Genomic DNA, 144,179 nt, shown 5'->3' on the forward strand with positions numbered 1-144,179 from the left:
TAAAAACGATCCTTCTAGACAAGCTGAATGGAAGATTTCTTTTTCACCAAACTGTAGCTATAGGAGGATAGAATTCCTCTTTCCTTGTCTGGGGCTTCAAAGGAAAAGAGGTCAGTAAATATTTGTTAGCTGTTGGTGTGTTCCTGCTTGTGAAGATACTTTGTTACATTGTATTTCTCGTTGCCAATGTCCAGTATTTCAGTTATGTCATGGGATAAATGCAATTTTGTGAGGACATCTGGGAAACTCACATCCCTTTATGACACTTTTTCTGTGGAAACGTATTCCAAGTTCCAAAAAATAATCTAGAAATTAATTTGGGGGACAGAATATGTTTGGACACTGGCAATTTTCCATGTATATATAATGTGATATTTCCTTTTTCAGAATGGCATGGCTGAAAGTGCTACCAAGTAATGAGTTTGGCTGGAAAGGTCAATGCTTGGTCCATAGACCTTGCTTCAGGATTCATGTAAATATTGCCCTTTGGCTTGTGGCAACAGCTGCTATTTACAGAGCATGTGCTATCCTTATTTGCAAATCTGCCTAAAATTCATGATCTGTAGACTTTGTTCAACAAGAGTCACTTCGTTTCTGAGCCTTCTCAACACCTTGCTCTATCTGCTACTACTTCCTCCTGTTTTGTCTTTTCATTTGAAATGGTCTTTAATTGATATACTCCAGTAAGGTAGAAGAACAAAGCAAACTTTTATGGAGGAACTTGGGGCCATATTTGGAAACTTCAAGACTAATCTTAGTCTACTGAACAATACATCCATTTTGGCAGATTGTGAATATTGCAGAAGTTATCCAATAGTCATTTTTATGTAGCCAAACTTGTTCAGTAGCTGCCAGAAGGCATGTCCAATGGTGTTATTAAGTACGTTTATAAAGTTCATGAAGGCAAGGTCAAAGACTTGATGTTCATTCTCTTATCCTGTATCTGTAATTTATCATTGAAGCCACAATATGACTTAAAACTACATTGTGATCCCATGATCAACGTTCTTCAGAAGCCGGTACAAAGGATTCTGGTCACAGTATCTCACTTACAACTATAGTAACCATTCTGTTCATAGCAGTAAGCTTTCTCACCATTCTTTTTTTTTTTTAAAGAATGTATTTATTTGAAAGAAAGAGAGAGAGAGAGCATGAGAGAGCACAAGCAAGGGGAGCAGCAGGCAGAGGGAGAGGGAGAAGCAGGCTCCCCATCGCCCCGTGGAACAAGGAGCCCAATGGGGGACTTGATCCCAGGACCCCAAGATCAAGATCCCAACCAAAGGAAGACACTTAACTAACTGAGCCACCCTGCCGCCCCTCTCATCACTCTTCTTGAAGACATTTAAGTTGGTGGCATTTTTGAAAATGTGGTATTTCCTCAGTGCTCCATATATTGAGGAAAAGGTCATCATAATGGCTAGTATGCATCAACCATTTCTTGAACGCACACTATTGAATCAAGCACTGTGCTAGGTTCCTGACATATGATATTGCTAATCCTCCTGGTAATTTTATGGAATAAATGTTGTGATCCCTATTTTACAGATCAGAAAATGGAGACAACATAATTCATCTAAGGTCTCCCAGCTAATGAGTGACAAAAGCCAGATTCAAATCCCAGACTGTCTGGCTCCAAACTTCATCTTTCCACTTCACCTTTATTAAGTTCTTTGTTCTTCACAGGGCTTCCTCCTTGACAGTAGAAATCATATTGAGAAAATTATTGAAAAATATTTCTGCCATCTATCTCCATTGTGTTCCTTTTGGATTTATGAGAAGACACTGTCACTCTTAAGGCTCTGGTAGTATGCACGGCTAGATAATTGCTTTAGCTCCACATAAAGTTGTTATAAGTTGGAGGTTAGAGGATAATTTGGGATTCTTGCATGGCATGTGCCCAAAGTAAATTTTCAGAAGGGTAATGGGACTCAGGACAGTTAGAGTGCAGGGTGGGGGAAAACCTAAATGAAACAATGTAAATGTGCAAGAGGAAGGGTTTGCAAAATGTTGTACAAAACATTCATAAATGGAATACTATGCAATCTTTATCAATGATTATGGAAGGATGCACCTGTTGGCCTAGAAATATGCTGCTAATAGATATAGTTCTTTTCCACTTTTCAAGTTTTTTTATTTTATTTGTTTCATTACATGTATATAAAGTATTTGAGTCTCAACAGTTGAGATTATGTTAAAATATACACTCAGAGAACTTCTGCTAAACACTGCCTTATCTTTTTCCTGCCCCTAACCAGTAGGCACTTCAATATTCTTTTCAGTTGTATTTCCCATTTTTACACCCAAAACGTGACTATGCCATATTCTCCACATGTAGTGGAGAATTAGATTAGTAGTCTTTCTCAGATATTTTTTAGTTCATTATATAATCATGTGTCTTCCTTCATTTCCTAGGTCGTTTTCGTCAAGGCAAGTCAATATAACAAATTCCGCTTAATAAGATAAAAGTAGAATAGATGTCTCACTCCTAGGCCAACTGTGTAAGAGCCGATTTGTGACCTTCTTGTTCCCTGTTCCTTTGCAGTCATGATCACAGAAGCTCCTAATATATTGTTGGATGAAAAAAGGCAAACAAAAATAGAATGATCCTATTTTTTAAAAGAAAGAGAGAGGAATAAAGAAAGAAACTGTTTACATAAATAGATTTCCACAAAGGAAAAGATCTCAAAGGTTCTACTCCAAACGTTAATAGTAGTTGTAGGAAGGTAATGGGATTATGAGTGACTTTTTTATTTTTAGCCCTCTATTATTTCTAATTTTCCTTGATGAAGGTGTTTATACTTATATAATGAATACATAGCATTTTAAAAGATTAATTGAAAAGTATTGCTCAAAACTAGACAGGTTGAGATAATCCCTAACAGATGGAGTAGGAGCTAGTAGACAGGATGAGCCAAAAAAGGAAAAGAACAGTTTCATACTAAAGAGACAATGCAGTCATTTAATATGTAAAATAAGAGAAGAAATATAAATTACTGGTCTGTTTACAATAATGTTACCTGGTTAAGGAGCCATTTTAGACATTATCATTTTAAGGTGTATATAAAAGGATTTTTCTACTTTTAAAAATTATCACACAAATCCTACCTCTGAAAAAAAGAGGGATCCCTGGGTGGCGCAGCGGTTTGGCGCCTGCCTTTGGCCCAGGGTGCGATCCTGGAGACCCAGGATCGAGTCCCACGTTGGGCTCCCGGTGCATGGAGCCTGCTTCTCCCTCTGCCTGTGTCTCTGCCTCTCTTTCTCTGTGTCTCTCATGAATAAATAAATAAAATCTTTAAAAAAAAAAAACTAACTCAGAGTGGCTTTATAAGGATTTAATGTAAAACATTTAGCATTGTCTCAGCATGTAATATGCACTCAATGGATGGTAGTTAACAAAAAGATAAAAAGCAAGATGATGCATTGAGCATCAGACTGAGCCAAGGGAAAAGCCAGAACATAAGAAAGTCAGTCCGGAACTAAAGTGAGAATAAAGCAAAACTGTTGTTTACCAAGTTAATTTTTTTTTGTTCATTATCATTTATTAGGGTCAATTACACTTCCTCAAAGATAAGATTTGAAGAGAAGCAGCAAATGAGGGAGAAGAGGATCAGGACACTTTTCTACATAGAATATGACCTCCTTGAGGACAGGGACCATGTCTGATTCGCCTTTGTTAAAAGGCTACATGAGGGATGCCTGAGGGTGGCTCAGCAGTTGAGCATCTACCTTTGGTTCAGGGTATGATCCCTGGATCTGGGATTGAGTCTCACCATCAGGCTCCCTGCATGAAGTATGCTTCTCCCTCCGCATCTCTCATGAATAAATAAATAAAATCTTTTAAAAAAATAAGAAATAAAAGGCTACATGAAATGAAGTGGAAGGAAGAGGGCTAAGTGGCTGGCTCCCCAGCCTTCACTGTGCCCTCCACCCTCCATATATATCCTTCAGATTTTATGTTGCCCTCTGTGGTTTCTCCCACTTTTCCTCCTCTAATTTTGACCTAGGTGTCTCTTTTGGCCAGATTTCACACGCATAAAAATATATTTATAGAACACTTTTGAAGGCTCTTTTACAGCTTACCCACCACGAGTAGAACAAAATGTGAAAGACTATGATGGCTCTCAAAGAAAATGGATTAGATCTTTGTCCAGCGCCTAGACCAGTGGTCTCAAACTTTAACACATCAGCATCACCTCGAGGGCTTGTCAAAACACAGGTGGGTTGCCCCACTCCCAGAGTTTCTGAATCAATAGGTTTGGGGTATGGCTAGGAATTTGCCTTTCTAACAAGTTCCCAGGTGATAATGAAGCTGCTGGCCCAGGGACAACAACTTAGAACCAGTGACCTAGAATAGAGATCAGCCAACTTTTTCTGTAAAAGGCCAGATAGTAAATATTTCAGACTTCATGGCCCTTGAGGTCTTTGTCACAATAACCTCTGTTGTGGTAGCATGAAAGCAGCCATAGACAATAGGTAAACACATGAGTATGATTGGGTTCCAATAAAGCTTTATTTATGGACACTAAAATTTGAATTTCATATAATGAAATAGTATTACTCTTTTGATTTTTTTGAACAATTTAAAAATATGGAAACTATCATTAGGTTGAGGCGCATACAAATATTGGCATCAGGCTGTGCTCACTGATTCCTACCTGAAAAACGCTCATTATCTAAGGAAGAGAAATGGAAGAAAGAGACATAACAAAGCAGTAAATGTATGAGAAGGTGTTTAACTTCAATAGTCATCAGGAAAATGCAAATTGAAGCCACAATGAGATACTGTTACACATCCATTAGAATGGCTAAAATGTTTTAAAGATTAACAATACCAAGAGTTGATGAGGATGAGAAGCAATAGAAACTCTCATATAGAACAGGTGAAAGTGTAAATTGTACAACCACTTTGGAAACCAGTTTAATATAATTACCTAGAACTGAACACTTATGTACCCTATCACAGGTTGTGGTGGAGAAGCAGAGATATGTCACCCAGATTGCCCTTCAAGGAAGGACATTCTGCATAGGTATGGGGAATGGAACAACAAATAGCCTCCAGCTGCCAATTCCTTGAGAGTCTACCTTAGCTATAGAGAGTTGCTTTGCCCAAGGTCATGCTCATCCCAGGGTGAGTGATCAAGGCAGGAGAGTAACTGAGAGAGGTTCGACACAGAACACATGGATGGACACTACTTGTTCCAAAGCTCCAAGTCAAGTCAGCTCAAGCTTTGTCTTACTTGTATCACAGTTTATCTTCTTCTTCTGCTCAATCCTACTTCCTTCACCTTTCTTTCACAAGTGTTAGTGCCTAATAAACATCTTGCACTCAATACTCTATCTCAGCTTTTGCTTCTGGAGAGCCCAACTTGCAACACCTTTGTCCTAGTGATTCTACCAGGATAATATATCCTAGAAAATAATCATTCTTATGTACACCAAAATCCATATACAAAAATGTCCATAGCAGGTTTTATTTACATAGCCAAATACTTGAAACCATTCCAATGTCCATCAACAGGAGAATGAATGAATTATGATGTATTCATACAATGGAATATTATACATCAATGGAAATGGCAGTTATATACAGCTACATACAGGACATTATATTGAGTGAAATGAGCAAGACACAAAAGAGTGAATACTGTATTATGTCATTCATAGAAAGTTCAAAAACAGGCAAAGGCATTTATGGCTGCATCTGTAAGTGTGAAAACTATAAAGAAAAGCAACAAAATTATTATGACAGAAGTCAAGATAGTGGCTACCTATGTACAGGGGTGATCTTCAAAAATTTTAGCTGGTATGGCACAAGCCTTGACTAATCCAAATAGACAGAAGCTTTTACACCTCATCAGAGTATGTTGGCTCAGTACCAACCCTTGTTTAATTCTGGGTGGAAGAAGAAAGGGTGGTCAGAGAGAGAGGCATCTGCTTTGGGGGCATCTTCCAAAGTGCTAACAATATTTGCTTTCCTTTTTTTATTAAAGGTTTTATTTTTAAGTAATCTCTATACCCAAAATAGGGCTCAAACTCATAACCCTGAGATCAAGAGTCACATGATCTACCAACTGAGCCAGTGAGGCCCCCCCGACAGTGTTTGATTTTTTGACCTGGTTAGAAGTTACATGGGCGTTCACTTTATAATCATTTGTTAACCTGTACATATATGTTTTATGCTCATTAAAGAAAGAGAAATAGGCATTCTATGGAAAATGTAACTACATGTTTTATAAACATTTACTTAAAAAAGTATAACTGCAACGTGCTGCAGAGATAGTGGGGGAGTGAAGATAAAAATTATTAGCACTCATCCTGTGCTTATTTGTCCTGTAACATTATGATACATGATAAGCCTTGAAAAGTTCCAAGAAGTTCTATAAGAGGTACACAGAGACACTGTTGTTGAGAAGAAGGAGTATTCTTTTCCAGCTGAAGGGTGACAGGGGAAAAGCTTCAAAAAGGAAGGACCATTTGAGGTAAGCATTGAAGAATAAATAGGATTCCAGCAGGTATAGTTGCAAAGAAAGTTGGGGAAAAGACACCATTAATAAGAAATTAAATAGCCAAATTGATTAAGGCAGCACTTCACAACTTGTTTTGATGCTTAACACCCTCAGGAAAATTCTAAATCACCCGTTATTTTCTGCAAGGGATAATTATACGTTTCACAGATACCTATTAAATAGCTACTGAGCTTGGTGCTAGGTGCTGGGTACACAGTTATACCAAGATAGACAAGATTCTAGAGCTAACACTGCCTGTATCTGGACTTAATTTCTTTCTAAGGCATCATTCTTCCTGAGAGCAGAAAACAATCTAGCCTTATTCATGTAAATGAAATTCAATGTTTTGTGTGTGTGTGTGTGTGTGTGTGTGTGTGTGTGTGTATGTGTGTGTGTATATGATTTCATGTTAAACTCAATCAGATTTAAAAGTTACCTTTTCTGGACACCTGGGTGGCTCAGTAGTTGAGTGTCTGTCTTCGGTTCAGGGGGTAATCCTGGAGTTCCGGGATTGAGTCCCACATTGGGATCCTTGCATGGAGCCTGCTTCTCCCTCTGCCTATGTCTCTGCCTCTCTCTCTGTGTCTCCCATGAATAAATAAATAAATAATTTTTTAAAAGTTACCTCTTCCCTTTTTATGGCCCTCATGTTGATTTGGAACTCCAAAATTTATGCAAGATTGAAATAGTAATGGTGGGGAGGAGATGTCTACTTCTTGGGCTCTTGATATTTTCTGCACCAGCTTTCCTTGGGATATACAGTCACCCTCTTATCCATCCCTACTGCTGTTTATTAAGGTGGCCAACTCCCCATCAGGCCTCTAGTGGAATAGTCCCTACTGCTACCCGATGCTGCTTACTCTCATAGTAGCCAGAAGATCCCATCTTCTAAGTTCCTTTTTACTACTTGCCTTTTTCTCAGTTCTGAGGCTCTAATCTACTAGGGTGGAGGGATGGAGTAACATAACACATCTTGCCCAGCAAGTGTTCTTCCTAAATCTCTTATACCTTAGACTGAGACATAAAACAATAACCTAAAAACCAAGAGTATGCTCTGCCCTTCTTTCATGACACCTGTGTTGGAAGTGAGACCAGCCTCATGTGTCATTGCCCTGCCTCGAGGAGGGTCACAGGGTTGAGGATAGAAGGGAGTTTAGGTAATCTCCATAGATCATCGCACTACATCTATCATAGTGTAGATTAAATGTCACAAATAGACAAAAACTCAGTTGAGTTTAGCCATAACTCTGTTTTCTCTTTTATAGTTTTTGAAGTATGTACTAAAGAGAAAGCTTTACATGCCATGTAAGAATTTTGATCAGATAAATGCAGTTTATGGGTCTGATGAGTATCACCTTGCAAATTTGTAGAATTTTTATCATTTTTATGGTCTGTATTTCAACATCAACATCTCTTTGATTTTTTTATGGATATATATTAAACAGCTTATTACCATTAAAAAAATTTAACACTCTATAAAGGTCAAGACCAAGATGACAAATTAGCAATATTCAGCTGAATGATCAATGGAATCCCTGAATCATGAGTACACCCATCTGATTGCCACTAACTGCTGCACATGTTCCGTTCTTAAGGAAAATCCTGTAGAACATAAGATTTGTAAAGAGTGGTCTTGGGAAGTAACTGGAAAGATATGTTCAGGACAGAATCCTTGGAACCTTAAATGCCAGGCTAATTTCATATTCTTTCAGTTCAGCATCTCCAGTTTCTGAGGGGAGAAGGAAAATAGGCCTGGGTGGGCAATGCCAGACCTGGCTATGGGATTCTCAAAGCAGAAAAGACAGTCTGGACTTAGAGAATGAAATAGGGGTGGTGGGCAAAGGAAATGAAACCAGCTAGGGTGGGAATTAATCAGCAAGTACCAAATTCTGTAAGGAATGAAAAGTATAAATGGAAATATGTAAATAAAAATGAGTTCTTCTTGTGCTGCTTTGTCTGAAAAGCAGTATCTATGTTGGATTTGTGTATATGAAGAGTGAGGCTTTTCAACTAGTGGTGATTTAAAAATCTGTGAATCATTTATATTTCTGCTCAGCCTGCCTTTCAGCCTCTGGCTGCTGACTCACCTATGCGAAATCTTTCCCAGCCTCAATTTATGTTAAGCAGGCCTGTTTCTGCCTTTGCAGGCCCTAAGCTCTTTTACTTGTCAAGGCTTCAGCCAGTATCATATTAAACATATTAAAATGCATCCATGTCCTTCATTAAATATTTATATTTTTGCTATAAATTTTTGAAAGAGCTTTTGTAATTTTGCTCTTGAAATTATTTGCCTGTGCATAACTAATTCAATTTATAATGACTGTGATTATTCCATAATCATTATGCATACTCAGAAATTCTTGGGAAGTGAGAAGATCTAACCTAAAAATTGTTTTTGAAGACAGTGGATTTTTTTAATAAATAGAAATTTTAATAATTAATGAACATGATATGTTATATTTTGTAGCCATTTAATTAAATTATTATTTTTGAGCTTTCCCATTTTCATTTAGTATTTTATACTTTCTTCTTAAGGTCTCACTATTTTGTCTCTAAAAAGCCTATACATTCTAAGCTCTTAGTTACAGTTGCCTAATAGATAAAAGATAGGCACTGAGCACTGATTTGTGTGTGTGTGTGTGTGTGTGGTGTATGTTTGTTTGTGATGGTGGTGAAGATTGTGAGACTCATGTTTTCTTGAAGCTAGAATTTCATTTATTTGAATTTTGTTTAACAACCTGATTTAACTCTTTGCATTGGATGTTTCTAGTATGTAAATAAAAGCATAAGGCATAAGACTTTTATTTAGTTAGGCAAAATGCTGGCTGATGATGATAGGTGAGAATGATCAAGGATATACATTAAGGAATTTACTATAGAACTAACAAAACTGGAGTTCTTGAATATTATCGATGAAGGTGAGCAGTTCACCAATAACCCTGAAGTTTCAAATTGGGGTGACTAAACAGTGGTATTATTCATAACCATAGCTAAGTCAGAAGGTGGTTGTAGATGAAATAATGATTTTAGGGACACCTGGGTGGCTCAGCGGTTGAGCATCTGCCTTTGGCACAGGGTGTGGTCCCTGGGTCCCAGGATTGAGTCCCACACTGGGCTCTCTGCATGGAGCCCGCTTCTCCTCCCTCTGCCTATGTCTTTGCTTCTCTCTGTGTGTCTCTTGTGAATAAATAAGTAAAATCTTTTTTAAAAGTGACAGGCACTGAGGGGGGCACTCGATGGGATGAGCACTGGGTGTTATTCTATATGTTGGCAAATTGAACACCAATAAAAAAGAAATCTATAAAAAAATTATGATTTTAACCAAGTTACAAAAATTACTTAACACCTACAGAAGCACATCAGCACAGTCCCTGAAGTGATTCTTAAAAAAATACAATAATTTGTTGCAGGATCAGACATAGGGAATGATCACATTGGTTAAGCTTGACTTCATTCTTTCTGCTGGCCCTAGGCTGAAGAGATACATGTGTTTACCTAACTTTGATTCCAGGATCAGCTATTCCAATGTATCACAACTGCTACTTTAGACTCCCTCACCCCACGACTTCTGTTTTGCCTGCTATACTAATTCCCAAGCTTATTGTACCTTCTTGGTATATTTTCTCTAGTCTTGCTTTTCATCTCCCAAGCATTGACAAAGAAAATAACAGACCTTTGCTGATTTGGACAGCCATAGAAATTCATGTTATCTGCCTCCAACTGGACTCTCTCTGTTCCTCTCAAACCCCTTATTTTTTAAAAAGATTGTATTTATTCATTTGAGAGAGAAAGAGCGAGTGAGCGTTAGTGGGGAGAGGGGTAAAGGGAGAAGGAGAAACAGACTCCCCAATAAGTGGGTAGCTGAACATGAGGCTCAATCCCAGGACCCCAAGATCAGGACCTTAGCTGAAGTCAGACACTTAACAGACAGCCACCCAGGCGCTCCTCTAAAATTCCCTTTACTTTTGGGCAGCCCCAGTAGTTTAGCGGTTTAGCGCCGCCTTCAGCCTGGGGCCAGATCCTGGAGACTAGGGATCCAGTCCCACGTCAGGCTCCCTGCATGGAGCCTGCTTCTCCCTCTCCTGTGTCTCTGCCTCTTTCCCTCCCTCTCTCTGTCTCATGAATAAATAAATAAAATCTTTTAAAAAATCCCTTAACTTTTCTGGATTCAGTAGTACCTGTTCCTTCCTTCTCCACCTTATTCAAGTTCCCAAGCCCTCTCTCTCAACTTCAGTTTCATCAAATTAAATGTGATAATTCAGGTAAGGCAATTACCATAATGCCTGACACAAAGAGGGTTCTTGATAAACACTGTTGGTACTGTTAATACTGAATGAACAGCATAATGTGTTTGGTCAAATAGTTCGACTTTGAACTCAGACAAACATTAAGTTTGAATCTTGATTTTGACATTTACTAGTTAATGGGCAAGTTGCTTACCGTCTCCAAGTCTCAATTTTCTAACCTTTAAAATGGAAAACAATAATATTACTACTTTACAGGGATTTAGTGAGGATTAAATGAAAGTATGTATGTAAATCCATGCAGAGAGTGTCTGTCATATGAATATTCAACATTAACCACCAGGATTTTTTAAAAAGGTTTTATTTATTTATTCATGAGAGACACACAGAGAGAGGCAGAGATACAGGCAGAGGGAGAAGCAGACTCTCTATGGGGAGCCCAATGCAGAACTCGATCCTGGGACTCTGGGATCACGCCCCGAGCCAAAGGCAGACACTCAACAGCTGAGCCACCAGGTGTCCCTAACCACAAGATTATTACTGTTAAATTACTATTGTAATATCCACTTATTACTTTTTCTGGAGAAATTCATCATCCTCCTTGTGAGAAACCAGTTTTAGTGTCCTCACTTCAATATATTTCCATTTCTTCACAACTTCTTATTCTTTACAACAAATATCTGAGTACCACACTATGTGCCGAGCACTGTTTTAGATGATGAGGAAGAAATCTCTCTCCTCCTCCCTAAAGTTGATTCCTCCATCTGTGGATCCTTATCCTTCCCAATCATTAGGGGATTTTTCTTTTTTAAAGATTTTATTTCTTTATTTGAGGGAGAGGGAGCACAAGTGGGGGGTGGGCAGAGAGAGAGAGAAAGAAAGAGAGAGAGGGAGGGAGAACAGGGACTTGATCCCAGTACTCTGAGATCATGACCTGAGCCAGAGGCAGATGCATCACCGACTGAGCCACCCAGGCACCCCTGGGGGATTTTTCTTGTAACTTTTCGGCTTCTCTCTTCTAGTATCTTAAATGTCTCCCTCTTCTCTGGCTCCTTACCCTTTGCTTTAAAATAGCTTCAAGGGGGGTCCCTGGGTGGCTCAGCGGTTTGGCGCCTGCCTTTGTCCCAGGGCATGATCCTGGAGTCCTGGAGTCCCGGAGTCCCGGGATCGAGTCCCACATCAGGCTCCTGGCATGGAGCCTGCTTTTCCCTCTGCCTCTCTCTCTCTCTCCGTCTTTTATGAATACATAAATGAATGAATGAATGAATGAATGAATGAATGAATAAATAAATAAATAAATAAAATAAATGACTTCAAGTTTTGTCAAGAATTTCTGTTTGACTCTTCTAATTAATTTAATTAAAATTGTATTTCACTCCTTTGTATTTCCAAGCCACTTCAGTACATGGGATCTTGTTTCCATTTCCTCACAATATAGTCCCTTCTCAATTCCCTGTCATCTTGTTTCCATCCTCACTACTTACTGAAACTACTTGCTTAGTGGTCTCCAGTGACTTCCTTGACACATCCAAAAAGACTCTTCATCCTCATTTTTCCATGCAGCAGTTGACACTGCTAACCCTCCCCTACATATTACTTCTTTCTTTTTCATTTTCATCAATTACAATTTCAAATTCAGACAGCTGCATAAAATAATATAACCAATATATATACCCACCACCCAGTTCTATCAAATCTTACAACATCAACTTTCAGATTGTTTAAAGAAATAAATATTATAGATATAGTTGATATACCCTGTCTGCCCCTCCCTAGTCTCAATCTACTCCCTCCCTCGAATTTGGTGATGATTATGCCCTTTCATGTTTTATATACTATTACTATTATATCTATGTAGCCATAAGCAACAGATAATATTTTCAGACTTTATATAAGTAGTCTACTGCACATGTTCTCCTTTTTTTGCTCAACATTATATTTTGAGATGTAACTCTGTTAATACATAGTTCAAATTATTCATTTTAGTTTCCAAATAGTATTTAACTTCATGAATACTGTGATTTATTTATTCATTCACCTGCTGATGGACATTTAATTTGCTTCCCTTTTTTGAAAGTAGTGCTATAATGAACATTCTTTTTTTAAAATTTGAGAGATAGTGTGTGTGTGTGTGTGTGTGTGCATGTACACAATTGGGGGGAGCGATCAGGGAGGGGCAGAGGGAGAAAGAATCCCAAGCAGACTCTGCACTGAGTGTGGAGCCTGATGTGGGGATCGATCCCACAACCCTGAGATCCTGACCCTGAGATCACAATTGAGCTGAAACCAAGGGCCTTTGCCCAACCTACTGATTCACCCAGGTGCCCCTGCAATGAACATTCTTTTACATGTCTTCTTGTGCATCAAGTTTAGAGTTTTGCCCGGGTCTATACCTAGAAATGGAATTTCTGGGTTGAAGCATATTACATATTCAACTTTATTAGGCAATGTCAAATTTCTCTTCATAGCAGTTCTAACAGCTTATGCTCCTTTTAGCAGCAGATCAGTTTCATCAGTTCTACATCCTCAACAACACTTGGTGTTATCTGAATTTTAAAATTTTGCCAAACCAATAGTTGTGAAATCACCACAACTATCTCATCCTTTTAGTTTTCAGTTTCTTCAAATAGTAATGAAGTGAAACATCCTTTCTTGTCTTTTTTTAAAGTTTTTATTTATTTAAGTAATCTTTACACCCACCATGGGGCTCACAGGGCTTGAACTCATGACTCCTGAGATCAAGAGTCACATACTCTTCAGATTGAGCCAGCCAGGTGCCCCCATCTTTTCATGTCTTTATTGGTCATTTGGGTTTCTTTGACTATGAACTGCTTATTCAAAATATTCACGTATTTTGTCAATTTTTAAACTAGATTTCTTCCTTTTTCTCACTAGTTTATAGGAGTTCTTATATATTCTGGACACTAATTCATTTGTTAATTCAATCAATATTTTTAATATTGATTAAATTGGATTTAACAAATCAATATACTTAGTTGCAAGAATGGTTGTACGTGCTGGGAATGCAGCTATGAACAAAACAGACAAAATTTCTGCCCTCATGGAATTTACATTCTAGTGGGGGAAGGTAAACAATAGACAAAATTAATAAGTAAAATAAATAAAACAATAGAGAGTAATAGATCCTATGGGAAAAAATGAACATGGAAGATGAATGAAGAGGCATGTTTTTATGGAAGTGGATAAGGAAATTGTTGAATTGCATTTTTTTGAATTGCAATTTTATTTTTATTTTATTTTATTTTTTAAAGATTTTATTTATTTATTCATGAGAGACACGGAAAGAGAGAAAGAGGCAGAGGCAGAGGCAGAGGCAGAGGGAGAAGCAGGCTCCATGCAGGGAGCCAGACATGGGACTTGATCCCAGGTCTCCAGGATCAGGCCCTGGGCTGAAGGCGGCACTAAAAGGTTAAGCCATCTGGGCTGCCCTGAATTGCAATTTTAAATAAAGTTGTCTAGGGAGACCTCACTGAGAAAGTGACATTTGAGCAAAGACCCAAAGGTGGAGAGAATACAGGTAAACAGCAAATGCAAAGGACCTGAAGCAAGAGTGTGCCTAGAAAGTTCTAGGAATAACAAGGAGCAGTGTGACTACGCAGAGTGAGTTGCCAAGAGTGGTGGGAGAGAATTCTGTAAGGTGATGACAGCTAGAAGTGTAGAACCTCATAAGTTATCCTTCATCAGTTAAATGCATCAAAAATATCTTCTCTCAATCTATGGCTTGTTTTTTAACTTTTTTGCATTGTCTTGAAGTACATGCATTTTGAAATTTAATGTAGTTAAATGTATCTATCAATTCCTTTATTGTTCCTACTGTCTGGTGTCTTAAGTAGTCATTCTTATTCCTTATTCCAAGCTCATAAACATATTCTTCTATTTTCTTCTGAAAGAAGTCTTGCTTTCTAGTCCACTGTAGATTCTCGTGCAAGTAAAAACACAATTGAAACATTACTATGAGAAGAATGTTCTTATGATTATCAACAGAGCAAAATGGTCAAAGGAGAGATCACAAGGGCTACCAGTAAAGTGATGGGGGTGCAAATGGAGAGAAAACAGGGAATCTGGAAGTAATTCTGAAGAAAATATTAATAACGTTTGTTGACCAATTAGATACAGATAAATTCGGAGAAAGGAAGAAAGCACATGGCTTCGAAGTTTCAAGCCTGAGTGGCTGTGGTAAATGATGAGTTAGTTTTGTCATTCAGGATTGTGTTCACAGTGGGATATGTTAAGCAAGGGGGCTGGGCCTGGGAAGTGTAGTTGGTCGTTGTCTGCTTAGAGAGGACCTGGGGGGGGGGGGGCACAAAGGAAGAGCAAAGATCTGAGCTTTGGGGATTTTTCTATTTACTTGGTGGAAGGAAGAAGAAGGGGAAAACATCTGAGAGGTAGGATAACCAGTACGGTAGGTTATAACTTTAATGAGGACTTTTTTTTTTTCCGTATGATGTGGGTCCTATTGACCCAAAACATTTGAGTTCTCTCATAGGTATGGCTGTGTTTTGTTTCTGTGGCAATCTTCGAAGCCCACAGAACAATTCTGGTGTCACAGGGTAGCATTTAAAACGCACTCCTCCTTGGACGTGGTCGAGACGCCCCCGGTCCGTCGGGTCTCTCCCTGCAGTTCCGCAGGTTGGCCGCAGGGGGCGAAATCTGCGGCGGCCTGGAAAACCGGCGCGGGCGCGAGGCGCCGCTCTCTCTCGGGTCGGGCTCTAGGCTCTCGGCTCCGCTCCCGGCTCCAGGCTCCCGTTGCTCTGCGCGGAGCTGTTCCCCCAAACGACGCGCAGCCGAGGACGGTGGGTGAGGACGCTGGAGGCAGAGTCGTCGGATCCGCCCGCAGTCCGCAGCCCCACCGAGCCCGGAGTCCGCAGGGATGGAGCCGCCGCTCTCGGTTGGAGCCCAGCCCCTTGCAGTATCCGCCTAAGGGAAGGGGGAGGGGAAGCTAGCAAGGTGGGGTGGTGGTGGTGGAGTGGGGGTCGGGGGGAAGTGCAGAACGTGGTGGAGTGATTAGGGGGCGGTCGGGCCCAGAGGACCAGCCGAGCGGGGGAAGGGGGCCAGCGCGGGAGGCGATGCCTTGGGCAGTGGGGAGGGCAGGCAGGGGGGTGGGAGCCTCCCTCTACCCCGCACCGCGCCACTTCTCCCTGGCCGCGCATCTGGAGGAGACCCTTGACTAGTGCCTGCATACTATCGAGGGTATGGAGATGAAGGGTACTCTCCGGGAGCCCTGCGCCCTGACGCTAGCCCAAAGGAACGGGCAATATGAGTAAGTAACCACCTGATTCCCACGGAGGAGGGGAGCCTGCCATTACCTCCCAACCCCAAACCGCGACAAGCCACCCATCCTCCTCCCCCTGAAGCCTTGTGGGCAACAGGTTCAGGCACAGGTGTGAAGTGCGAGTGCTGTAGCCTTGGGGTTTTGTCCCCAACTTCCAAGTCGCCAGATCTCTCCTGGCAGTGTGGCTCAGTGGAAGGACTCAACAGGCGGGCGTTGAAGCAGGAAGCCTGGGTTTTTAGTTCCTGTCTCTGCAACTGACATGTGTTGTGTAACCTTGGGCAAGTCAGTAATGCTTTCGGGCCTTGGTGTCCTCATCAGTTAAATAAAAACATTAACTGCCTTTGACTTAACAGGCTTTGAAGTTTTAACTGGAAGAATAAGAAATGCAAAAGTGGTTTGCAAAAAGTAAAAGTATTATAGAAACCCTTGGTTGTTAACCTTACAGAAGTGCCTTAACCCCATTCAACTGGTTCCTCCAGTCTCCCCACCCCCTTATTACACTTGCTTGAAGGCATTTATATTAATTCAGTAATGGTTTAGTGTAGGCCAGTAACTGCCTCACTTACTGACTTGACTGATAGAAAAAGTAATGAAATGTGTAGAAATATAAACAACCTTTGGCACTTTATCAGTGTGTGTTATCTTCCACTCTGCCTTGCATACAGAAGCTCAGTAAATACTGTTGACTGATTGAATAAAAGATTATTTTGAAAGGCTATCACTTTAGCTGCTGATCTCACTCCCTTTCCACTAATGCCTTATCCTGAAAGTATCCATGGTGACCACTTACATATCATAGACCCTATTCCTGTGTGCCCAAGCCACCTGCCTTGGTTGTTGATTGATTTCTCGACATCAGAGTTTAAAAATCGTTGTTCATTTATATCCCGTCTTCTCCCAACGTTGGATTCGGCCTAAAAGCAATTGTTCTCAGTCTCTGCTTTTAGATCATCCAGACTGAGTGTGTCTATGCTGTCTAATTAACACAGAAGAAATTCCTAACTAACTAACCTAGCCTGCCCTTTTCTGAGACTCTTGATCCGACTCTACCTGGACGCCAATTGGGCCTATGAAGTAGCTCTTCCCTAGGTCCTGTTCTGTCAGTTGTTAGCGTGGTAAATTCATGTTGTTTTCCCCAGATTTCATCAAACCCTGGAAGACTGGTTTAATAGTAAATGCAACAGAAATGTGAATTGAAAAGTGGAATACCAATGCCACTTCCAAAGGCTAGAATGAGATGGAGAGATGTGACCCTTGGATAAATCAGTAAATTTTTTGCACCTTGGTTTCCTCTTCTGTAAAAACAAAACGAGGAGTATTAAATAAAATTCTGTGGTTGAGAAGACCGCAGCCTAGGATGTGGTTCCTTGATTTGATAGGTTTAGAGCTCTAGTTAGCTATTACAGAAGTGAGCAGCTGGCATTGAGATAAATGCTTGGTTCTATCTGGCCTCCTGTACTTGGAGAACTTTTAAACTTGGAGTGGTAGCTCTCTTATTTGTGTCCTCTTCACAAAGAAATCAAAATCTTATGTTCCATTTCTGCTTAAGGCACGAGGGTATATCAACTACTAAGACTTAATGGCTTTGGTATCTGCCAGGTACTCTTCTAAGCACTTGCTTCTAAGCACTTCATTTAACTCTCCTGTGAGGGTTACTGTGAAATTATAATATTCTCATCATCATCCCCCTTTTCTAGATATAGGAATTGAGGCACAGAGAGATTAAGTCACTTGTTCACAGGAAGTAGCATACTTGAGATTCGAAGCCTGTAAAATTTCAGAATTACACTGAGAAGTTTCTTTTGAAAAATTTGTTGGGGACACCTAATACTGTCATACTGTCTATAATCCTCAGATTCTTGTCTCATGGATACCTTCCCTGATTTGGGTTCTTCTCAGAACTTTTTTTACTTTTGGTCTTTTTATCCCAGAAATTGAAGCCTGTTATAATCTTTGGTTCTGTAGTTCCTGCTGTCAACCATTGGAGAAATTTGGTTGAGGGAATAGAATTATAATTAAAAATAAGGGTTTTTTTGAGATAGAGAGTCAAACAGTATTCATTTTTTCTAAGGAAAATGGATTTTGATGCCACCTGTTGTTTCATCTTTAACATTCCTTGAACAAAGTAAAGTATTTCTTATGGATAATGCTGAGTCCGCGTTCACAATTTGTTACTCTTTTCTGTTTAACAACTACCAAATTCTAACTTCTATTTTTTTTGCCATATACCTATTATTTTTCATCTTCCTGTTCTGAAAGTAATGATTACATTTAGGAAGAATTTTTATACTTATTTTTAGCCCTATTCTTGTTGCAATTTATTTGGTGACTAACACATAGCAGAAATTAGGGAATTGACTTAAATTCCAAGTTTATCTTTGTTTTGTGATGGATTTTGGGGAAGTTGCATTTTTAAATTGAGGCATAATTGACATATTAGTTTCAGGTGTACAACATAATGATTTAATATTTGTATATATTGTAAAGTGATCACAATAAATCTAGTTAACATCCATTACCACACAGTTACAATTTTTTTCTTATGGTAAGAATTTTAAAAATCTACTCTCTTAGCACCTTTCAAATATGCAATACAGTGTTATTGACCGTTGTCACTATGCTGCATATTATATCCCCATGATTTATTTATTTTATAATTGGAATTTTGCACCTTTTGACCTCTTTCATCCATTTAACCCATCCCCCCCTGACAACCACTGATCTGTTCTCTGTATCTGTGATTTCAGGGATTTTGTTTTTGTTCTTAGATTCTACATATAAGTGAGATCATATGGTATTTGTCTTTCACTGACACATTTCACTAAGAATAATGTCCTCAAGGTCCATCCATGTTGTCTGTTTCATGATGGCTTTTATTTTTATTTATTTTATTTTATTTATTTATTTTTTAAAGATTTTATACATTTATTCATGAGAGAGAGAGAGAGAGGCAGAGACACAGGCAGAGGGAGAAGGAGGCTCCACGCAGGAAGCTCGATGCAGGACTTGATCCCAGGACTCCAGGATCACGCCCTGAGCCAAAGGCAGACACTCAACTGCTGAGCCACCTAGGCATCCGTCATGATGGCTTTTAACAGTACAATCCAGTCGATGTTTTACTGCTAATGTCCAATACTGTATTTCTCATCTTCATTTCTTTGAGATTTATATTGTTTTGTGTTCTTTTTCTCCAAAGTAAGCTCTTCTTCCTTCACTCTTGCCTTGTCAGTCTTTATCTCGTTTCTGATATTCATCTGGGTTTATAGAACTTTTTGCTCAACTCATGAACTTTGTGGGCTGAAAGAAACCTGCCCAAGGGCTCCTGGGTGGTTCAGTTGGTTAAGCATCTAACTCTTGATTTCAGCTCAGGTCATGATTTCATGGGTCCTGAGATTGAGTTCCATGTCCAGCTCTGCCCTCAGCGGGGGAATCTGCTTGAGATTCTCTCTCTTTCTTTCCCTCTGCCCCTCCTCCAACTCATGTGCACATGTTCTCTCTAAAATAAATAAATAAATCTTTTAAAAAAGGAGCCTGCCCCATATTCTTCTAGTCACCTAAAAATATGAACTCATGCAAATTAGATAAGCAGAATCAGAGCAGAAGGACAGCATTAATATTTTTATTTCCCTTAGTTTGTCTAAGCAATTACTTTCTCCATGATATCTCCTTTAAAGTTAACACATTTGAAAAAATTCATTAAGCTAAAATTCATAAAGCTGAAAAAATTATTAAATAAATAATTCATAAAAATTCATTCATAAATATATATATTGTGAAATGATCACAATAAATCTAGTTAACATCCATCACCACACAGTTACAAATTTTTTCTTGTGGTAAGAATTTGTAAAATCTATTCTCTTAGCACCTTTCAAATATACAATACAGTGTTATTGACAGTAATCACCGTGCTTATTTATTTATTTTAATCACCCATGACTTATTTATTTTATAACAGGAAGTTTATAGACAACAAACTAGAAATAAAACCCTTCAAACAGTGACATTTTTTAATGTCAGATTGAACAAATTATGTTAAGAAATTTATCTCTTTATAGTTTAAACTGGCTCATTTATTCAACCAATATTTATCAAGCATCTATTAGCAGGAGGCAAAACAGTATAGTAGGGTCTTTGTTTTCAAGGAGCTCAAATCAGTGAGGGAAATAAGTATAACTGCAATGGAGGGTATAAATACTCTATTAAAGGGGCAAACAAAGAGGATCAGGGTACTGGTTCCTCTTTGGGGAATTAGGAGAAGCTGCTAAGAGGAGGTGATATTTGAGCTAGGTCTCAGGGAGAAAAGAAGAGTGTTCCTGGCAAAAAGAACCACCTGAAGACTGCTTGATTTGGGGGAGCTAGGAGATGTTCAGAATGGTTGTTTACCAGTAGGTCATATCTCGAATCTGGGCCACTAAGGATAAGTACTAAATGAAAATTAATATTTCATGGGATCCCTTGGTGGCTCAATGGTTGAGCATCTGCCTTTTGGCTCTGCGTGATTCCGGGTCCGGGAATTGAGTCCCACATGGGGCTCCCTGCTAGGAGCCTGTTTCTCCCTCTATGTCTCTCTCTCTCTCTCTCTCTCTTCCTCCCCACCCCCCCTCCCCTCCCCCTCTCCCCTCTCCCCTCTCCCCTCTCTCCTCTCTCCCCTCTCCCCTCTTCCCTCTCTCCTCTCTCCTCTCTCTCTCTCTCTCTCTCTGTCTCATAAATAAATAAAATGTTTAAAAAAATTATTTCAGGAGTACATAGGAATTTAGAAGTCTTTTATTTCATACTGTGTGGGGAGGGCAAATTCAGTCATGTTTACCTAGAAATACCAGCATGAAGTTGGAAACCAGAGTAAAAACACAAGGAATATAAAGGCACTAGTTATGATATCTGCTACCTTGTTGGTCATGGGTTATTGTAACTGATCCAGCTGGCTGTGCACCTCTTCTTACTTCTCTCTCTCTCTCTCTCTTTTTAAAGAATAGACACTCTTGGATTTTATTTATTCATGAGAGACACAGAGAGAGAGGCAAAAGGAGAAGCAGGCTCCCTCCGGGGAACCTGATGTGGGACTCGATCCCAGGACCCCAGGAACACGACCTGAGCTGAAGGCAGACGCTCAACCACTGAGCCACCCAGGCACCCTCTTCTTACTTCTCCATGAACCTCTATACTTGTTTGAAGAGATAGAATCATTTTTTGGTAAAAGTCATGGGAATATAATCTGAAAGCTAATTTATGAAATTTCTAATTCATTTATTCAACAAACTTTAGTGAGTGCTAAGTGTCAGGCACTGTGTTAGGTGCTAGAAATACTATGGTGAAAAGACAACTGTAGTCTGCCCTCATGGAGTTCACACTTAACTACGCTTCACTCTGGTATGCATACTCTAAAGATGAATGCACTGTAATTCTTGCTTTTAAGATCATAAACTGTTTAGGACATAGACTGCTATATATGGCATAGGACAATGTCGGTATTCAGATATTGATCATTACTAATATCCTCTTAGATTTAGAGTAATTTCTAGCTGTCATGATGCTCAGATCCAGGGAATGAGATACAGTAAGTCTAATGAATATGGACTAGATATGTGTAACAACACAGCAATATATTTTGTTGCTAAATGTTTGAGTTTTTCAGTAGCTATTCGTTGATGCATTCTTCTGTTTCCTAGGCTAATAATCCAGTTGCACGAGAAGGAACAGCGTGTTCAAGAGGTCATTCCTATAAATAGCAACTTCAAATGTGTTCAAGGTACTAGCTTTAATTGCCTAGCTAGTTTTACAGTGTTTTTCCTTGGTCATTATTACATTATGTAATACCATACATATTTAAATTTGTCACTGCACATAACATGAAATGTATTACCCTTTGCATAAAATGATTACAATACTAAGCTACCATTGAGAAGATGGTAAATGCTTTGTAAGTGTTGAAGCGTTGCATTGAAATATGTATATAGTCTCATCTACTTCCCCGACTGGGAGTTAGAGATGTATGTAGTCTATTATCTGTCTAGGTTGTCTTTTATGCTTATGGACCTAATGTGGATTTAAATGACATTCTTGGGTTTAACAAACACACTGCTCATTGTAAAGTATCAAGGTCACTTGGATTCATACACATTCAGCATTTTCTCCCCACACTATTTGAAATTAAAACATTTGGCAACAAGTTTTACTAGCTTTTAATACCTTACACTCAATTGTGCTGATTCTCAGACCTTGACATTGGTGAATCATAAGAAAATAGACTCCAAGGAGGAAATACTTGGCTTCCTGCCCCCAAATTTGGGGACAAAGAACAGAAAATCTGTTGTTTCATCTGCTACAATGAGACTCAAAATTTGGGAGGTTTGTGTAGGAGGTATTGCTTCTGTTATCTCACATTGCTCTAGAAGGGAATTGATAATTGGAGAACAAATGCATTATGTTTCTAGTGGGTTCATTGGCTTCATCAGAAAGAAACATTCTGTATCAGCTGTAGCTTCTTGAAAAACTTGAATCTTACCTTGTGTGGATTTTTTGTTAATTTACATTAGACTTTTTTTTTTTTACATTGAACTTTTTTTTTATCACAAAAGTAATACATATATCTGTAGAAGGTTTGGAAAGAACAGAAAAAGTATAAAGAAAATAAGTACATTCCCATCCTTCAGAGGTAAACACTGAACATTTTCCTTTTTTCTACACATGTAACTTTTAGGGCAGGTAGAACTCACAATATGCAGTTTTTTGTGTGTTCTGCATGCCCTCATATTATGATTGCTTTTCCATGCTATTGATAGGCATATATTATGCCATTTTATGAATAGTCCATAATATAGTTATTCCTGTGTTTGACATTTGGGTTTTTTTTTTTTGCTAGTTTAAATAGTAATGTGATGAATATCTCTATACATAAATCTTCTTGCACATCTCTCGTTAAGATTTATTCCTGTAAGTAGAAATGCTAAATGGGTATGACTTTTTAATACAATATATATTAAGAATTTAAAATACTTGTAATGAATAGCATCCACATTTATAGAAGAATGAGATTATAGCCATTTAGCTTCCCCTGTGTGAAAAGGACATATTGAATGAGGCACCTGCATGCCATAGTAAGTTGCTGTGGTCATTTCACTTTTCATGGTGGTAGCACCCTTTATTACATACTAGCTCTTTAAGAAAGAGAAAAGCCAAAGAACACAACCTTAGGTTTTAGTATACTATTAACTATACCTTTTTGTACTATTTCTACAGTCTCCTTTACCCTATTTCTCTTAGTATTCTTTTTAATAAGAAATAGATAGTGATTGTTAGATTGTAATCTAAGAAAATGTGTGTACATATAGTAGTTCCTCATAACAAAAGAAATGGTTACTTCCTTGAATTTTCTTTTTTTTTTTTTTACTTCCTTGAATTTTCACATCCTTTCTGTTTCTCAACCTGTGCATCTATTTTGATAAGTCTATAAATACTTGGGTTTTAAAGAATTAAAGTTACTGAAGAACAGTAGGGAACTTATAGTACTTATGTACTGATGCACTGTTGTCCCTTGCTTCATCATGCTAGTGAGAATATTGAGGCTATTTTTAAATATTAGACAATTTAACTCCTTGCCAGTTGCTACTGTAGTAACTGAATAATGGGGCCAAATATACAATCCAGGCTTGTGAGGGAGGTAGAAAAGGTTGAGACTACTCCATCTGGTAGATCCAGGCTAATCCTAATGAGCCAGTACCCATAGTTCATCTGGCCAGGAGGGTCGTACAGGTGCTGTTGGCCAAATTCAGGGAAGTCAGAGAGGAAGAGATGGGTTGCATGTAGACACTGGAGGTAAGGAAGGTAGTCCAGGAGAGCCAGCTGGGAGAAAAGAGAACTCTGAGCTCAGAGACTGTGCTTTGCCCTGTTTTATGCTTCCGTGTTAGGTGTGATAGGCCCGACCTCACATATTAATTGTAGCCTGAAGGTCAAGAAGTTTAGGTATTCTCTGATCCTAAACAGGGCAGAGGCAGAGGAAATGAGATCACTGGGCAGTTTTCAGAGACGAGATCTGGAGTTAAGAAAGTAATTCACCTCTGGGCCTTTGGGGTCACTTCCCTTGGCTTTTATTGTTTTAGATTTTAAAAATTTATTCATTTTTAAAGGAGGGGGCAGAAAGGGAGGGAGCCCTATGTGTGGAGCTGGATGCTGGCTGGGCTCTGTCTCATGCCCCTGAAATCATGACCTGAGCTGAAATCAACAGTTGGATGCTCAACCAGCTGAGCCACCCAGATGCCCCGTGGCTTTCTTTCAGAATTATCTAGGGGCACTTGGCTGGCTTAGTCGGTAGAGCATGTGACTCTTGATATTGGTGTTATAATTCCTTTTTTTAAAGATTTTATCTATTTATTCATGAGACAGAGAGAGAGAGAGAGAGAGAGAGATCGAGAGAAAGAGGCAGGCATAGACACAGGCAGAGGGAGAAGCAGGCTCCATGCAGGGAGCCCGATGCGGGACTTGATCCCAGGACTCCAGGATCACTCCCTGAGCCAAAGGCAGATAGTCAACCACTAAGCCACCCAGGCGTCCCTAGGTATTATAATTCGAGCCTCATGTTGGGTGTAGAGATTACTTAAAAATAAAATATTTTCTTAAAAGATTTATTTTTTTATTCATGAGAGACACACAGAGAGAGAAGCAGAGATATAGGCAGAGGGAGAAGCAGACTCCTTACAGAGGGCCCACCCAATGTGGGACTTGATCCCAGATCCTGGGATCATGCCCTGAGCCTAAGGCAGATGCTCAACTGCTGAGCCACCCAGGCATCCCAAAATCTTTTTTTTTAAGAGTTAACTAAATGACACAGCTAGACTATATTAAATCAGTATATTATAGTTGAGGGGAATTAAACTCACCTTCACTTGGATTAACATCTTCTTACATTGCCTACTATTGTCATTCCTTGATTTGCTTTGAGGTATTCCATTTGGTTATTCGTTCAGTTTAGTTTTCTTATAGTTGAATTGCTCCTAATCTTTAGAAGCCAGTACTTTCAAAATCCATTTTTAAAAATGCTAAAGAAAAAAGGAAAGGATTTTTTAAATGTTTTCTAAGACCTAGGACTGGTGACTGAGAGAAGCAGTTATTTACTTAGGCATATACTTCTTTTAGTTGTAATGAGTGGTTTTCTCTTCCCTGATTCTGGTCTTTCTTCTTTTCCCTCAGAAGCAGAAGAAACTCTTTTGATTGATATAGCTTCAAACAGTGAGTACTATTCTGAATGGAATTTATTTTCACTCAACACATATTTAATTGAATACCCACTATATTTAAGAACTCTTTTGGCACGTTTTTATTTTACCATCTTATCCTGTATTCTTCATTTTCTTAAGGCAGCCATACAAATTAACTTTGTCCCCCCAAAACATTTAGACTAAACATAAGAAAAAGCAGGTGGCTGGCAAGAACCTTTAGAAGTTGAAGATGTGATCTGCTTCTCTAAAGCTGAACTTCTTTGAGCCATCAGTATTTTTGCCATTAGTTAAATCATTGCTGTGGAATTGAAATTGTAGGAAGGGCCAGAAAATGTTGAAAGCACATAAGGTTTATGAGTGGTTTTATGTTTTTTAAAAACTGTTATATTTAAATTTTTTTCTCACTCACTTTTTATTTTTGCATATTAAATCATAATGTTTTCCTTTATTCATTATATCATTTTGGGAGGCTATAGAGTCCCTCTTGTACTAGAGATGCCTTGCTTATCTTAGACTACTTTTTTTTCCTTAAAATAATTTTGGTCTTTTATTTAACTCTGTCACCTCAGGCATGGTGACAGAACATGGTCTTTCTCGCTGTTTCAGTTTTCTTATTTTTTATCTGTTTGAAGCAAATCATTATTGACTTTTTGTGCAAGCTGTTCTCTGTTTATCATCTAATTGTACTGCATTACAGAGAGGAGAAAATGGGCACTTGAATGCTACCTTGACTACTTGGTAGTTGCTATGGAAAAGAGTTTGTGACCACATGAATGTAAATCAAACTGCTTGCTTATCTCTTGGTTGAGTCCTTGGATGAGTGGGGTGTAGCCCTTAGCTTGGGGCCAAGGGTTATACATAATTTTGTTTAGAAACAGTCCCTATCCTTGCCACCATTCATTTATATTTAACAGTTTAGGTAGGATTTTTCTGGTTTGGGTCTTATTATTCTTTTCTTTGCTCATGGATTCTTGAAGTCTTAAGGGTTGATTCTGAAAAGCTAAATAAACCCAGCTGCTGCCTTGTGCAGGTATCCAAGAGAGCAAATAACTTGCTATTATCTATGTCTTACTGTGCTTAGAAAGAAGGCAGAAACAGCACTGAAAAAGCAGAATTTGAGCCCCAGCAGTTCAGTGGTGACTGACATTGCTGTCGAAATAAGATGCCAAAATGTCCTGTTCTTGCTCTAGAAATGGATATTTGATCCAGAGCCGAAAAGTTAAACTGAGCTGTGCCTTTTCTCTTATAAACACCTATTTATGGCATTAGTTCTATTGGTCTCTACTACATAGAAATTGGCCAGAGTTTGAGTTACTGGATCATAGCAGGTTAATAGTTGAGTAGCCACTTGAATACAATCCTTTGTTATTTCTCCCCATTTAGTAATGGTTGCAGTGAAACCAGATTTTATCTGGATCCTGGGGCTTCATACATAAACCTTTTTTTTTCATACATAAACCTTTAAAGCACATGATATGTTGCAGGAGGAAGGCCCTGGGTTTGCTAGGCAGGCCTGATTTTAATGTAAATATGTGTTTTCTTTTGTGTGGATCTTGATATTAAACATTAAATTTTTTTTCTGATTATTGATGTAATAAATATATCTTCATTATATATAATTTGGAAAATTGAGAAAAGTTTGAAGTATCAAATTAAAATTAAGCTCCTGTAATCTAGAGACCACTACTGTAGTTAACATTATTACATATCTCCTTCAAGTCTTTTATTTATATTTTTATATGTTTGGAATCTTTATATGTAACTTTTGTGCTATATTTTCATTTAACATTATATTGTGACCTTTTTCCATGTAATTTAAAATTATTTAAAAACATGATTTTTAAGAGATTTTATTTATTTATTCATGAGAGACACAGAGAAAGGCAGAGGGAGAAGTAGGCTCCATGCAGGGAGCCCAATGTGGGACTCGATCCTGGGATTCCAGGATCACACCCTGAGCCTAAGGCAGATGTGCTTAACCGCTGAGCCACCCAGGCGTCCCTAAAAACATAATTTTTAATGACTAATATTTCACCATAGGTATGTGCCAAATTAAGGCCTTTATAAAATTAAGACACTGTCAAGGAACATGGTCTACTAACTTACTCATAGTCCTTGAGTTTTAGATATTTATCTTTTATCCAGCCACTTTATAGAATTATATTTTTAAATTTTGGGGGTGCTGTTTGTTTTTTGGTTTTGATAGACAGCCCTAGTCATCTGCAAATAATAATTTTGTCCCTTTCTAGTACCTATAACTGTTAATTTTGTTTCATGTTTCATTATACCAATGAGAATTTTAAGACCAGTATTAAATATTGATGATAATCCTTGTTTAGCTCCTATTTTCAGTAAGAATGCCTCAGGTGATGCTTCATTGTTGAGGACATGATTGCTTGTTGATTTGGTAGAGTATTTTAAGAACCATATTCAGAAACTGCATTTATTTCTAATTTGTGTGGTTTTTAAAATCATAAATGTATATTCAATTTTATTAGATGTCTTTGCACTATTTATAGAGATGGTTATATTATTATTCCTTATTTGACCTGTTGATAGAATGTATTATACTAATTTCCTAATATTAAATCCTTCATTATTTATTCATTACTTAACAAGGATTTGTTGAGTGCCTTGTTTGCCGGGACTGTTCTAAGTGCTGCAGAATCAGTAGAGAACAACATAAATAAGATTGATGCTCCTGCTTTTGTTCTTGCTTCTGTGCTGTTTGGTACTAGATGTCTATAATCCATTAATTAATACTATAAAATATAAATACTTTTTATATACTAGGCACTGTGCTAGGCTCTAGGCATATATCAGAAAGCAATGTAGTCATGTTACATCATGAATCAGTTCAGTAAACAGGCTTTGAACGGATAGGCATAGATTCTTACATAATTGCAGTTTTGGTAAATGCTATCAAAGAGAAATACAGTTTGTAAGATGGTGGTCAGGGAAGGCCTCTTTAAGTGACATTTAAATTGAGACCAGAGGGGCTAAGTAAGAGAGAGGTAAAAATGGGGGGAGAGAAAACTATGCCGGGTAAAAGGAAACACATGTATAAAGATCCCAAATTGGGTAAAGATGTTGGTACTTTCTTTGAAATGAAAGAAGGTCAGGGTGGTTGGAACAAAGCTTAGGCATCAAGTTAGGATGGGCTAAGGCCAGATCCAGTGGGATCTTATAAGCCATGTTAAGGAACTTCGATTTTTACATTTAAAAAATGGGAAGAATATGAAGGATTTTATACCAGGATGTCATCATTTGCATGGAAGCCAGTTAGGAGGCTGTCAGAAGTTTAAGCTAGGGGGGCATCGAAGTGGCTCAGTCAGTTGGGTGTCTAACCCTTGATTTTGGCTCAGGTTGTGATCTCAGGGTAGCAGGATCTGGCTGCATAGCCTGTGGGCTCAGTGGGGAGTCTGCTGGAGATTCTCTCTCTCTCCCTCTGCCTCCCCCCAGCTTGTGCACACACTCTCTCTCATTCTCTATAATATAAATAAATATTTTTTTTTTAATGTTTAAGCTAGAGAATAGGAGTATGGTGGCAGTATAAATGGAGAGAAATGGATAGATTTGATAAATGTTTTTGTAGGTTAAATCAATGGATTGGTTTAGACATGAGAGTGAGTTTAAGAGAAGTGTCAGAGGTGAATCTTAGGTTACTGGCATGAATGTGGATGATGGTACTATTTGCAAAAATAAGAACATTGCAGGAAGAATGAGTTTTCCTTTGAAGGAGTCATGAATTCAGTTTTGGCTATGTTTAGTTTGAGATTGCTTTGAGACATTTGAATGTAGATAATAAATTGGCAGTTGAATGTATGCATTTGAAACTCAGAAGAAAAGTCTGGGCCACTAGCGCATAGATGGTATTTGAAACCATGAAAAATGAAGTGATTGAAAATAGAGCTGTGCTGGGGCCCCTGGGTGGCTCAGCAGTTGAGTGTCTGCCTTTGGCTCAGGGCATGATCTTGGATCCCATGTCTGGGGATCCAGCCACACATCAGGCTCCCTGCAGGGAGCCTGCTTCTCCATCTGCCTGTGTCTCAGCTGCTCTCTTATGAATAAATAAATAAAATATTTTAAAAAAAGAAAATAGAGCTGTGGCATCAGATATGGTAGTTACTAGTTCCATGTGCCTGTTTAAGTTAATTAGAAATAAAATTAGAAGTTCACTTCTTTAGTCACACTAGTCACATTTCAAGTACTCATTAGGCACGTATGGTTATTGGTTACCATATTGGACAATGCTGATACCAAGTGAGTAAAAGGTTTTAGATTGAATTGTAAGGAACCCTGCTTTTTAAAGGTTAGCTAGAGGAGAAGATACCTCAAAGGGCACTAAAAAATTAGTGATCAAAGAGAGAGGCAAACTAAATAAGTACAGTATCATAGAAGCTTTCAGGAAAGATTATTCAAGAAGTGGTCAACAATTGATTTCTGCTGATAGGTCTAAGATGACTGAAGAGGATCCATTGGATTTAGCAACTTGGAGGTTATTGGTGACCTTAACAAAGATATTTTAGGGCATCCCAGGTGGCTCAGCGGTTTAGCGCCACCTTCAGCCCACGGCGTGATCCTGGAGACCTGGGATCGAGTCTCAGGTTGGGCTCCCTGCATGGAGCCTGCTTCTCCTTCTGCTTGTGTCTCTGCCTCTCTCTCTGCACCTCTCTGTGTCTCAAATGGATAAATAAATAAAATCTTTTTAAAAATTTTAAAAAACAGGGGATCCCTGGGTGGCTCAGTGGTTTAGCGCCTGCCTTTGGCCCAGGGCACGATCCTGGAGTCCCAGGATCGAGTCCTGCGTCAGGCTCCTGGCATGGAACCTGCTTCTCCCTCCTCCTGTGTCTCTGCCTTTCTCTCTCTCTATGTCTAGCATAAATAATAAATAAATAAATATTTTAAAAAATTTAAAAAACAAAGATATTTTAAACAGTTTTTTTTAAAAATTTATTTATGATAGTCACACACACAGAGAGAGAGGCAGAGACATAGGCAGAGGGAGAAGCAGGCTCCACGCACCGGGAGCCTGATGTGGGATTCGATCCCGTGTCTCCAGGATCGCGCCCTGGGCCAAAGGCAGGCGCTAAACCGCTGTGCCACCCAGGGATCCCAAAACAAAGATATTTTAGAAGGGTTATGGGAGCCAAGTCATGTTGGAATAGATTAACGAGAGAAATAGGAGGTAAGTAGTGACTGTTTTTCTTAAAAAAGCTTTACCGTGGAGGGGTATGTAGAGATGGACTGGAGTTGGAAGGAAATATGGGATCTAGGAAGGTTTTTTGTTTTTAAATAGGGAAGATTTATTATTTATTTTTTATTTGAGAGAGAGAAAGAGAGTGAGTGAACACACAAGTGGGTGGAGGGGCAGAGGGAGAAGGAGAAACAGACTCCCTGTTGAGCAGGGAGCCTGATGTTGGGCTCAAGCCAAGGACCCTGGGATCATGACCCAAGCTGAAGGCAACAACTTAACTGACTCAGCCACCTAGGTACCCCTAAAATAGGGAAGATTTAGACCACAATTTAATTTAATGCTAATGGGAAGGAGTCTGTGAAAAGGAGAGGTTAAAGATACTGAAAGGAGGTGTCTAGGGAATGATTATGATTTTAAGATTCCTGAAATAATCGGAGGGGTTATAAGTCAAAGAGGTGGTGGCCTTTCATAGAAGGACTCCTCTTCCTTATATCAAAAGGGAAAGGAGAAGTTGAGAACAAATACAGGTAGGTTTCCATGTGATGGCTTCCATTTTTTCTGAAGCATGAAGTGAAACAATCCACTTGGAATGAGAGGATTTGAGAAGAGAGATCCAAAAATTGAGGATAAATGAGGAGATGGGAAATGGTTGTTCCAGATAGTAGTGGGAGACTAGTTGACTGTAGAAACTTAGATGACTTTCTATCATAGAGGGCCCAATTGAAGTTTATAATCAGTTTATAATAATAGGTGTGTGTGTGTGTGTGTGTATGTGTGTGTACTCCCTCTGGAGTAAGCTGGATTTCTGAGGGTTGAAAGTTAACCAGGTAGGCACTGTGGAGGAATGGTAGGGTGATAAGGCACTTCTGGGCTTTTGCAGCAGAGTTTAATGATGACATCTGTTTGACAAAATATGAAGTGAAAGCAGGAGTGAGCAAATGGATACTGAGAAAGTAGAGGGATCAATGGGCTGGAGGTTCCCATATGGGAAAATAAGCTGGAAGTAACAAGTCAGAGTGGGATATTTGGATTAGAGATTTATGAGGTGATGGTGTTTCTGTGATGAAAAGGTTCAGGGTATATCTAAGGGAATCCCAGTAGGGATTGCAGGTCTTAGTGGCTGAGATGGTGGGGCAGGGTCATTGGATGAGGAAGTTTAAGATGTTGACTGTGTTTTCTGTGCTAATTTGGAAGGGACCCAAATTTAAGGCAAGAGTTTGAGTGGAGAGGAAGTCTTATGAGTCAGGTATAGAATCCTGGATTCAGAAGTTTTAGGGAAGATGGTACATGATCTCATGGAAGGAGGGAAGGGAAGAAGCCAGTATAGCCCAATGGATGAACCTAAAAGGAGAAAGGATTTGTCCTGAGGGAGGAGAAGAGAATGGTCTGGAGATGGCATTAGGACAAATAAGGACACCAGTCTTCAGTTCCATCGGGTGTGAGAGACCATAAACAGCATCCAGGGACCAGCCACTTGACAGGTGGCTTTTTGATTTTCAGTTTGGATGCACATTAGAATCACCTGCGGAGTATTTTAAAAATTACCAGTACTTGGGCCTCACCCCCTGAGATTTTGCTTTATTGGGCTGGGGTGGGACCCAAATGTCTATTTCCTAAAAATGCCTCTGATAATTCTAATACACTCATAGTTGACAATTACTGAGAGATGCAGGGAATGATCAGAGAAGTTTGAGGATATAGGAGTGTTTGCTGATCACAAAGAGGCTAGGGGGTTTTGGAAGGAAGAATAGTAGAAAGTTGGGTCATGGAGTAATTTGTCCTCTTTCCCACACAGCATGGTGAGAGAACATCCAGTGTTATTTTGTAAGCAATTTCTGGAATTTTCCTTTAAATGAGTCAGTGTATTTTTTATATTTGCTAAAATATATCTTTCAAGGATTGTGGGAGAAAGAGAATATGTGTTCTTGTTTAAGTTTCTATCAGAAACTGATCTTTTCTTTTCTTTTTAATGTAAGTTATCTGAGAAAGGGAAGACTACTTGTACCATGAAGGAGGTTTTCCCTGTATCTTCAAGGCTGTGATAATTGACAGCCTTTATTTATGCCCTTCGTTTTTTCTTCTCCCTCACTAATTTTCTTATCTGTGATCTACCTGAGTGCCGTATTTTTCATATTTTTCTCTATTTTTTTTATCTCTTTTCTTCTAATCATTAAATCTGTGAAGGTAGAAACATAAGGAAATGCAAAGGACGAAGAGAGATTCAGAAGTTGATTTCCACAATAAGAAATTAGGATTTTCATTTCATTTTCTCATCTCTTTGTCATTTCAAGTGTGAGGGAGTCCGGTTCAGCAGTCGCCTATTAAATGCCTTCTGTCTGTGAAGTCTGACAGCATTGTCACCAGTAAAGTCACCAACCATCCTGGTTTGCCTGGGACTTTCCAGTCTTAGCTTTGAAAGTCCCAAGTCCTGAGAAGCCCTTCAGTCCCAGACAACTCTGGGAGATCATCAAAAGTATTGTGTTGGATTACCTGTATGTGCAGCCTGCCTCTTGCTCTTGCTCTCAAGGAGCTTATGGTTTCCAGGGGCATGAGAAAGCAATATAGGTACTAAGTCGGTAAAAAAAAAAAGAATGTAAACAAGTATGTAGGTTTCCTGGATCACCATATCCAGATGATTGATACAAATCATAACTAGGGCATCAGAAAAAGGAATACAGTATGTTATATACATAACAAACTAAAGTCCTAGATCACTTTGCTGCTAATTCCACTGTTTTCCAATTGGCTGTGCTTGAACCAGACCACTCCTGATCATAGGTCGTTATATTGCTTTTGTACATTTTTCCAAGACATGCATTTTTTACTTGAGGTAATGAGGTATAGATGCTTCTTTTTAGAATAACTCAAAACAATCCCACCATTCTTTTCTTTTTAAATTAGTTTGTAAATTCAATTGCTTACATACAGTCTGTACCTAGGAGCAAACCATCTTGTTTTCTTTATTTCCTTTATGCTTCAGATACTCTTACTATGTGATCTGGATTTGAAATGGTAGGAATATCCAGCTAGGAGATGGGAGGATGATGGTTGGGGAATTGCCTTTTTGTTAGAATTTAGTCCCTACATTGACATTGGAGAAAGATATCAGAACATAGGAACACTGATTTTAGTATGTATCATACCACTCTAATTGGGCAGCTCCTTGACCCAGTTCATCAGCCCTTTAGATTTTTCTCCCTGTATTGTGTCCTCCACCACCCCCACACCAAATCCCCTGATCCTGTAGACGTATTTCCTACATTAGAGATCTTAGAATATTTGTGATCTGGACCTTTTCCTGTTAAACTGATAAGTTGAGAGTATGACCCCAAGAAAGTATGTATTCCATAGATATATGTGTGTGAATTTCACTTCTTTTTAGGTGGCTGCAAAATTCGGATTCAGGGGGACCGGATCAGAGAGCGGTGCTTTGAAATTCCTGATGAGGAACACTGCTTGAAGTTCCTCTCAGAGGTCCTTGCTGCTCAGGAAGGTAACTCAAGACTCAGCAGTTTTCTTTCTGTTCTTTGAGTGGCAGTGAAATGCTGACATGCTGACACAGAGGCAAGCAGCCATTAACAAAGTACATTACCCCTTCAGTCTTCGGTGCTGAACTTTCTGCCTTCAGGAATGAACCCAGGATTAGGTTAGGAAACAAGTCTACTCAGCTATAAGGACACTGAGCCATTTTCCAGAATCTTCAGTGTCATGCATGGACAACTTACTGAAGACTATATGATCCCAGATGATCCCAGAGTTGCCCTCATTTTCTTAGTCTCTTCCTTTATATTCAAGAATGCTCCTGGGGGATCCCTGGGTGGCGCAGCGGTTTGGCGCCTGCCTTTGGCCCAGGGCGCGATCCTGGAGACCTGGGATTGAATCCCACATCGGGCTCCCGGTGCATGAAGCCTGCTTCTCCCTCTGCCTGTGTCTCTGCCTCTCTCTCTCTCTCTGTGTGACTATCATGAATAAATAAATAAAATCTTAAAAAAAAAGAAAGAATGCTGCTGGCCCCTGCATTTGAGGAGTGCTGAGTGAATTTTGGTTATGGTAAATTCCATTCAGTGAAGGGCTCCCCTGTTTCTGACAATGACTCTTATCTCTCTAGCTCAGTCACAACTTCTTGTTCCAGAGCAAAAGGACTCATCTAGCTGGTACCAGAAATTAGACACTAAGGACAAACCTGTTTTTTCAGGTACTGGGACGATTCTCTTTTGCCTGGTTGCTATGATCATTGAAGAGTAAATAGATTTTATCTAGACAGATAAGATAAAATGGATTAATGTCAATCCTAGACACCTTCTCCTGTTAAGTGGTTTTACTGAGTCCATGCCCACTGACTACTGTTCATTTCTGATCATTTCTGTGGCATGTTAGCTCCTCAGGAGCCTGCTTAGCAGTGTGGTAAAAATTGCAGGCTCCAGGGCCTAACTGCTTGGGTTTAAACCCCAATTCTACAACTTGCTAGTTATGTATGACCTTGGTCAATTTACTCAACAATGCTGAGCTTCCATGTCTTTTTCTGTAACTTGGGAAGATTTTTTAATAATGCTGGCCTTGTGGGGTCTTTGTGATGATTAAAAGAGATAATGATAAAATCCCTTATTATCAGTCATTATGCTAAGTTTTCAATAAATGTTAGCTGTTATTATTCAGATTACGAATTTATGTAACTTGCTATTGTTCTAGTTAATATGTCAAGTCCTTCAGGATATCCTTATATTTGGTAATGCCATTGAGCAAATAGTGATCAAATAAAACCACTGATCAAAGTAAAGCTCTGTCTATCTTGAATAAGTTGAATATTATTTTTATTTTTCCCCCTTCGACTCTGGGTTATGTGTACTTTAGGGCTTCTTGGATTTGAGGATAATTTTTCATCTATGAATTTGGACAAGAAAATTATTTCACAAAATCATCCTACAGCAATTCATCGGGAACCCCCGCCCCCACCCCCTTCAGTGAACAGAATGTAAGTCCTATGTCAAAACATATTTCTCATTTTGGAGACCTTTTTATTATAAGGCAGTTTCACTTTTGAAATTCTCATTTATTTGCTAGGCTTCCACGTGACAAAGAAGGTTCTAACAAGGAACAACCCAAAGTGACCAACACCATGAGAAAGCTCTTTGTACCAAATACCCAGGCTGGGCAGCGGGAGGGTCTCATCAAACATATCCTGGCAAAGCGAGAGAAAGAGTATGTCAACATTCAGACTTTCAGGTTAGTCTCTTTTCTACCTACTGAGGTATGGCAAACAATGGCCATTTGTTATTCAAGGTATTTAATTAGCTTAATTAAGAATCAAAGCTTAATAATAGGAATGGTCAACTAGCTCAAGCCCCTGTCTCTATATTGGTCAATAATATACATATTCAACATAATGCAAATGCTACAATTTCCCTTGGATTTTCTATCTACTAATGATACTGTGTCTACTAATGGTACTAGCCACTCAGAACTAAATCAAGCTCACATGGATTAGAGAATTGTCTCCTAGCACATTCCTTAAGCAAGTGTGTTTATCTTTCTGGTCTGCTGAATTTTTTTTACTAATATTGGAAGATTAATGTCTGCCATTACCACTAGCTTAACTGACTTAGTACAGAAAATTTTACCCAGTCCTCTTGATTGAGAGATCTTAGATTCTTTGTATCATATTTTTCATTTCACCTTTACTTCTTGCATCTTTTCTGGACCAGGTGTGTGCGGTGTGGCATGGCGCATATTCCGGTGTGCAAAGCAGCAACACTTCTCTTTGTTATTTGTGAACAGCATGTACCCTTAATAGTCTAAGATTCCAGCCCCATCTGCTTGCTATCCCATTATGCCTCATTTGTTCTAATTCAATTGTAATTATATCTCTATGTTAAAACCTGTAGTTCCTTATATTCCCCATGATGCTTATTTTTGTATGTAAACAGTTAAGACAATTATGAGTTTTCCCTTCTGCTTTCCCCCTTAATACTATATCTACCTCAACAGAATTTCCTACACAGATGTCCTTGTAATCCTTCAGGAAATGAGTTTTTGGATTCAACTATAGCTCCTTATGGAACAGTTATCCACATTAGGTATATTTACAGCATGAAGATACCTTTTTCCCATCTACAAGCTCTCCCTTCAAGTATAAGTTTGGGTGGAACCATCAACTTTGTATTTTTTGAATGGAGACTTGGTCCTTTTTGTGGATTCACCTAATGTAAAATTTAGAGAATAAGCCTACTGCCTTTGTGTTCTACATGCAAGTGGTTTTTCTTATGTGCATAGCAAAACATTTTGAGAAATTATGTTGGCTTATTGTGAACATACCCTTGTATAAAAGTGAAGAGAGAACTTCATTGGTTCATACTTGAGCTTCATTTTAAAATAGTTTTTTGGTATTGTGTATTAGATTTTTTGTTGGAACGTGGAATGTGAATGGCCAGTCTCCAGATAGTGAGTTGGAACCTTGGCTGAACTGTGATTCAAATCCTCCTGATATCTACTGCATTGGGTAAAGAATACATCTGGAATTTCCTTTGGCTGTATGTTTGGTATTAGTTTATATGACATTTTGCCCTCCTTTTTTTCTTTTTTATCTATTTGGTAAAAAGCCACTGTAAGACTATATGTGAGAATTTACTTGTGGATCAAATTTGTGAGGTAAGAAAGGAATGATACCTGAAATGGTGAAAAGAAACATCTAGTCCTCTCAAAATGCAAAGAAAACTGCATTCTTAATACAAACTGAGACTTGAGGTCAATTGCAACAGTGACTGTTCCTAGGATATATTAAAAAAGCTCCACTGTTATCATTTGTGGAGGTTTTTTATTTGTTTTTTTTTTGTTTATGTTTTGCATAGTCTGTGCATATGCTTTTTTAAAAGATTTATTTATTTGAGAGATAATGAGAGTGCCTGAGTAGGGGGAGGGGCAGGGAGAGGAAAAATGTTTGAATTGGCTGTCCACTGAGCAGGGATCCCAGGACCCTGAGATGATGACCTGAGCCAAAATCAAGATTTAGCCTCTCAACTGACTGAACCACCCAGGTGCCTCTCCCCCACTTTTTAAAGATTTATTTTGCATAACATGTGCATATACTTATAGAAGGTCTTTTAAATAAGACACCTGCTTGTCCTTACTGATCATCTGGGTCAATAGAGCAGTTCTATAAAATTTTATCTCTTTTTCCATTTCCTTTTCACCTAATGTCTCTGAAAATGGGAGGTAGTCAGAGGTAATTATGGGATATGTATAGATCTCACATTTTCTTGTTTTGCTTTTTTGCAGATTCCAAGAGCTAGACTTGAGCACGGAAGCCTTTTTCTACTTTGAATCTGTGAAAGAACAAGAGTGGTCCATGGCTGTGGAGAGGAGTTTGCATTCCAAAGCCAAGTATAAGAAAGTAAGCTGCATTTAATTATCTTTTTAAATAGACACCTAAATAGAACTCACTAGAAGTTATTTTGTTATCTAGAACTTATTCCAAAAGAATGGTTTAATTGACTTCTTCCCTGTGTGTAATACTGCAATAGGCCAGACTAATCCTTTATACCTATTTTCTAGAAAAAAAATTTTCCTGAGCTTTCTGATCCTATATTTTCATTGCTTAGGTAGCTTTTAGGAGAAAAAAATTTTACTCTCAGAATGACAATTAGCTTAAAATAATTACTTGTAAGGTAACATTAAGAGTTTAAGATTGGAATTGTTCACTGACATGGTCAGAATGAGATGCTTTATGGAAAAGCAGTTTGAAGCATGTGGGTGCATAGGGTATGCTGTAGAATAAGCAAGAAGTATTGTAGAATTTAAATGAGTTCTAAAATTTGTTTTAAATTAAAAGTAGGGTTGACTTTAGTAAGGTGGGCCAGTTTGCTGGTCTTTAGAAAGCATGTGATAGAAGTTTCCAGAAGAGTTATTTTAATTACATGGCTACCGTAGTAAGCCCATTAAAAGCAGTCATCTGAATAATTTTCATCTACTTCTTCTAACAGTGGATATGGGTAATAAAAATCCTGAAGGTGTTACTCTCATAAAGGTCCCTGACTAACACATATTTCAGACATATTTCTAGCTCTAGTTCTCAGACTTAAAATAGTCAAAGTTAAAAAAAGATTGCTATTTTATAAATTTTAATTTCTTGAGAAATTGGAAATCAGAAACTAGGAAGGAAAGGCAAAAGGAGCAAGCTGGGATAGAGGTAGTATATCCTGGTAGGTTTAGACGTGATTAAAATAATTGGGATCCCTGGGTGGCGCAGCAGTTTGGCGCCTGCCTTTGGCCCAGGGCGCGATCCTGGAGACCTGGGATCGAATCCCACATCGGGCTCCCGGTGCATGGAGCCTGCTTCTCCCTCTGCCTGTGTCTCTGCCCCTCTCTCTCTCTCTCTGTGACTATCATAAATAAATAAAAATTAAAAAAAAAATTAAAAAAAAAGACGTGATTAAAATAATGGATCCTAAAGCTGAGTGTAGAACTTGTCCCCAAAGACTTTTAACTTCTACTGGTCAGAGTCAGATAAGAGCTTCCCCAGAGAGATTTTATTTCCTTTGTATAGGGTCCACTAGGAAATTAGAGAATTTGGACTCAGATTTGAACCTTATTAATATCTTCTTGGTGGAAAATTAGTTGTGGGATTAGATGTGTGGCAAAGAGTGGTATTAACATGAACCTTTTCTAACTCCCTGAAACTCATAGGTTCAACTAGTCCGCCTTGTTGGGATGATGCTTCTCATATTTGCCAGAAAGGACCAGTGGCGATATATCCGCGATGTTGCTACAGAAACAGTTGGCACTGGAATCATGGGGAAAATGGCAAGTTACTTTGGAAATGAGCTTGTTTATTATTTATGTCCATGTGAAGTTCAACTGCTAGTTGCATCTTTGTACTAACCGTGAATAATTACTCTTGCTAACAGGGAAACAAAGGTGGGGTAGCAGTGAGATTTGTGTTTCACAACACTACCTTTTGCATTGTCAATTCCCACCTGGCTGCCCATGTGGAGGACTTTGAGAGAAGGAATCAAGATTATAAGGACATCTGTGCACGCATGAGTTTTGTGGTCCCAAATCAGACCCTCCCACAGCTGAACATCATGAAACATGAGTGAGTGGTTAACTCTCCTTTGGCCTTTGAATAGTGGGGTTGAGAAGAGATTAAATAGGAAATTATAGAACTGTGAAGAGTGAAGGATTACCATTTAAGGATTGTGGTCACAAAGAGGGTTTTGGGGGAATAGCGGATTCCTTGAGGCAGAGAAATCAGATTTGTTATCGGAGGTAAGATAAGTTCTCTTAGTGGGCACCAGAGAGTAATGCTGGAGGTGCCTGTCAACTGGAGTCGGTTTTATTGTTTTTTTATTATAAAATAGAAATGTTCATTGTAAACATAATAAAAGATAAATGTAGAAATTACTCTGCTCTCCCCAGCCAGTCCCTCAAAGGAACCTGTTAGTTCTCTGTGTATCCTGGAACTATGCTGTCCAATGTAACAGTTAGTAGCCATAGGTGGCTATTGGATACTTGAAAGTAGGGGATCCCTGGGTGGCGCAGCAGTTTAGCGCCTGCCTTTGGCCCAGGGCGCGATCCTGGAGACCCGGTATCGAATACCACGTCGAGCTCCCTGCGTGGAGCCTGCTTCTCCCTCTGCCTATGTCTCTGCCTCTCTCTCTCTCTCTCTCTCTCTCTCTCTCTCTCTGTGTGACTATCATGAATAAATAAATAAAATCTTTTTTTTTAAAAAGTAGCTAGTCCAAATTGAGATGTGCTATAAACATAAACTGTGCATTGGATTTCAGAGACTTGGTGGGAAAATTAAAATATCTCAGCTTTTCAATATTGATTACATGTTGAAATGATAATCTGGATATATTGAGTTAAATGAAATTTATCATTAAAGTGATTTTCACTTGTTTCTTTTACTTTTTAAATGTACCTACTAAAAAATTTAAAATTACGTTTGTGATGTGCTTTTTATTTCCTTTGAATAGTGCTGTTCTAGACCTTTCTCTATATGCATACAAACACATGCACTTTACTATATAGGACTATATTATCCTATTGTGGATCTCTTTTCAAGCCTGTGCGTGTGTGTGTGTGTGTGTGTACTATATTACATATATTAGTGTATATATTATGTATATATATTATATATATCTATATTCTTTTTAGTGGCTGTCATTAATAATAGGGGCAATGGAGATTTAGACAATGATGGATCAATAGAATAATATGAAAGGTTCATGGAGAATAGGACTTAATAAGGATAGAAGCAGAAATCAGTTGAGGGATGGGTTGGGTGGAAGAAAATGATTAGTTGTCAAGAAATTAATACTCATAATTGAAATTCTGAGAGTGGTTTGAGATGACAATTAGTAGGAAAACAAAAGATAGTTTAGAATATTAGAATCAGTAGAGTAGGGTAATTGAGGAAAGAGTATGGAAGGGTAGTAATATTGGCCTGTTACCATATTGTCTCAACAATTAGGATCATGTACAATTCTCTTTCATGGTAGCAAAGTCAAGGCCTTGACATTAATGGTCATAAAGTTGCCCTGAAATTCCTTAAATTTGTTTCCTCAGAATTCCAGAAATTTCGTGTTGCAGTTAAAATGAGCAAAGAGACCCATTCAAAACTTGAGAGAGCTCACAAGGAGAAACCCTTTTAGTGTAGTAATTTCAGGGTCTTCCCTATGGGGGTTCTCAAGACATCTAGGGGCCTGTTGCTTTGATTGGGAGCCTAAGAATCCTGGGGCAAGCCAGTCTCCTTCCTGCCTGGGACTTGGACTGTGGATCTGGGACAGGGGTAGGGAGATTGGCTATAGTAGAGAGCTGTGGACCTAGTTTGGCTTGCTAGGGTCCTGACTGGGAAGAGCTGTCACTCAGACCACACGGACCTTATTAGAGAGCCTGCAGAATGTCTGGGCTCAAAGAGGCAGAAAATGTTCAGATTCTCTTCCCCTGGAGACCTGGCAGGCAGCCAGACAAAATTTTGGCACTAGTTCAGCAAATAAACTACATGCTTCTTTTAGGCAATTAACTCCTTAGCTTCTGAATCCCACACATATGCTGTATTTCCCTGTCTTTGTTCTTTATGTATGGAGTGCCTATCTTCCCACCTATTTGGTAATCCCTAGTCTTTCTCATGTGTTGATAGTACTTCCCTCTGAAGGGTAAATTACAGCTTAAACCCCTTGTCTCAGTGATAAATAAATCGTTATCAATAATATACCTAGTTCTCTTCTCTCCATTTTCCCTGATTGACTTTTTATGCTAATTATTGCTACTTTGTTCATGTTTTTCTTGATTTTTCAGTGTTGTCATCTGGTTGGGAGATTTGAACTATAGACTTTGCATGCCTGATGCCAATGAAGTAAAGAGTCTTATTAACAAGAATGACCTTCAGAGACTCTTGAAATTTGACCAGGTGAGTAAATTTCATGTTATAGGTACTTTCCTAGATAGCAGATAAAATTGTTAGGTTTATGAAATATGTGTGTGGGAGCTGTGTCTTACTCTAGGAATAGATGGAAAGGTCTCATTGTCCTGGGAAAACAGTGTGACTGGTGATGCAGCGAATACCCACAAGGTTTGTAGTGCTTTTATTAAGTGCTTGTATAGAAATAGGGGAGATAAAAAGTAAATATAATATTTATTCATTGTCTTTTTCAAGAAGGTTCCAGAGATCTATATCCAATAAATTGGAGAATGGGTGGGGTTAATTGGAGAATACTTCCTGGAGGAAGTGGGCCTTCAGCTATGTTGATGTGGTTTGGCAGATGGAACAGGGAAAGTTGCTCTGTGATTACTTGGCAGGCTTAGCAGCAGTGTGGATGAAGGTAACAGAGGGAGGCCCTGGGAGGGGATTGGGAAGAACAGAAGAGAAGTGTGGGGCAAATAACACAGACTGTGGCCTAATGGGAACTGATTAAGAAGTTGGGGATATATGGCTTATAGATGTTAAAACCTGTGGGGAAAGCATTGATTAGGTAACATTTATATAAAACTTGATATTCAGGAACCTAGTTTTCTGTAAATTTGCTTTGGAACCTGGCACATGACTTGAATTTTTACTTCAGCTTGTGCATACTAGTTGCTAAAAGTGAATGCTTCTTAAGGGAAGAAAATGTTTCAACTTGATTTTAATGTCTTTAAATCCTTATGTAAGCCTTTTTGACCTTCAGACATGGTAAAAATTTAGGAGTTTTGCACTAGAATGGTTTTTCATAGTGAGCCTTTTTTGGCTGTATCTTTCTTCATATTGAGGTTGGCTGGTGGATTTCTTTTCATTTCTTCTTCTGTCATGCTTCCAAAGGGGGTACAGTTGCAATAAATTCTGAGTTTAGGTAATTTTAGCAAAGTATTTGAGTGAGCATAACTTTCAGAACGATCCGTAATAATTCACTGAATTTGGCTTTTGGAATTATCCATTCAACATTTGTGTGTTGTTTTTTTTTTAATTAAAATTGTGCTCGATGATTTCTGCCCAAATTTGGAGAATGTACAATTATTCATATTTCATTTTTCCATTTTACCCAATGACTATTAGCAATAAAAAATTAGCAGTGTGCTTATAATGAGCATCCTATCTGTGAATGAGTTAGATGCCTTGGGAATGGCAAGATTTTAATTCATAAGGTACGGAGATTTTATTTATGTATTCTGACATTTGCAAAAGCTATGGAACTAGATAGTTAGAAATGGCTGATCAACTTGATTATCACTTGTATTAAGATGGTGTTACCCTGCTTACATGATGCTTCTTTCTATCTCTAGCTAAATATTCAGCGCACACAGAAAAAAGCTTTTGTTGACTTCACTGAAGGTGAAATCAAGTTTATCCCCACTTATAAATATGATTCTAAAACAGACCGATGGGATTCCAGGTAAAGTAACAAAAACCTCCTTCTGGAGTGGATTCAGGCCTGGTCTTATTTCTTTCCCTCTGTGTTGGTAAAGGGCTAGGAATTTTTTCAGTCATGCTAGAAGGAGACATAAACTTAATGGCTCAGTGCTATTACAGAAGAGTTTTTAATTCATGTGTACTAAAGGTGAGCTTATCTTAAGAAAGTATTACTTATGTGATTAATTATACTGAAGTTTTATGGACTGCCTGCAATGCCTTATTTCTATCATCTCAATAGACTTACTTAGGTTTTTACTTTCCTGATCCCATCCCTATTTCCTTACCAATTATCCTGTTCTGATTGTTTTTTCCAAATTGCTTTGCAACTCTTTAACTCAGAACACCAGAAAGTGATCCAAGAAAGGTTCTTCCAGCACAGTGGTTCTCAATCCTAACTACACATTAGAATCTCTTGGGGGACTCTTAAAAAATACTGATGCCTGGGCCCAACCTCTCAACTGCCAGAGAAAGCTAAGAACCACTCTCTAAGGGTGGGGGGCTTTGATTTCTTAATTACCCCTAGTAAAGCACCCCTGTCAGTATGTTCCTAGTAACAGTCTTGTACCTACTATCTCTTGTTTCCTATGGTGTCCTAGCTGGTTGAGCCCAGAAGCTTGAAAGAGAAAGAAAATCTCTGGGCATGTTCAACTTCTTTAGACTCGGAGCACTGGGGTGGGGGTGGAGAGGAGTCTGTGTCCCTATGCCTGAGGGAGCTGGTTGGCCAGCAAGTGAAAAATGACACTGATATATCTTGTACACTTCACCTTGTTTCTTCCATCACCTGACTTGAGAGTCACTTGAAGAGCTACTGATAAGAACTTATTTGTGTCACCTTCTGGATCAGGTGTACAGGGTATTGCTTATTTTAATAGAATGATGAATAGGCTTTTTACCCTACCTTAGTAATCTATGGGCTGTTATATGTTCAGATTTGCATGCTGTTTAAATGTTAGTTCATCTCTATTTAAAGAAGCTAGACTGGTCATGAAAGTCCAGGTGTAAAGGAGAAATCTCTATTATTATTTCCAGAAATTAAGCCCAGTCTAGGAATATAGGATTGGATTTTTAGATTTTTTAAAAAGATTTATTTATTTATTTATTCATGAGAGACACACAAAGAGAGGCAGAGACATAGGCAGAGGGAGAAGCAGGGAGCCTGACATGGGGCTTGATACCAGGTCTCCAGGATCACACCCTGGGCTGAAGGCAGGCACTAAACCGCTGAGCCACCCAGGCTGCCTGGATATTTAGATTATTTATTAGTTGTCTGTCTGTTGTGAAATGTCATTGCAGTTCATTGAGCAAAGTGTGCTGAATACAATCCTGACCTTCTGAGGATATTTTAAGAAGGGGCTATTATATTTTCCCTGGGGCAATGTTGTTAAAGATGTAATGCTAATTTTGGGAGCATTGTTTATTCATTCATTAGATATCTATTCATTGAGCACCTACTTTGCCCAAGATAATGTGCTAGGGGTTGGGAATTCAGTGGCAAACAAGCAGACACAGATCCTTTCTTAAATATAGTAGGGAATATTATAGTTGGAATCATTAGGGAAGGAGAAGCATATAAAAGATAGCCTAACCCAGTCTGAATCAGTATGGTAGGTATTACATTCTTGTATGGTATGTTCCCTTTATACTTCCTTTCTTTATTTGCAGTGGGAAATGTCGGGTTCCAGCCTGGTGTGACCGGATTCTTTGGAGAGGAACAAATGTTAATCAGCTTCATTACCGGAGTCACATGGAACTAAAAACCAGTGACCACAAGCCTGTTAGCGCCCTCTTCCATATTGGGGTAAACACTTGTTTGTTCATTTATTTGTGTGTTAAGTATTCTTAGAACATCATTTAGACTCAGATCAGTAGTTCACTGAGCCATAAATGTTACCATAACCAAATAATCATTTGCAACATTGAGAAATGAGAAACCTCCCAAACGCTGTCCATATGGTTCTTAATGTGCTAAGCCTTTTAATGACACAGATGTTTCTCATGTTGCATAATGGCTGGGTGGTAACCTTAGCCTACTAAAGTTGTTATACATAAGGAATAATTAGAAGCTAGGTTTTACTTTTTTTATTTTTAATTTTTTAAAAGATTTTATTTATTCATGAGGGGCACAGAGAGAGAGGCAAAGACATAGGCAGAGGGACAAGCAGACTCCCTGCGGGGAGCCTGAACATGGGGTTCAATCCCAGGACTCCAGGATTACAACCTGAGCCAAAGGAAGATGCTCAACCACTGAGCCACCCAGGTGCCCCTAGAAGCTAGGTTTTAAAGAATGAGTAGCCTCTCATTAGATAAATAGTAAGGAGGGGAAGCTCTGGGAGAGAGGTTTCAGGTGGAGGGGTGGGGACAGCAGGAGTAAAGGCATAGACTGATGAACATACAACCAAATCTGTATCTTACCTTAAAAGGCATGCTGTTGGGGTGCCTGGGTGGCTCAGTGGTTGGGCATCTGCCTTTAGCTCAAATCATGATCCTAGGGTCATGGTATTGAGTCTCACATTGGGCTCCCCATAGGGAGCCTGCTTCTTCCTCTGCTTATGTCTCTGCCTCTCCCTTTCTGTCTTTCATGAATAAATAAAAGCTTTAAAAAAATAAAAAGGCATGTTGTTAGCCGTAATTTTAGTGAAATTTTCCTGTCCTGGAGCATAAGTTTAAAATTTATTTTAAGATTTATTTATTTTAGAGAGAGAGAGCACGTGCACACATGAGCAGGAGGGGCAGAAGGAGAGGGAGAGAGAATCCCAAGCAGATCTCACACTGAGTGTGTGGAGCTTGATGTGGGGCTCAATCTCAGATCCTGACCAGAACCAAAACCAAGAGTCAGACACAACCGACTGTGCCACCCAGGTGCCCCCGAGAGTACAAGTTTTAAATTTTTCTTTAACTTTGTTTCATCCTGGGCTGGATTGATGGCCAGTTACTGAATTTTTATGTGTCTGTTGTGAGTAGTTTTCGTTTTCACATTGTATATTCTAGCTACATATTAATAGTATGTTAATAGTATGCAGGTTATGTCTTGGGATCTTATTGATTTATTACAGCTAGTATATTCAGATTATTTTGGTTTTTTTTAAAGATTTTATTTATTCATGAGAGAGAGAGAGAGAGAGAGAGGCAGAGACGCAGGCAGAGGGAGAAGCAGGCTCCATGCAGGGAGCCCAACACAGGACTTGATCTTGGGACTCCAGGATTACACCCTGGCCTGAAGGCAGGCACTAAACCGCTGAACCACCCAGGGATCCCCCATTTAGATTATTTTGTGTAGATTTTCCAGACCAACAGTCATGTAATCTGTCAGAATCTATATAGTGCTTAATAAGGTGGACTTGATAGACTGCTTGCATCCCAGTTCAACCACTTTCTAACTATGTAACCATGGGAAATTTATGTAACAGCCCCGTGCTTCAGTTTCCTCCTCTATAAAATGGGGATGACAATGGTACCACTTATGAGGATTAATGAGGTAAGACATGCAAAGAACGTATTAGGTGTATGTGTTGATTCTTTTGGCTTTTCAGATAGATTTTCGCCGATATATCTTGTGCTATTCCTGTCTTAAAGGGGGATGACTTTGGGGTATTTCCTTTATTTACAAAAGTAGGTCTTAGTCTTAGAATACAATCTAAATTTTACCGAGGCAATCATGACTTTTGTCCATTTTGAAATTTTAAAAGAATTGTAAATAATACTGTTTCTCAAATAATAGCTAGTATGTACCAGAGATGGTGATAGAGAATTTATACACATCTCATTTACTCCTTGCAGCAGTGCTTTGGGTTAAATATTTCTCATTTAACAGATGAGCAAATGGAAAACCAATGAGTTTAAATAACTTCTTTACAAGCATTCAACTAGAAGGAGAGCTTAGATTCAAATCTTGAATAACTCCTAAGCCTATTGAGGTTCTTTCCACCAACCTTATAATGCCTCTATAAGATCCAAAGAACTTATAGGCTAGATAAACCTTTAGATACTAATTTTAGCCCACCTAATTTCTCATTTGTACTGGCGGGCTGCCCTGTATTCTTCATTTGAGTTCTCTTAATCCATTTTTAAAAGGATGTCTTTCCCCAGACACTAACCATTTTGGTTTAATCAGCTATGCTTGGCTTTTTTGTTTGTATTTCTTTTCAGAACCTTGGAATGTTTGTAATATTACATATTAATCTAGAGCTCCTAGCAGGATATTTAAAAAATTTTCATGTTTCCTGTGTATTTTTGTATATCTTTGATAAAGGTCTACCTTTCTAGTTTTTAATACTATTTAAATTCCTTAGGAATTCAAAATTGCTTCTTTAAAATAAAAATGTAAGCAAAATCTACAGATAAGGCTGGAGTTCTTTAATCCCTGTTCTGTCCCCCACTCCCACCTTTGTCCCAAACCCCTACTTCCCAGCCAGGCCGACTACCGTTATGAATTTATGTCTCTCTAGACCAACAGTCCAATAGGAATAGGTCTTTCTGTGATGATGGAAATGTTATAGGTCTGTCCTGTCCAGTATAATACTACTAGCTTTAGGTGGCTCTTAATCACTTGAAGTGTGGCTAGTGTATCCAAGAGAGCTGAATTTTCTATTTAATTTGAAGTAGTGTAAATTTAAATGTACATTATGTGGCTTCTGGCTATTATCATGAACAACACAGTTCTAGACTTTTGCATATGCTTTTCTGTTGCGCCATACACATTAGAGTATTGTTCTGTGTTTTGGTGCATATATTATAAATGGTCTCGTACTGTATGTATTGGTCTGCAGCTTGCATTTTTAAAAAAAATTCAGTGGTGTGGCTTGGAGAACTATCCATGTTATTACATAAATATCTAGCTCATTAAAAAAAGATCTAGTTCATTGATCATCTAGCTCATTTTTAAATACTAATTTTGTTGGTAATTTCCTTTTTTAAAGGGTTATATCAGGTAGTGACATTCTATGGTGTTTTTCCCCTTCATTATCCTTGATGTACCATTAAGGAGTGTGATCTTGATAATCCATTGAGAAAAGGCTTTGAGTTTATTGAGTAACCACCCCATATTTTGGTCTCTTTGGCATGCTATGATTAGAGGTTTTAAAAACCACATTATATTTTTACCACCATTGTCATCAGTGACTGTTAAAAAAGAGACCAAATGTTCAATGGCCAATTAACTTTAGAAGACTTTCTGTGGGGTGGCTGAGATTAAGCTGAGATAGAGTTTCCACCCCAGTACTTGATAATAGGATCTGTTGCATTGGTTCTCAGACTTTGGTAGACATAGAAATTGCCTAGAGAGCTTTTAAAAAATGCAGTAGGCCAAGTCATCTGTATTGCCTACTTGAATTAATCCTGTTGTGTACCTGGTATTTTGGATCTTGTACTAGAGGTCCAGATACAACTTCTGGTATTAACTGTGGCAGTGAGCAACTTAGTTGATCTATTTGTATCTTGATATTTTCAACAATCAGAAGAAATCGTTGGTAGCTTTGGTAGCTTTGCAGGTTCTTGTGAAAAGATGACACATGTAAAATACTTTATGAAAACACAAGTTCTTGGGCAGCCTGGGTGGCTTAGCAGTTTAGCACCGCCTTCAGCCCAGGGTGTGATCCTGGAGACCTGGGATCGAGTTCCATGTCGGGCTCCCTGCATGGAGCCTGCTTCTCCCTCTACCTGTGTCTCTGCCTCTCTATCTCTCTGCATCTCTCATGAATAAATAAAAAATCTATTTTTTTAAAGATTTTATTTATTTATTCATTAGAAACAGAGAGGCAGAGACACAGGCAGGGAGAGAAGCAGGCTCCTTGCAGAGAGCCCGATGCAGGACTTGATCTTGGGACCCAGGGATCATCTCCGAGCCAAAGGCAGATGCTCAACCTCCTGAGCCACCCAGGAGTCCCAAAAAATCTTAAAAAAAAAAAAACACAAGTTGCAAAATTTTTTAAAAATTTTATTTATTTATTCATGAGAGACACAGAGAGAGAGGGGCAGAGACATAGGCAGAGGGAGAAGCAGGCTCCATGCAGGAAGCCCAATGTGGGACTTGATCCCGGGACTCCAGGATCACTACCTGAGCCAAAGGCAGACACTCAACTGCTGAGCCACCCAGGCGTCCCACAAGTTGCAAAATTTTATAAAAATACTTGAAAGTATAAAATTCTTCTTATAACCTAACACTATAGTATAGACTCTCATGACACTAGTGATTGCTTACTTCTCAGTTCTCCAGGCATTATGGTTTAGATATGTAAAAACCTTTCCAATCTTTGAGATATTTGGCTCAGCTTTGATACTCTTATTTTCCACATTTGATTTACAACCTCTTCTAAATGCATCAGTCCTTTTCTTTTGGCATTGAATTTGTGAAGTTTCCTTTTCACAAAAGAAACTGGGATTTCAATAAGTTAAAATGCTATGTTAATTATGACCCTTTTTTTGCATTGATCTGTATGAAGCTTTAATAGTGAAAAAACCACAGCTATATCGGGAAGCTGAAAGTGCTGTGTCAGATGGGAGATGTTTTTGATCTATTAGTTGAAATGATTTGTCCGTTGTCATACTTTTACTCTAATCTAGGGCATTTTGTATTGGCTGTTTTCTAAAATGGCCACAGGATCTATTTACTAACATGCTTTTATCATTATATAATCTGTGCATTGACATTATGATTTTTGGCATTATGCATAGCAGCTAATAGAATTTAATACTTTAATCATTTTTTTCTGCTGTTTCAATGCTTTGTGTTCAGTGTTAGAAATGGTATCAGGTATGTTTTGACACTTACTTTGTGCAATGCAGGAAATAATTTTTACCACAATTGTCACATTTCCCCCACCACTAAATAACTTAACATTGGATCAAGATAATATTCTTCCCAAATATGACTGCCAAGCTAGCACAGAGGTTTAACTTTCCCAGGATGTTACCCAATTAACCTTACCTTTACCATAAAGTGAGTAATGCTGTAATATTTACTTTAATTTATATTTGTTTTAGTGACATTTTAAAAATTGTTAGACTCTTAGAGATTCAGGCTGAGAGCACACAAGACTAAAATAAGGATCTGTTTTCTTTGAGGTAAAAGTTATGTATGGAATGATATTTAAGAGAGTATTTGAGGATGTTATTTACACCACAGTTTATTTTAAATGACTGTTGTAACAACCCATTTTAAATTGTTAGGTAATCTCAAAAAAAGATGAGCTAGGAACATATAAGACTGAAAAGAGGGTTTGTTTTCTTTCAGGTGAAGGTTGTGGATGAACGGAGGTATCGGAAAGTGTTTGAGGATATTGTACGCATTATGGACAGGATGGAAAATGACTTCCTTCCTTCCTTAGAACTCAGCAGGAGGGAGGTGAGCAAAAATACATGGCTTCCCCATTTACTGGCCATCATGTTTAGTACAGGGGAAATCATGTTTGTTAGAGGAGGCAGCACAACAAAATGGTAAAAACCATGTGTGCTGAAGTCAGACTGCCTCCATTCTGATTCCAGCACTGTCATTTAGTAGATGTGTGATCACAGGTACATGTCTGACTCTCTCAGAGCCACAGTGTCCTTTTCTGGTTAAAGGGGTGGTTGTGAGGATTACATGAGTTAATATATGTGAAGCTCTTAAAACAGCTCCTGATACAAAGCCCTCAGATGTTAGCAGCTCTTATTTAATATTTCAGACTTGCTGGTTAATTCATATTTCAGGAACTAGGACTTGGTCATGGGATGAATGTCCTGAACCCTAAGGTTCAGTTACCCTCTTAGGATCTCAGGAACAGTCAGAGAAGTAGCAAGAGCTGCCAAATTCCGTCTCTGCTGGTGTGAATACAGTAATAAATGAAAGGGCATGGTGTACAGCTGGCTCAGTTGGTGAATGCATATAGCAATTGCACACCTGGTTAATAATTACCTTATTCTTTATTCATATTCTCTATGGAATAATCCAACTGACATACCTCCCCTACTAGTGATGCATGTTTGTGTCTGTCTGTTATTCCCCAGTTTGTGTTTGAGAATGTGAAGTTTCGGCAACTACAAAAGGAGAAGTTCCAGATCAGCAACAATGGACAGGTTCCCTGCCATTTTTCTTTCATCCCTAAACTTAATGACAGCCAGTACTGCAAGCCATGGCTTCGGGCTGAACCTTTTGAGGGCTACTTGGAGCCAAGTGAGTTGTCCCTTTACCATTGTCTCTGCTTGCAACGTTCCATCTCCCCATGACTCCCATCCCTCCCTTTTTTAACTTCTTGTTTTCTAACCACATGTCTCTTACCTTCACTGTCATTATATTGGGGAGATATCTTTTGTGTGTCCAGTCTCTCTTCCATCACTTGGTGATTTTTAGAGGACACTACTTCTGTTGGTGCTTCTCTCCCTTTTCCTTTTCCACCAGAAGTTTCTGTTACCATGTGTCATTTCTTACATTTCAGATGAGACAGTGGACATTTCCCTTGATGTGTATGTCAGTAAAGACTCTGTGACCATCCTGAATTCAGGGGAAGATAAGATTGAAGATATTCTAGTCCTTCACCTGGACCGAGGCAAAGATTACTTCTTGACCATTAGTGGAAATTACCTCCCAAGTTGTTTTGGTACATCCTTGGAGGCCTTGTGCCGAATGAAAAGACCGATCAGAGAAGTTCCCGTCACCAAACTCATAGACTTGGTAAGAAACATCCTAAGACATGGAACCTCCTCTGGATGTAATTTTCACAATACTTAAGGAATGTCCTCATTGTCTCTGTGCTTTTTTCTCTTTTGTCAGGGTGGGGGGAATTGTCAGGTGAATAATAGCAAGAATGTTGCTTTACTCTAGCATTACTTTCATTAGATTAAGCCTAAAAGGAAAGAGGAGAGTGATCTGTAATTGGCTGTTGTCAGGAATATAATATATAATACTAAGTTCACTGAATTAAAGGCTCCCTTCTCAAAGGTCTAATGCTTATTTGTTATGCTCTTCATACTTTTGTAAAAATTAGCATGTATGCAAGGAACAGTAAGTGGCAGGGGGCAATATTATCCTCATTAAACACATCAGAAAGCTGAGGCATGGAGACGGTAACTTGCCCAAAGTGGAATAAGTTAGTGACAAAACTGTCCCCAGACTTTCTTTTTTTTTCTTTTTTTTAAAGATTTTATTTATTTAATCATGAGAGACACAGAGAGAGAGAGGCACAGGCAGAGGGAGAAGCAGGCTCCATGCAGGGAGCCCGATGTGGGACTCGATCCAGGGTCCCCAGGATCAGGCCCTGGGCTGAGGGCAGCACTAAACCACTGAGCCACCGGGGTTGCCCTGTCCCCAGACTTTCTGATTCTCAGTCAACTCCTCACTGTATCATCATATCTAATCCCAAACTTGGCTGCATGTTGCAGCCCAGACTTGTAAGTGAACCTCAGAGTACTCATCATATCTAATCCCAAACTTGGCTGCATGTTGTAGCCCAGACCTGTAAGTGAACCTCAGAGTACCTGTGTCAGAATCCCCCAGGGGTCTTTGGACAAGTACAGATCCTTCCCCCTCCCCCTGCTCACCTCTGGCAATGGAATCACAGTCTTGGGGTGCAGGGCTTAGGATCCTGCATTTTATCAGCATCCCAGATTATTATAATGTGCACTGAAGTTTGCTGCATGTTTAATGGGACTCACTTAAAAAGGGAAGGAGTAGGATTTCCCCTCCCTGACACCAACCTCTAATATCAGTGTCCTTAGGGAAGAAATGCTTATTATCTTCAGTAACATAAACTGATTGAGTAACAAGTTCATTCTATTAAGAACTTTTCCTCTAAATGAAAACATTGCTGGGTTTGTATGTGGACCTCTTTGAGCTATAAAAGCATACTCTTTGGTCTTTTACCAAAGAAAATGAGGTGATGTGACAGCCATACTTTATCATTAGTATTAGTATTCATGTTGATCCTTTCAGCCTCACCAGAGCAGTGACTTTATCATCTAGCAAGGAGGGCTAGACCAGCGGGTAAGCTGCTGGCTCGTCTGAGAGTGATCTGTTCTGTTGCCATGGAATTGTTTTAGCTATGACTCAAATGGCAGATTAAAACACTTGAGTCCAGTCCCAGCATTCTTTCTTGGAACTATACTTGTTTCCCTAGAGCCCTCATGACTGGGTGTATTACCTCTATTTAAAAGAGAACCATTTTCTTCAGAAATTCACATCCTTACATTCTATTATTTTTATACTTTTTTTTTCTCTTACCACTATATTCTGTCTTTCAAATTTACTATTTCACCATTTAGGATATATTCTAAATGAAGTTTCCTTTTTTTCCCTACCCCCATCCCTCCATCCTAAACACCATTTTCCAGCTTTCTTTTTCCCAAATTTTAATTATGAAAGTGGCAAATATGCAGAAAAGTGGAAAATAACAGTACAATGAACTCCTATATGCCTTACATATATAGACGTGTATTTTTTTTCTTGCTATACTATTTGCAATGAAGTAGTGATAAGTTATTTCACTGGTGAACATGTTAGCCTGCCTCTCAAGAAAAAAGACAATTTCTGTATTATCACAATACCATTATTATGCCTAAGAAAACTAGCCACTCCATATTTCAATTTTTCCAGTTGTCCTAGGAATTTTTTGATAGCTTTTTGAAGCCAAAATCTCATCTGGATTCATGTAATACCTTTGGCGAGGTCTCTGCAGTCTCTTTTATTTATTTATTTATTTTTAAAGATTTTATTTATTTGAGAGAGAGAGAGAGGAGAGCATGAGTGGGGGGAGGGCAGGGAGAGAAGCAGACTCCTCTCTGAGCAAGGAGCCTGACACGGGGCTCCATCCCAAGACCCCTAGATCGACCTGAGCTGAAGGCCGATGCTTCACCGACTGAGTCACCCAGATGCCACTCTGCAGTCTCTTTTAGAGTAAAACAGTTCTCATCTTTTATTTCTTTAATGACATTGACTTTTTAAGAGTCCAGAATAGTTGCCCAGTGAAGGATCCTGTTTCCTAACATTGCCTGTTTCCTCTTGGTAACTGTTTAAATTTAATCCTTTCATACTCCTTCCATCCGCTTTATTTCCTGTAAACTGGAAACTAGTTTTATTTTTGGTCAGAGTTGGCAGAGGCATTATGATACCCTTTATTGTAATTGTTCTGTATTAATTAGAGTGATTGGAAGGAGGCTCAACCAGTGTGAAAACGTTTCATTTCATTTGAAATATTATCAGATAATTCAGTGTTTGACCATGAATAGGAAGTAGCCAAAATCCTTAATGGAGTTAGTAGAATGGATCTGTAGGAAGCACTTTTCTTTCCTTTTTTGTGCACAAATGATTGAAGGTTTAAAAAATAGAACCCTGATAATTTTTCATTATGAAATTGCTGAGTTCTTATTAAATTGTACGTTTGTGGTCATCATTGATTCTTTTAAACTAAGCTATTATCGGTAGGGTATAGGGTTCTGATTTTTTCCAAAGCCTGTCACATTTTAGTATTACTAAATTCTTGTATCTCATTGATGAGGAAGTTATCCATATTAGCATAGGGCAATAAACAAGAAATCAAAGATTATCTGTATGCCATTTATAATATCTCCTCACTCTGTTTTGACTTGATATTGACTTTCTGCAATGCTTTATTACATTTGTTCATATTTGTTCCAAGACCTAAAATGATATTTCAGATACCATGAGATGATGCTATTAATAATGATACCTGTTATCCTTGATTGCATTATTCATTCTAAAATTTTGGTGAAACCAGAAATGAGTTCAGTGCCTATGTTGACTTTCCATGTACTGTTTGAGAAAGATTGTTATGTAACACCATCTTCCCACCAAATGTGGAGTGAAATAATTGGCATATGTCCTTTTCATTCTTCTTGTCCTTCTCAATGACAGTGACTTTGCCATTATTAGAATAGTTGGAATTAGCACAAGTGGTGAGCAGAGGAGAATTTGTTTGCAATTATCTTTATTCTTTTCCAGAATAAAGATTGATTTTTCTGGTTTGTTAACTAGCATATTAACCAGCACATAATCATCAATATTTATTCATTACACATTGAATACAAAGTATTATGGAGTTTATGTGGGTTCCTGGAATTTAGTGGTGATAAAAGTTTACTTATATATACAGTGTGGCTGAATTCTAAATCAAAGTTAATAGGGAATTTGGTTAAAGGTAATCTAAACATATAACTACTTTTACTGGCTAATGTCCAATGTGTTTGGTAAGTCAATATTTTGGAAAGGCATTTAGAATGAGAGTCGTGGAGCTTGTAATTTGTATTAACAATAGATTCCTGTGCTTGTTTACTCAAGCCTTATATGCTATAAAAGCTTATTGACCAGCTAATTTCTGTAACAATCAACCTCAGAACCAGCCTATTTTGGCTTTTTGAATATTTGTTTTATGTAACATTAACAACTAGAAACAAATTCAGCACATAAGAATAAAGTGGACTAGAAAAGTGATTTGGGGTTCATCATAGAAGTGTTTTGAGTCAAGTCCAAGTACTCAAGAAATATGTATTAACATATTGGGTGAGCAGGTTCTTCCAGGTATAAGGGACATAATGAATAAAGGCTAGGTGAAAGTAAAAAAGACCATGTTTGAAAAATTTTAAGATTTCCCTAGGAAGAGTGAAGATTAAGGAAAAAAAGAGTATGTGAGGCTGATTGGGTAGGTTAGGAGCAAGGGATAGAGAGTCTTGAAGTCAACAGATGAGTTTGTGCCAAATCCAGAGGCATCAACAACTATCAGAAGGCTTTTATGAGTAGTATGAGGTTGTAAATTGACATTTGAAGGAATAGTCTAGTGTTGCTTATAGATTGGACCTAATGGAGAGGCCAGGTTTGAATTTACCAGATCTGGTTAAAGGTTTTGCTGGTAGATACAGGAACAAAAAAAGAGGTTGAGGGATGGGTGGACAGACTATATTTGCTTGGAGACCTGTTTATTTCAAGATGATATCAAAGTTTGAAATAACAAAAATAACAGCTTGGTGATTAATTCGTCCCCAGTGATCTTTTCACTAAGTATTTACTTCATCTTACTGATCCAACCACTCATTTCTTATCCTGTTAGGTGTATGGTTTGTGTTTCTTCTCTTTATAGTTCACATGAACTAATCCTTTCTAGAACTTTGATATTCATTCAGTTTTCTGTTTTTTATTTTTAAATTTGAATCTGCCTCTAAATGACTCTTTTACATTATTTTAACTGCACTTACTACTGGCAAAATTTCTTATGGATGAATGTTGGAGTGAATAATGATTTGCAGTGCATTTGTAGCATACCTATGTTGCTCCACCAGGGAATCCTGAATTAGGTTCCCTTTTTGAATGTGATCAACACACAGCCTTTTGCAGAGTAGGCAAGTCAGTTGAGCTAAGTGATTATCAGCAACCTTAGGACTACCTTAGGAGTATGCTGTTTATTAGTGGAAGCTAAGTGGTGTTTTTATTTTCAGAATCCAGCCTACTGTTAAAAATAAATATTTACATCTACTATATGCCTGTAGCCAGAGAAGTAAACTCTCAATGTAAATGTGCTGCTCCTCCATCAGTATCTAATCAAAGTCCTTTTGATTCTTTTTTGTTTTCTTTTATCCATTCATTTAAAAAATATTATTTTCCCATCATTAAAGTGTTCTCCTTTTTGACCTACCTTGATAGCCTTTTAACAATTCCCTTTGACTCTATCACTACCCTTTCATTTTTCCTCTTCAGGGCTGTCAGACTGATCTTTCTGTAATACAGCTTTTGGGCCTATCACTTCCTTAAAGGTAGTGCGTGGCTCCCCCATGCCTACTAAATATAATCTGGATTGCTTTACCTGTCATTCAAGTTCCCCCAAAGTCTGACTTCAACATTCCTTTTCATATTTATTTCCCATTACTTATTTTAAAAGATTTTATTTATTTATTTATTTATTTTTTAATTTGAGAGAGAGAGAGAGGGAGCAGAGGGAAGGGCAGAAACAGAGGGAGAAGCAGATTCCCCACTGAGTAGGGAGCCCAATGTGGGGCTTGACCCCAGGACCCTGAGATCATGACCTGAGCCGAAGACAAACGTTTAACTGACTGAGCCACTCAGGCACCTCTATTTCCCAATAGTTTTCTCAACATCCTCCCATGCTCCCTGCAGAATAGATGACCACTTTTCCCTACTCTCATCTTGGGATTTACCTTCTCTGAACCTTTATTTATTTTGGCCCCTTCCACTTGTAGTGTGCCCATCCCATCTCTACTCCTTTAAAATCCTATGAATCTTTTAAAGGCTAGTTAGGTCCCATCTCTATTGTGAAAAGTCCCCTGATAGCCCCAGCTGAAAGCCATCTTCTTCCTTTGAACCCCAGTTTTGTTTGTTTTCCCTATTAGCCATTTACTGAGAACCCATATGTGTGAATTATAACAATATCAGGCTATAAATTCTGAGACTTCTTACTCCAACTCAATTGCAAACCCGAGTCAGGGACCATATTGTTTCTTCTATATAGCCTCATTTTCATCCTCCACCCCAACACTCCCCAAAGGCATGCTTTGCACTACTAGTAGATGGCCACTGAAGAAAACTTCCTTGAGGGCCTGGTTTGATAGGTTAGTATATGAAAACTCTACCTAGTTTTATTCATCGTGTCATGTGGCATTTATTCATGGAAGGAAAAATAGAGAAGTCTGTTAGGCAAGCAGGTTCTACTATTTCTTTTTTTTAAGATTTTATTTATTCATGAGAGACACAGAGAGAGAGAGGCAGAGACACAGGCAGAGGGAGAAGCAGGCTCCATGCAGGGAGCCTGACATGGGACTCGATTCCAGGTCTCCAGGATCAGGCCCTAGGCTGAAGGTGGCACTAAACTGCTGAGCCACCCAGGCTGCCTTCTACTATTTCTTAATAAGTAGTCCTAAATTTTAAAAAAGGTCATACTCCAAAATTGTGTTAAATTAGATGTTTGGTGCTCAGAATTTAACTTTTAAATTAAAAAATATTGTAATTACAATACTATAAATATTGTATACTTCATAAAGCAATATTACTCTGATTATTTTTATTTCATTTCCTATGTTATATATAAAAGTGTAAATAAACCTACAAGAGCCTATTTAATTCAAAATGTAATAATACTAAAAAATCTATCCACCATATATATAAGAGTCATTTATAGGAAATGCATTTAGCATTGCTATTTGAAACATGAGGGAACACACTCCTCCGCCTCCAGCCTCCTGCACATATTTCATAGTAAGATAGGACTTCCCCTTTTACTATCAGACCTGAGAAGTATGATTTATACTCAGGTTCTTGGTGGCCCATGGCAGAATTGGGAGGATTCCAGTTGGGAGTTGCTGGGGAGGTGCTTGCATGCTATACTACCACTGCCCTACCATGCCTGGATTTTAGGCTGCTTCCTTGACCTTACAAAGTAGATATTATTCTCTCTGTTTTGGAAATGAAGAAGCTGAGACTTTACAAAGTTTAGTAACTTTCCTAATGTCTGTACAGAAGCAGAACAAAGATTTGTACCAGGTCTGTCTACCACCACTGCCTGTGCTCTCTCCTGCTAACCATGGTGCTTTGTTTCTCACTGTCTTTTTCAGTTTTTCCCTGCCTTTGTCCAGGAAACAGCCAGATTGTACTTTTTGAGTTGTCTAGGGGACTATAGTGGTAATTTCTGTAGTCTCAGACCTGAGTTCTGATCCTGATCCTGCCACTTAATGCCTAATAGTGTGACCTAGGGCAAACAGTTTCACCTCTCAGTGCCTCAGCTTCCTCATCTGTAAATGGGAATAATATTTACGTTACACACTTGTGCAGACTGAATAACACTGTATATGAGCACTTTACATGGTTTCCACTACATGGTATATGCTAAGTGATGTCAGTAGTTATTGTTGTGGTGGTTGTTACTGGATTTTAATAAGAGCACAAAAGACAGAGACCATTAAGAAGGTGCCTTCTTCCCTCTCCCTTGCTTCTCCTTTTCCCATTATACCATATATAACACAATAGGTGATAATGATGGGTATTCTGGTCTACAAAGGTCTGGAATGAAATAAATTTACATTTCAGTGGGGACTCCATATTTGGGGACTCTAGGGTCCTTTGAAGAGGTGAGTGGGTATGGGGCAAGGGCAAAGAGTGTGAGATACTGCTTAGGGGGCCAACTAGGGTGAGAGGAATTGCAGTAGAGAGGGGAGAAGCCAGTCGTCTCCTTTTGAATGGCCACTATCAGACTCACATTCGCCCATCAGGTGGCATTAGGATGAGGTAGGAAGCTACAGAGTGTAGCAGCACAGCCTGCCTCCAAGCAACATGGATCCGTCACTGGGCATTTGGCCAGGTCAGCTGGCAGCTGCCAAAGGACACAGAAGTCTAGGACTACACATGTATGTTTCTTGAGTAATAATCTCAATAAATAAACTGCATGAAAATTAATATGTACAATAGAGAACTTTGCAAATGAGAACATGTTGCGTTTTCAACAATAATGATTTACTTGAAAAATATAAAGCTGTTTAAAGTGGATGTATCTAGTAAGCTAGTGAGTTCTATTAATACTGATCTGTTTCTAATTCTGTAAATTCTAATAATTTTCTGTCTGTCAATGACTTTCTTTTCCTGCTCTGCTCTCAGGAAGAAGACAGCTTCCTAGAAAAGGTAATACAATTAATTGGTGGTTATGTGTTTCATGTGCCTGATTAAGACTTAACTGGTCCCTGGAATTTGTCCCTAGTCTTTCCTGTATCAGATACCTCTGACTCCATGAGAATCTACCAATGTCCTGCCAGCTGTTTTTAAGCGTGTCTGAAGTATGGAAAAGTATTTGTTGTACTGGTCATCATTGAGACCTAGTACATAAAAGCAATAGTACTCAAGGTTCCAGATTTGTATTTTTGAAATGAGAAGTAACTAAAGAGCTACTTTGATTTATCTGAAAGCTCATGAGGTGGAGGAGGGTACTGTTCAGCTGTCCTACATTTCCAATGATAGTAAAACCTGAAGTGGATTTCTGTTGCTTTAAGAGTAAGTTGGGGTTAGTGACCATATTGATTACCGAACGAATGCATAGATATATGGTTAAGAAATAGAACATAGAATTATCATGCTGAACGAGATCATAAGTGGTCATCTGTTCTAGCACTCTGCCTTCATACAGGGTAAGGTGTTTTCTCCATTCTAATAGACAAGATAACCAAGGCCCGAGAAGGTTGAAACACTCACTAAAGTCATACTGCTCCTGATATCAGAGGTGTGGGACAGAAGGGACCAGAACCCAGTTCTTCTGAATATCTAGTGAAGGAACCTAGTAAAGCACTCCTGCAGTGCTTGGCCACCTTCCATCTTCAAACTGGAGGGTGTCTGACTCCATACATGGCTCTCAAGTAGAGAAACGTGGGCTTGAGAAACGTTCTTAAAGCACTGTCATACTGTGTAATGTGATCTCCCCATTTTGGTGGAGTTTAATGCATTTTGATGGTGGGAATGATGTACTGTTTTCTGTATTAGTTATCAGCACTAAGGTTGCAAAGTGTGGGCTTATCAGGTACCAGATGTGTCTCATTAAAAGAAAACAAAGTGTGCCTGATTTCCCTTTGATAATTAGAGTTCAGGATAATTTGTGGACTTTTGAGAAAGTATTGTTTCTTGTGCATGATCTTTCTCTAGACTTCAGAGACACAAGTATGACATTTCGTATGATCACACATGAATTTGAAAATGGATAGTGGATGATGTATATAACCTACTGACATTTTATTAACCTTTTTAAACCACTAAGGATTGGGACGGTTCTGCTTCCCAGCCCTTCCTTGTTAATAGCAGGCCATGTTGTCTTTTCATCTCAGACAGTGACTTGTGTTGCTGTAATGCCTTAGTACAGGAAAAGCGCCAGTTGGATGTCAAATTTTTAAAAAAAGTACATGAATCAGTGCTGAATAATTTATATGTGGTAAGTTTGGAGGCATCTGCTAAATCTATACATGTGTTTGGTTCAGAAAGTGAGCAGAGTGCATTATAGACAGTGCTTTGGTTCAGATACCATGTGGATGCCTGGATTTAACACTTGCAACTGGAAAGAAGTTAGTGGATGAGCCACTGATAGAAATTCTGGCAGCTATAGGGAACATGAATATCAAATGATAGAATCCCAGGGAAAGAAAGAGAGAAAGCAAAATGAATGTGAAGAAATGAGATTTGAAATGGTAATCAACTGTCATGCTCTTTTCCTTATTCTCTTAGAAAGGTACAGTGACTTTAAAAGGTCACCAGTGCTTATTGAAGAACATAATGTTAAGCAGAGCCCTCAGCTTGGCTCTAGTGTACAGTCTCTGGAAGTAGTGAAACACTTCTTTTCTTTCCCATGAAGCAACATGGCTGGGGTTTGGGATGGAATCTATAGAACTTCCTAAAGTTGAAAGTACACAATATATATATAACCTTAAGCTGGAAGTGGAGAAGTGAGGAAAATGAAAAACTGGGTCACCGTTTTCGACACTGGGATTTTTCTGTAGGCTGCCTTCATATGACTTTTAATTTGTTTCAGGCACCTTTTTGATATAATTTCTATTTGACTATATAAACATAAGATAATTGAGTTTATTTCCCCAGCTATTTACAAGTTCAGATTTAGTCATTGTCACTTTTGGGTTTTTCCCTGAGATACTTTCAGGAGAATCTAACAGAGTAGAAAGATAATATGAAAGGGGTCACAGCCCTGAGAAATCTCTGCTGGGTTATTAATATAAAGAATAACTTCTGGACTCAGACCCTGAACTTCTCACAGTATTTCTGGCCCTTGGTATGCTGTATCTGGTTTACTAATTTTGAATCTTAATTGTTATGAGTTTTAGAGCCTTAAGATTAGGTCTTCTGTTGAGCCCAAAATATTTGCAAACGTAGGTATAATGTGGAGAATTGCCTTCAGTTTCTGAGGACCAGAGAGCCTTCACTTAAATCAGCAGTGAAAACTGTAATATTTGTGGTAAGACCTGACAGAATAGTAAGTTAAAAGTCAACTGAATCCTAAGTAGACGCTGCCCTCTCAGAGGATCATATAGTCCATTGTACTGGAATAGTCCCCAGATTTCGAGTGGCATGTGACCATGCTACTGCAGCACTGGTTCTCAGTATCACCCCTGAAAGGATTTACAACACACAGTGCATCCATGTGGTAAACAGAATGATCCCAAATGGAGTGCTTAACTATTAAGTGAAGCATTTGGAAGAGGAAGGCGATCTGCCTTAACTGTGACAATCGGTATCAAGTGCCTTCTGACCAGGGGTGTCTCCAGTAAGAAAAAAAGGAAAAAAAATCCTAAAAGATGAAGACCAAATTGTACCTACATAAGCAGAATATGAAGGAGATTAAATTACACACAAGTTTTTATTGAGACCGCTTTGATTCTCCTCCTTTTTTATCTATTAGGAGAAATCCCTTCTGCAGATGGTTCCCTTGGATGAAGGTGCCAGTGAAAGACCCCTTCAGGTCCCCAAGGAGATCTGGCTCCTGGTAGATCACTTATTCAAATATGCCTGTCACCAGGTAAGTAACTGTGGCCTGCCTTGCAACTTGGAAGGTGTGTGAATCCAGTGGGAAATAATAATACTTCATGTCAGTAATAGGGCTTATAACTTTCCCAAGCTACATTCACAGAGCAACACTATCAGGTTATCTGGCAGATGGAAGTATCCCTATTTTACAGATAGGAGAATTGAAGCCTGCAAACTAAGTGATTCAGCTAATACCACAGCCTAAGGTAATGGTGGAGTGAGGCCCAAACTGAGCATGCCTGTTTCCTGGCTACGCACATTTTCCCCTGGACTACTGTGTACCTCAGTCTATAATGCCTGCTTTCAGTCTCACATAGACATTGAAGATTTTAAGTCCAAAGCAAACTTCAAGCCCACTTCTTTAATTTGATTTTCATTTTTTAATCCTATCTAAAATGCTAGCTTCCTCCAACCCAACTCCCCAGATAGAGAAATTCCTGGAACTAAATTGAAGGAAAATGTTTTCTTACCTACTGAAGAGTAATAGAACTTGAAAGCAAGGTTTGGTGTGGGCATGCCATTTATTCCTGCCCTAGCATTCCCTAGTATCAGTATCTGAGCATGATTCAGCTGTTTGGACTCTGCCTTCTACTTGTCAGGAAGCTAGAAGTGGGAACACCTCATCTCCCTAGACAGCTGGTCTTCTGCCATCTAAGGTATAGGGTAAAAGCTTTGAAGATCATTTTCTGGCTTGAAATAAAATTTCACGCGGATTTTACAGATGATAAATGGAAAAGATGCCATTGTCATACCTCCGTTCCTAATCACAAGTATGCATATTACCCTTCCATTTGCATCCTGCTACTCTTTCGATCCCTGGGTGGTCTTCAGAACTGTAGGGCCGATTATCTTGCCTTGTTCCATTCATTGTGACCTCTCTGGTAGGAGGACCTGTTCCAAACCCCTGGAATGCAGGAGGAGTTACAGCAGATCATTGATTGTCTGGATACTAGCATTCCCGAGACAATCCGTATCCTTTTTGACAAAGGCTTATTAGGAAGCCGGATAAATTCTTTACCAAACTTTCCTTTCCACCTGCATTTGAGTTTTGTGTTTCCGTCTTTACTTTCGTTCTGTCTTCTATTATAAGGTAATCATTGACTCTGCAGTTGTTTTTCAATTCCTTTTAGGAACTTTTGACTTCTCTCTGTATCAGACTCATACTGAAAGGAATCAAGGGGTAGGTAACAACGACTTTTAATAAACATGGAACATAGGACCCACAGCACTGGTACTGTTTTGCTTCAGGCCATTGATCACTCCTGCCACCACATGTGTTGTCACTAGGACACAGAAGAGGATGGGAAACATTGGTGACTAGTTTAAAGGACTGATCAAGTGTGAACATCATTCTATATGCCATATTCCCCTGATTCTCACACGTTGAGCCAAACCTCCCAAGAGGTTGATAAATTCTGTAACAGCTCAGCTGCATACCTGGACCACTAAAATATCAAACCCCAATTAGGATTAGTCTGCCCTGAATAATAGGAAGGAAACTGTCCCTGAGGGAGCTGGAGGAAGAAAGCAAATCGGGTCTCTGTGTGGTTTTTTTCCTGGAGCCACATTCCCTTGACTTAAGGTAATCCAGCTGGCAGTAATCACTCTGTGGCTGAAGCACTGCTCATTTTCCTGGAAGCCCTGCCAGAGCCTGTCATATGTTATGAGCTGTATCAGCGATGCCTTGACTCTGCTCAGGATCCCCAGAACTGCCGACAGGTGAGTTTTACTGTCCTGTGTGTCTGAGGCAAGTGCCCCCATAGAGAAATCAATTTAACAAGGCCAGGTGTATATCTAGCTGTGTGGTAGGGTGGATCTGAATCTGTTATTCATGACAGGACACCAGCATTGAGAGTTGGGACTTTTAAATTTTAGGTTGTGTTATTTCCTGTTATATTTGCCACACTTTTCTAGTTGGCCTATTGAATAGGGCAGATACCTCTGCTCTGGCATAGGATTGGTGAAGCTGATCATATATAGAATTCTGGCTGAATTACCAGAAAGGGTCAGTGATGCTTGTGAGCCTTTCTCCTTTTTGTCTTCTTGGTGTTTTTTGGTTTGGTTTGGTTTGGTTTGGTTTGGCGGTTTTTTAGATTTTATTTATTTATTTGAGAGAGAGAGAGAGAGACCATGTGCACATGACTGATGGGGAAGGGCAGAAGGAGAGAGAGAGAGAAGCAGACCACCTGCTGAGTGGGGAGCCTGCCACAGGGCTCTATCCCAGGACCCTGAGATCATGACCTGCGCCAAAGACAGATGCTTGCTTAACTGACTGAGCCACCCAGGCGCCCCCTTGGTGTTTTTTAAAGATTTTATTTCTACATAATCTACACCCAATGTGGGGCTCGAACCCACAACCCGGAGATCAGGAGTTGCACACTCCACTGACTGAGCCAACCAGGTGTCCCTTCTTGGTGTTTTTTTTTTTAAGATTTTAAAAATTTATTTATTCATGAGAGACACAGAGAGAGGCAGAGATATAGGTAGAGACTCGATCCCAGGACTAGACCTAACCCTAACTAGGACTAGATCTCAGGAATAGACCTGAGCCAAAAGCAGATGCTCAACAATTAAGCCACCCAGGCATCCTTGGTGTTTGTTTTTCTTTTATTTTTTTTAATTTTTAAAGATTTTTATTTATTCATGAGAGATACAGAGAAAGAGGGGCAGAGACAGGCTGAGGGAGAAGCAGGCTTCATGCAGGGAGCCCGATGTGGGACTCGATCCTGGGACCCCAGGATCACACCCTGAGCCGAAGGCAGACGCTCAACCGCTGAGCTACCCAGGTGTCCCGGTGTTTGTTTTTAATTCTGAAATAATTTTGATGCACAGTAGCTAAGAATACCTCTCAGTCAGACTAGTGAGTATTGGGAGGAGCTCCCATCTATGTTAAATGACATTGCAGAGAAAACCATTGAGCTTGGCAGATGCCATGGCTACCTGTCTGAGGAGACTGAAAAAGACCAGATTAATAGTAACCTGCTTGTAAGGTGGGATGTGTTTGTGTAAATGTGTGATGACCACATCACACATGTGAATATGGCCTGGTCTTTGAGTGGACAGGGGCCAAACAGTATGACCATTCTGACTTGGAAGTTATCATTTGGCATGTACTCTGTTAATCATGAGGAAATAAAAGAGAGTCGTGTCAGATAAATGGGGTCCTGTATGGGTTGAATTATAAAGTACTGTGGCAGCTATGAGCTCTTCTTACTCCCTTCTTTCACTTGTTCTCCTTACTGCCCACCCCCCTTTTCTTAAAAACAGGTGATTTCCCAGCTTCCAAGATGCCATAAAAATGTTTTCCATTACTTGATGGCATTCCTTCGAGAACTCTTAAAATTCTCTAAGTACAACAATGTCAGCGAAAACATGATCGGTAAGAGTACTTCATTAAAACGACAGCATGAGCAGGAGGGTGGGCTGGTTGGGACAGCCTTCCTGTCCAGGTGCATGGCCTACTGCCCTCATCCAGTGGTCCCCCAGTTCCCATTCCTGAAGTTTTGCATAGATTGTATCTGACAAAGGGTTTTCCCCTTTCCTTTTTCTCACCCTCTAGCTACTCTCTTCACTAGTCTTCTCCTAAGGCCTCCACCCAACCTTATGGCAAGACAGACTCCAAGTGACCGTCAGCGTGCTATCCAGTTTCTTCTGGGGTTTCTTGAGAGTGATGAAGACTAATAAGCCTTTTCCTCTTACTACTCTCCGAGATTCTAGAGGTGGAAAATCTTGGGCACTAAGTATTTCAGAATGAAATGAAAAGTCATGCCACGAGAAGGGTCAGTTGCAGAATTTTGAGGCTTTTGGCATGAAAAGGTTATTTCTAGTACAAGAGGAAGAGAGTTTCCTAATCCCTCCCTTACCATATCCTACACAGCAAAATACTTTTAGACTTATATTGCCAAGCCAAAGGTACCATATTTTGGTGGTTTTGTGTTCTCTCTTTATAAGGCAAAGAGATCTGTATTTACACTCCTTTATCTGGGGATGTGTTTGTTGCCCTCCTCCCCAGCTGTCATGATTGTCCTTAGCACCTAGGCCTAGATTCTGAGATGTTCCTATTCTAGGCCTACATGCACTACGTGCTGTAGCTCAGACTTGTCTGTAGTCCTTCGTCTAAAGCACTTTTGCCCGACCCCCTCCCATATCACCCCTTTGCACTCTACTCGACTAACTCTATTACATCGAAGGAAGTCTGAGTGAAGCTAGTAACTATTCAGATGTCCCCAACAGTGAGTTTACCATCTTCATGTGGTTGTGACATGGCATTTGTGCATTTCTACTACAGTGGCATTTGTATGTCTCTGTAACATTGGCCTTTTCATGGATCTGCACTGGGTGGAACCGTATTCTTTTGTCTCAGACCATGTTTACTAGCAGAACTTTAGAGATTACTAGAGATGACATCCCATTGATGTGAGAGAATCATGATCAGAGTGGAAGCACTTTGAGCATTTTAAAAGTGAGAATATTTATGTTTGACAGGTCTTGCTTTCTACCATCCCTTTCTGTTCTTATTCAAATTTCACGTGAGAACTAATACTAGTTGTCTGGAGGATCCATTCCCCACTTAGAAATCCACCTCCAGAGCAAAATCCACCTCCATCACAGTCAGAAAGGCAGTCTGGACCTCAGTTGGGCCTTTCTGGTGATTCTGCTTCTTCCCCCAGCAGGGTATTGTGGATAATCCTTAGAACACCCTCTCTGGTCTCCTGAAATACCAGGGGGTAGATGATGCCCCCTCCCTCATCAGGGCTGGCTCTGGGTTCTATGACCAGCTCCCCTTGGCTCCTAGTCACCTTACCCAGTGTTATATAAAAGAGACTGTGCAGTGGGACCAACGAAGCTCCTTTCTCTCCCACCCAAGACAACCCTCTGAGCTTTTCATTTACTCAAGTTCTGTGGGGCAGCATTCTTTTTTTAAATCATTCTGTGTGTTGGTCGGCAAACCAGCCACCAGCCATTGACTGCAAAACTGCCTGCTGCAGTTGGCTTCTTCCTGGGTTTCTTTCATTAAAACCACACTAAGTCAACTCGTTCTTGACTGTTAACATTAAATCCAAGGAGCCTAACATATGGACTCTGTGTCTGGTCTTGGGTATTGACTCCTGACTCCTCTAACATATTGAAGGAGAGGGCCAGGGGAAACACAACTGCTGAATGGTTCTTCGGTTCCCCCCATCTCTCGTAAGTTGAGTTCTGTGGGGGAAGAAAAGGTATGTATCCTGTGATATACTGGTTAAATCCTTTCCTGATTGGGAGTTCTAGAACGAAGAGTCTAGGTCTTAGTGCCAAATAGTTGCAGATCTGCTAGATCAGAACTTCGTTAATGGAAGATTATGAGAAGACTGCTTTTGCCATCTCCACTAGGCCAGAAATTGATCATAGAAGAGGCAGATTATAGAAGCAGGGGCAAGGTCATGACACAGAGACAGGGAGATGCCTGTCCCGGGCACATTGTCTAGTATGTTGCAACCTGGGACCTTTGGGTTGTCAAGGATAGGGTTGGTAGGGAATGTATGCAGCATCCTAGCTCTTTGTTCATAAAGCAAATGCATTAAATTTGTTTACTGCCTCTACATTTTTCCAGCTCTGGTCCTGGGATGTACACAGCATTAAGGGTTTGAGACAATCTCTAGGTAGGGGAGATAGAAATAGAGTAGATGTAAGAAGTCTGCTCCCCCACTGTGCCTACTCCATCACGCCAACCTCCAATTCCTGAGTAACTCTAATGTGCTATTTATTTCATAGCTCCTCTGAAGTAAGGAGTTCAGATCCATCTGATAGAGAAGAACTCTGCATCTATATTGTTTTAGGGAAGAAATGGTTTGAACCCATGTGGTGATATTGCATTAGTTTCCCTTTCACTGTTTTCTGATTCTTATTCTGTAATTGTTATATTTCCCAGAAATGTCTTGGTCACTAAGCAAAGCTGCTAGTGGGATTCTGTATTTTGTGTCATCTTTTTTATTATAATTTATTGCAATTTTTCTGAATAAATATATGTTGTGTGAAAAATAAGTGTGATCTTGGTAAGGAGGAACTGAGGGGGGAGGCTTATGTCACTGAGTCCCCCTTGACTGTAGTCCTCACAGATGCAACTATACTGTCATTTCCTGTCTTAACAATAAAATATAAGAATTCTCACTATATTTGCCCTTGGAGGGGAGAAGAAGCCACATATTTTCAGAGGCTCAGAAAGAAGTCACATGTTTCCAGAGGCCAGCCCAGGATTCTTACTGTAACCCTGGGGATCCAGGCAACAAAATAACACTGTTAGGAAAAGAGATGTTGATTCTTTATGCATGCAAATGTCACACTGTGTCAGATCCATGATCATCCCACCCCCAGAAATCCGACAAACCCCAACATACACATCTTGAGAGGACCCAGTGTTCTTGCCAGTGTAGCCTTAGCAGTTTAGACATGCCCCCACAAAGAGCCTGTTTCCACAGGATTCATTTGACAACTTTTGAAAGCCAGTTTTGAACTTTTACTACCTCTTGAGGGGATGAAGTCCATAAATTCAGTACTTTTGGAGGGGTCTAATTTGAACTCTAGTATTTTAAGAGGAAACCCCTAATTTGAGCATGGTGCCTTTTATTCTGCTGCCGGTCTCCATTTTGGTTTAATTCCCTTTGAGGCCGAAGAGGCCTGAGCTAGAGCTTTCTTTGCAACCAGGGCCCTCTTCCAGTTCCGCCTAACTATGAGCTTGGCCCTGATGAATGTGCTGATTCAGTGTTGTCATGAACAGTTTTTTTAGCCCCACCCGAAGCCTTGGCAGAAGAAGGTGTTTCCTTGTGAGAGAGATTCCCCCCAGTGGATGGAGACTGACACCCAGCAGCTTTTACACAGAACAGGCAGTGTAGCAGAATAGCCTCAGTGATTACCTTTCCAGAGGTTACAAACGCCTCCGTGGCTGCTGCTACAGGACAACCACTAGGGTCTTCCAGACCGCAGGGCAAGTGGAAGCCCTTGCTCTTGGTGTATCCTAATAATTAAAAGCTATGCACTGCCAGAGTGGGATTACCAAGTGTTAGGGAGACAACCTTAGTGATGATCTAATCCAATCTCATTGTTCCTATGGGCAGTCAGGCTCAAGGGGGCAATGAGGGATTCAAGGTCACCTAGGTCAGGGACACAGCATGACAGAGTGGAAAAATCGAGTCTAAACTTTGGTGTTAGACCTAGTTCTTTTTTCCAACTTTTTGTTTCAAAATCTTTCAAACATGTAGAAAAGTCACAAGGGTAAAGTGAACACCCGGTACCCTTAACTCGCCACCTGTTAACATTTTGCCACCGTTCATCTCAGAGAGGCCTGATCTTCAGTCTGGATTCCACCACTTCCTCGTGTGTGACCCCGCACCGGCTACCCTGTAGTTTCCTGGCCTATAAAATTGAACGGGCATAGTACCGCACTTGGATGACTTAACTACATCTCACTTCCCTCTTAAAAACTCCCCAGTGACTTCCCAGTGCCTTTAGAAGGAACTCCACACTTCCCATGGCCTAGCAAGCCCTGCATTACTAAATGAGAAAGAAACGAAGTGGCAGGCACAGTACCTGGCACGTAGTGGCTACTATGTAGATGTTAGCCTATGCCCTGTGCCCCTTAGCTCTTCCCTATATTTCATGGACTCTCTTGCGCTGCCAGAGGCTTTCTGGCTTTCATTTGATGTTAGCCTTGTCAACTAGACACCATCAGACCCCATGCTCAGCTTACTCCACTGCCATCCTTCCCCCAGCACAGACTCACCACCATGCCACCTTCTGCACTTCTCTGTTTTGCCCTTCTGCTGCACTTCTGTGTTTGGGGAGTAGGGGTGAGGTGTACATTGAAGGATGAATAATGAGATGCCATCACCAGCATGTAACACCTGGCTGTTGTTGAGCCCCAGGAACCACACCCCCTTTCTTGCCCATCCCCACCAGCAGGCTCCTTTTGCTCTTTCCTGTGCTTCTGTGCCTGGTTCCTAGCCCTTCTTTCCTCTCTCTGCCTTGTAGATAAATCCACTGCCTGCTAGTTCCCACCTTAGCTGCTCCTACCCGAATTGGTTCTTACCCAGCTGATGCTACTTACCTTCTCTTTCGCCTGTCCCGTGGAAGCTCCTCCCATCCCCTAGCTCCCCAAGTGGAGAAGAGGGGTTTGCCTTTTCTTTCAGTCACACTTTGAAGTGGTGGTTTTTCTGCCATTTAATAGCCTATCTTCAATTTAGATGAGTGATTTTCAACCCTGGCTACTCAGAATCATCTAGGGCATGTTTCTCAAAGTGCAGTCCCCAAATGAGTATTACCTGGAAACTGGTCTAAATCAGTGGTTCTTAACCCTGGCCACATGACGTAAGGTTTAAAAAAAAATACCAGTGCCTACACACCCTACCTTAGAGTGTTTGAATGCTCACCAGTAATGCTTGCCTGCCTCCACCACTATACTCTGACACTGTCCTTTCACTCCTTCCAATTAGCTAAGCTCTTCCCCCACCTCAGGGCCTTTGCACATGCTGTTTTCCTCTACCCAGAAACCACCTCTCTCGTGCACTTGGAATAGCTCAGCTTCCATCTTTGCCATGCCTAACAAAGTCACCACCACCCCTGGCACCTCCATCTCATTTTTTTTTTTTTTTTTGCTCCCATTCCTGGGCTTCCCGGCATAGCCTGGTGACTGGCTGACTGCTCCTAGGGTTCATATATCATTCATTCCACAGTCCTCCTCTTCCTCTCTTACCCTTCATAGACTTGCACCTCAGGGATTGAGAGGCAAGAAATTGCTGTGTTTCTTTGCATAGGCTCCAACAGCGAGATTGCCTGAGTTCAAATCCCAGCTCTGCCACTTCTCGATGTCTAGCCTTGGACAAAAGTTAATTGACCTCTCTAGGCCTCAGTTACTACATCTTATTTATTTATTTGAGAGACAGAGCAGGGGCAAAGAGAGAGGGAGAGAGAAAATCCCAAGCAGACTCTAAGCACAGAGCCCAACTCAGGGCTCCATCTCACAACCCTGAGATCACGAACTGAGCTGAAATAAAGAGTCGGACAGGGGCGCCTGGGTGGCTCAGCGGTTGAGCGGCTGCCTTCAGCTCAGGGCGTTATCCCGGGATCAAGTCCCATGTCGGGCTCCCTGCATGGAGCCTGCTTCTCCCTCTGCCTGTGTCTCTGCCTCTCTCTCTGTATCTCTCATGAATAAATAAAATCTTTTAAAAAAATAATAAATAAAGAGTTGGACACTCAACCAACTGAGCCACCCAGGAGCCACAGTTACCACATCTTAAAATGGAAGTAATAATAGTACCTTTCCTCATAGGATCGTCATGAGATGGTATCAGCTAGTACGTTTCAAGGGCCGGGAACAGTGCCTGGTGTGTAAGTGCTAAACAAATGGCAGCGAGTATAATTATTCCAAAACCTTCCACTGGCCTCAGGCCCAGGCCTCTCTATCTCAGCCCTTTGGCTCTTAGGAGGTGGCCACACACTTTACTTTGTGGAAATCTCAAATCGGTAGAAGGAGCAGTCCTCAAAGCCCTGTTCTACAAATCAAAATGTCACAGCTTTACCTCATCCCTCTCCTTCCTGTCTGTGTCAGAAATAAGTGGTCTTCCTTCTTACCTAGGCTAATTCTTCCACTGTGCTTTTAGCCCATTTCTTCCCACCCTCAGTGGACTTGCTCCCATCATTTATCACTGCCACCACCCCACATTGCATCTTCAATATCAGCCATTCACTCAACTGGTATTTATCGAGGCCTCCTGTGTGACAGGCGCTGTTCACGGTGCTGATGATAGAGGTGCCACAGTGCTTTCACTAGGAGGGTGGGGTGGGGTGGGATAAGCAGACAGAAATAGTGCACAGGGTAACTAGAGAGCATGACAAACAGTCTGGAGAGAATAAAGTAGGGCAATGTGCCCAGCAAACAGACTCGGTCAGGGGAAGGTTGCTTTGAGGAGATGACGTTTGCTGAGACCTAAATTTCAGGAGGCCAGAATTTCCCATATCTTTATTTGAATGATGATCATACAGTATATATGCCCCTGCCTCCCCCTGAAAAGGCAGCTATACCAGATCTGGCAAAGAACATTCCTTAAAAAAAGAAAAAAGGATTCTATTTATTTACTCACGAGAGACACACAGAGAGAGAGGCAGAGACATAGGCAGAGAGAGAAGCAGGCTCCATGAAGGAAGCCCGATGCGGGACTCGATCCTGGAACTCCAGGATCACTCCCTGCGTCAAAGGCAGGTGCTCAACCGCTGAGCCACCCAGGTGTCCCAGGCAAAGAACATTCCAAGCAAAGGAAAGTGCAAATGCAAAGACCTTAAGGCACCAAAGCAGCTTGCTGGTTTAGGGAACAGCCAGGCAGAACCCAGGGGGCAGGGGTAGGGCTGCTGGACAAGAGGCCAATCAGGCCTGTGGAACCCGGGGAGGGAGGCTGCCTTTTATGCCACATGCAACAAGAAGCTGTGGATGACTTTACTTGGAAATGACATAATTTATGCTTCTCCTAATCTTAGTAATAGTCACTAATACCTACAGCTATCATTTACCCCAGACTCTGTAACTAATATATTGAACCTCACTTTCAGCCTTGACAACCACTTTATTAAGTACTACTTTCATCCCCCTTTCATAGGTGTATAAAACAGGCTCAGAGAGACTACTTAACTTGGTACTTGGTTAGTGGCCAACTAGACCATAACCCCAGACCAAAATTTGTGCTCTTTCATATAGCCAGCATCTCCCAAGTTGGAGTGGGGATAAAAATGGGAGTGCTCCTTGGACTCTCTCTTTAGGCTACACCCCAAGATTTCAGGTTAACTAGATAACCTGCCAGAAGCTCTAGTTAACCTAACATTAACCCTCACCAGCTTCTCTTGGCATCTTCCTCTCTCCCATCAGCCAGGCTTGATTGGTTGACCTTTGCTTATTTTTGGTCCTTGCCCCACCTCTAATCAGTCACCAATTGCAGTTGAACAAATATTTATGGAGTACCTGCTAAGTGTAGGCCACTATGCAAGGTTCTGAAGGAAATAAAAATGAGTAACGCTGAACATCATAAGGCATACGTAATATTTTTTATAAAGAAGGAGGAAGAAAATAGGGAAGGAAAAGGAGAGAGGGGGAAAAAGAAAGGAAAGGAAGGAAGAGGGAGAAGAGGGCAGAAAAGATGTGATGGGACATTGTCAGAAAGGGGGCCAAATTCAGGTCATTCATGGTCTCGTCTATCTGGCCCCTCCTTTCCACTGCCCACTTCCCACGCCCTGCCACCAAATTCAAACCCTCATTACCTCAGGCCTGGCATATTCTGTTTAATCCCTTTCCAACTAATTTTTCAGCTCCCTTTCAGTGTATTCTACTCACGTCACTGCCATGCTAATCCTCTCAGTGCACAGCTTTGATGTCATCCCCCTAATCAAAACCCCTCAGAGTCCTGAGTCTCCACTTACCACAGAAATTCCAGTAAGATAGTCCAGCCTCATAGTAGAGCTCTCCTTAGAGTCTTCTGCCCGCCTTTCTGGCCAAAACTCCCACTCTTGACCTTGTCATGCCCTTACCTTCCCTAAACTCACATACACTCCACTTGGGCTCAGTCTGCATCAGCCACTTGGAACTCCCTGGCCCCTACCACTCCACCTGCCCAAACCCTATCAAAACCAAATGTTACCTCCTCCAGGAAGTCTTTTCCCACAACTCTCACTTCCTCTGAACTCTTAGAACCTTCCCTTTGTACCACTATTTTAACACTTCCTGCTTCCTCTGAACTCTTAAAACCTACAAGTAGTGGTACAAAGTGATGCTTCTAGCCCATCTGGGACTAGAAGCAGGGCTAGAAGCATCATGAGAGTGGGAACCAAGCTGGGCATATTTTGGATTTTCCCATAATACCTCAGACCGAGTAGGTACTCAACAGTATTTGGTTAATAAATAAAGATTGTCCTTCAAAGCACTTAAAGACACAAGCCTGTATAAAATAGGTATTTCTGAAATGTGAATACATTTAATTATTCACACTGAGCTCTATTTAGAGGAGTTCACTTGTGCGTGTATGTACTTAGTAAATTATATTAATGGCATCCAAGAAGTTAATAGCTTTTCACAGCCATCCAATACTATTTTCTATTGTTTTGTAGCCAACAAAATCGGCCTTGTTGAATTTGCTTTTTAAAAGTGAATGCTCAAGGTTCCTCAAAAAAATTAAAAATAGAACTACCGTATGATCCAGCAATCACACTTCTGGATATAGGACCCAAAAGAATCGAAAACAGGGACTCGAACAGATATCTGCACACCCACTTTTAGCAGTGTTATTCACAATAACTAAAATGTGGACGCAGCCCAAGTGTCCGTTGACAATTGAATGGAGAAACAAAATGTGGTATCTGCATGCAGTGGTGTATCACTCAGCCTTAAAAATGAAGGAAATTCTGACACATGTTATAGCACAGAAGAGCCTTGAGGACATTATGCTCAGTGAAATAAGCCAGTCACAAAAAGACAAGTACTGTATGATCCCACTTACATGAGGTGCCTAGCATTGTCAGATTTATAGACAGCAAGTAGATGGTAGTTACCAGGGGCTGGGGGGAGGGAGAAATGGGAAGTTGTTGTTTAATGGGTATAGAGTTTCAGTTTCGTAAGATGGAAACATTTTGGGGATCTGTTGCACAACAATATGGATATATTTCACACTACTGATCATACACTTAAAAATGGCTATAGTGGTACATTTTGTTACCTTTTTACCACAATTTTAAGAATTAAAATGGGTTTTTAAAATATTTTATTTATTTATTCACGAGAGACACACAGAGAGAGATAGGCAGAGACATAAGCAGAGGGAGAAGCAGGCTCCCTGCGGGGAGCCAGATGCAGGACTCGATCCCGGATATGGGACATGATCCTCCACCCTGGGATCACACCCTGAGCCAAAGGCAGACGCTCAACCGCTGAGCTACCCAGGTGTCCCAAATTTTTTTTAAAAAGTGATTCTCAAAGGGCAAATTTAATCACATCACCCCTCTGTTTAAAGCCATTTAGTGGCTTCCCAGAACTGGGACTCATAAGGCCCTGTAGATCTGAGTACCACTGACTCAACCCTCCTCCCACATCCTGCCACCTCCACTCTCTGCTTCAGCTACACGGGACTTGTTCCTTGACTGCTCTCAGCTTCTTCTCACCACAGAGCCAACTCCTCCCATGCTACGCTGTCCCCCGGAGCATCATCACAATGTGTACTTATTCATTATTAGATCAGGCCGTTCTCCCATTGGGTCAGGAACCGTGGAGGCAGAGACCATGGTTTATTTCCCTTACTATGGTATTCCCAGCGCCTAGCCTACAGTCTGGCACCCAGTAATTTGTGTCATCCACGACTTCAGTGTTTGTAGAGGCAAGGGAAAACGTGTGTCTGCTGCTTGTTGAAGGGTAAATGAGTGTCACCTTTCTAGAAGCAATATGGTCATATGTATCAAGAGCCTAGAAACACTCATAGTAGCAATTTTGCTTCTAGGAGATGACCCTAGAGGAGCAAAAAGGGTAAATCCACAGAAGTTCATCCTAGCATTATTCATTAGAGCAAAAACCTGGCAACAATCTACATACCCTTCAGGACCAGAAGATGGGTAAATACATTATATATTTTATGGACAAAAAATCATGCAGCCTTTACAAATAGTGTTGCTGAGGAATGGTGACAGGGAAAATGCTGAGGTAACATTGAGCGAAAAAAGCAGGCTTCTAAGTTGGTCTGTACCAAATGTCCCTAATTTAAGAAGTCAGATATAAAGACAATACATAAAGATAAACATGCAATGTATATAGCATGGTGAATATAATCAATAATACTGTATAATATATTTGAAAACTGCTAAGAGAGTAGATTTTTCCCCAAGTTTTTATTTAAATTCAAATTAGTTAACATATAGTGTAATGTTGGTTTCAACAGTGGAATTTGGGGATTCATCACATATATAACAGCCAGTACTCATCACGAGTGCCCTCCTTAATGCCCATCACCCATCTAGCCCATTCCCGAACCCACCTCCCCTCTGACAACCTTCAGTTTGTTCTGTATCATTAAGAGTCTTTTATGGTTTGCCTCACTAAAAGAGTAGATCTTAAAAGTTTCCCCTCACAAGAAAAAAATGTGTAACTCTCTGGTGATGGAGGTTAACTACACTCACTGTAATCATTTCATAATATATACAAATACTGAATTATGTTGTACACCTGAAACTAATATAATGTTATATATCAGTTATATCTCAATAAAAAGGTAAAAATTTAAAAAGATAACAGACACAAAAATAGTGGAAGTCGATGCTGCATTATGTAAATAGCAGTCACCCCTGTGGGCCACCATTGTGGGCAGCCCTGGCTCCAGAATGTCTATAAAGGAAAGTTTAGAAGCCATTCAGAAGGAGGCTAGAAACTTTGTCTTGAAACTGCAAGCTGTATTTGCATAGCAAGCAGAGTTTTTCCTTAAATTGCATATATATTTGGAATTTCTTTGGGGGTGCTGCTAGGGGTTAAGGTAAAGCCCCCAAGCCACCCTCTGATGCCAACCTAAATTGTTTTTTTACCTTCATATTTGCCTGCTTCTCTAAATATTTTACAATGAGCATGCACTACTTTTTATCTCAGAAAAAGATTTAAAAAAACATTATTTCATAAAAGAAAGAAACGTCTGTGTTTTGGAATGAACAGACACAGTGTCCTGCTCAGGCTTGTAGGCAGCTGGAGAGGGCCTCTCGGGCACGGAGCCCGGCCCACCCCACACCACTCCGTCACATCCCAGACCGGCTCTGTCCCTAGCGTCTGCAAGCTTCTCCTCTCTGGCTTCTGCAGGCAGAGCAGCACACCCCCGGCAGCCTTGGGGCTCTCCCGCCAGCCTCGCAGCTCTCTGGGGCATGATGCTCCAAGCCACAACCCGACACAAAGCACACTTGCAAGGGCCATTTGGTGACCATGGGCCACTCCTCTACCTCCAGTGGTGAGTCACCCTGGTTGGAAAGAGCAAGGGTCATTTATTGATTGTAGCTGTGGCCAGTAGGTGGCAGAGGAGAGTTCCCAGTTGCAAAACATATTTAAAGCCGCAGTTTTCTGGTTTCGTGATTTATTTCTATTTTGAGGAACTTTATGGACTGTTCCCCTTACAATCTCTTACTTACGGCCTAAAAAGTCAGCAAAAACAAAAACCATTTTTTGGAAATTATCTAAAGGCCATGGAACTTTCAGCCCGTTCTCAGTGAAAACAGGCAGAATTAAAAAACATTTTCCTTTCTTGCTTCCTTCACCATCCCTCAAATGTTGCAGGTTATTTGGAAAGTTTCAACAAAGGTGGGAGGTCATATTGCTGCAAAAAGTTGATGAGTTAGATCTTCTCTGGAGAATGGTAAGCAGGGAAGGAGGGATGGAAGTGATGAGGCAGCTAGAGGAGGGGGAGGCACTGATGTGAATGGGAAAGAACAGAATAATCAATCCCTGGCCAGACAACTGGAAAGGAAGTGGAAAGAAAAGAGACCAAAAGGCTTCTTATAAGTTGAATTGTGCTCCCCCCCCCAAAAAAAATTATTATTATTATTAAAGATTTTATTTATTTATTCATGAGAAACACAGAGAGAGAGAGAGAGGCAGAGACACAGGCAGAGGGAGAAGCAGGCTCCATGCAGGGAGCCCGATGTGGGACTCGATCCCGGGACTCCAGGGTCACTCCCTGGGCCGAAGGCAGGGGCCAAACCGCTGAGCCACCCAGGGATTCCCCCCACCCCCCCAAAAATATGTTAGGGTCCTAACCTCCAGTACCTTAGCTGTGACCTTATTTGGAAATAACATCATTGTAGATGCAATTAGTGAGGTAAAATGAGGTTATTTTGGAGTAGGGTGTGCCCTAATCCTGTATGACTGATGGCCTCATAGAAAGGGGAAATTTCGGGGCAGCCCAAGTGGCTCAGCAGTTTAGTGCTGCCTTCGGCCCAGGGCCTGATCCTGGAGACCCAGGATCGAGTCCATGCGTGGAGCCTGCTTCTCCCTCTGCCTGTGTCTCTGCTTCTGTGTGTGTGTCTCATGAATAAATAAATAAAATCTTAAAAGGGGGGGGAATTTCGATAGAGATGCACATACACAGGGGGAAGCTCATGTGAAGACCAAGGTAGAGATCTGGATGATGCATCTACAAGTCAAGGAACACCAAAGACTTCCAGCAAATGACTAGAAGCCAGAGGAGAGGCCTGGAACAGAGTCTCCCTTGCAACTCTAAGGAGGCACCAACCCTGCCAACCTTGATCTTGAACTTCTGGTTTCTAGAACTGTGAGAGAATAACTGTCTGTTGCTGAAGTCACCCAGTCTGTGGTACTTTGTTATGGTAGCCCTTGAAAACTAGGCTCTTGGGGACAAGGTTCTAGGAAAACTGGGATGATGGCAGAAAATGGTGGAATTGCTTTGCTCGCCCCCAGGACTGTATGCCCTGGTCTGAAGGGGTGATGGCTGACTGAGAGAAGCCTTCCTGCTCTACCAATCTGTCTCCCACAGCCATACTTCTCAAAAGAGTTGTCTCCACTTACTGTCCCCACTTTGTCACATTCACTGGCAACCTCCCTGTTTCCAAAGCCAAAGGTCATTTCTTAGCCCTCACCTTCTGTAACTTCTCAGCACTTCACCATTTCTGGAACACCCCCTCCGCTAGGCTGCCAGGGCCCAAACTCCTCCTGCTTTCTCTCCCACTTCACCCACCATTCTGTCTCAGGCTCATCTTCTTCCCTGGTCCTATCGCTAAATGACAGCACATCCTAGCCCCTAGGCCTCTGGCTTGGGCCACTTCTCTTCATACTCTATACTTGCTCCGTAAACCCCACTCACTCTTCTGTCTGCTGTTGCCACCTAGCCACTAGTGAATCCCAAAACTCTGAAGCAGTGTCCCTCTCTACTGCCTTCTACTTCAGACACATTTACAGTGGCATCACATCCCATTCAGGATACACTCTACAATTACTTCAGGCAAAAATTGAATATACCCAGAAAAATCCCTTAAGTACCCCCAAAGTGAAATAATGCTCCCGGGAAGTATGTCTCTCTCTCTCTCTCTCTCTCTCTCTCTCTCTCTCTCTCTCACACACACACACACACACACACACACATACACGAACAGCTTTATTTTTTCCTCTTTTTTAAAAAAGATTTTATTTATTTATTCATGAGAGACACAGAGAAGTAGAGACATAGGCAGAGGGAGAAGCAGGCTCCCTCTGGGGAGCCTGATGCAGGACTTGATCCCAGGACTCTGAGATCACGCCTTGAGCTTAAGGCAGATGCTCAACCACTGAGCCACCCAGGTGCCCCGAGAAGCTTTATTTTTTTTAAAGATTTTATTTATTTATTCATAGAGACACAGAGAGAGAATGAGAGGCAGAGACACAGGCAGAGGGAGAAGCAGGCTCCATGCAGAGAGCCTGACATGGGACTTGATCCAGGGTCTCCAGGATCACGCCCTGGGCTGCAGGCGGCGGTAAACCGCTGCGCCACCGGGGCTGCCGGAGAAGCTTTATTTTTTTATAAAGATTTTACGTAATCTCTCTACTCAATATGGTGCTTGACCTTATAACCCCAACATCGAGTTACATGCTCTACCAACTGAGTTGACTGGGCACCCCACAATAACAGTTTTAAATACGTGACCCCTGTCAACCCAAAGAGATGGTCATACCATGGCGGGAATGGAAGAACAGACTCACTGAAGGAGCAGCAGACCCACTTCTTTGTCTCACTTTATTCCAGAGTCTAGGCTTACTTAGCCAAAGGGCAGGTGGGATCACTAGAATACTTTCTGTCGTCATCTTTTCTTTTTTTTTTTTGGCAGCATGAGTAGACTTGAATTCAGGTAAATCAAGTGCTTGTGTGAAACCACCTCCTGGACATCTCCATTGGGACATCCCACAGCCATATTAAACTCAACATAGCCCAAACCAAAGTCACTGTACCCCTATAAACCTCCTTATCTTCTGTGTTTGCAATGAATGGCAGCACTATCCCACTCGCAATCCTCACGTCCTTTCTGTCTTTAGGCAGGGAAAGGGGTGGCCCAGGTTGACTGGTGGTGTGCTTGGCATCAGCCAGTGAGCTAACACAAATGGTTTGGTGCAGGCAATGGACCAATACCTACGTGTAGTGGTCTTGGTTGAGATTTAGACTTAATTCAGTGATAATCTAGGAGACCCAGGATGCCAGGATGGCCTGCTCTATGAGGGTTGGCACAGGACATACTATTGAGGAACCTAAGCCAAATGCCTTGTCCACCTACCCAGCCAGTAAGGCTCTAATTAAGATGTCCATGAAGACTCTCAATGACCGTATGTTTGATATGGCACTGTCCTGTGTGATTGATGTGTAATTTGCCTTTGGAGAAGTCTTGTAGAATTATGTCTCAGGTGTTCTCAGGGGTTGGGAAACTATGGCCCACCATCTGTTTTTGTAAAAACGGTTTATTGGAACACAGACATACTTACTTCTTTACATGTTGTCAATGGCTGCTTTCGCCACACAAAAATGTTTGCAACAGAGACCATATGGCCTGCAAAGTCTAATATATTTACTATCTGGTCCTTCACAGAAAAAGTTTGCTGACCCCTGCTCTAGGCTGGTAGTATGAACCTCCCGTGAACGGAGGCTGGGCTCCTTAAAACAGAGCACCCACAAACCTGGAGGTTGGCCTTGATAGTAAGTACATATCATGTAACATTTAACTTTTAGGAATTTATGTATAATTTAGAATATATGTATATGCTCAGAACCAAAAATAAGATAAAAAGATGATTTAGTGCAGGGATTTAGGTCTCCTACCACTAAACGAGCACATACCTAAAAAGAGCATGAGCTTCATGGGGGTTGTGAATCGGCTGTTCCCTCAGTCGCTGTCCCTACGTGCTTTTCCCTGCATGAGCATCTGCCTGTGTTGGGTGTGATTCGACTGTTTATTCTTCAACGAACCACATTGAGACAACTCCAGAAGAAAATATAGTTGGATCCAAAGCTTACATTTAGACAAGGCAAATGCCCCTTAATCAGGGACTGAGAAACTCCTCCCCTGCCCAAGGAGGCCACTGGCAGGATGGTCGGGTTGCACACCTCGCAACTCAGAGACTGCAAGGAATTTGGGTATTATGGAGCTGGTCTGCAGCAGGTGGAGCCGTTGGCTGGACAGAAAACACCCACCTGGGCTTCTCAAATGTGTATGTCTCAGCGACAGCCAGGAAGTAGGGCTATAGCAGACAGTCTAGGATGGAGCAGGCCGGTGGCTCATGTAAAGTTTGGCCTCAGGAGCATATCTTGTTGTCCTAAGTAGACCATAGCCCTTCAGCCCAGGAAGTCGGGCAAATTCTTGTTCATTAGTTACCAAAAGATTGCTGGAGTGCTGCACAACTTAATGACCATGATGATTGGTCTCTCCAACTGCCCAACCTACCTTGATCCACAGAACCTCCAGAGGTCCTCATTCTGGAAGAGCCACAGCCCATGCAAAAGATGAAGCAATTCCTGTTTCAAGTCGACAACCGGAGACTCAAAGGGAAAGGAAAGGGAGAAAGTTGAGTCACTTTGTACCCAAGCCACATCAATATCCTTGCAGGGGCTCAATCTCAGACCCTGAGAAGTATTAATCACAACAAACAACAAAACACTTTAGGGGCACCTGGGTGGCTCAGTCAGTTAAGTGTCTGCTTTCAGCTCAGCTCATGATTCCAGGATCCTGGGATCGAGCCCCGCATCAGACTCCCTGCTCAGTGGGAACTCAGCTTCTCCCTCTTACTCTGCCCCTCCCCCTACTCGTGTGCTCTCTCTGTCTCTCAAATAAAATCTTTACAAACAAACAACGAAGCATTTTATGTATATTAACTCATGTAGCCTGGGTGACCACTCTATGAGGTGTTATTATTATTCCCATTTTACAGATGAGACACATGATAAATTGTAGATTTCTTCAAAGTCATAGACCCAGGACAATAGAGTCCATGGCCCCCAGGAGCCATGACAAAGGCTGATGGCTAAACCCTGCTGGGAGGGAATGCCATTTCTTGGGGATAGCTCACCATCTCTAGCCAGACGGTGCAGGAGACACCAGGAGTGGGTCAGTGATCACCTCAGCCTCAAGGATACAGCCTGGGGTGTCTGAAGACCCTCATGGCAAGTTCCTGGAGTCAGAAGGCAAGGAAGGGGGCTATATTTCCTGAGCCAGTGTCCTTAGAAGACATTTTCAATTACTCCAGGCCAGCCTCATGCTACAGCACAGGATCATCTGATGTCTCTCAGCTCCCCAGATTAGGGCATAGAATGTGGGCTCTGGCCACACACTCACAAGCTCTGGTGTGGAGGGCAGAGAGGGTGGGGCACTTGGTAGGTTCTTTCTGACTAGGTAGGTTCTCTCTGGCTATAACCCCAGAGAAGGTGATGGCATGCTGGAGAGTGCCCAGGTCCACTGTTTGGCTAGCAACATGCCTACCATGGGGAGTGCAGTTATGAGACCCACTCTAGTTTTCTGAGTGGGAATGTCCACAAGCCGTTGTGGAATGGACCTCAAACACAGCTACTTTTAGATAGATATCAGGAGTGTATCTACCAGATATGGAAGGCTGGGAATTTTGAAGACTATGGCCAGTTCAACCTGGAGCCCAACTTCCTGAGTTCAACCAAGAACAGAGACCTCAAGGCCTAGTTGTTTAGTTCTTTGGATGCCATCTTGGGCCACCTCTCTACCAGCAGATCCACCACACAGATGTGTTGTTCAGATTCATAAGAGCCGAGGAGTATCATGGATGGATAGCCACCAGCAGAAGCAGGACCCATGTGCCCTGCCAGGGGAGAGAGAGGAATGTAAAGCTCTTCCAGTGGTCTGCACACCAGTCTCACATCTCACCGTGGCCTGCAGTGTGCTGTGTGACCACTAGGCGGCACTGTTGGGTCACAAAAGCTCTGAGAAACCAGGCCACCTCCTAGCCCCAGCCTTCTGGAGGTGAAAAAGCCCCTAGGGAAACCTGTGGTGTTCTGGGAATGTTTGGGATTTTCCTCCCTGCCAGGAAGGATCTGTTCTAGTCAGTCATGGAGGCCTGTCCTGAGCATCTCATGCTAGCTGTTGCAAAAGGTGAGGCAAAGAACAGAGGCCTAAAGCGCCATAGCTTGATTCCAGGCACCAGACCTTGACCAATTAGCTGGACCGAGTAAGGGGTAAGATCAAAATGCAGAAGCAAGCAGGTGTAGAACCAAAAGGAGCCAGGTAGGAGGCCAGCCAGAGCAGGGGAGGACAGGGGTATGGAGGCTGTCCTGGCTCCTGGGTTCAGAGGTTCTCTGGGGTGTTTTAGGAAAGATCTTTGACCTCAGGTTATGTGTTAACTGGGTGAGGTGCAGTTAGAGGACCCAACACAGAATAAGCAGTCCAAACAGGAGATTTCGTGTTATGTTTGACACCTCCCTCTTGCTTTTTCTCATCCATGTCATCTCCAACTTCTTCCATTTCTATCTCCTGAATACCCTTTGAATTTTTCTACTTCTATCCAACCACACTACCTCCACTCTAGTCCAAGCCCCCATCATCTCTCCTTGATGGCTCTAAGATAAGGTTGCCAGATAAGATATGGGATGCCCAGTTAAATTTGAATTTTGAATACACAAAGAATAAATTTTAGTATATCTCATACAATATTTGGGATAGACTTCTAGTAAAACTTGTGTATCTGAAATGCCAATCCAGTGGATATCCTGTTTTCTTTCTTTTGTTTGTTTGTTTTCTTTTGTTTCTACATCTGGCAACCCACCCAAGAGCCTCCCCCAGGCTTACCCTTCTACAACTCATTCTCTACAAAGTGGCCAGAAGAAACTCGCAAAAATTCAAATCTAACAATGTCACTACCCCGCTCAAAGCCTTTCAAGGATTCCTGATGACCTAGAGATCAGGTCAAAGCCCTCCACATGGCACGCAAGGCCCTCCAAGACCTGACCACCAGCCGTCTCTTAAGTTCATCTCCTGCTGTCTCTCCAGATGCACACTATGGCTGCAGCAAACAAAACATTCTACAGGCCTTACATGTGTCCCCAAGCCTTCACATATACCCATCTCTGTCCAGAAGACCTTTCCCTCCTAAAGAACTCAAAGTCAATCAACCAAACTCAACCACCACCTCATCTTGCCACACTCTTCCCGACATGTCCCCTGCCTCACCTAAGCCAAGAAGTCCCTCTTTTGCCACGTAATGACCTTTAACAAAATAAACGACCTTATTTAAATGCATCAAATTGATCTTTTTGTGTGTTTATCTGCCCCACTAGACTACAGCACCCTTCAAGGATGGGTCTCTGTACTATTCATGTTTGTAGCCACTGTGTATGGCACAGCGCTTAGCCCAGAGTGGGGCACTTAGTAAACGTGTGGGGCATGAATAAATGGTGAGTGAATGAACGTAAATGCTACTAAATCTGAAACCTAGATGGACCAGTGGCAGTGACTGCAGTGACAGAAGGAGACACCAGGGGGCAGAATTGCCTTAGTTTTGTTTGGCTTGTTGGGGAGTGGTACAGAAAGCCGCCTCACTGGCATTGGTGGCTCCCTCTCCCCTATGGGAGAGCCTGTCTGATCTGGGCCTGTCCATCCCAGTCAAGGACGGTGCCGTGCTAGCCGCAGATCCCTAGATCCTCAGCACCCAAGGCTAGACTATCCTCGTGGACCTGAAAGGTTCTGTGAATCCCAGAAAACCGCTGGGCCCTGGCCCAAGCCCCATGGCAGCTACAAGCAGGACTGGGATGAAGGTGAGGCAGGTGAGGTGCCTAGGGTGCAAAATTGAGGAAGGTGCTCACCCACTGCAGGGTCTGGCTCACCCAGCCAGATCAGGGCTGGACAGTGAGTACCTCCTGACAGTTTGTGCCCCAGCCCTGGGCACAGCTTCAAAACAGAGACCTTGATCTCCATCCAGCTGCCAAGCCCGCCTGACCCCAGAGGAGCCACAAGGAGGCAAGGGCCATGGGAGCTCTTTGAAGGCAGGGCAGATGGATGGCAGGTGTTTGGGGACAGCGTTCCATGCTGCATAACTGGTTCATTGGATCTTAACTCAGCGGGGTCCACACATACCATGATTTTCTTCTTCAGTCACTATCCCCAACTTGGGAGGGGTCTGGAGGCCTCCCCACTCCAGAATTCCCTGATGTGGGAGAAGCTATTGAGCCACTGCTTTTTCCAAGCAAGCCCCCTGCCCTCATGCCCACACTTCTACACACTTGCTGCCAGTGTATTGCCAAAAGCCTTTGCTCCCAGGGTCCCCTCACCCAGTGGCCAGTCATCTTGGGTAGTATAAGGTAAAACAACTCAAACCTCACTACCTTCTGAGGCATCCACCTGACCTGAGGAAAGAGCCACGAGTCTGCCACGCAAGCAGTTGTCCAACCAGGAATGAGATGCCATTCTGCTCTCCTTGTGGGCCCCCCAATCTTTTTTTAAAAGATTTTTATTTATTTTTTTCATGCGAGATACACAGAGAGAAGCAGAGACACAGGCAGAGGGAGAAGCAGACTCCCTGTGGGGAGCCCGATGCAGGACTCAATCCCAAGACCCTGGGATCACAACCTTAGCTGAAGGCAGATGCTCAACTGCTGAGCCACCTAGGTGCCCCCCCATCTTGATGGCATTCTCTTGGAAGCTCCTTACCTGGCTGGGGGCCTGGGAGAGAGAGAGAAGCTACAGCACCAGTCCAAAGCTTCCGGATCCCAATGATGCCCCCCCTTTTGCTTACATAGATGGGGTGGGGGGACTGGGAGCAGTGGAGCCTGTTTGGTAGGCTCTTGAGAAACTCTACAGAGCATGCTGGCCCCCCACTGCTAGAAGTCCCTTAGCAGTTCTCATCTGGCGTCTGACCTCAGCTTTAGGCCCTAGTTCCCAGCCCTAGAGCTGCAAGAGAGGTCCCACTCACATCCTCTGTTGAATGTCAACTATGTGACTCTGTACACCTGTTTCAGCGACCCAGGATCAGAAATCAAATGAGTGACTTTATCAGTCCCAGATATTCTCAACTGGGCAGAAATGAGGCATAGAACACCTCCAAGAGAGGAAAGAGGGATTAGGTAGTGCCCAATTCACCAGTGAGAGGCACCTTAGGGTAGCAAAAAAGTGACTGGTTGTCATTCATTGGATACATGCCTTGTGTAACTCGTGGACCTCTCTGAGTCTCAGTTTCACCTGTACACTGAGAATAACACAGATGTCTCAGGGATGGAGGAAAGATCAGGTGACACCAAGTATGTGGAAGCCCTATATAGACTGTGAAGTGCTGGTCAAAAGAAAAACACTAATTATTAACCAGTTAGAGGAAACACTTTCTACCCTCAAAGAGCTTGTGGGGATTGGAGAGCAATTCAAAATCTATGATAATGGAGGCTGAGCTGTCAGGAGCAGGAGATATCAGTGGTTAGAGCAGGAGGGGGTCTTAGAATCTGATAGGCCTGGGTTCCAGCTTTGCCACGTAGGAGCTGTGGGACTTTGGGTAGGTCACTTCCCCTCTCTGAACCTCGGTTTTCCTGGGTGTAAATTAGGGATGTAGGAGGATCAGATGAGATACCACACAAGAAATATGAGCTACAGGAGGGATTAGTACATCGTGGTATAATAATAAATGTTATAGTTATTATTAAAAGATCAGCAAGCATGATGGTGGGAAGGGGTGTCAGGGAAGTTTTCATGGGAGAGATTAGGCTTGAGCTTGGCTTTGCAAAAGGAGAATTTGGGAGGTCAGATGGGAAAAGATACTTGTAAAGATACTTGTAGGTAAGGCTTGCCAAGCATTAAAAAAAAAAAGCCAAGACACCAAAGTTCACTTCCATCCCCTCTCCTAGATGGTTTACAGAAATGGTCTTACGGGTAGCCCACACCAAGAGGGGCATACCAGGGAGAAGTCATAGGGAAACGGGAGGAGTGAGATGACCCTTATGCTCCTGATGAAATTCAAATCCCCTCACGGACAGAGGATGGATAACCCTGGGCCAAGCTGTGTAGTCTGTCTCCGATTTGTGACTTGGGATGGCCCTGAGACCCCCAGGCCTGTCCCTTTCCCTGAGAAATCAATCCTTAAGAAAGTACCCCCTCCTTTTTTCATTAAGACGTTGCCAAAGGCAAAGAAGGAAGCCCCAGTCTCTCCCAAAGCTGAAACCAAAATAAAGGCTTTGAAGGCCAAGAAAGTGCTGCTGAAAGGCATCCACAGTCACACAAAAAAAGAAGATCCGCACATCACCTATCTTCCAATGGCCCATGACACTACATTCCTGAAGGCGGCCCAAATATCCTCCAAAGAGCACCTGGAGGAGAAACAAACCTGACCACCATGCCACCATCAAGTTCCCTCAACTACCGACTCAACCATGAAGAAAATAGAAGACAGCAACACACTAGTGTTCGTTGTGGATTTCAAGGCCAATTAAGCACCAGATCAAACAGGCTGTAAAGAAGCTCTATGACATTGACGTGGCCAAGATCAACACCCCAATCAGGCCCGATGGAGAAAAGAAGGCATGTGTTTAGCCCCTGTGATGCTTTGGATGTTGCCAACAAAATTGGGATCATCTAAACTGAGTCCAGCTGGCTAAATCTAAATATACATTTTTCACCATAAAAAGAAGAAAGTGCCCTTTGGTTGTCAGAGGATGAATGAGTGAGCCCTTGCAGGGAACTGGTATGTGTTTCAGTGGGGGCTTCCTGGAGACAATGCCTTATCGCTCACGTTTCCCAGCTGTTTTGCAGCTGGAGCTCTTGCTTTCTTATGTGAAACCTCAATGGATTCCTTGAGCTGTTTACATCTTCATCGTGGGCTGAATCCCACAACCCAGGAAGCACAGTTTGCATCTGTCTGAATATCTAGGAGTCACTGGTGCTGGTGGTACTCATCTGCTTTGGCCCTTGTTTGGATAAACATGATATATACATGTCCTTTTCTCTGCCACCGTGCATTGGTTAGGTGAGCTAGGTTATGCTGTAGTAACACAGAGACCTTTAACACAGGACAGGCTTATTTCTGGCTCACACAACAAGCCAAGCTATCTGGAACATGTGATCTTTGAGATCACCATAGCAGGGAAAGAGAGATGAAGAAGGATGTGTCTTAGGTTGGGCTGCCATGACAAAATACCACAGATGCAGTGGCTTAAACAACAGGAATGTATTCCTTGCTTGCAAACTGTCACCTTCTCATAGCATCCTCATGGCAGGGGGGTGGGGGAGCGGGGGAGGCGAAGGTGGGGAGAGGAAGGGAGAGAGAGAGAGAGAGAGACAGATCACTTTCATGACCTCATTTGGTCTTAATTACTTCCTTAACATAAATACAGCCACATTGGGGACTGGATATTAGGGCTGCAACAGATGAACTTCGGGGAGGGGATGCAGTTCAGTCTGAGCACATACCACCTCATAACAACCTTAGCCCAGAAATGGTGCACAATACTTCTGATAAATCCCCCTTGGTCAGAATTAGTTATGTGGCTCACACTTAACTGTCAGGGAGGCTGGGGATGTAGAGCAGCAAATGTGTATTTGTTGAGCACAATCTTTGACACACTCTTCTGGGCTGAGCTTTGCTGGAAAAAGAAAGTCTTGAAGGTCAGAACAGCTCTGAGATATAAGGAGGGAAAGCACATGGCTGGGACTGTCTACCAGGCAGGTTCAAAGAGCCAAGATTCTGAATAGGATTTTGGGGGTTGGGCAGGAGAGGGTAGGTAGGAAGCTTGTGCCTTGCTTGGTATATTTTGAGCTTTACTATGTCCTGCCCAGGATGTGAACAAAATGTCTCATCACAGATATATCAATAGATGCTCTGGAAGTTATGAACTGGGCAGAGAGCAAGCTTTTGATTCAATTTTTAAAAAGTATTTCATTTATTCATTCATGCGAGACACAGAGACACAGGCAGAGGGAGAAGCAGGTTCCATGCAGGGAGTCCGATGTGGGACTCGATCCTGGAACCCTGGGATCATGACCTGAGCCCAAGGCAGACGCTCAACCACTGAGCCACCCAGGCATCCCTTGATTCAATTTTAAAAATTGATATATTGAATGCCCTCCCACCAAAGCTGTTTTTTATTTTTTAAAATCATTTGGGGGTCCTCTAGGCGGCTCAGTTGGTTAAGCATCCAACTCTTGATCTCGGTTCAGGTCTTGATCTCAGGGTTGTGAGCTCAAGCCTCATGTTGAGCTCCACGCTGGGCATGGAGCCTACTTAAACCCCCCCCCCAAAAAAAAATCATTTTCCACTACATGTCAATAAGAAAAAGGATGACAACGTACGGCCAAGTCAGAGTCTTCAGAAACCTGCTTTAATGACTAGATAAGCCTGCTCTGTGAGCTGCACAGCCATAGTTGATTTCTAATTTGCTGGAGAGTCTGTTCTTTTAAACAGATCAGCTCTGCTTCATTTGGTGGCATTTGGGAGGCAGTATAGCAAACCCACTACCTCATAGCCCAGCCTCCATGTGGACTAGTTCAAAGTTTGAATTGGTGAATTCCAAAATAGATAGGGTTTGCTGCTCTGAAATGTCTATAACCACGATGAGGAAATGCGTGACGTGACTGGGCACCACATCATTCCTCTTTTCCAATAAAATGTGGATGATTGTGCAATATGTTTTGACAGGTTGTTTTAGGGAAAGCTCTGCATCAATCATCTGGAATTATTCTCCAATGGCTTTTCTTACTGTGGCTTACGCCCACACCTGCCTCTGTGACTTCACCCCCTTGTTTAATGGCCCAGGCCTGCTGGCCCTCATTGGGTTCTAATAGACCCCAAGCCCTTTACTGTCTCAGGGCTTTTGCACTTGCTGTTTCTGCTGCCTAAAATGTTCTCCTAGATCACTGCAGTCTGCTTCCTTTCCATCTTTCAGGTCTCTGCTAAAATGCCACCACTTCACAGAAGTCTTACTAGTTGTTTAAAGTCATAAAGTTTCCCCTCTTCTCCCCTGGCCACCCATATATACATATACTCTTTATCATCACCCAGTTTATTTCTTTGGTAACAGTGGTCACAATCTGCACCTATCTGTTTCAGTTACTTGCTTATGAATGACCTGGACATGATTTCTGAGGGCGAGACCAACTAGACTGGATTTCCTCAGGGAAAATAGGGACTGCGGTCTCTATATCCTTCTTCCCCCCAACCCCACAGGAGGGAGGGGCCCTGCTGACTCGTATTTAAGAATATTTGAGTCCTAAAGTAGCATATGAGTTACCCAAGCCCTGGGTGAAAGTCGCATGAGAGTCAACTGGAGCACCTACTGTGTATAATTTTAGTACTCACTATGTTCTAGGACTCTAGAAAGTCACTGTTTCTGCCTGACTCATGGAGCTCACAGTTCTTATGGAAGACAGACAAATCAAGTAATTACACCAGTCCTACTCCTAATCATCATCATCATCATCATCCTGATGTCAGTAGTAAGAGCTGACACTTGTAATGTGCTTACATATTTTGTTCTGTTCATGGGGGGATGGGGAAACAGATCCTCTCCTAGAAATGCTCACCATCTAGAACTAACAATACAAATAATAAGTGACACTTATATAGTGCTTATTTTGTGCCATGCCTTGTTCCAAGTACCTTACGTCTATTAACTCATTTACACTTTACAGTGGCCCCATGCGACAGGCACTCTAATAATTCCCATTTTTACAAAAAAGGACACTGAGGCTCAGAGAGGTCAAGTCAGTTGCTCAAGGTCACACAGCCTTTGAGTGTGAAATGAGTTATTAGTCAGTAGCTGGGGAATTACCCTGTTTCTGTTGTGGTCATTGTTGAACCAGGTTGCTTAGGAAGCACTACATCAACCCCTACTGCAGTTTAGATCCCATCTGCTGATAGTCATGGTAAACAAACAATGCTATAGGAGACCTGTGTGCACCCAGAGCACTACTGAATTTTCTCATTGATTTTGTATGCGATTGAATAGCTTTGAACCTCAGTCACTGAGGCCCTTCCTCAAGAGTGACTGTTGCAGTAACCGATCTTGGCAGGGAAGTCATGTTTATACAAGTTTTTCTTTGTTCTAAGTTAGGATCTCACACTGGCCAGTTTAATGGCTGTGCTCCCAAATGCCATGCCTTCCGCTCAGGGATGGCTGAGAATGCATGACAATGGAAATATCACGTTTTACATAGTGCTCAAAAAGAATTGAAATCAGTGTATTCATTCATTCAACAAATTCTTCTCAAGGACTATTTTTGGTACTGGGACACAGCAGTAAGCAAAACAGCCAACACCTCCCAACCCCCATCTCTATTGTCCATATCATGTGCTAGACAGCAAAGATGAATAAGTAAAAAAAAAAAAAAAAGTCATTTGATGATAGATGCTACCAGAGAAAAAGAAAGCATTAGAAGGGGAATATGGAGAGCTGGGGATGGGTGCAATTCTAAAGAGAGTGGCCAAGGGAGGCCTCACTGAGCAAGCGACCAGTGAGCAGAGACCTGAGAGGGGTGGGGCAATTCCTGTTTCCTGGAGACTAGCCCAATGCCCTCGTATATACAAAATCCTGGACATCATTGGGATTGGGACTTGCCAAGGCCTTGGAGATGGAGCTCCTCTTTTATTTTCATTTATTTATTTCAGGGAGAGACAGAGCCCAGTGGGGAGAGGCAGAGGGAGAGGGAGACAAAATCCTCGAGCAGGCTCTGCACTGAGCAGGAACCTGACATGGGGCTGAATCCAGGACCCTGAGATCATGATCTGAGGATCCTAAGAATGTGACCTGAGCTGAAATCACGAATTGGACGCTTAACTGACCGAGCCACCCAGGTGCTCCTGGATCTACTCTTTTCAAGTCTGTTCCTGTGTTCTCCATTTGTCGAGTGGAGCTTGGCATAAGCAGCTCAGACCAAGATCACCCACCTGTCCACCCAGCCAGGCCTTCAGAGGCTGTTATGCTAAAATAACCCTGCCCCCATGCCCCTCCTTCCACCGAAGGGACATCTGGACAACCCTGAGGCCCCCCAAAGTCTCAAAGGGGCAAACCCTTTCCCTAGCATTTTATTGGTTCCCTGCTGAAGACCTCAGTTGCTATCTGTCCTCTTGCCTTTGTACTGTTAGTGTGAGAGCAGCCCTGGGATAGGCCCTCTCCCCCTTCCCCCAAACCCTCAGCAGCCTATGCTCCACAGAATCACTTCCCTGTTGGAGATCGTAACATTTGCACTAAAGAGATGTTCTCAAAGCCTGGGTGTGGGTGTATGCACTGCAAGGAGGGATGTGTCTCAGAACCCTCACATTTCATTGATTCGTGTCTTTTGCTTCAGCATAGTACTAATGAGGTCATAGTTGTAGGTTCTGGTTTCTTTCATTCACGAGTATATCATACAGTTAAGAGCCTGTGTCTAGCATGAGATAGACTTGGACTTGTGTACTAGTCCAACCATATACTTGTTCTGCGACCTCAGACAAGTCACTTTTAACCTCTCTGAGCATGCATTTTCTCATTTATAAAATGGGGCTAAAAAAAATAAAATAAAATAAAATGGGGCTAAAAAAGCAGCATCTTCCTCATAGGATTGTCAAGACAAAATGAGATCATCTTTGTCAGGTGCCTAGCACAGTCCCTGGCACATAACAGGTGTTCTGTAAATGGCAGCTGTTATTACTGTTAACTAGCGAGGCCTCGCTGAGCATGCAGTGTGTGCCAGACACTGTGCTAGGCGCAGGAGAGTGTGGAGGAGGAATTTAAAAATGAGTCAGACAAGGGCCAACTTAGCTCTGTTCCTCACCTAGCCCCCAATCCAGCTGCCTCAGGCATGAGACCTTGCAGCCGGATGTGTGAGCACCTGCTGTGCATCCCACAAGGTCCAGGCCAGAGTGTGTCACCGGCTCAATGCACGAATCACACTCGCATTTCCCACACCCATGCCACAGCTGAGTGCCAGTTCAAGGCCAGCAGCAGGGCAACGTAAGACACAGAGTAGGGTGCCAGCGCTGTGGAGATCATGACTGGATCACCAATTTTCTGCTTCCCCTCCTCAGCTTTTTGGCCATTGGCAATGTGTCACGAGTCTCTCCCTTTTCTTGAGAAATGGCTTCCCCTCCTTGTCAGGGACTCTGCCTATTATCTTTTGTGTCTTTTTCCTTTCACCACCTGCCCACTCTCCAATTCCTGTCCTCAGTCACTACTGGCCTCAGTGATCAGTGGATCCTTCATGTCGATGAGGAGGCTTGCTGGATCATATCAATATGTCTTACTGGCCCACAGGACATGGCCCATTGTTGGGTGTTTTGGGGAAGAGGAGAGGAGGGGAAGGGAGGGGAGAGATGAGTCCTCGGTCTCCACCCTGACTGATGGAGAGTGTCATCTTGTGCAGGAGGGAGGGAAGGAGCCCATGGGGTATTGCATACATAGCCCAGTGTGAAACTATGCAGCCCATACTGCACTTTACTGTACTTTATGCCATCAAAGAAGGGAAGAGCAGTGAGGACCACAGCACAGGATGTAGGACTCAGGCTTGAAGGAATGATTTTCTGTGCCACTGCCCCTGCCTTCTCTCCCTTCTCTTCTTGTCATCACTGTCCTCCCTTCTTCGAGTCTTAGTTATTTCATCTGCACAATAAAGGTGCTCATATTAGAGGCTTCTGGTATGACCTCTCCTGCTTTCTGTAGTTAAATTTGATTAGTAAGACCTGCTTCCTTAGGGCTGTTCTCCCAGGCCTGAGCCCTGCAGGCTCTGCGGATGTGTCCCCGTGGTGGAGAGGCATGAAGAGCCAGGCCTGGGGTCCTCTGCTCCTGCATGCTGGGGTTTGGGGAACAAGCCTGTTTCACTTTGCACCCAGGTTAGAGACAGACAAGGATGCCAAGTCTAGAAATTGCTTTTCTTCCAGAGTCAAATGACTTCCTCTCAGCACCAGTCCCTTTAAGATGAGAGGGAAACCAAAAGAGGAGGTCTTTGATGTTGTTCAATCAAGAAATCCATCAGGTGGGAGCAAGCCCGGAAATGCCGGAGTGAAGGGCTCTGTGGTTGTTGCCTTGGTAGGGGCGCTGCCTGGACTTTGTTTTTTGATAGCAAATGTTCCCTGACATAAACATAAACACAGGCTGAGCAGGGAATAACAACATTCAGTCCCCAAACAAACAAAACAGGAATGAGACCTGCCTCCCAAGGGGGGTGGCTCTTGATGCAGTGTTATTTCCTGTGGTGAACAGGATGGATTTTCCATTCTTGTCCCAGAATGAACACCCACCTTGTAGCTTCATCGCTGCCAGTGGGGGCTCAGCGAGCCCCCTGGAAACAGGCAGCACTGCCTCAGCTGGGCCTGGATTCAGAGGGTCATGCCTCCCTTCACTAGTCAGGCCCAGGGTGACGGCTGCTACTGCACCCCAAAGCTCCCCAAGACCCATTATCCTCAGGGCCTGAAAATCTTGTTTGAAACCACCTTCCTTTTCTACCTCACCTTGGACTACTCAATCTCCATACACCAAATACTCTAGCCCTAACAGACTCATCTCTGCTCTCCATGAGGAGGCCATGTTTTCTTACATCCCTGACTCTCTGCTCATTCTATTCCTTGGATCACTGGGCCCCTACGTTTCTATGGATTATGAGTATGTGGTTATGAGCATGACTATCTAGGTTTGATTCTGGGCTCCATCACTCACTATCTGTGTGGCCTTGGGCAAATCAATTTCTCTGTGCCTCCATCTCCATAATGTTATATGGGGGTGGTGATGGCCCTTACTTCATAAGATAATGGTTAGCCCAAATGAGTTACTATTTTTAGTGCACTTGGAGGAATATCTGGTACATAGTGAGCACTGTATAAAGTGTTAGGAACTGAAATCCAAATCCTACCCTCTTTCAAAGTTCAATTCAAATGCCACCTCCTTCATGAAGTCTTCCTGACCATCCAAGTGGAAATTCTCTCTCCCTCCTCTAACTTTCCATAGCTTTTTAGCTGATTCTGTCCTGGAAACTTAACTAGTGGGTGTTGTAACAATGTATGCACAGGTATCAGCTACCGGAGGGCTGGCACCCATTCTGTAACTTCCACAGGGCCTTACACTCAGCAGGTGCTCAGTAGATGCTTGGTGAATGATTGAATGGAGCTGAGAAGGATCCAGAGGGATAGTACAGCTGCTCTTCAGCCATGGTTGGCTTCCCTAGGGGAGGGTGAGAGACCCATTGCCAGCCAGTCATGTGCATAACAATGGGCCAGCTCTTATGGATCCACCTCTACCGCCTGATCAGGCCTTCCTTGTGAGCATTGGTAAAGCTGGGATTCAGTCAATGGGACAGAGCAAAGGGATGCACCAAGCTGCCTCCATGTTGTCCCCTGACAGTAGCCATGAAACACACTGGATCAGATCTGGGCTCTGCTTTATGCCCACTCTGATCCTGGTATTCTCTGTCAATCCAGAACTCAGAGCAAAATGCCACATATTTCCTTCCCCCAAAATGCAGCTCGCTGCTCCTCTTCCCATATGATTGACCTGGTTTCTGCTGACCTTGGACCTCCAGAGTCTGCCCATTTTCCTGCCCTCCTGGACAGGGATTATGGACATATCCAGCACTTCCTTGAGTCAGGCCCATAAAAGAGTCCTACTGGGGTACTGAGCTATTTCCTTGATACCCCAAGCACCCTTATATACTTTTAACTACTCTACTCTCTGATTTGTTCTTTGCCTACCCACCTCTTGCTGAAGTGATTTCTCTTTGGGCTTCAAGTGACCATAGCTTCTTTGTATATTTCACAGCACCTAGCATGGCTGGGTGGAAGTTGGCCTTGCATGTACTAGAGGCTTCCTTAATCCTATTTGGTTCAGTTGCTGAATTAAAGGGTGGGAGGAGGGAAATAAAACTACAGTCACTCTGATCATGCTAGTGGATCCATGAATTACCAGAGTCCTGCATGACCCTTGAGATCTAAATGACATTATTATGAGCTGCCTCCACCCCTGCCCCATGATTTGTGCAAGTCAAGAACCCTGTCCAAGGTATTGGTAAATTTCTTGGGGTGGAGGAATAGGGAAGATTTATATTCTTTTTTTTTTAAGTCAGCTCCACACCCAGCCCGGGGCTTGAACTCACAACCCCTGAGCTCAAGAGTCACATGCTCTACTGACTGAGCCAGCCAGGCACCCCGGAAGATTTATAACCTTGTAGCTTCCTCTGCCACCTAGATTTCTGTGGCTTGGGCCATGATCTGTACTTACACTGCATTGACCAATGCATGAAAAAACTTGACCCTTCCTCAGTTTTCACCAAGTAAAGGAGAGTAGAATTTGCTGAAGGTCTGTGGTGGGTGGACTCCCGGGGAAGAAGTGATATCACACGCAGATCACAGACTTTCTTCACCTCTTTGACTCCTCTGTCCCTCTTCCCCTCCACTGCTTACCCTTTCCCTTAAAGGTTTCTGAGGTTACTACAAATTCATCCCCCACTTCTGAAGCCTTGGTGCCTAGTAAGTATGTGAAGGACAGGGGTAGGGATCACTTTCCTCAAGAACCTATCTGAGTCCTTTTTACCAACATAGGTAGTTCTTGCCCTGTGGATTCCTGCCACTAAGTAAGGAAATTTTCTCTACCTCATTACATGAGCAAGCTCCTTCCCCTCTCTGGGCCTCAGTTTCATGGTCTGTAAAATGGACTATAACCACTAGATCAGTCTTGTCCAATAAAAATATAATGCAAGCCACACATGTAATTATAATTTTTCTGGGGTGCCTAGGAGGCTTAATCAGTTAAGCGTCTGACTCTTGGTTTTGGCTTAGGTCACGCTCTCTGGGTTGTGGGATTGAGCCCTACATTAGGCTCTGCACTCTGAGGGAAGTCTGCTTGAGATTTTTCTCACTCTGCCCCTCCCCTTGCCTGTGTGCTCTCCCTCTGTCTCCCTCTCACAAATGAATAAATAAATGAATAAATAAAATCTTTAAAAATAAATAAATACATTTTCTAATAGCCACATTAAAAAATAAACAAGTGAAATTGTTCTTTTTATCCTCTGGGGTAGCAATGGGGGAGCTACCCATTTTTAAATTTTAACAGCATTTTTGAGGAGTCATTGACATGACTGCAACATATGTAAGGTGTACAGTTAAAGTTTTGACATATACATACATCTGTGAAACCCTCCCCATGATCCAGATAGTGTCTTTGTGCCCTTTGTAAAGATATGTTTAATAATATATTTTGTGACTCACTATATCAAAAATATTGCCATTTATATATAAGTTCAACATGAAAGTTATTAATGAGCTATTTGATATCCTTTTTTTTATGTGAAGTTTTCAATTCCAATGCGTTTTACACTGACAACGTGTCTTGTTTTGCAATAGCTCCATTTCAAGGGCTCCATAGTGACATGGGGCTGCTGGTGACCATTGCTGACAGTGGAGCTCCATAGGATGTCTCAGCACCCTTCCCTCTCTCTTACTGAAGGGCTCCCCATGTCTGCACCTTTCCCGTGCATTTCTTGAAGTGTGTCGTCACCTTCGGTCTTCAGGGACTACAGTGCTTCTGTCCCTAAGTCTTTGGGCTGTGCACTGTGTACCTAGGGTGTGGTGAGCAGGCTGCTCAAGGTGGCAGGAACCAAGTGCTGCTGCTGTGTGCACAGCCCAGGAACTTACTGGAGCCTGCCATCTGGACCCTACTGCAGCCTGCCATCTGGACCCACAGTCCTCCCCATCCTGACTGAGACATTCCAAAGGGGGCCACTGCCTGGAGCCCCTCTTAGGCAATCGATTCCAGAGCCGGCTCTGGAGGGAGCCATTTCTGTCGACCACAGAGTTATGGCAGATCGGTTATGAGGTATATTACTAATAATAAAGTCTGCCAATGAGTGACTTTTTATTATAAACAAGGTTGAATTCAGGATTATTCTTACATATAACAATGGAGTTGGGTTACCCTAGGACAAGGTCGTTTTCACTCCAGCAGGCCTTAAATGGGAGACGAAGGGTGAGGTTCTAGCTTCATGCAGGGATGGCACATGGCCCCCGCCTGGCCTGTCTCCCCCAGGCAGAACCCTGGAGTTGCCATGAAGCATCCCTAAGACATGTGGCCGTGCGTCTTACAAATCCGGGGTGGAGAAGTAGTTGTTATTGCAATCTGAGGATGGCAATGGGAGCACATTTAGAGTGTGTCGTGGTGCAAAGAAGTTTGAGAAGTTCTGGAACTTCTGGTGGTGGGATGGGCTCTCCAAAGAGCGGCCTCAACTTATCTGGGGCCCGGTGCGATCTTCCAGACCCCAGTGCCCTCAGCCCCAGCTTCTCTCATTATAAGCCTGGGGTCGGCAGGGAGAGAGCTCTAGACAATCACCTTAAACTCACAAAGGGCCCCATTAGGTCCCATTCACTATGGCTTAGGGGAGCTGCCTGCCTCCCTCAGGGACAGGGATGGCAGCTGGGAGTGAGGCGGCCAGGGGCCCGGGGCTCCCAACCTGTAGGACAGCCACTAGGAGCCAGAGGGAAGCTGCAGTTTTTGCTTTTGCAGCTGCAGCGGCAGTGAAGAAAGCGGGAGGGCATCCTGAGGCGGGAAATGCCTCTTGGTGTCATCCCCAGCTGCTTCCGGCTTCCTCCTTCACGGATCCCCACCCACCCACCCCCCATGCCCCAGGTTCTGGCAGGCAGCTGTGCACCCTCTCGGGGGTCCGCACGTCACAGGTCCGCTGAGCGGCTGTCCGCTCCCCATTGTTCTCAGGACTTCTCCGGCATTCCTTTGGCTCAGGAGGGGAAATGCCTGAAGCTTCCCCCCACCTCCTCCGAGATGCTTGGCCAAATAGTCACCTCCATTCTTGGCTCCTCAAGGGACACTCTTGAAAGAGTCTGGCCAGGCTGGCTGTACCATAAGCACACCTGCTGGAGGTCAGAGATGGAATCTGGGGGGGCTTGGACTCGCCCTAAAAGCCCCAGGAGGTCATCTTCCCCCTCCCTCCTGAGCACATACACAGTTACTCCACAGTTAACACACACATACACTCCCTATTCCCAATCCTACCCACTTCCACATAGTTCCACACATGCTCTCATACATAGGCCCGCACGCAGCCCATTTTTCCAGGGAAGATATCATATGGGACAGAATCAGAAACTACTTTTGCTGTGGGTGTGGAGCGAGACTTTTCCAGAACTCTTCCTTGATGATAGGTACACTTTTCTGGATGGAATCTGCCCCCACTTGCCAGGCTTATAGAATACACCAGACAAAACCCCTGCCCTCCTGGAGTTTACATTCTAGCATGCAGAGAGGAGAGCAATAAATAAACAAGTCAAAGGTAGAACATTGTTTGGGGGGGGAAGTTTATGGAGATGGTGGCATTTAAGCAAATATTGAAGTTTGTGAGGGACTAGACCATGCTGATATTCAGGAGAAGAACATTCTGGGATAAGAAGTAGTAAGTACAAGGATCCTGCTGTCAGCCACCCTCAGTTCCTGGCCATGTGTAATGCTCCACAGGGCAGGTCACAACATGGTGGCCAGTTTCCTCAGTGCAAGCAAGCTACAGATGCTAAGAGAGAGTGTGAGAAAGACAGGAGTTAAAGTCTTAGGATCTAACCTTGGAAATGATAGCCTATCACATTTGCCACATTCTGTCCATGAGAAGCGAGTCACTAGGTGTCACCACACACTCAGGGAGTGATTGAATGAGGGTGGGGATACCAGGAGGCAGGGATCATGGGGACCATCATGAAGCTGCCTACCACAGAAGCCAGAGGACTTAGATGGGTGAAGGATCAGTGGGATCAAATGTCTGCAGCAACATCAAGGAGGATGAAGGGTGAAGTGGGTGGAGGGTGGAAAGCAGAGAGCAGGAGCAGGAGGATGGGCTATGGACAGAAGATAAAGGCAGCTGGCAGAGACCATTTGTCTCACAACTTCACTGCTGTATGTCAGTGGACAGAAGCTCCGAGGACGTAGGAAAGCCAAGGGGAAGGCAAGGAGCCAGAGCCAGCAGGGAGGTGAACGTTACAGGTAGTAGAGGGGAAAGGTAAAGCATGGAGCCGGACTCCTGGTGAAAGAGGCAGGGCATCTTCTCATCCACCACTGAGCATTTATATAACATGTACTTCAATATACACATTCTCATTTGATCCTCACACCCGCCCAGTGAGGTTGGCAGAGCAGGTTATGGCATCATCCCCATTTTACAGATGAAGAAACAGGTACAGAGAAGGGGAAGTAACTTTCCCAAGGTCATACAGCCAGTAAGAGTCTGAGTCAGGACTAAGAGTCGGGTATTCCATCTCCAAGTGTTTCAAGTCCAGGGCTGGCTCCTCAGTAAGCCCCAGCACTTGTAGCATGCTATTCCACTGCTCCAGAATCAACCTTGGCTCCCGTGTGCCTGTAAAGTTGAGGAACTTCTCTTCGCCCCAAGGGAACTAAATGAGGGGCTACAGTTTCAGTTAAAGCAAGGCAGACTACAGCTGGAAAGGAGTGAGAATTCCTTGACTGTCAAGGGGCTGTAGCTCAAATTGAGTGACTTTGGAGGAGGGGGCCATGGGGAAGCCCCTGTTCAGTAGTCTGGTGAGGTGTATGCATCACGGTCCACAGGACTCTGATCAGGCCCAGTGAGGCAGCACATGCAGGAGAGATGCTGAGTCTATATGGGCCAAGCAAAGGCCCTTGGGGGAGGCTCATGGCTCAGGGAGCCATCCCTCACTGTGGAGGAGCTGTCCCCATGAATTCCTCTTCTAGCCCCTCCATGCCACCGGCTCTCCAACCACCTGTAGAGACCAGGGAGTAGCTGCTTTTATCGAGCTTTGCCAACGCCCATCTTCCCCTTTTTCAGCTGGAGCCTGGCCAGCTTTAGGCAACATTTGGGAACTCACTGGAGAGGTGGCAGCCTTCCTCTGGGAATCCCTGTCTCCGGCCACACCCTCTCCCTCACCACAGCCTTAGCCCTTCCCCAGGAGAACAGGAGGACCCCACCACTAGGGGCTGTGTCTCTTCCAGCTGGCAGGGAACCCAAGCCCTGCCATTCGTGAGCCCAGGACACACACAACTCACCCTGACCCTGGGACAAGGAAACAATGATGACCGGTCATCTGGAACCACCTGAGCTATAAGGGTTCTCAGAGACCTTCTAGAGCCTCATTTTTTAAAAAAGGATTTTATTTATTTGACAAAAAGAGAAAGAGAACACAAGCAGGGGGCGCGGCAAGCAGAGGGAGAAGGAGAAGCGGGCTCCACACTGAGTAGGGAGTCCGATGTGAGGCTTAATCCCAGGATCTGAGATCTTGACCTGAGCTGAAGGCAGAGGTTTAACAGACAGAGCCACCCAGGCATCCTGGGCCTAATTTTTTATATAGGGAAATTAAGGAGCAGAATAAGGAAGAGTTTGATCCAAGGTCACAGAGCTACTGAGAGGGGGAGGGGGAGGACCACGGTTTGAAGGAGACTCGAAGGTAAGGAAGAAAGGATGGCTAGGCAGCTGATGCAGAACTTCTTTTAAGGAACTGATGAACCCACGCTTGAGAAGGCATGGGAGTGGCATGCAATGAGTGCTTAACAAACGCATTGTAAATAAGTGAAAGTGATTGCTCCTGGAGAGATGGGGGAAGGACCATGCCATGGGGGTAGAAAACGCCGCCCTGCTCAGGGTCTCCCTGATTCCAAATCAGTGAGACTGGAATAGCCCAGAAAGACTAAGCTTTCTTCCCATGGGACTTAACTCTGACAAGACACTGGGGTGGTGGCGATGAGGGGGTATTAGAAGGAGGGAAGCCCCACCGTCACTTGGGATGGAGACTTCCCCCTTACTTTCCTCTTCAATTCTTACTCATGTTTCCTTGGTGCCAAGCAGTATTAGAAACACACACACACACACACGCTCAGAGGACCGGCATACAAGATCCCTATGAGGCAGACGCCATCAACACATCCATTTTACAGATCAGGGAACTGGCTCTGATAAGTTCAGTAGCTCGCCCATAGTCACAGCTGAGAAGCGGCCATCTGACTCGAAAGTCTGTGCTCCTAACCATGAGACTACCCTGCCTTCTGTCTGAGAAGGGCAGCTCAGAGTGGAGCCACTGGCCCTGCCAGCCAAAGACCGCTCATTCAAAGCCACCTTGGCCTGGCGGTGGCATCACAGGGCACCAGTTGGGGTTGCCAAAGTCCCATGTGATTCCACATGGCCTGTACGTGCCATGGGGCCAGAGGCGCTCCAACAAAGGCCTGTTAGGCCATTGGCCCAATGGGGGCCTTGACTCAAGTCTCTCAGACCTCTGCAGGTGTCTGAGGGGCCCTAAGGAAACTATACTAGGGTAGGAAAGTTTCAAAAGCAAAGGAGAAAGAGTGGACCCGGCCACCTGTCGCCATCTCTGTTCCTTTAATACTTCCTAGCCACCTACTCTGTGGGCATGCTGGGGGCCCAGTGGGGGGCTTGCCCTCTGCAGTCACACAGCCCACAGAGTCTAAGGAAGGAGAGCAACTAGTGAACGGTTACTCTTCCATGTCATGGGGGCCATCGAGGGGGCGGCCAGAGGCCTGGGGAGGCCCAAAAAGAGCCCAAATTGACATTTAATCCAAACTGGTCTAGGATGCCAGGGATAGTCTTCCCGAGAACTTAACTCTTTCAGTGGATGTCTTGCCCGATCCTTGCCACAGCCTAGTTTACGGAGAAGACAACTGAGGCCCAGTGAAGTAAATGAGTCACTGAGCTAGGAGCCAGGGTCAGCACTTGGACTCCTTGTCACAGGCACTTCCCACTGCAGCAGACCAAGTAAAGACAAAGAAGCTCCAGTGGAGGCAGGAGGTGGTGCAATGGAGGAAAGGTGTGAGGCAAGCAGGCTGAGAAGGAAAGGGATCCCACAGGAGGTGGATTCTAAAGGAGGGGAAAGATGTCTAGAGAGAGGAGCGACCTGAGGGAGCTCAGTGCCCCCTGAGTCCCAGTGAAGTCCTGGCAAGCTTTTCACCCAAGCCCACACACTTGGCCAGTTCCTGGGGGTGGCCAAAGTACGACCACCCCCACCAGGCCCACCACCTGGGGACGGAGCTTTGTATGCTGCAGCCCTAGACTTTCCACATGACAGATGTGGTGTCCCTCACACCTTTCCCTGAGTTTTCATGGCAACTAGGAATCACCCCTCCACCCTGCCCCATCACAATTCAAGATGTTCTGCCCATTGTGTTGTGAAGAAATCACACGCCTGGCCTTCAAGATTGAATTTACCCTTCAGTCGTCTCTGATGGGGCAGTTAGATATGGATATTAGTGGGGGTGGGTAGCCAGGAAGGGTTCTCTAATGTTTCCAATTCATCCATCTGCTTCAGCTCAACGTCACCAGAGATAGGTTATGGGTTAGCATTTATCCCAGAATCTCCTGCTGGATCAGTAAGGAGGCATCTCTGCTGAAGAGATCCTCAATGTTTAGTAGATCCAAGCTTCAGATAACCCTCAAAGCTTCCATTTTCCTGCCTGCTAACTGAAGGTCATTATGCCTATCTAAATAGCTTGTTACGAGGAAGAAATAGGATGATGTCTAGCACAGAATGCATGTTCTAACCAAATGTCTGACACATAGTAGGTGCTCAAATATGTCAATCTGGAGGGTCCATTCTAAACATTTTGCCTGCCCCTACAATGTAACCTCTCCTCTCCAGATCCTTATCATAGCCTCCCATGAATAGGTAGGAAGACAGAAACCCTAGTGGCCTTTGGGAATTCGAAGAGCCCAAGTTAGACACCACTTGGAAGGTTCATAACTTCCTGGTTTATGGGGAGTGACCCCACCAGCGTGAGTCCTGGATTTTAGCGCTGGCTATACTAGTGACTGGCTGTGGGGCATTGGGCAAGTCTCCTGTCCTCTCTGGTCCCCAGTTAGCCTCTACGTCCTGACTGTGAGGGACTGGCCTAGGCCAGAGGTTTTTCAGATTGTGCTTCACAGAAGGCTAGGGCTTTGGGAGACACTGGTAGGGAGAGGGATAAGACTGAATGGATGAAACTCCAGGCCTCCAGACACTGCTTTGATGGAATTCATATGTGCCACAGCTTTAAAAGTAGTTTGATTTGAAAACTCTGGCCCCATGCTTCTGGCTTTGCTAGGGGGAGGTGGCCCCTGGCTTCTTCCTCAGCTCCAGAGTGCATGAGCCCTGTGGCATGGGAGCATCCCTATCAAGAGATTTTTCTGACCCTAAAGTGGCCCCAAAGTTCCATTTTATTCCATGCCAACCAGCCCGAGCCCTCTTCCTACCCACCCCTTCTCCCCGACAGTCTTAACTGCCTGAACTCAGATTGCTTCAACCAAACACCATGAAGAACAGTATGGCGAGGGGGGCTTGGATGGGGGAATAAGCCCTGGCTAGTTCTCAGTCTTGGGAGGGAACAGCAGAACACTGGGCCAGTGGCCTGCCTCCCAGGGTGTTCTTGCTGAGTATGGATGGTGGGGTCTAATCTGCATTTGGGACAAAGCCTACCCTGGTGCTTGAATGTTGTTGTCATGGAGACTCAGAAAGGTGTTATTAGCATCTTTTCAACTCACTGGCCCTGTGTGGTCCCGTCCCGTGCAATCTTAGCAGTAGAACACCATCACCCTGGAAACCCATTACCCTAGTGTTGTTACCATGGAACCTCCCCCCCCGCCCCCCCCGCCCCCCCCCCAAGGTTGATCAGCCCAGAACTTCCCGGAGGAGATGTGCACTGGGGGATCCACCCATGGCAGTGCACACTCTGCAGGTCTTCCACTTGATAGTGACCCACTCCACAGACACCGAAGGTAGTTTAGGATCTTTTCTGGAGCGAGTTCAGAGTCAATGAGACAGGAAAGAATTTGGCCCTGAAGAGTGGCAAGCTATGCCTCGTTACCATGGAAATGCTGCTTTTAAGGATCTCAAAGCACAATGCAAAAGTAACTCTTCCAGGAGCTTGAGGTTGGCAGGAAAGGAGGCTGTGAATCTGTTCTTCATCACTTGTCCACTTATTCATTCAGGATTTATTGACCACCTGTTTTTTAAAAGATTTTATTTATTTATTTGACAGAGAGAGTAAGAGAGAGTACAAGCAGGGGGAGCAGCAGGCAGAAGGAGAGGGAGAAGCAGGCTCCCTGCTTGACGTGGGGCTTGATCTCAGGACCCAAGCCAAAGGCAGATGCTTAACCTGAGCCACCCAGGCACCCCTTATTGACTGCCTATTAATACAATGAGCACTGTGTATGTCCTGGGCTCTAAGTATAGGAATGCCTATACTTCACTCACTCTCCTCAACTGAAAGACGGATAGTGAGGCGAAGGGAACCACCTTACTTCCTGCTTCAATCTCCATTTGAGGAGAAGGTGTGGGCAAGCCAAAGGAAATGGGATCAGAGGGTCTGGGTGTGTTGGGGTACAGGAAGAATATTTGCTTTCTGTAGTCTTCTGTCTGTAGCCTTCCTCCTGCTTGAGTCTTCAGGGAATTGAGATCTTTGTGTGGTCTGGATCACCAAAGGCTTGCAAGAAGATTCTAGCAGCCACAGCTAGAACAGGCTACCTTGAGAAGTGATGAGCGCCCCACCACTGGAGGTATGCAAGCAGAGGCAAAAACAACTGCTCAGTGAAGACCGCATAGAATTCATGGAGCACAATGATTAAGAGCATGGATTCTGGAGCCAGACTTCCAGGCTTCAAATCTTGGCCCAATTGACTAGCTATGTGACTGGACAGTTTACTGAAGCTTATTGAGCCTTGGTTTTCTCATCTATAAAATGAGGATAATAAGAGTTTCTAGTTCATGGGGTTGTGGGAATTAAGTGAGTATAATAATATATGTAACACACTTTGAACAGTACCTAGCATATAATAAGTCCTCAACAAATATTAGCTTATCGGATCTAATGATGGCTCAACAGAGGTTCTTGCCAACACTGGAATCCTATATGATTGCTGTTTGCAAATCTACCTGAGCACGCTGGAGGTGAAAACAGGGATTCTGGCAAGAGTGAGACTGCCCCACTGGGGAGCTGACTGAGGAGAGCACCTTAGAGCTTTGCATTCATCCCTTGCATGCTTCCAGCAATGTTTTTTTTTTTTTTTTTTCCCAAGCGCTTTGGGATTCAGTGTCTTAATTGAGCCTCAAGACAACTCAGGAGATACAATTATCACCCCCATGTTATAGATAAGGGAGGTGAAGCTTACAGGGGGAGAGTGAGGCAGCTACCAAGTGGTAGAACTGGGAGGGCAGCTTCCCCTGGATCATACATCAAGCAATCCTTAGGGCATATGGGGAGGACAGAAGGTGGAAAGGGCAAGTCACCAGCTGGCCACAGAGGAGGGGTTCCGCCCAGCAGTCACCTGCGGAAATCGGAAATCGGCTCCCCCAGTTTGCATTTCTCTCAGGAAGAGCTGAGGCCAAAGCCCAGGGAGCAGAAGAAGGTGTTTCCTAGAAATGCTGTGGGTGTGGCCAGTGTGCCTCACCCATGGGCAAAGGACAAGGCTAGGCCTGCTCCTGAGCATTCACTTGAACCTGAACTTGAATCCTCCAGAGCTTCCTTACTTCTGAGCTTACTCAGAAAGCTGGGCCTTTGGGTAAAGCCCAAGGGAGTCATTAGACTCTGATCTGATACTTCTGAACCCAACCTAATGACTCCAGTATTTAACTGATGGCTGATGGCCTCACCAAGGAATTTTGCCTGCTGAGTCTACTAAGGTGAACTAACATTTTCTTGACATTTGGAGGGGTTAGGAAGAAGGGCTTAAAACACCCTCCTGTCAGGCTTGAGAACTAGAGAAATACCCCAAGTCATGGTCTCCTGAAGCTCCAGATTAAAAAATATATATGTATATTGGCAATGTGGGGAGTGGACAGGGGTGCCATTAAAAATCTTTAAGAAGCAGGATGGCATGATCAGCACTGACTGATCAGAATGTTTGCAGGCCAAAAATATCCAGGAAGCCTGCACTATCACTTCAAGCCTCTCCCATGAGCACATGCAGAAATCAAATTTGCTTATTGCCTCCAAAAGCAGCAAGATTTCCCCCAGTAGCTGTGAGGATGTAGGTGTGTACCTGCTAGCAAGGCACTCTGGCTGGGACAAAAAATATTCCTTGGGACAGCCCAAGAGCCAGATAGCCTAGGACCATCTGGTACAGATGCAAAGAGAGCCTGGCTTGGATTTAGAGGGACAGCTGCTGCCTTTTTCAACCACAAGCTGGATAACTTCACCCCTGGTACCCTTGGTTGGCAACTTCTCCCCCCACACACACCATACGTCATGCACAACCATAGTTAACGTGTACACACACTGTAATACAGTACACATCTTGGAGCAAAGATGTGTACCTGCCCCAGTCAGTGTACACACACACACACACACACATAGCCCATCTACACTCATGATGTAGACACACCCTTGCACCCGAACGATCTCTTAAGTCATGACACATACATTCACACCCAGAAGATCATTCACACTCAGAATTATGCAGCGGAGGCAACTATGAGAGTTAGCTTCGAATAACTTCGATCAGCCTCCCCTCTGCACCCACCTCGGTCTGCTTGTTCTCACAGCTCCTGCAGAATAGTACAGATGAGCTGACCTCAGGAGCTTCTTTCCCTTCAATGGTCCAGATCAAGGCCCGGCTCAGGCAGAAAGAAGTCCCTGCAGTCCCCAGTATCGGCCAGCAGGGGGCAGCCTCTCATGCTCTCTCCCCGTGAATTTCACCCAGAGACTAAGGGAACTAACTGGAGGAGAAAGGGAGGCAGAGAGAAGGGAAAGTGGGGCGTCTAAGAAGTTTTCAAAGTGCCTCTCTAGCCTGCAAGCTGGCCCAGGTGCACCTAGCCACCCGCTTCTGTGGGTGGGAGCTTCGGTCCCTCCCATCCAGCTGGTGAACCTGAGAGAGCATTGGGCAAGTTATTGGAAGAGGACGTCTTAGGTGCCATGGCAGGCCCCTGCTCTAGCTCTGCCCAAGGCCTGGAAGAGAATCAGCGGGCACAAAGGAGTTCAATGGAACCTCTCATTCTTCGAGTCATAGCCCCTGCCAGGACCCACGCCCTGTCTGTGAAATGGGTTTAAGAATAAATCACTCCTGCTCACTCCCTTTTTGGCTCTTGGATTCAGGCGCAGGCTCCCTCCGCCAGAAATTCCCATTCTTCTGCTTACCCTCTACTCACCCTGAGGTCTCAGCTGCCACTTCTCCTCAAGAAAGCCTCTCTGAACCCCCTCCCCACACTAGACTTAGAGGTCTCTCTATACTAAACTTTCCTGGAGCCCTGTGCTTTCTCCCGGAGCCTTTACCACAGCTACAGTCAGAAATTCCTTGTGATTTTTTAATAACATCGATCTTCCTCACCAGATTGTAAGAAAAGCGGCACATAGTAGGCACTCAATCATTTGTTGAATGTTGGGAAATGAATTTCTATGGCACTTTGCATGTGACAAAGCACTTTCCTGGGCAAACTGGAAAGTGTGCATTTTTCTCCCAGTTCACACAAATATGGCACTCTTCAGTGTACCAAACATTTTAACTTCATTTTAACTTCACTTGAGCTTTACTACAAGCCTGTGAGGAAGCTATGGATTATGATTTCTATTTTATTTATTTTTATTTTAAAGATTTTATCCATTTATTTATTTGAAAGAGAACAAGAGTGAGACAGCACAAGCGGGGGAATGGCAGAGGGAGAGGGAGAAGCAGGCTCCCCATCAAGCAGGGAGCCCCACTCAGGACTTGATCCCAGGACCCCAAGATCATGACCTGAGCTGAAGGCAGATGCTTAACCAACTGAGCCACCCAAGAGCCTCACGATTTCTATTTTATTTTATTTTATTATTATTTTTTCTTTTTTTAATTGGAGTTCAATTTGCCAACATATAGCATAACACCCAGTGCTCATCCCACCAAGTGCTCCCCTCAGTGCCCATCACCCAGTCACCCCAACCTCCCGCTCACCTCCCCTACCACTACCCCTGTTCATTTCCCAGAGTTAGGTCTCTCATGTTTTGTCACCCTCACTGATATTTTCACTCATTTCCTCTCTTTTCCCTTTATTCCCTTTCACTAATTTTTATATTCCCCAAATGAATGAGACCATATAATATTTGTCCTTTTCTGATTGACTAATTTCACTCAGCATAATACCCTCCAGCTCCATCCACGTTGAAGCAAATGCTGGGTATTTGTCATTTCTAATGGCTGAGTAATATTCCATTGTGTACATAGACCACATCTTCTTTATCCATTCATCTTTCAATGGACACCGAGGCTCCTTCCACAGTTTGGCGATTGTGGACATTGCTGCTAGAAACATTGGGGTGCAGGTGTCCCGGCGTTTCACTGCATCTGTATCTTTGGGGTAAATCCCCAACAGTGCAATTGCTGGGTCATAGGGCAGGTCTATTTTTAACACTTTGAGGAACCTCCACACAGTTTTCCAGAGTGGCTGCACCAGTTCACATTCCCACCAACAGTGCAAGAAGGTTCCCCTTTCTCCACATCCTCTCCAACCTTTGTTGTTTCCTGTCTTGTTAATTTTCCCCATTCTCACTGGTGTGAGGGGGTATCTCATAGTGGTTTTGATATGTATTTCCCTGATGGCAAGTGATGCAGAGCATTTTCTCATGTGCATGTTGGCCATGTCTATGTCTTCCTCTATGAGATTTCTCTTCATGTCTTTTGCCCATTTCATGATTGGATTGTTTGTTTCTTTGTGTTGAGTTTAATAACTTCTTTATAGATCTTGGAAACTAGCCCTTTATCTGATACATCATTTGCCAATATCTTCTGCCATTCTGTAGGTTGTCTTTTAGTTTTGTTGACTGTTCCTTTTGCTGTGCAGAAGCTTTTTATCTTGATGAAGTCCCAATAATTCATTTTTTCTTTTGTTTCCCTTGCCTTCTTGGATGTATCTTGCAAGTAGTTGCTGTGGCCAAGTTCAAAAAGGGTGTTGCCTGTGTTCTCCTCTAGGATTTTGATGGATTCTTGTCTCACATTGAGATCTTTCATCCATTTTAAGTTTATCTTTGTGTCTGGTGTAAGAGAATGGTCTAGTTTTATTCTTCTGCATGTGGATATCCAGTTTTCCCAGCACCATTTCTTGAAGAGACTATCTTTTTTCCAGTGGATAGTCTTTCCTGCTTTGTCGAATATTAGTTGACCATAGAGTTGAGTGTCAAACAATTTCTATTTTAGATACAATACAACTGGCCCAGGCTTAGTACTTAGAGGAGCCGGGGTTTGCTGTTTTTTTTTTTTCCAGATACCATGCTGGAAGGCACAACCATTATATTCCCTGGTCATCATCACTGTGGGCATTGTCACCTCCACTGTGGTTACAGCCATGAGCAGTCTGGCAAGAATATGGTTGGCAAGCACACAGGATTAGGAGGGAGACACACCTAGCTTCCCATCCGGGCATCACCTGCCATGACCTTCAGAGTAGAGGAGCATCCTGTAAGATTTCCTGGGGGAGGCTGACTTGGCTGGCACCTGGAGGATTTGGAGAGGCAGGTGGGGGGTGGCTAGGGAAGGGAAGCCTGGATAGACTAGAAGAGTTCCAAGAAAGGGGAAAGAGGTACCTTAGGCTGAGACCTTCGCAGTTTCTGCTTCCTGAAAGTTGTGGGTGAAAACCCACTCCTGCACAGCAAATGCTGGAGCCAAGGGTGCAGCAAGGGGTACAGAGGGCACAGTGGAAGCCACAGGCAGCAAGGGCTGTCACACTACCCCACGCATCTTTCCCCTCAGCCTTCCAGGGACAAAGAGAGGAGCAAGTCTCCTCTATTGTCCCTCCTCAATGATCACTCACACTCACACAGGATAAGGGCAGGCAAGATGAAAGATGGGCTTTTCTTATGCTTGAGTTCTGAAAACGTTAGCCTCAGTTGAGGGGAAACTTGCACAAGCCATGGGACCTGAAGCTTGTTGGCAGTTTGGGAGAGGGGATGGGGCAGGGAGGGAGATGGAGCTGAGGTGGGAGGTGGTCCACAGTCGGGTGGGGAAGGAGGGAAATCAGCCTGGGACTCTGGCTGAAGCAGTGTCTGAGATCTCTGGTGGAGGCAAAGGGAAGCCTGAGTGGTGAGCTTCCCTCACCAGCCCCCTCACCAAGACCCCTCCTCCAGCTTCTCTCTAACCCATGGGATCCTTGCCTCTGCTTTGTGTATCTCTCCTTAGCTTCCCACCCTGCCCACACCCGAGGAGTTGGGAGTTCTCTGAAGGAGGTGAGAGAACTCTAGGCTCTGAGCAAGGTTGGATGCCTACAGACAGGGGATGAAACCTCATCACTGTGTCCCAACCACTGGCCCCTGTCCCCACACTTGCTGGGGAAGGAGCCAGAGACTGCCTTTATGGAAACCTGGACTTGGGAGGAGGCACATCTCCCCTGGTCCTGCATATGCAGCACTTCTGCTGTCCAGGGCCTGGGGGCGCTAGAGTGAAGTCCTCCCCAGAGGTGACAGGTGACAGCCGCCCTTGACTGAATGCTTTGCATTTCAACACTGCCTTTGAGTGGGAAATGTCAGAGAGGGTGACAGAACATGAGAGACTCCTAACTGTGGGAAACGAACAAGGGATAGTGGAAAGGGAGGTGGGCGGGGGGTTGGGGTGACTGGGTGACGGGCACTGAGTGGGACACTTGACGGGATGAGCACTGGGTGTTTTGCTATATGTTGGCAAATAGAACTCCAATACAAAATATACAAAAAATAAATAAATAAAGCCACCTGGGGCACCCGGGTGGCTCAGTGCTTGAGCATCTGCCTTCGGCTCAGGGCTCAGGACGTGGTCCCTGCATCCTAGGATCCGGTCTGGCATCGGGCTCCCCATGGGGAGCCTGCTTCTCCCTCTGCCTCTCTCTGTGTGCCTCATGAATGAATAAATAAAGTATCAAAAAAAAATAAAGTGCCTTCTCTTTCGTTTTTACACACCACAGAGGATCCTCAGATAGACTTAGGTCCTCCTCAGCTAGAAAATCGACTTGTGATGGAGATGAAGTCAGGACAGGTGATGTCCCAACAGGGCTTGGCCCGTAGGAAGTGCTCCAGCATGTTTGCTTGCACCACCTATCTGTGGCCCTTAAATGAGCCACTTTCGTTTTCTGAGTCCCACTGGGGGACTGAATGACCTCCCAGTTGCCTGCCAGCTTTGTTCTTCTAGGATTCTGTGTGTCTGAGGTAGGGTAAGCAGAGATTGTTGAGCTATGATAATAGGTGATGAGGGGGGACTGGGAGCCTCCCTAAAGATGAACTAACCTGTTAAGGGCCACACAGCCAGTTACTGGCCAAGATGATGTTAGGCTCCAGAGTGCTAAACCTCTAGTTTCAGGCCATTGGGCTGGCTAGGCTGCACCCAGGGGAGATTAGAAAGCATTTTGCTTTCATTCTAAAGAAAGTACAAAATGGACTTTATGGCAGCCTTTGGGACCAAGGGAAGGTTGTACGGACCTGCATAACACCATGGTGGCCTTCCTCACTGGCCAAGGTTCCCATTTCCTGCTATATGTCCATTTCATCTCCAAGAGCTCCCCAGTATAGGTCCTTGAGCCAGGCCCTGGATTCCCTCTGGAGAGTGGCTTGAAGCATCCTCACTGTTTGCTGGGACCCAACAAGCAGGTGCTTCTCATTTCAAGGAGACCTCACTTCAAGGGCAGGTGAGGAGGTAGAGGCCCAGAAAAGGCAAAGGAGAGACTTTGCCAAGCTACCCAACAAACCCTGGGCGGAAGCAGATTCAAAACTGGGACTTGGGTTTCTGGGCCCCTGGCCTTGTGTAGAGAGGAATGAAAGGGCCAGGTCAGCCTCCCAGAGAATGAGCCTGGCTTTGAAATCCTATCCCAAGTGCTTCAAGAACTATCACTGCCACAGAGGAAAGTGCTGAGGGCCCAGTCTGTCCCTAGGGAGGCCCGATGTGTTGTCTGGGACACCAGAAGCTTCCAGGGGCCGAGGCACACTCACAGTGGGGAAGCAGACCCCTAGTGAGAGCGTGACAGCTGACCCCAGCTGAGAACAGAGCCAGATTTGAGGCTTGACTGGTCAATTAGTGGCTCTGTGAATTTGAGCAAGTGACTTGACCTCCCTGAGCCTGTTTCCCCCCTCTATAAATTGGAGATAATGATGACTGCCCTGTCCACTTCTCAGGTTTAGAGGCAGGTTTAGCAGAGATAACATTAGATCCTGCTAGTGAGCTTGTACCATGGGCCGGGCACGCTGCCCAACACTTTCCCCGCATCATTTCATTCAAACTTGACCACTGCCTTGAAAAGTAGGCAGAGCATCCTGCCAGATTTGGAAACAGGGCTCATGGAGATCAAGACACTGCCTTTTAAGTTCTCACAGATAAGTGAACAATGGCACTGGGATTTGAACCCTGATCTGACCCAGACTTCCCCTTCCACTGAAAGCCCTTTGTCAGTACGATTATTATCAGATTAGCATGGCGCAGAGGCCAGCTCATAATCAGTTTATGAAATTCCCTTCATTCTAGATCCTACTGGAGAATGTAAGTCTTCTCTTCAAGCCCCAGGCAAAGGTTCAAGGGCAGAGTTGAGACAGGATTTGGCCAACTGTGACCTGCCACCTGTTTTTATAAATAAAGTTTGGAAAAAAAAATAAATAAATAAAGTTTGGTTGAAACACAGCTACATCTATTCATTTACATTTTGTCCGTGGTTGCTTTAGCACTGCTCACTGGGGTAGTCGAGCCCGAGATGGAATGGCCCCCACAAAGTCGAAAATGCTACCTGGCCCTTTACAGAAAAAGTCTGCTGACCCCTGATTTGAAACATTCAACGACATGTTCTGGATACGGCTCTGGTCGTTGCCTAAAGACCTCGGGGGCCATTAGGAGGGAAGCCCCTTGCTGGGCTCCTTTTGTGGGCACTGGCCAGTTATATCAGGAAAAATGGCTTTTTCAAAGGGGCTCTGGAGAGGCCTTCCATTTGGGGGTTCCAGGGAAATGCTGGCTGAGTCTGCAGCCCCTTCTAGGGTTGCGGAACATAGTGAGTCTTCTCTGCTGTTGCCTTTCATGGTTAGCTGGCCTGAGCTCACGCTGGTCAGAAAGAAACGTTGGATTGAGCAATTCAGTTGAAGAACTTTTGGGCCCGAACAATAAAGTTATAGAAGTACTTCAGAATGGCTGCTATGGGCCAGGCCCCATAGCTCCCTCCACAGTGGGTGAGCCCAGCCCCAGTTGGTGGTACTGAGTCAGCCAGGGCTTGTGGGAGAGTCTGAGAAGTTAGGCTTTGGAGGGCTCTGGCTCATTTGACACCACCTCTGGGTGCCTAAGAAGTCGTGTGTCTGGGCCTGGGTCTGTTTGCCCCCCGAATCTCTGGCACTTTGGAAGCCACCTCATTTCCAGGGGGACTTGAAGTACTGTTGTTTCTCAAGTTGTCTGTCCCCCACCCCCACCCTTCAACCTCCTGGTCTAGGACTCATGGTCCAGGAACAGTTAAATGAGTGCCTTTTTCTCTTTACCTCTGCATTTTCAAAACAACCCTCTATTCTGATTTTGCTGTGTTTATTTGGTCAAGATATTGCCAAAGGGTGGCAACCCATATGTCCTGCTTTCTTTTGGTTTGATGTCTAATTACCTTCCCAGAAGGCTATCAGCTCACCTTTCCCTCATTCTCTGCCCCAAGAAGATCAGACTGGCAGTCATCTGTGACCAGCATCCAGTGGGTTACCTATGCCCAGAGGACCCAGGTGGCTGCTCCCTGTCCTGTCCTCACCTCCACTGCCCACTGTCCTCCTGCCAACTTATGCAAATGCGATTGGACCTCTGGAGGCAGTGTGAGTGATGCCACCAGTCTACACCATGCCATCTACTTCTTCTGCACTTAAACTGAGAATACCAAACACATTTTGTACTTAAGTCTTCCCTGTAATTGGGGAAACTTCTATAGTGCCATAGAAAGAATTTGCCTTCTAGAATTCAAAGTCCAGATTCTAGGTTCACTTGCTGGCTTCACCTCTCTGAGCCCATTTTCTCATTTCTCACTTGTGAAACAGGAGTTGGGGGACTGTGTCATCCAGTCATTAGGATGATAAAATGAGTTATTTTTAAAAAGAGCTCTGAGGGATCCCTGGGTGGCGCAGCGGTTTGGCGCCTGCCTTTGGCCCAGGGCGCGATCCTGGAGACCCGGGATCGAATCCCACGTCGGGCTCCCACTGCATGGAGCCTGCTTCTCCCTCTGCCTGTGTCTCTGCCTCTTTCTCTCTCTCTATCATAAATAAATAAAAATTAAAATATATATTTCCTTATTAAAAAAAAAAGAGCTCTGAAAGCTATTGAAGGGTTGCACACTCCTAGGTCAGTATTAAGTTCTCCGGCCCTGCCACCACCCCCCTTCTCCTTGGTTTCATGGAAAATTAGAGCTTTGGGGGTGATTAGGGAGGTAACAGACCAATCAGCATGAAGCCAGCCCACCTAAAACCTCTTTGCCTAACCAGTCACTCTGACGACTAGTTTGCCTGAAAGTCAAAGTAGTAATTTTGAAAGAAGGCATTTTGTACCAATTTTCCTAAGAGGCACTTCCAGCATAATGTCATATTTTTAAATCATATGTTGCAATCTGCAGCATTTTGTCAATGATGAGATTATTTTGTATGCTTGTGAGTTGTTTTTTCTATTTTATTTCCTATTGAGCAGTTTTATGGCTTTTTGGCAAGTTTGTCTGCAGACCTTTCCTTAAAATTATGTCTTTATATATTTTTTTAAATTATGTCTTTCTAGCCCGAAATACTTGTCAAATCTGTAGAATATCCCACAAGATTTATCAAATGCACCTTTTTGATGATTATGTCTCCTCACCGGGTTGTACTCTGCATTGTGTATGACTGTGTGCACCTAATGAGTTGATTAACCAAATTAGCATGTGCCCATGCTCCTCTCTGTTCGGCAAGATACTGGCCTTTCGATAGCAAACATGAAGAAGTGAGACAGATGGGGCAGAATTGTATTGAACTCCTTGCGTTTTATTTTTCAGACTTTCTCATTCATCAAGCAGCTCTATATTGTGAAACATAAAATGATACATACAAAGTCATTACCAAGTGTACTTATTGCAGGAAACAATGATTTTCGAAAAAGGCAAACTGGCTAAAAAGTCCCGAAAGTGTTCAGAAGTAGATAAAATTAGAAGACACCCACCAAGGATATAAAACAAATTTTAGTAGGAATCCCACCTTTAACCAGAATGTCCTTAAATCAATTGCTTCGTAAAAAGCTTTAAATGACATTGAAGGGGGGCGGGGAAGGACACCCAGATACCAAAACACTTAAAAGCAGGCTGAGTGTTATGTGGACCAGTCATTAAGTGCAGAGATTCCTTTTACGAGTTTGTGGCAAATTGGTTCGAGGCCATTTGACCTGGAATCGATTTGGGATGTAGGCACTTACCTCCGTGCAAGTGCAATATGTGGGCATGGGGACAACCATGGGCCTCAGGGGACAGGAATGCCCCTCCTGAACATGACCTCCAAGAGAAAGGGTGAATTGTCAGCTTTTAACTCTTTATTATAAAGACATATTTACACAGAACAATCTTTACAAACACAGTGAACACAATTATGGGAAGGGGACAATTTCTGAATGAAAAGGGCCTTAATATCTTTGTATAAATTAGTATAAGAATCATACACAACCATTTTAAATAAGACAGGCCCCCAGCTCCCCCCCACTGCCCCCTTCTGCCCTGTGTCTCTGGACTTTACCAGCTTACCCCCTTTCCCCAGGGGGCCTGGCAGCTGATGAGGCAGGAGACGCAGAGAGGAGGAGGGGAAAGAAGGCCCAGTCCCTGGTGGGGGCATCAGTGACAGAAGAGGCTTTCTGGACCCTGGCCAGTCCCCACATCCAGACCACGGGGTGTGGGGGAAGCAGGTGCCCAGCTGCCTCCTCAGGGTGGGCCTGGAAGCAGCAGCAGTAGCAGCAGCAGCAGCAGCGTTAGCAGCAGCAGAGGTGAGGGGGAGAGGCAGTTAGGCAACGTCGGGGTTATTGTGGGACTCGGAGGGCCCTGACTCCCCCGTCCCCACACATACATAGATGGCCATCAGGCTCTTGTCTCCCCTTTCCTCCCTCCTGGGAGGTCTCTGAGAAGGCAACCTGCTCAGACCTATACTTCCTCCCTCTTTTTTTCCTTCCTTCCTTCCTTCCTTCCTTCCTTCCTTCCTTCCTTCCTTCCTTCCTTCCTTCCTTCCTTCCTTCCTTCTTCCCTCCCCGGAGGAAAGGCCACTGGGAAAGAAGGTCCAGTCAATGCAAAGGGAAGGCCAATTAAGGCTCCCTGCTGGCTCCCAGAAATCAGTGTCAGTAGGGGTTGGAATGAAAGCCTCAGTACCTGGGTGGCCCCTATGAGAATACCAAGGCTCTGGAAGTGCAGCAGGTGGGGCAGCTGGCCAGTGACCGGACCTTTGCAACTCAGGTTGGGGAAGGACAGGCAGGGGCAGACTGGGGAGGCAGGAGCAGCTGGGTCCCCCCCACAACCGGGCAGTTCATGGCTGCCCCTCCTTCTCAGCCCCGCCCGCCCCAACCCCAAGAAAGGCACTTAATGTGTTGCGAAAAGATATCATCAAGAGGGAAGAGGACATCATCAAGTGGGAGCAGGGAGACCTGGGTCCTCATTCTGGCTCAGCTGTGACCCTGAATAGATCACCGACCCTCTCCAGGCCTGCTTTCGCAGGAGTTTGCATAAGGGGTCTGAGCAAAGTGATCGCCAAGGTTCCTTTTGGCTCTGACATTCTGTGATTCTTGGCAAAAAACACCCCTGCTTGGCTTTAGCTCCTGAGCGAGAGAGCTTGAACTAGCGGGCAAGGGAGGGAGGGAGTTGGGAGGTGGGGTGGGGGGCAGTGTTAGGAGACAAAAAAAGGTGACAGAGGTGACAAGGTACTTCACAGCCCCTCTCCTTTGTTTCTTCCTTAAGCCAAACACGGCCCGGGGAAATGGCCACAGCAGCTAGTCTTCCTCCTCCCCAAAGCTTTTCCCCTCTCCCTTTTGCCAGAGGACCGAGCCCCATTGCAATGTCCCCCTAAGCACCCCGTCTGCGTCGCAATGCCTCAGCCCTTCCAACCGGCACCTCTGGGTGAGGGGCCAATGGGACTCCAAAGCCTGGGACTGGCAGGAGCCCATTGAAGAAGGCGGTGGCCTCCCAACCCCCACAGTACCACCCCCCCTTCCCAGGCACACAGGAGGCAGGAAGGGTTATGGGCGGAGCTTGGGCTGCTGGATGGGAGAGAGGCGGGGACCAGAGAAAGGGGAAGCCTGGTCTCCAAAGTCAGTCCAGTGAAGGGCCAGGAAGAGGGGCTGAACGGATCCGTGGGAGACAAAGGGAATCATCGCTGAGGCAGGACTGTGCCTTTGGGGAAGCCGGTGGGTGAGAAGAGCTAGGACCATCAGCAGCGAGGACAGGTGCGACAAGAGAGGCGAGTGGAAGTGAGGGCTCCAGAGAAGCAAACCAATCTATGGAGTAGCTAGAGTTGCAGGAGGCGGCGACTCGGGGGCCCCTTCCATCCTAAAGAGACAAAAATGACAAGAGAGAAGTCACTGGCATGTCCTAGGTCAAAGGAACCAGCCGGGCAAGGAAAGGAGACAGCCTTTGTTCCCCTCTCCCCACAACCCTGAACCTAAGCCCAAGGCCCGGGAGTTGATGCCACCTTGTCCAGGCTGGAGGGGTGAGACAGCAGGCCCGGCCACAGGGGCAAGCAGGCCTGTCTTTCTCTGCTACTGCTTGCATTTTTTCTTTCTTTCCTATGGCTCTGGGCAACTCTCTTTCTGTTCTCTGCCTGCTGCCCACCCACCACCCCTGCAAGGCTCTCTGCCTCCCTCTCCCCTCTTTGGTAAAGATCCACCCTGCACATGGGTCGGATACCCTGAGGCCCCCCTCTCCAGCTCTCAAGGCCCCCCAGGACTTCTAGAACTCTCCAAGTGGGCCAGCCTGCACAACCCCAGGTGGAGATTGGCCCCAGGCGGCCAGCTCCTCTCCAGGCCTTGGTCTCCACATCTGTAAAATGCAGGGGTAAGATGGGCACTCTGGAAGCCCCTATGCTGTGTGCCGGCCCAGAACTGCTTGGTGCAGGTGTCTGGCCAGCAATAAGCAGCAGGGTCACTCAACTTCCGGGCTTTCCCTCTCCTGCTCCTTCCGCTGCCCACTGACTAGAGAGAGGCTCAAGTACCTGCTTCAGAAAGGCATGGGGCCCTTATGGGAGAGGCGTGGCCGCTGACGGCGAAATTTCTTCCGACCGCCCTGCCAGGGCCCCGGTCCGTTTCTCGAGCCTCTGGGCTGCACCAGGTGGCGGATATTGCCTTCCTCCAGCGCCTTGCCGTCAGAAGGCTGCAGCAGCGGCCCTGCAGGAAGAGGAAAGCCTGTTAGCTAGGGAGGCTGATGCGAATGGACAGAGGGCTGCGGGCTCACGGTAGGGGCAACGTCTCCACGAGGTAGTACTCATTGAAGCTTCCCTTTGGTTTTATCTTCCATCTTGGTGAACAGTTTGCAATTTTTACACTGGCCTGGGCCAAACCTACTACTCATATCTCGTAATTTATGGAGCTGACTTTATGTCCTTTTGGCAGTTCTACCACGTTTCTGGCAGGGACAAACGTGTTCTTCATTTAGAACATCATTGGGGGGGTACAATCTGGAGCATATGTCTGTACTTGGTTAGGGCACAGCAAGCAAGAACTCCCCATGGCACCCTTATCACAGATGCACTTCAAACATTTCACGCATACAATGAAATGAATCCCCTACCACCACATACCCATCACCCGGGTTCAACAGCTATCCAGATGGAGTCACATATGCATTAGTTATCCCTTTTCTCTTTTTTCTTAGTGGAAGTATTTTACAGCAAATCCAGAACACCACGTCATTGTGCTCTGACATCCTTCAATAGGCAGGTGACCCACTTTGAGATCTCCTACCTCACCCCTGGGCACCTCATCAGTGTTTCAGCCTCACTAAGGCTCCCTTGTTCCCTGTCATCTCCCTGTGGGTATGGCTGGGGTGGGGAGCCATCTCTGGTTCTGTGAGCCTTAAGCTGGGTTCTATTCAGCCTGTGACCAGATTTAGAGGCCAATAAATATTATCAGAATGAATGAGTGACCCAGTGAGTGGACGGCCACTTGAAGCAGCAAGTCTGTGCATCAGGAGGGGTGTAGGCTACTGTTACTGGCACTTCCCCACCGAATGCCTGTCTCCTTTCATCCCCAGATCACACTTCTACCCTGTGTCTGATGTAAATTCCTTCCATTTAAATTCCAGTTCTCTTCTACTCTCTGGGACTCTGCTCTACATCTGTCCACATCTGGCTTAGAGTAGAAGCCTCCAAATGCCAGGCCAAGGCCTGACAAGAGAATCCAAGTGGTGCTGGATGCTCTTGAGTGTAGTGAGGGAGGCTCTCATAAAGGCTGCAGGACAGCCACGGAAGGTGGGCTTGCACTTCAGAAACACGCCTGGCCTCTGGAAGCAGGAAGAACAGGCAGATGAGATGGTGTTGGGCAGAAGGTGGACTTGCAGGGAACTTGTGCAATGCCAAGTCCAGGGCTGGCCTGCAGAAATATGGCTTCTGAGGTCAGTGATCGCAAATCCCAGTCTCTCTCCTCCCACACCACCGGATTCGCCTTCAGCTGTATCCCTGCCCCTAAAGCCCCATTTCCATCCATCCAGGCATCCCCACAACTAGCTCACAGTTTCCATATAACCACCCGTTGGCTGCTAGCCCCCCAGTCATGCCCCTGGCTGCTCTTCCTTTCCCTCCTCCTGTCTCCAGCATCCCCATGCTCTGGTTCCTCTGTTGGCTCCTTGGCTCTAGTGATTCCTCCTCCGTTTGCACACAATTTCCAGGCATTTATCCTCCTCTTGGGCCAAAAGCAGGCGAGGCTTGTCCTTTGGGCCCTCCCCACCCAGGCTCCCAGGGCCTGCTGCTCTCTCAGACACGCAAGCCCACTGCGCACATGCGCACACTCTAGTCCTCCACCCACCTTCCCCAAGAAAAGTCACAGGCCCATTAGGATCCCACTGCTTGCCAGCCACACTTCCGTGCTTCTGGTTGGGGTAGGTTAATGTGTCAGCTCATCCCCTAATAAGAATTAAAACCCATCACCGCAAATGAGACAATGAAAACACAAATTATATTCGCACTTTGGGGAGGTAGGGCAGGAGGCCACTTCTGTCTGTCATAAAGCCATTTGCAAAAGGGCTGGACTGGGGAAGGAGAGAGGAGGGAAGGGCCTTCACTAAGTGCCTCCCCACCCCACTCCCAAACTCAGGTGCTACAGCTTCTGCCTTGTGTTTTGGGGTCCCCTCAAGGCTCTCCCTGACAACTGAGGGGGATAGGAATGATGCTGATGAGGAGTCATACTCAGGGTGGGAAGGACTGTGCTGAGGGTGTGGCCAGGCACAGGGAAGGACCCTAGGGGCCTTGGGTTCTTCAGTTCATGCCCTCTACTACTGGGGGTGAGTGAGGGTGGGCCGATGGCACAGGCACAGCCCCACGGGTAGAGTGGGCATGGAGAAGAGGGTAGGGGAGGACATTACCTCAAAATATTCAGTACTTAGGACTGTGAGTGTTGCTGGCAGTAAGGGAGGGAAGGCTAGGGTTGAAAGGCCTTAAGTGGGGGAAGGCCGAGAACCAGGATGGAGAACAGGGAGAGTGGCTCAGACTCTGGCCAGGGAGACATCTAGACTTCAAGCCTGTAGAAAACCCCCCTGAGCTTCCTGAACAATCAGCCAACCCCCAGAAAGCAGCCACCCAGAAAGCCCCTGGCACGTTGCATCCCATCGGGTGGGGGGCTCACTGTCTTCTTTGTAGCCTGAAGTCTGTAGCTCCTCCCACACCATGATCCCATCACCCACCTGTTTCCTCCTACTTTGGATTCTGAGTCTGGTTCACCCTGAGATAAGCTGACACCTGAAACCCAGGCTTTATCCTGTCCAACTTAGAGGCTGTTGATTCTCATCACTGCAAAGGTCCTGGCTGCCCCAAAGAATCTCCCCTCTAGAAACAGGGGCCATTCTCAGTATGCTTCAATATTTTCTTCTAACTCATTTGCTACTTAGAGGGAGGCTGGGGCAACTCCCTGGAAGAATCTGAAGCCCAAAGGGCCTGGAGCCTCTGCTCTCTGAAGCACCATCAGAAGGAAGCCTGAAGGAAGCCTCAGCAGCTCTCCACGGAGCACCACAGCCAGGGGTGGACAGGGTTTGATGGTTGTGCAGTGTAAACTCCCAACCCCGCCTGCCCATGCACAAAGAGGTGTGTGTGACTTTTCAGGAACATGCCAGCCTCACCAGGAATGACGCACCTGTTTCTCCTCTTGCCGTCCAGTCTATCTTGTGACTGCTTTCAAAGCCCACATGGGTGCTGTGGCAGGGACCCCGCTGACTATGCCCCCTCCACTGTTCTATGTATGATATGGCAGCTCTCTCCAACTGAGGCACCCGTCCTTGGTCCGCTTAGCACCGCTGTCTCCCCCTTGGCCGGAGCTATCTTCCCATGCCAGCTCTGCTGCCCTTGGACACACCACATTCTGGCAGCCTGGCCATTCACTTCACATGCATTAGTCTTTTGCCCCAGAGGCCTGACTCAGGTTACAGGAGTGCTTAGCACTTAGGGACTGGGGATGGAGGAGAGATGCCCCCTCCCTGAGAGGGTGAGGTACAGTAGGCTGTCTTCACACTAGCACTGTGACTGCAGGCTTGGAGCTATGGCTGAGGAGGTGGGGAGAAGGCGGAGGAAAAGGAAGGGGAGAGAGGGGGGCAGGAAGGGGAGAGAGGTGCTCAGACAAAGACCAAGGGACACTTGGCCCTGGCCCAGCAGCTCTCCGACTCGGAAGAGCAAGGTGTATCCCAGGTCAGGAGGCAGTGGAGGAGTTTGAGTGTGTTCAGTGAAGGGAGAGGGGGACATTCCAAGTTGGGACATAGTGTATTGTGGAGGAAGCAAGATTTTCAGGTCTGGGACTATTTTAAAAACTATTTATTTGAGAGAGAGAGCGCAGGAGCAGGAGAGGCAGAGGAAGGAGAAAGAATCTCAAGCAGACTTCCTTCTGGGCACAGAGCCCAATAAGGGGGTGAGAGGGCTTGATCTCATGACCCTGAGATCACAACCTGAGCAAAAACCAAGAGTCGACCACTCAACCGACTGTGCCACCCAGGTGCCCCTGGGCCTGGGACTTTGACTGGAGACTCTGGCTGGGGAAAGCATGCAAGTCTGGGCTGAGGGCAAGGTGGTTCTGGGGTCCCAGGATAGGAGGCAGGAGGAGCAGGACATGAGTACCTGGACTCTTGGCCGGTGGCCACCTGCACAGAAGGGTCCCTCCTTGGCTCCTAAAGATGTCATGGGGTGGAGACAGCAGTGAGAGCCTTGGAAGTGTCCAGTGCCAGGCTGAAGCAAAATGTGAAGGCAACAGATTTACCCACATAAGGGCACGAAGCTAGATGATCTAATGAAGAAGGGTGACTTACAGCAAGAGGCAGTGGGGTCTGGGCCAAACACAGTGTTCCCTCCCTTGAAACTGGCTGTTCCCTTAACCAGCTGGACCCCCAAAAGGGTCCTAGTGGTGGTCAGTTGCCAAAGGGTCCCCACATAGGCTCTGGGGGACCACCAAGTATGCAGATCAGGAAGCCTCAGCTTCCTCTGGGATGCCTTCGCTGTACCCATTTTTTCTTCCCTGAAGGTACAACTTTGTACTGTTTGCCAGTGGTGGTGTCATGTGGGTGTCTCGTCTTGCCAACTGCATTGGATGGTAAGTGCCTGGAGGGCAGGCCCATGTGGTGTCCTTCATTCATATCTTTTGCTCTCTCTTTGCCTGCCTGACAAGAGTTTTTGAGGAAAAGCCTGCTCCCTTCTTACCAAGGAAGAGGCTGACCCAGCACTTGGGTCCTGAAGAAGACCACTGGATAGCTAGCTGAAGGAAGGGGGGCCAGAGCCAATCAATGTACATTCCTGAGAAGCCAGGCAGTGCTCCCAGGGCGAGGGCAGTGCCAAAAGGCAAGAGCAGAGAGAGGAGGCAGCCTGCAAAGAGAGAGAGGTGGAGCCCCGCCAGGCCCCTCAGAGGCTCCTGGGCTGCAGGCCACCGTCCTGCTCTGGAGGGTCTGGAAGTAAGTAGGGCCCCATGCTCTTCATCTAGGAAACCTGCTGCCCTGCCTTCTCCTTCCCTCTGCTCCCACCTTCCTGTGACTCCAGCCCTGGCAGTGCCATTAGTCCACCTGGTTGTGGCCTTTCCCCTTCTGTGTGTCAGGCAGGCAGCAGTGACAGCCAGATCACAGGACTGTGGCACCCCGAGGTAGGAGCTGACAGCCCTAGGAGACACTGACTGCACAGGGAACAGGCAGCCTGGGCTGGGGCTGCCAGGGCATCCGTGGGGCCAGGTTTGGGGAGAGCAAGGGAGCACTAGTGCCAAGTATGCCAGGTGGGGGATGTGGGCAGGTGGGGGAGAAATGTCTCCCCTCCCAGGATTGCACGGAGGTGTCCAGTCAGGCGCATGCTTCCTGGTTTGGTGCCTGGAGACAAGGGGACTAAGGTGAGGGGCGCCTGTGCCTGGGGCCGAGTGAAAGCCGGAGCCAGGATATCGGAGAATGAGTCCTTGGGGAGGCGCGGAGTGTGTGGGGAGAGCCTCCTGTGTGGGAGCAGGAGAGCAGAGCAGATAGGACCTTAGGGCGAGGAAGAGAAGACCAGCTTGGCCAGGCCCTGCCTCTGCTCACATGCAGGCTGAAAGGAGCAACAGCTGGGCTCCACGCCGCCGCCCCCGCCGCGCGCTCCTGCCTATGCAACAAGTGTCACGTCTGCATCTTGGCACATCATCCCGAGTGGCCCGCACCCCGGGCCCGGCGCGCAGCCCCTAGCCTCCAGGGGCCGGAAAACCTTCAACTCGGGAGGCCAGCCCACCAGGCTCAGGTCAGCTCCCTTCACTCACTGATTGATCCATGGGGAGCCGGACATGCTCCCCAGCTTACCCACACCCACACATACCCGCCACCACGTGGGGTGCGGGGAGCGGGAGCCCGGGCGCACACCCGCGGCCGGCAGCTCCGCGGACTTCTCGGGGCCGCGGAGAGGGGCGAGGCACCGGGCGGGTGATGCCTGAGACCGAGCGGAGCACCCTCCCCGCCAACAACCCCCCACAGCCGCCCCTCCCCTCCCTCTCCCCCGCCGGTCCCGGCCCAAGGCGCCCCGTCAGTCAGTCTGCGGCCCGGCGCGGCTGGCGCGTGGCTGCTCCTGCTCGGCTTGTGCCCGGGTCCGGGAGGCGGAGAGCGCGCGAGTTGGGGGCGGAGGGAAGGGAGGGCGTCGGCTGTGGTCCAGGAGCGCGGCGAGGGGCACGCGGGCGAGTGGCCGGGCACGCACTCACCTCCACACGCCGCGGTCAGAGAGAGCCAGAGCAGCAGGAGCGCCTGCACGCAGCGCCGCAGATTCATGCTGCTCCTCGGCGGCCGCTGCAGCCCTGGCCGGGCGCCCCGAGGCGAGGAGAGGCGCGAGCCGCGGGTCGTGCGTGCGTGCGGGCGGGCGCGGAGCTCGCGTGGCTCCGGGGCTGCGCCGCAGGCTGGCCAGCTGCCGCGCTCGCTCGCCGCCTCCTCTCCTGCAGCCTCCCTCTCCTGCCGCGGGGGCAGCGCCGCCAAGCTGGCCTCGGCTGGCGGCTCTGGGGACAGAGGCGAGCTCTTTCCAGGAGGCTGGCTGCTCGGCGGCGGCTTCCAACTGCCCAGGGCCCAGGCTGCCAGCGAGAATGCTCCCCGCTCACTCCAGGGGCTGCATTTTGTAGCTTGTGGCTTGGCCACGAGCCCACTTGGTCATGTGGTCATCGGGAGGGCTGGAGGGGGGGCCAGGAAGAGGGAGAGGGAGCGAGCCTCCCGCACCGCCCCCCTCCCAGCACGCATTCTGCAGCCTCAGCCAGGGAGCGAGAGGGAACCTCGAGGTGGCCACACAACAAAGGCGACACGGCCGTTCTGACAACCCACAACGGCTCCCAGGACAATGCCCTCCTGGCCTGGGGCCAGAGGGTTTAGGAGACCTGAAGGATTTCAAACACAGGAAGCATTTGGGGCGGTGGAGGGGCACACTTAACTCTTTCTCACCTCGCTTCCTTAATGGCTGTCAAGGAACCGGGGCACTCCTGGGAGGACTCAGCCCAGGCTGCCCCCACTCATCCCCTCCACCTCTGACCAGGCTCCTTCCCTCTGCCCCTCCCCAGCCAAGATCCACCTCCTCCCATTAGCCCTCCTTTCTCCTCTGCATCTTCAGCTGGGTTTGTCTTGGGGCTAACTGTCCAGGCTTATGCCCAAGACTGTTTAATTGCCCAGGGCCCCCGGAGGCATCTTCTACCTGCAATGCCCACCCCACCCCATCCTGCCTCCCAGTTCTTCATTCTTGCAATAGCACCTCAAATCTCATCTCATCCAGAAGACTCTCCAGGGTAACAGTAATCCGGGAAAGGCTGCCCCCTTGCCCCCGGATCCTCCTCTTTGCCGTTGGGACAAGCAGCAGCTTCTAGGGTGCCCCTTTCTTGTTCCCCATCATCATGATAGAGTTTACCCAGCTCTGAACAGTCTAGGCTGGATTCATTTTGCCCCTACTTGGGATTCCCCTTTGTAACAGGGTCTTGAAGTTGTTTGCCTTCCCAAGCTAGACTGTCAGCTCTTACAGTCTGGGAGCTCCTAAAGGAAGGGACTGCCTCTTTCACTGGGCTGGGAACCCCCTAAGACAGGACCTTGTCTTCTCATTCTTCTGCATCTTTCCAAAGTTCCCAGTATCAGACTCCGCACATAGGTGGCACTCAACACATGTTAAAAGACTACATCGAAAGGTGTTTCCACATTTCAGCTAGCCAGGCAGATTCTTTAAGTGCAGGTCCAGATTTACACACACACACACACATATACACACACACAAACAGGACAGTGTGTATGTGTGCCATAAGAGATGTGAGATGCTGGTATATTTAAAATCTTTTTAAAATGTTGAAATAATCCAATATATACACGATTTATTTATTGTCCATACCCCCTCCCCCTACCACCAAAACTGTCAGGTCCACAAGAAAGGGATCTCTGCTTTGTTCACAGCTGTATCCCCAAACCTAGAACACTGACTGGGATGAGGTTGATGCTCAATACACAATTTTGAATATATGAATGAACTTCAGGAAAAAAAAACATCCCGATTGCTTCAATCAAGGCAGTACGAAGGGAATAAAATAGGGTTCATGTTAATAGTCTATGGCCCCATTAGCCACAGTACAGTAGGAAAAAGGCAGAGACATGTGAGGCAGAGCACATCATCCATAAGGCCTATGCTGTGAGCAGTGGGCGTTTGTAATATGACATCATTTCCCCTGGTGCCTTTCCCCTGGAAAGAGTCTTTCAATCAGGAGGAAAAACACCCACCTGGCCTCTGGTCTCCACCCTTATCTGCTGTAGGACCTTACTAGTGTCACCTACTTACTGGATTTCATGAGGATGATCATCTCCAGCCTCCCCTCTTCAGGTTTGTAATGGGATTAAATGAGATAAAGTACCTGAAGGCACAGTGCAAATAGGGAATAAACCCTTGTAGGGTCATTTTGAAGAACCGTGATCCTCCAGCCCCTGATTGATCAAGCCTGTGCAACCCCAAATGAGTGCCCCCAAAACTAGATTAATAGAAGCGTTTATATTTAATCGCACCTTTACTAGGGTGTGTAATGGGCTATTGGTTAAGCAGTTAGAGCTGTGCTTTCCAATACAGTAGATAATGGATAACATTTAAAATAAATTGAAAAAGTCATTGCCTCCATGACACTGGCCTCATTTCAGTTGCTTACTAGCAACATGTGGCCAGTGGCTACTGAATTGGACAGCACAGAATAGAAGCTTCCAATCATTGCAGAAAGCTCTATCAGACAGTGCTGGGTTAAAGCACCTCATTCATTCTTCCTTTTTCTGTAATCTTTTTTCCCACTTTACCTAATCTTCAAAATGCTCAAGGGAAAAAAAAATACAAAAGCAAACAATAGTGTTCAAGGCAAGCAGCACTCAGCAAATAGAAGGCACGCATTTAAAAGCAAGATTTAAAGAGCTGAACACAAGGGGGAATCATCTTTTAATCTAATCCTTCTCTCCATTTAACCAAATTGCACCCATTTTTTCAGTCCCAGATCTCATCTTCCTCCTTTTTCAGGCCACTCTTGCCCACAGAGACTTTGTCCTCTTCATCACAGCTATGGCTATACCTTTCATATGGCTGCAGTACCTGCAGTTACTCCTGAAATGAGTTGGGAGTACTTTCATATTTGCATGTCTTGCTTTGCGGGCCTGTGGAGAGGGTCCACCACCAGCATACCCATTCTGGTATTGAGGCATGTGAGGCAAGGAATGCAACTCTGATTGCTCACTCTGACAGCCCCACGGGCTCTCATATTTTTTTAAATTTTATTTATTTATTTATTTATTTATTTATTTATTCATGAGAGACACACAGAGAGAGGCAGAGACATAGGCAGAGGGAGAAGCAGACTTCCTGTGGGAAGCCTGATGCAGGACTCCATCTGAGGACCCAGAAATCAAGACCTGAGCCAAAGGCAGACACTCAACCACAGAGCCACCCAGGTGCCCCCTCCCATATATTCTTAATGTCATATTCAATGACCGATTTTCATATCTGTCTCCACTCACTAGACTTTAAGGTCACCGGAACAATAGTACCTAGACAGTGCCTAGCACATAGAGTTGGCACTTGGAAACTGCTTGTTGAAGGAATAACTGCTGGCATAGCTCTCTGCTGCCTTTGTTCATTTGTTCAAGGAAGAGGAAGATGATATTGAGTTAATATCAGCAAATAAACATTTTAAGGCATTTCTTCAGGAGTGAGGAGGAGGTACATGAAACCTCCCCCACTCTCCTGCCCCGAGGCAGCAAACAGGTGTGAAGTGCATTGTTGCACATGAGGATTGGCTGTCAGGGACAAGACTCAGGTTCCAATCAAAGTCAGGAGCAATCCTGGGGGTAAGGGTAGGACTCAGTGTATTACTGGCCACGGAGATGAGATAACTGACCTATGTGAAGCCCCTCTGTGACTTGTCACCCTCATCACTGCTATGCACAAGCTATTCAGCATTGCTTAGCATCCTATGTCACCACCACCAGTTAATGCCGTTCAGTTGACTCATCCAGCATTCTGTTCACTGTGGTATATTAGAAAGAGCTCAGCTTTTGGAACTTCAAATAACCAAATTCAAATTCCACCTCCTCAATCCCATTCATTAACTGTGTGGCCTTGGAAAAGTTATCTAACCTCTCTGAGACTCCGTTTCTTCAGCTGTTAAATGAGGGTAGTAATAGTACCTACCTTATTATGCTTGCAAGATTAAATGAGATAATGCAAGTAAAGAATTCAGCAGTGTGGTCCCTAGTCTATAACAGTTGCTTATTCAATTCAATGTTAGTTTTCTCTTCTTCCTGATATGCCCCTCCCACTTAGGGCTCTGGTCTCTCACCTCTGGCCTCTTGAAACTGATCCAGAAGGAAAGGCTCTGTGTTTGCTCTGCTCCATCCACACATGTCTTTTTAGTAGCCATCACAACTGCTCACTGTCTTATTCCCCAAAAGCACCGATCTCTGCTGGAGCCAATCTGATGAATGTACTTGATTCAGGGAGTTAATGTGTGATGGTGGCTTGAGGTTTTGCCTCCTGGGTGTGGTATTCATTTTAATGGAGGCCTTTGGGAGACAATGTACCATCCTAAGGTACTATCAAGCTTTGCCCTTTTGAGCCAGGAGATACTCTAGTGACTTTCATTTACCTGCTCTAAATAGAGCTCACCCTGTTTCAAAGTCAATGCAAAAAGGGATTACCTTTGGCAACTTACAACCCAACTTTTAACCTGTGGGTCCAGCCACTGAAACCACAGACAGAGTGCGATCCTGTTGCAGCCCATTCCTCTCTGCCTGTCCCCAAAGATGCTGCTGCTGCTGCTGATGTAGCTAAAATTTATTGAACATGTGCCATGTGTCAAGCACTGTTCTAAATGCTTTACATGTGCTAATTCATTTAACCCTCATACCTATGAAGTAGTCCTATTCCTTATCATCCCCATTTCACAGATGAGGCAACAGAGGTTTTCTCAGGCCTGCCTAACTTCAAAAGCCTTCACTGAAGGCTCTTCCCTCACTGAGCTTTGAAAAGCAAATTCTCACATCTTTAGCCCCATATATCACTTTATTTGCACTTAAAAAATATTACAGGGGCACCTGGGTGGCTCAGTGGTTGAGCATCTGCCTTTGACTCAGGTCATGATCCTGAAGTCCTGGGATAGAGTCCCGCATCGGGCTCCCCACAGGGAGCCTGCTTCTCCCTCTGCCTATGTCTCTGCTTCTCTGTGTCTCTAATGAATAAATAAATAAAATCTTTTTAAAATATTACAAGTAAAAATGTATTGACCTTGAGAAAGAGTATGTGTCTATTTAATATTTCTTCTAATTTATCATAGGAATTACTTCTCAAAGACGTTAATCACAGTTGGATTGAAAGAGTATTTAGGGGATGTGGCACTATTGTTTATGTAAGTATACCACATTATAAATCTACTGGAGATCCAAAGGAATTTGCCTTTGTGGAATTTGAAACAAAAGAACAAGCAGCGAAAGCTATTGAGGTGGGTCCAGAAACTTTGGAAAGAAAGCTTTTCTTAACCTTCCTGAATTGGGCTCTCCAAGTGTCCTGTTCTCTTCTTGAAGGCTCACTTTATTTGCACTTAGAGGGCTGAACTCATCTCCTGTCTTGAATTGAGGAAGCAGTGAAGCAGTAATGGTTAAGCATATGGGTTCTGCAGTAAGGCAGCTTTGTCACTTACTAAATAAGTAACTTGGGGCAAATTATTTGCTCTTTCTTAGTCTTAGGTTCTTCATCTGAAGAAAGGGCTAATACTTAGCTCCCTGCGTTACTGGAAGGATTAAATAAATCTATACATATAGGCATCCCTAGATGGCTCAGCAGTTTAGCGCCTGCCTTTGGCCCAGGGCATGGTCCTGGAGTCCTGGGATCGAGTCCCACATCGGGTTCCCTGCAGGGAGCCTGCTTCTCCCTCTGCCTGTGTCTCTGCCTCTCTCTGTCTGTGTCTCTCATGAATAAATAAATAAAATCTTTAAAAAAAATCTACACCTATAAAGTACTTGGTACAATGCTCGGGTCTCCTAGTGAGGCAAACGTTATACAAATGTTATATGTTCTCATAGATATTTATGTATATGTCTTACCAATACTATGCAATAGTAATACTGTGTCTTACTCATTTTTGTGTCCTCACCAGCAGTATTGGTTTCCAAAGCAAATACTTAATAAATGTTCATTGATTGCAGAAAGGAACTGCATAGTCATGTTAATAATCACTCTGGGTTTATGATCTATATCATGTCCTGATTTGAACACTTTTATTTGGGCAAAATCATCACAACTTGTCCAGTGGGTTCTTAGAGCAATACTGACAGCAGCAGTAACAAAAAGATGTGAGTGTCACCCAGCCCCAGTTGTGTAGTGGTGCTTTTTACTGGAGTGATGTAAAAAGTATAGTGGGGAGAGGGCATCTGGAGAATGATGAGCCTGGCCAGTGATCAGAGAAATCTCATAACAGAAACAGCCCTGACTCCCTCGTTATGTAGATGGGGAAACTGAGGCCCACAAGGGAATAGTGACTTGCCCAAGGTTACCAGAAAGCTCATGGCTAAGTCAGGATGAGGATCTAGGTCTAAGTAACTCCCTTCTCCTACTTTTCCCTCCATGCCTTCCCAGCGGAGAGCTCTGGCTCACTGGCTGAGCAGTGCCCCCCCCCCCACGGGCTGTGAAGACACTCAGGACTCTGTAGTTAGGCAAAGGAACCCTCATTCCACAACCCAGCCCTTCCAGAACACTCATAATACTGTGTGTTTTAAATATCACTCTTCCAGTTTGTTCCCTAAGACTTAAGCTAAATTAATGAGCCAAGAAGTTCATAACAGCAACAGTAAAAAGTATTTCAAAAGAGCCCCAAAGCTGCCCGTCTCTAGAGGTTCTTAGCGGGAACTTGAAAAGCAGCAGAAGAGGCTAGCTACTACTTGATTTCCTCACCAACTAGCTCCATGACAAATGATCTTTGCTTGGTTAAGCACAGGCAGAGAACAGGAATTTTCACTGTCTTGTTACTAAGCATTTGTCTTTTGAATTCTATTGGCCAGAGTTGAGCTTTCTAACTCATCTATATCCACTAGAGCAACCAACACAATGCTTGCCATAGAGCAGATAGATGCTTAAGACGTATTCAGTTATGAGCTTACCCACTGTGGGGGTGGCTCTGACCATTTTGATCAGAGAGCATGACATTAATTATACAGAACCTAGCCTGGAACCTAGTCTATGACCCAAAAGACTTTCACAGCCATTCGGAGGAAAAAGCCTGGTTGTTGGGAGTTGTTGAACTTTGCCAAGATTTCTTCTTCATCTAGCTGCGTGATTCCCCTCTCACCTTGGTGTCCAGTGCCTCCTAATCCTGATCACCAACAGATCCTAACTCTGCCCATAGACGGACATCCTGTCTCTCACTCTTGCCCTTTTCCCAAGCACACAGTCAAATACTAACCATTATAAGTTATCACTTTTGCAAAAATGAGAGAAGTAGCCATGTGGCAACATAACTGCACTACTTCTGTTTACGTCTCCAGTATTTCTCACTATATCTGAGCCCCACTGCTTGCTAAAACCCTCCATGATGGCACCTTTCGGCCACTCCCTAAGGGGCTCCAATGTCCCAGAAATGCTTATTCCACTTACATGTTTCTTCCAACTTCTTTGCAAACTACATATATTCTGCACACAGACCTCATTCAACATAATAATCATGTTCCTGAAAAATATTATGGCAATGGAATTTAGATAATCAGCCATGTCTTTCAAATGTCTTCAAAGGGATCACTGTTTACTAGCAGAATGAGTCCTAATAGAGACCCTCCCAAAAAGGTGAAGAACTACCGCTCTGCTCCTGCTGCCATCCCAGCCCCACAGTCACAGCCTTTTCCTTGCCTCCTGCTCAGGTCCTTCTGATCCTTTGGCCTGTCCCAGAGCCACACAGGTCCCTGTTCCTCCTGCTGGTCTTTCAGAACAGCTTCATTTCCTCTGCACATCCTCTATGACGTCTCCCAGGGGCCTCCATCCTTCCTCCCCTCTAGGGTCTATAAATACCCTAGTCTCCCAGGGGAAGCATGCAAATTCCTTCCTCAGGCAGTAAGGTCCTTGTGAGTGGCCCTAGGATAGCCACTCCTGAATGAGCAGGTTTATCTCCAAGGCCGAGTGGGCCATCGGACCTCTCTCTTACTTTGCCAGGTAGTTTTATCTGGACTGATGTTATCTGATCTCAAATCTGGTACCTTTGTGTACTGAGCCAGAGCAAAGACTGTTGGAGACTAGATGTTGAGTCTATGCTGGTTTGGTTTATGGGCTTAGAGCTCTGAAATAATGAGGTTAAAGTCAGAGGGGTAATCTGGGTCAGTTTTGCCCCATCCCAAATCCAAGCTTATACCCCTAAAGTGATCAGAGATTGGTACCAATCATCACATGGATCCTAACCCTAGTCATAGGCTGAGACTTTCTCAGCTTCTCTCTTTTTTGCCTTTCATAAATTTCATAAATTTCCTGAATACATAAAGAAAGTACAATAGTGTACCGACCTTTAAAAAGTAACATTTTGGAACACCTGGGTGGCTCAGCAGTTGAGCGTCTGCCTTCGGCCCAAGGTGTGATCCTGGGGTTCTGGGATCAAGTCCCGCATCAGGCTCCCTGCGTGGAGCCTGCTTCTCCCTTTGCCTGTCTCTGCCTCTCTGTGCGTGTCTCTCATAAACAAACAAACAAACAAACAAACAAACAATAATAACATTTCAGGGTGGGGGGAGGAAGAAAAAGAAAAGTAGTCATTTTACAGAAAAATCTCATGTATTAGTTTCCCAAGACTGCTGTAATAGATTAACAGAAATCATGGGCCTTAAAACAACAGAAATGTACTCTCAGTCCTGGAGGCCAGAAGTCTGATCAAGAAGTCTCTGTGGGGAGAATCTTTCCTTGCTTTCTTCAGCTTCTGATGCCTCCATGCTTCCTTGGCTTGGGGCTGCATCATCTTCCCATTACCTTCTCCTCTTCTTTGTGATCTCCCTTTGCCTCACTTATAAAGACACTTGTCATTAAATTTAGGGCCCACTTGGGGGTGCCTGGGTGGCTCAGTTGGTTAAGCATCTGCCTTTGGCTCAAGTCCTGATCCCAGGGTCCTGGGATTGAGCCCTGGGGCTCCCTGTTCAGCAGGGAATCTGCTTCTCCCTCTGCCTCTGCCCCTCCCCCTTCCCCCTCCTCCTCCCCATGTGTGCGTGCATGCACACTCTCTCTCTCAAATAAATAAAATATTTAAAAATAAATAAATTTAGGGCCCACCTGGATAATGCCCTAATCTCCTTTTGAGATCCTTAACTTAGTTACATCTGCAAAGACCTTTTTCAAAAAACATGACATTCACAGGTTCCAGGGGTTCAGACATGGACATATCTTTTGGGGGTGCCAGCACTCAACCGACTAGGCCCCACTACTTCCATTCACATTCTTGGCACGTTGGAATCGAAAGAGTATGAACTTTCTGTCAGTTTTACCTCTAAATATCTCTCGAGTCTGTATACTCATTTAGGTTTCTGCTGCCCTGTCCTCATGCAGTCTTTGTCACTTCTCACACATTGTCCACAGCAACCAGAATGGTCATGCTGGTCTTGCATTGCTTGAAAACTTTTTGTGGACCCCCATGGCTCTGAGGATCAAGATCCAATTCTTGGCCATGGTCTGCAAGGCCCCTGCCTGCCTTGCCAAACTCCTCTCTCACTTCTCCCCCTGTTTTTGTCTGTAATGCCATGTCCCTTCCTGTCATAGTGCCTTCCCAGGGCTCTCCTCTCCTCTTAGAAAACTCTCTCTCCCATCCTATTATCTCATAGCTAACACCCATCATCCAGAAGCTCAGCTTGAAGGCCAAATCACTGCTCCTCAAGTCATGCTTTCTCTGGCCTCCAGACTGATTGAGAGTCCCCTATAATAGCATTTCTCATAGTGTGTAATTAGATCTGTGTTGCATAAACGTCTCGCTACCCCTTCCCCAGCTTAACTAGACTGAGCCCCACAAGGGCAAGGACTGTGCCTATCTGGTTTCATCGCTATGTCTTCAGCATTTAATCAGAGTCTGATGCATAGTAGGTGTTCGGTCATTATTTGAATGAATATATGAGTGGATGAATGAGTGAATTAGTCTCAATATCTGTGTTCTGATCCCTCAAGTTCCTCTCCTAAAAAAAATGAGAAAAACAATGCCTATTTCATGGGGTTGGATAAGAATCAAAATGAAATAATGGAGAAGGGGCTTTAGAAACCAGAAGATGCCTCGCTAACTTAAAAAATTGTCATGCTATTGGCTGATGTAGCCAGTTTGGGGTGGGCTGGGGAGGCGCACTGCACAGGGTAGGTGCAGCAGGAGAAACGAGGGTGGGGATAAGGTATGCTACTTGGCATCCACATGGCTCTGAATCAGAAGGGTTTTCTGTGGCTTTGTTGTGTAGGATAAAATTACAAGAACACTCAATTCCACTGCTCCGAACTTGAAGCTCATACCTTATCACCCCCTAGGATCAAAAGAAAATGCCACTCCTCTTCTCTGGCATAAACCTTGCCTGGAGTCACCCTGGGCCTTTAGGGTTTTGATTTTCTTCCTTTCAAGCATCTGCTCTGGGTTCAGGCTGAGGAGGAGGCAACAGCCTCCTGGGCCAGGTCTTTCTTCACCAGTGCTCCCCACGGGGTAATCTCTCAGCCGTAGGGCTGGCTTACCTAAGTAACTGCCCAGCTGACAAATGACTTTGAAGTGTGTCCCTTAGCTTTTCATTCTTTTCCTTCCTTGCCTTCTTGGCTTTCACTGCTAACAGGGCGGGAGGCGGAGGGGACATGGAGAGGATCACCCCCTTCCTTCTGCTCCTCTAGCACGTCCATCTATAAGGCATCCCTGGAGGTTTGACATTCCAGGTCTCTAGTTTCTTACATTTGATTTCCCCAGACCCCATCAAGTCATAATCTCCTTTCCTGCAGGGAAGGGACACTTCCACCTCTTCCTGCATATTCTCTTAGCTCCTTGCATTTGGGTCAAGAGACCTAAAAAGGCCATTTCTCATTTCCATCTTGTCTTCCATTGTTTTCTCCCTTGGGATGTCTATGCATTCAAGGACCTGAGATACCTCACTGGTCTGGAATGTCCATGGCGAGCCAATCCTCTGAATCATAAACTTAAAGAAATTGGAAAGAGCGGAGTTCATTAGGCTGTCATTTCCCCAGTTTCCTTCTCTGACCTGGATGTCTTCTCACTGGCTTGCCAGTGCGCTTCCCTGCTCTGTTGCTCCACTGGGCTTGGAGGCTCACCAAGCCAGAAAGGTAAAGAACAAAGGCATGTCTCTGAATAATCCAAGCAAAATCCCCAGTTTGGTCTCAGTGGTTTGGGCATTCTAATACAAAGCACTATTATGATCCAGAGCTTTGAGATAATTCCCTCTAATAGATGTCATAGAACTGGAACTGGGAAGGACCTTGCAGCTCATCTGTTCAAAGACCTGCTCCTTTTTTGTTTATAGCTTTATTGAGGTATAATTGATGTACAGTAACCTGCACACTTTGCATGCCACGCCCAAAAAGTGTATAATTTGCTCATATATAATTTGGACATATACACACCTCCGTGAAACCATCACCACCATCAAGGTTCCAGCATTCCCTATAATTTCCTCTTGACCCTTTGTAATCTCTCCATCCACTCCCCAGTTCCCAATCCACAGGCAACTACTGATGTACTTTCTATTACTATATAGCTTGTATCTTCTAGAATTTTATATAAATAGAATAACACAATAGCCATTTTTTTTCTTTTTTGCTGGCTTCTTTCACTTGGCAAAATTACTTTGAGATTCATTCACATTGTTGTATGTATTAATAGTGTCATATGCATCAGTAGGTTGTTTATAATTTTTGGCCATTGCAAAAAATGCTGCTTCGAACACTCATACACATTTTTATGTATATGTATGTCTTCAGTTCTCTTGGGGATATGCCTATAAGTATTTACCTGAGTCATATGGTAACTCTATGTTTAACCTTTTTTTAAAAAGATTTATTTATTTGAGAAAGAGGGAGAGAAAGAGAGTACTTGATTGGAGGAGGGGAAAAATGAGAGGATTTTTTTTTAAAGATTCTATTTGTTTATTCATGAGAGACACAGAGAGAGAGGCAGAGACATAGGCAGAAGGAGAAACAGGCTCCTCACAGGGAACTGGATGCGGGACTCCATCCCTGATCCCCGGACCCCAGGGCTATGCCCTGAGCCAAAGGCAGCTGTTCAACTGCTGAGCCACCCAGGTGTCCCAAGAGAGGGAGAGAGTCTTAAGCAGACTCTGCACTGAGAGTGGAGCCCAATGCAGAGCTCCAGGCAGGGTTCAAGCTCACAACCCTGAGATCATGACTTGAGAAACCAAGAGTCCCATGCTTAACCAACTGCACCACCCAGGCACTTCTATGTTTAACCTTTTGAGGAACCACCAAACTATTTTCCAAATCAGCTGTACCATTTTACAATCCCACAAGCAACATATGAGGTTCCTATTTTTCCACATCTCAACAACACGTGCTATCGTCTGTCTTTTTAATTTTAGCCATCCTAGCGATGTGAAGTGATATTGTGGTTTTGATTTGTATTTTCTTAATGATTACTGATATTGAGCATCTTTTAATGTGCTTGTTGACCTTTTATATATCTTTTTTTGCAGAAATATCCATTCAAATCCTTAGCCCATTTAAAAAATTGAGATATAGTTTATATAGCATAAATTTCACCATTTTAGGGGCACCTGGCTGGCTCTGTCGGTTGAGCATGTGATTCTTGATCTTGGGGTCATGAATTCAAACCCCACATTGGGCATAGAGCTTATATTTTTAAAAAATTCACCATTTTAATGTGTACAACTTAGTGGCTATTAGTATACCAAGTTGTGCAACCATCACCACTATCTAATTATAGAACATTTCCATCACTTCCAAAAGAAACTCCATATCTATAAGCAGTCAGTTCTAATTCACCTCTTCTTCTACCCCCTAGCAACCACTAATCTACTTTATATCTACATGGATTTGCCTTTCCTGTATATTTTATATAAATGGAATCCTATAACATGTGACCTTCTATAAGCAGCTTCTTTCACTTAGCATAATATTTCAAGGTTCATCCATGTAGCAGCATGTTTCAGTACTTTCTTCATTTTTATGGCTGAATAATATTCCATCCAAATGTAATCCATACACTACATTCGTTTATCCATTCATCATGTGGATATACTAGATTTGTTTATCCATTCATCAGTTGATGGGCATTTGAGTTATTACTACTTTTGAACTATTATAAATACTGCTATGAGCTTTATGTACAAATTTTTCTGTGAAAGTGTTTTTAATTCTCCTGGGATGTATAATCTGAGGAATGGAATTGTTGGATCATATGGTAACTGAATGATAAATGTAAGGAACTGCTAAAGTGTTTTTTATAGCAGCTGCACCATTTTACATTCCCACCATGAATGTAGGAGGGTTCTAATCTCTCCACATCCTCCCCCAAACACTTATTTTCCATTTTTGTTTTTATTATAGCCATTGTAGTAGGTGTGAAGTGCTATCTCATTGTGGTTTTGATTTGCATTTCCCTCATGACTAATCATGTTTCATGTGCTGGTTGACCATTTGTATATTTTCTATGGAGGAATGTCTATTCAGAGCCTTTGCCCATTTTTCACTTGTGTTATTTGTCTTTTCATTAGGTTATAAGAATTCTTTATATATTGAAGGATAGTAGAACCCTTAACAGACATATGATTTGCAAATATCTTCTTCCATTCTGTGCATTGTCTTTTCACTGTCTTGCTAATGTCCTTTGATGCACAAAAGTTTTTAATTTTTATCTTTAGATGTTATTTATTTATTCATGAAAGACACAGAGAGAGAGGCAGAGACATAGGCAGAGGGAGAAGCAGGCTCCATGCAGGGAGCCTGTTGCGGGACTCGATCCCAGGACCCCAGGATCATGATCTGAGCCAAAGGCAAATGCTCAATCACTGAGCCACCCACATGCCCCAAAAGTTTTTAATTTTGATGAAGTCCAAATTTATCTATATTTTCTTTGGTTGCCTTTGCCTTTGGTATCATATCTAAGAAACAATTGTCTAATCCAAGGTCACACAGATTTATACCTATGTTTCCTTCTAAGAATTTTATAGTGTTACTTCTTGCATTTAGGTCCATGGTCTATTTTGAGTTCATTTTATATATGATTTAAGAAAGGAGACTAACTTCATTTTTTTGCATGTGGCTATCATTTGTCCCAGCACCATTTGTTGAAGATACTATTCTTTTCCTCATTGAACTGTAAATAGCATTGTTTTAAAATTTCAGTTTCTAATAGTTTGTTCCTAGTATATATAAATAAAATTGATTTACATGTATTGATCTTGTATTCTGAAGCCTTGCTAAAGTCACTTATTTGTTCTAGTAGATTTCTTGTAGGTTCCATTAGATTTTCTATATAGATGATCGTGTTATCTGCAAATGAAGTTGGTTTTACTTCTTCCTCTTCTATCTAGATGCCTTTTGTTTCATTTTCTTGACTTTCTTCACTGGCTAGATCTTCCAGTAAAATGTTAAATAAGGGCAGACATCCTTGTCTTGCTCCTGATTTTAGGGGGAAAGAATTCAGTAATTGACCATTAAATGTTATGTTACCTGTAAGTTTTTCATAATACCCTTCATCAAGATGAGAATGTTTCTTTCTATTTCTAGCTTGCTGAGGTTTTCCCTTAGGAATGGATGCTGGATTTTATGAAATCCTTGTTCTGAATCTATTGAGATAATCATGTGGTGGTTTTCTTTTTTTAATTTATTAATATGGTGAATTACATTGCTTGATTTTCTTTTTTTTATTATTGCTTGATTTTCTAATGGTAAATCAACTTTGTCTTCGGGATAAACCCCATTTGATCATGGATGTAGTCTTTTAATATACTGTTAGATTTGATTTATTAAAATTTTGTGTCTATGAGAGACACTAATCTGTAGTTTTCTTGTTATGAGTTTTTCTGGTTTTGTTATCTGGGTAATGCTGAGAGCAAACAGAATTAATGAAGAAGTATTCCATCCTTCTCAAGTTTCTGGAAGACTTTGTATAGAATTGGTATTATTTCTTTAAATGTTTCATTGAATTCAACAGTGAAGTCAACTGGCCTTGAAGTTATCTTTGTAGTAAGGTGGTTAACTATAAATCCAATTTACTTAATAGAGGGCTATTCATAGTACCTATTTCTTCTTGAGTGAGCTTTTGTATTTTATGTCTTTCAAGAAGTCTGTCCATTTCATCTAAGTTGTCAAGTTTAGTGTTAGAAAGTTGTTCATAGGGATCCCTGGGTGGCGCAGCGGTTTGGCGCCTGCCTTTGGCCCAGGGCGCGATCCTGGAGACCCAGGATCGAATCCCACATCGGGCTCCCGGTGCGTGGAGCCTGCTTCTCCCTCTGCCTGTGTCTCTGCCTCTCTCTCTCTCACTGTGTGCCTATCATAAATAAATAAAAAAAAAAAATTTAAAAAAAAAAAAAAAAAAGTTGTTCATAATATTCCCTTAGTATCCTTTTAATATCTGTAGAATCTGTAGTTCTATCACCTCTGTCATTTCTCATATTAGTAATTTGTGTCTTCTTTCTTCTTTTCCTAATGTTCCCGGGCTAGAGATTTATCAATTTTTTTGATATTCTCAAAGAACCAGCTTTTGGCTTCATTTATTTTCTCTATTGTTTATTCCTTGTCTAGTTCCTTGATTTCTGCTCTGATCTTTATTGTTTCCTTTCTTCTACTTACTTTGGGTTTAATTTTTTTAAATTTATTTTTTATTGGTGTTCAATTTACTAACATACAGAATAACCCCCAGTGCCCGTCACCCATTCACTCCCACCCCCCGCCCTCCTCCCCTTCTACCACCCTTAGTTCGTTTCCCAGAGTTAGCAGTCTTTACGTTCTGTCTCCCTTTCTGATATTTCCCACACATTTCTTCTCCCTTCTCTTATATTCCCTTTCACTATTATTTATATTCCCCAAATGAATGAGAACATATAATGTTTGTCCTTCTCCGACTGACTTACTTCACTCAGCATAATACCCTCCAGTTCCATCCACGTTGAAGCAAATGGTGGGTATTTGTCATTTCTAATAGCTGAGTAATATTCCATTGTATACATAAACCACATCTTCTTTATCCATTCATCTTTCGTTGGACACCGAGGCTCCTTCCACAGTTTGGCTATTGTGGACATTGCTGCTATAAACATCGGGGTGCAGGTGTCCCGGCGTTTCATTGCATTTGTATCTTTGGGGTAAATCCCCAGCAGTGCAATTGCTGGGTCGTAGGGCAGGTCTATTTTTAACTGTTTGAGGAACCTCCACACAGTTTTCCAGAGTGGCTGCACCAGTTCACATTCCCACCAACAGTGTATGAGGGTTCCCTTTTCTCCACATCCTCTCCAACATTTGTGGTTTCCTGCCTTGTTAATTTTCCCCATTCTCACTGGTGTGAGGTGGTATCTCATTGTGGTTTTGATTTGTATTTCCCTGTGGGTTTAATTTGTTCATCTTTATCTAGCCTTTTATGGTAGAAGCTGAAAATCATTGATTTTGAGACCTTTCATTTCTTTTTAAAGATTTTATTTATTCATGAGAGGCACAGAGAGAGAGGCAGAAACATAGGCAGAGGGAGAAGCAAGCTCCCTGCGGGGAGCCCGATGTGGGACTCAGTCCCAGGACTCCAGGATCACGACCTGAGCCAAAGGCAGGTGCTCAACCACTGAGCTACCCAGGCGTCCCCCTTTCTTCTTTTCTAATACAGGCACTTAGTGGCATCCCACAAATTCTGTTATATTGTCTTTTAATTTTCATCCATTTCAAAATACTTTCTAAATTTCTTTTTTATTTTCTCTTTGCCCCATAGATTATTTAGAGGCGTATTTATTTTCCAGATATTTAGGAAATTTCCAGAGATTTTTCTCTTATTGGTTTCTGGATTAAATTCATTGTAGTCAGAGAATATACTTTGTGTGACTTGTACTCTTTTAAAAGTTTAGAGACTTGTTTTATGCCCTAGAATATGGCCTGCCAGTCTTAGTAAATGTGCTTTATGCTCTTGGAAAGAATGTATATTCTGCTCTCATTGAGTGGAGTGTTCTATAAATGTCAATTAGGTCAAGTTGGTTGATAGTGTTGTTCATAGCTTCCTCTCCTTGCTGATTTTCTGCCCACTTATTCTGCCTATCAATTATGGGGAGATGAGTGTTGAAATCTCCAATTACAATTGTGGACTTTTCTGTTTCTTCTTGAGGTTCTCTCAGCTTTTGCTTCATGTATTTTGAAGCTCTGTTATTAAAGGCATACACATTTAGGATTCTTATATCCTCTTGTCGAATTGAGCCCTTTTTCACTATGAAAGAATCTTCTTTATCTCTGGTAATGATTTTTGCTTTAAAATGTACTTCATCTCATATTAATATAGCTGTTCCACATCTCTTTTTATTAGCTTTGACATGGCATATATTTTTCATACTTTTACAACATATTTTTTTAAGATTTTATTTCTTTATTTTAGCGAGAGAGAGTGTTCAGGGGTGGGGAGGGACAGAGGGAGAAAGAGAGTCTTAAGCAGACCCTCTGTTGAGCACAGAGCCATACACAGGGCTCCATCTCCTGAAGCTGAGATAAGGGCCCTGAGATCATGACCTGAGCTGAAACCAAGAGTCAGACACCTGTGCCACCCAGGCGCCCCTACTTTTTGAATGCATTTTTAACTTTATAGTTAAAATACTTTACTTGTAGGCAGCATAGAATTGGTGCTTGCTTTCATATCCAATCTGATATAGTTAGGTTTAAATCTATCATTTTGTCATTTGTTTCTATTTACTCCATCTGTTCTTTGTTTCCTTTTCTCTTCTTTGGGACTAACTGAATTTTTTAAATTCCATTTTGTCTCATTTTTTTGGTTTATCAGCAGTAACTCTTTGTTTTGTTATTGCAGTGGTTACTTTCAGATTTATAGTACGTAGCTTTAAAGTGATATACCAGATCACATATACTATAAAGACTTTACAATAGCATATGCTCTTTTCTCCCTTCTCAACTTTGGTGCTATTGTCGTCATGCATTTTATATTTATATATGTTCTAGACTGCACACATTATTTTCACTTAAGCAGTCCACTATCAAAAGTATTTAAATAATTTTTATAAATCTTATGTATTTACCCATGTAGTTATGATTTTTAGTGTTCTTCCTTTGCAGAAATCTGTTTTCATCTGTTATCATCTTCCTTCCATTCCTTGTAGTATGGGTCTGCTTGTGATGAATTCTCTCAGCTTTTGTATGACTGAAGTGTTTTTATTTGGCCT

General features: G+C 43.5%; 2 protein-coding genes across 5 annotated transcripts; one reads left to right on the plus strand and one right to left on the minus strand.

The window, feature by feature from the left end:
- The first annotated feature begins 6,387 nt into the window (after nucleotides 1–6,387).
- Nucleotides 6,388–68,854, plus strand: OCRL (OCRL inositol polyphosphate-5-phosphatase). 4 transcript variants are annotated; one of them, XM_025431276.3, is made up of 24 exons: nucleotides 15,438–15,680; nucleotides 15,952–16,031; nucleotides 21,713–21,792; nucleotides 25,230–25,268; nucleotides 33,838–33,948; nucleotides 34,564–34,650; nucleotides 35,307–35,427; nucleotides 35,517–35,678; nucleotides 36,850–36,951; nucleotides 37,728–37,842; nucleotides 39,135–39,251; nucleotides 39,356–39,543; nucleotides 41,751–41,862; nucleotides 43,212–43,321; nucleotides 45,004–45,139; nucleotides 50,570–50,680; nucleotides 51,322–51,487; nucleotides 51,750–51,985; nucleotides 59,918–59,941; nucleotides 62,709–62,825; nucleotides 63,719–63,803; nucleotides 64,425–64,552; nucleotides 66,101–66,212; nucleotides 66,393–68,854. In XM_025431276.3, exons 1-24 carry the CDS (start codon nucleotides 15,642–15,644, stop codon nucleotides 66,512–66,514), a joined length of 2,700 nt encoding a protein of 899 aa, XP_025287061.1. In that variant the 5' UTR covers nucleotides 15,438–15,641; the 3' UTR covers nucleotides 66,515–68,854. The 4 variants fall into 4 exon arrangements, with proteins under 4 accessions (XP_048963353.1, XP_025287064.1, XP_025287061.1 ...); XM_049107396.1 differs by lacking the exons at nucleotides 15,438–15,680; nucleotides 15,952–16,031 and adding an exon at nucleotides 6,388–6,479; XM_025431279.3 differs by lacking the exon at nucleotides 15,952–16,031 and having other exon boundaries at nucleotides 15,415–15,659.
- A 47,789-nt stretch (nucleotides 68,855–116,643) lies between these two features.
- Nucleotides 116,644–126,410, minus strand: APLN (apelin). Its single transcript, XM_025431541.3, has 3 exons — nucleotides 126,023–126,410; nucleotides 119,854–120,025; nucleotides 116,644–119,192 (listed from the first exon to the last, which is right to left on the minus strand). The coding sequence occupies exons 1-2, from the start codon at nucleotides 126,087–126,089 to the stop codon at nucleotides 119,859–119,861; spliced, it is 234 nt and encodes a 77-aa protein (XP_025287326.1). The 5' UTR covers nucleotides 126,090–126,410; the 3' UTR covers nucleotides 116,644–119,192; nucleotides 119,854–119,858.
- Between the last annotated feature and the right edge of the window lie 17,769 nt (nucleotides 126,411–144,179).

Source organism: Canis lupus, chromosome X, assembly GCF_003254725.2.
Source record: "Canis lupus dingo isolate Sandy chromosome X, ASM325472v2, whole genome shotgun sequence".
NCBI lineage: Eukaryota > Metazoa > Chordata > Mammalia > Carnivora > Canidae > Canis > Canis lupus.

What these genes read in the sequence shown, in the direction of transcription:
- OCRL (XM_025431276.3), top strand. Translation starts at nt 15,642, where the DNA reads ATGGAGCCGCCGCTCTCGGTTGGAGCCCAGCCCCTTGCA. An exon ending in GGACAAACCTGTTTTTTCAG is followed by an intron (nt 34,651 to 35,306) that starts GTACTGGGACGA and finishes TGTGTACTTTAG; the next exon opens with GGCTTCTTGGATTTGAGGAT. An exon ending in ATCCCCAGAACTGCCGACAG is followed by an intron (nt 64,553 to 66,100) that starts GTGAGTTTTACT and finishes TCTTAAAAACAG; the next exon opens with GTGATTTCCCAGCTTCCAAG.
- APLN (XM_025431541.3), bottom strand. Translation starts at nt 126,089, where the DNA reads ATGAATCTGCGGCGCTGCGTGCAGGCGCTCCTGCTGCTCTGGCTCTCT. An exon ending in TCTGACCGCGGCGTGTGGAG is followed by an intron (nt 120,026 to 126,022) that starts GTGAGTGCGTGC and finishes CTCTTCCTGCAG; the next exon opens with GGCCGCTGCTGCAGCCTTCT.